Genomic DNA, 142,857 nt, shown 5'->3' with positions numbered 1-142,857 from the left:
ATATATATACACAGGTTAAGTAACCTTTGAATAGTGCCCACAGTCTCCTCAGACCGGTTTACTTCCCGTCTAAGTGAGCCCTGATTGAGTCTCCCCCTGCACCTAACGTGCTCGCTGCACTCACGGTACTTTCCGGTGTCCCAAAGGATCTTTATGGTGTGCTCGGCTTCGGATAGTCACGACTTCAGAGGCTTCCGATGAAACTGTTCTCCAACAGGGAGTTGGGTAATAGTAAGCCGGATAGAGGTACAGGGGGACACCTCCCTAAGGGGCGCCCCCAAGTAAATCACAGCCCGGCACTAACCGCCTCAATAATCTCCCTGAAATACCGCGTGGAGATTAGGAGTACTCACGAAAAAGCCGTCCCTGTTGGTGCAGGGAATTCTGCAGCGGCTTCCTCCTCTGGTGTAGCTGGCGTCAGCGTGCTCCTCCAGAAATGATGACACAGGAAGAAGGGGGTAGGATGGTCCGTGGTTCACAGCAACTTCAGCAGCCAACGCATGGATGTCTAAAAAACCTTTATTGATCGCTAGCAGCAAACATCAGGCAACCACTCTAACATGTTTCGTCCAGGCTATGGACTTTTTCTTTTTTTTTAAAAAGTCCATAGCCTGGACGAAACATGTTAGAGTGGTTGCCTGATGTTTGCTGCTAGCGATCAATAAAGTTTTTTTAGACATCCATGCGTTGGCTGCTGAAGTTGCTGTGAACCACGGACCATCTTACCCCCTTCTTCCTGAGGTACACCACAGGGTGCTCTCTACCGTCCCCCCCCCCACTTGGCTCAACACAGCCCCAATGCCATAGTCCGAGGCATCAGTCTGTATGAGGACATGTTTGGTATAGTCCGGGGCAGCCAGTATGGGGGACCCAGAAAGCGCAGTTTTCAGTGCCTGGAATGCAGTTTCACAGGCAGGAGTCCGGGTGATAAGCACAGGCAGTTGCTTCTTAGTCAAATCAGTCAGGGGTTTGGCCACGGCGCTGTACTGTGGGACAAACTTCCTATAGTACCCTGCGATGCCCAAAAATGCCATGACCTGTTTCTTGGTTTTTGGAACAGGCCACTGAACTATGGCTTCTACCCTGGCTGGCTCTGGTTTGAGGTGCCCTCCACCCACCCTGTGCCCTAAGTACAGGACCTCTGCCATCCCTACCAAACACTTAGTGGGTTTCAAGGTAAGCCCAGCCTCCCTGATCCTATCCAGCACCGCAGCTACATGTCCTAAGTGGGAGTCCCAGGAATTACTAAAGACAGCAATGTCATCTAAGTAAGCCCTGGCATATCTCTGCATCCCTTCCAGTAACCTATTGACCAGGCGTTGGAAGGTAGCCGGGGCATTCTTCATCCCAAATGGCATCACCAAAAACTCATACAAGCCACTTGGAGTGATGAATGCTGACTTCTCCCTAGCCTCCAGGGTCAGTGGGATTTACCAATAGCCTTTGCTCAAATCCATAGTGGTCAGATACTTTGCCCCCGCGAGTTCATCTAGTAACTCATCCATGTGGGGCATGGGATAGGCATCTGACACCGTCCCAGCGTTGAGCAAGCGGTAGTCCACACAAAACCGGGTGGTCTTGTCCTTCTTAGGGACTAGAATTACCGGGCTTGCCCAAGGACTCTGGGATGGAGTAATTACCCCTAGGGTCAGCATCTCCTCTATCTCCCTCTCCATACTGGTCTTGACCTCTGCTGACACTCTATAAGCGTGCTTAAGCAGAGGCTGCAGATCCCCTGTGTGCACTGGGTGTTTTGTGAGATGTGTGGTCCCTGGCATGTCAGTGAAGAGTGCCCTAAACTTAGCTAGCATGTCCCTGGCTTCTACCTGCTGCTTAGCACTCAACTGTGCCCCTATCTCTACCTGCTCCACAGTGTTTCCCTGCCTAGCCTCTCCTAGGAGATCAGGCAGAGCATTGCTCGCCGGATCCTCCAGCAGTGGGCTAAAAATGGCCATTACTGCTCCCATACTTGGTGCTCTGTATTCTTTCATCATATTGATGTGATATGTCTTATGCCTCTCAGGCTCTACCTGTAAAACGTAGTTGTACTCATTCACCTTTCGGATAACCGGGTACGGTCCCGACCAGGCAGCCATCAACTTGTTCTCCCGAGTGGGTTTGAGAACAAACACCTGCTGTCCTGGGATGAATTCCCTGCTACAGGCATTCCGGTCATACCATTGCTTTTGCTTGGTCTGAGCGGCCTGAGGTGGTCCTGGGCCACCCCCATGAGCATCTCTAACCGGTCTCGGAGATCTACTACATACTGGATCACTGAAGCATCAGTAGCAATAGCCTCCCCTTCCCATCCCTCACGGAATAGGTCCAGAGGTCCACGTACCCTGCGGCCATATAGTAGCTCGAAGGGGGAGAAGCCTGTAGATTAATGCGGTACCTCTCGGTAGGCAAACAGCAAGTGCTGTAAATGAATCTCCCAGTCTTTCCCCTCTGCCTCTATAAAGGTCCGAAGCATCTGCTTCAGGGTACCGTTAAACCTCTCACATAATCCGTTTGTCTGGGGATGGTAAGAAGTATTGCGCCGGTGCTGTACACCGCATGCATCCCAGAGACAATGTAACAGTTCACTCATGAACTGCGACCCCTGATCGGTTAGGATCTCACCAGGGAAACCTACCCTAGAAAAAATGTTCAGCAAAGCTGCTGCCACTGTCTTGGCATCTATGGTGCCAAGCGCTACCACCTCAGGGTACCGGGTGGCAAAATCCACCACCGTGAGGATGTAGCGCTTCCCTGACCTGCTAGGAATCATAAGGGGTCCTACAAGATCCATCGCTACTTTCTGGAAGGGTTCCCCTATTATTGGTAGGGGTTTCAGGGGTGCCTTCACACGGTCGCCCGCCTTACCCACTCGCTGGCAGGCATCACAAGAGCGGCAGAAATTGCCCACATCTCGAAATGCCCCCGGCCAGTAGTAACATTGTAATAACTGGGCTCACGTTCTGTTGACCCCCTGATGTCCCGCTAACGGAATAGAGTGAGCTACCCGTAACAGTTGCTTTCGGTACCCCTGGGGCACTACTAGCTGTCGCTTACCGGTCAATCCCTCCTCTATCCCTGGGTTCCCTTCTTCTCTATACAGGAGTCCCTAATACCATAGGCAGTGCTCAGTGCCTTCCCCTGCCTGAGATTCGGACGCCCGAAGTCTCACGCCGGCCAGGGTAGGGTTTGTCTTCACTGCCTCCCTAAACTGGGCTCCTACAGTAGCGACATCTTTTATTCGAGTAAATGCCGGCGGCATGCCGGGATCTACCCCAGCTGCCGCCAGTCAGAAACGCGCGCCGCCGCGTTTCCCCCACGCACCCCCCCTCCACATCGCGCGCAATTACCCCCCCAAAGACACCCCGAACCCGGCTTCTACTCTGCCCCTCTGCTTCCCCGCACCCCCGCTTACCTAGATTTGAACTCCAGGGGTGTCGGGGAAGCCTGGGGAAGACGGGGAAGACGGGGAAGCCGGGCGCGCTTGTGACCGTGACGTCACAGTGCGCCGCCACGCGCCGCGGCTACCCGCTTCCCAGCCTCATTCAGCCAGCGGCATTTGCTCGAATAAGAGCTGCCGCTGCTGTAATTCTGGCCCCCCCCAGTCATGTCATTGTCTGGAGAATGGGGAAAGGTGAGGGGGAACAGTAAGTCAGTCTGTGGTTGCAACTGATCCTAGCTTACCTCCCCGGGCTCCTCTGCTCCCTCCGCTAACGTTGGTCCCAAAGGTAACCGGGTAACCGCCGCCACTGCAGCGGGCTTGGGCACTCGGTCATAGGTGCAGGTCATCGGTCCCAGATCGTTGCCAAGAGGAACATCGGCATCCAAACCGGGTAAAACCCCCACCTCCCGCACACCCTGGCCCTCCCCAATCCAAAAAGACCAGCCACTTGCAAGAAACATGGCTCTCTGTCGGCCACAGTGATCTGTATCCCAGGGCCTGGGAGTAATTCCTCTGGCCGGACCATATCAGGTCAGATCAGGGTCACTGCAGCTCCTGAATCCAGCAAGCCGACTGCTTGCCGGTCACCGACTGTGACCGGGGTGAGATGTCTGCTCCGGCCGTCCGTCTGCTGCAGGTCTGCGCTGAGATGTCCTCCGCTCCTGGCTGCAGGCACCAACGAAACCGGGACAGGTGTGGCATGGGACGTCTCGCTGGGAGTTGGTTCCATGGCCGGTCCGGAGTCTTTGGTGGAAGCCACCCGCACGCGGGCTACCAGCTTCGCAGCTGGGGTGCGTTGCCCCTGATGGGGTCCGACGGAACGCAGGGGTTCTGGGCAATCTGGTCTGATGTGACCAGGGCGGTTGCAGTTGTAGCACCGGCGCTCGTGCCGGAGCTCCCCCTCCTTCGGTGGACTGCTGCCCGCAGGCCGCCTCCGAGTCCATTGGGGGTTATTGGCAGACTTCCTGACTGGTGCCGCCGCCACCGCCGCCTTGGCCACTGCTTTGGCGGTCATCAGGGCTCGGCTGGCCACATAGGCGTCTGCAAGCCTCGCCGCCTCCTGGTAAGTCTTGGGCTTCTTGTCGTACACCCAAGCCCTCACCGCCGGCGGGCACTGCTGCATGAGCTGCTCCTGAAAGATGAGGTCCAGCAGGCGTTGGTAAGTCCGTGCCTCATAGCCCTCCACCCAGCGTATCCCGTACAAAGCCATGCAGGTCACGTAGGTAACATAGGACTCCTGGGGCTGCCTCTCCTCCTGCCGGAATTTACCCCGGTAGGCTTCAGGGGTAAAACCATACTGAAACAATAACAGTTCTTTCAGGTGGTCATAGTCATCAGCATACTCATCTGGAAGCGCCATCATCGTCTGTTTAGCCAAGCCGGACAGTAAGGGGTCCAAACATGCAACCCTATGCTGGGGAAGCACTTTGTACCGCCGACACTGTGTCTCAAAGTTCTTTAGAAAACTGTTGATCTGATCAGTACCTTCCACGAACTTGGTGAGACTGTGCTGATCCAGTTTGAGTTCATCGTTGTTGGGTTGGACAGGGGGGCAATAAGCGGGTCTGTTCACTGCCATAGTGATAAACTGCAGCCGCTCCTCCGGTGTCCCTCTGTCTCCCCATGCAGTAATCAGTGCCAACATTTCAGGGGTGAACGGACTGGTAGCCGCAGCAACCAGTACCCCTCCTGTTGCACTGCTCCCGGGAGGTGCACTAGTTCCCTCCCCGAGATTCCGCCGCCCCGGCACTGGGTTCCTTCCCTGATCTCCGGGTGGCTGTATAAGGGCAAGCTGAGCCGTATCCTGAGGCTCTGCAAGCCGGGCTTCATAGTCACCAATTGCGTCAACCATGTCTGCGACCGCCTGGTTCTCATAGGGCAGTCCATATTCACGGCACTTGTCCTTCAGCTGAGCTCGGGTCCTCATGTTGGATGAGCCTTCATGGTTCACGGTCGCAGCAGTGAGGTGGTGTTACAACTTGTGTTAACTGTTGCACTACTGTGTGTTCAATATCTTTAGTCCCAGGAACTCGCAATTACTCTCGAGTTCCCACTATATGACAGAGTCCCACAGAACACTGTAATATAGGTTCAGTTCAATCCCACCACTTGCCACCAGTTAATTATAGAGCTTGTCACAGTAACTTATGACAAGATATAATGAACACCAAATATCTGGGTTGAACTGAACGAGGCTTAGATATAATAAAATATATTTATTCCTTAAAAAAGGTGAACACAGCAATATAGTACAATTAACAGACAAGAAGGTAACACTTACTTAGGGTTGGGGGATGGAGAAGTATCAGCTAGCAATTCTCCAGCAATCAGGTAACATTCAAGATGGTATCAGAAGAAGAACTCCAACTGTAGGGTTGACACAGTTTATATACCTGTGTAACCCTATTCTTAACATTGAATAAAGACTATTGGTGAACAATTATCTGTATCCAATCCCTAACGTGGAGACAGATTAACCCATGCCCCCCAGCTAGTTAGCCCATGTGTACTGGGACTCTGAGGGTCTTATTTCTGTAGCCCCATAATTAAATCAGGGGCGACGACCAGTCTACCTAATGAAGTATCTGGTAGGATCTGCATTGTTTGTAGGTGTAGACATAACACTTACAAACCACTCCAGTTTGATGTTCCTCCGCCCTCAGGTAACAATTAGAGTGGCAGTCTGTTGATTAGTACTTGGTCTGTTGATTAGTACTTAAGCTCAATCATCCGGCTGCCCTTCCTGACCTATTTAGCATAGCAGATAGAGTCTGCATTTTTCAGAGCAGATCCAAAATACCATACATATACTCTTTAATATCTACACATATAATAAGTTCCATTCTGGTGGCCTCAGTTGGTCGACATTTGCCAGTTTTTAATGCCTACAGTGACTCCACATATTGGCCAAATATCAACTCTCTGTGACCTCCAGAACTGGAGATACAGAAATGCACTTTAAAACATTAAAATACAGGATTATAATGAAACATGGGAACAGGGGAACATACAGTTTCATGACATGACAAGGTGTAAACCACATTCCTGGACCGCAGTCCAGTTAACCCCTTCCCTCCCTGGTGAGGTTTGGGGGTGGCCATATGGGGTGCAACCCCTTTAATAACGGGCCAACCCCCCTCTCCCTCTACACCCAGCTCCGGGACGGCAGAGACTTGTGGAGGGAGCGGGTGATCACGGAGACCCCGAGAGTTTTACAGCCGGAGAGGCCGTTGCGGCGGCCAGCCCATTTTCCCTGGAAACAGCTTTCACTGTTGTTTGCGTGGGGAGGGACGTGGTCCCAGGCGGAGCGGAACGAGCTCCTGAAGCTGGCATTGTCCCGACCCACTTACCCCCTCCCTGAGCCCGGCGCTCAAGCAACTCCGCCCTGGACTCAGCAGCCTCTTGCGGGTGGTAATCCACCGGCGGCGAAGACACTCCGGAATGAGCCCGGCGCCCGAGCAACTACGCCTTGGACTCAGCAGCCTCTTGCGGGGGGTAGTCCACCGGCGGCGGAGAAGCTCCGGCAGAAGCGGCGGTGTTACCACTGCCACAAAGCGGGCCACAATAAAGCCCAATGCCCGGACCGTGCGCGGCCAGGCGAAGAAGCCCCTCAGGGCCAGCGCTCAAGAGCTGCGGAAGAGATGACCCCATTAGCGACGGAGAGCGGCGGCCATCCATCAGAACCCGGCGGCGAACCGGCGGAGGCGGAGACGAAGCCGCCATTTCGGCATCCTGCCAGCGGCAATTTTATTTGGGGGGAGGGTTGGGGTGTGCGGGAGGTGGGTGTTTCACCATGTTTGGCGGAGTCGGCGATTGCCAGCGATGACGGAGCCCCACAATCCACGCCGGCGACCCTCCACCAAAGCCAGGTACTGTTGCGGCAGCTACCCGGGGCTCGCCCATGGCGGCGATGGCGGCGGAAGAGCCGCAATTCCGGCAAAGTGCCGGAGCCCTTTCTGAGTGGGGGGGGGAAGGACAGGGATTGCGGGAGGGGGTTATTTTACCTGGTTTGGCGGGAGCCGTGTTACTCTACAAAGACCTGGGACCCTTGTTCTGCACCATTTACATCAGAAATGCCAGCCAGTCTACCAAATGGAATTTCTGGCAGGATACTCTTTGTTGGAAGGTGTTAAATGTGACACTCACAGACTGCTCTGGTTTGAGTCGTCTCCGCCCTCAGGTAAACAGTGAGAGTGACAAAATCCTTTGAACAACACTTAAGTCCTAGACATTGGGTCGCCTCTCTGACCATATGCTTCCTTGTATGCAAAGGAATTTCCTCTGGGTTTTATCCCTGCCTTGGGATACAGTGTTATAGGTAAAATACAAACATATTAAAATATCCGGTTCCGTTGGGCCTAGCGGGTCCAAACTACCCAGATCTTAATGCCGGAACTGGGACACCATTGGGTCCGAGTTTCAGCCCGCTATGACCTTTGGAACCGGAGTTACACAAATACACCTTAAACCGTTTCCAATTTTAATACAAAATACTCCGCTGTAAATTAAATCACGGTTTTTCACTAAATCCCCATTGAAAATAACGGGCTCCGCCGCCATAGATTTTCAATGGCAAACTGCCGCCGTTGGCGGCTATGGGAATCTGCCGCCATAGACTTTCAACGGGGCATCGCCGCCGTTGAAGTCTATGGGATTTCTCCGCCATAGCCGGTCAATGGAAATTGTCCGCCATTGGAGTCTATGAGAGAATTCTCGAACTTTCAAGGGGGTCTATACTCCGTCGGGTTGGTCCAAGAGGGTCAAGGATGGTTCTGCAGCCATGCCGGAGCATAGCCTACAGATACCCCAAACCCTGGCCCTCAGGACCCTCCGGAACCGGAGGTATGGATTCATGGTTTTCAGCTTTTTACACTTAGTCGAATTCTTGAGCTGTTTCTGCCGCCGCCATTGGAACCTATGGTGCGACCCGCTCTCTCGGCACGACCCTTCTCGGGGGTCCAGGATACGGGGACCCGGTGGTGGTCGAGTGGGGGGAGGTCTAGGGACTAGGGGCAAAAAGAATTTTATTTCTGGGTGCCCTAGAACTGTAGATTCCCATGCCACTTAACGTTGAACTTGACTAACAGTGATCAAAGCTCTCTTTTAGAAAAAGTATCCGCTTTGCGGTTTTGCGGTTTGGACGGCAGCCAACTCGTTCCTGGAAAGCGCCGGCGAGGAATTTCCATTGAAGTCAATGAGCCCATTGACTTACAATGGGAAACCGCCGCTCCTCCTCTCGGACGCCATCTGCTGGTCTTCGAGGGAAACAGGTCCAAAACAGCAAGATCCGCCATTGAAATGCATGGAGCTCTAATGGCGACCTATGGGACTCTGCAAAATGGTGCCTGAAAAGGCGGGAAAATTACACAAAGGGCTATAATCACTAAAGAACTATTAACCCCTGCACTCCCGGATGGATCCCAGTGTATGTGTGATGCAGACACCAATATAACCAGATAGCACAATAAAGCATGGGGACAGGGGAATATACATTTTCATGCTATAACAAGGGTTAAATCACATTTCTGGACTGCAGCTCAGTTAACCCCTTGTCTCCAAATATCTGGGTTGAACTGAACGAGGCTTAGATATAATAAAATATAATTTATTCCTTAAATAAGGTGAACACAGCAATATAGTACAATTAACAGACAAGAAGGTAACACTTACTTAGGGTTGGGGAATGGAGAAGTATCAGCTAGCTATTCTCCAGCAATCCAGTGACATTCAAGATGGTATCAGAAGAAGAACTAAAAACTGTAGGGTTGACACAGTTTATATACCTGTGTAACCCTATTCTTAACATTGAATACAGACTATTGGTGAACAATTATCTGTATCCAATCCCTAACGTGGAGACACAGATTAACCCATGCCCCCCAGCTAATTGGCCCGTGTGTACTGGGACTCTATGGGTAGCCCCATAATTAAATCAGGGGCAACGATCAGTCTACCAAATGAAGTATCTGGTAGGATCTGCATTGTTTGTAGGTGTAGACATAACACTTACAAACCACTCCAGTTTGATGATTCTCCGCCCTCAGGTAACAATTAGAGTGGCAGAGTCGTTTGACCAATACTTGGTTCCTAGACATTGGGTCGCCCCTCTGACCATCTGCTTTCCTTTGTGCAAAGGAATCTCTGCAGGATTTTATCCCTGCCTTGGGAAACAACATTACAGGTGAAACATGGGAACATACATTTTCAAGGTATAACAAGGTGCAAACCACATCCCTGGACCGCAGTCCAGTTAACCCCTTGTCTCTCTGGTGAGGTCAGGGGATGGCCAAATGGGGTGCAATCCCTTTAATTCCAGGCCACCCCCTTTCTCCCTCTACAGCTTTTCTTTGGATCTGGGCAGTATGCAGCCTGGTCTGCAGAGGTGCCCCTTCACCATGGACTTGGTTCACCAGGCACTGGGTGTGGGGCAGAGGGAGGCAAAGGAGAATGCCCGGCGGCCACGGTGGAGCCTGCTCAGCAGGATCTGGACTTCACTGTCCACTGTGGCCAGGACAATGTACTGGACAATGCCGGAGGACAATTTTGCCAGGCCAATCCCTCAGGACTTATTGAGTGCTTCAAGGATGCCAGTGGTGTCCCAGTGCCAGGGGAGGCAGCTGGGGCACAAGGCACCCTTTGAGCAGGGGAGGTGTCATGAGAGAGAGGATTTGGCCCGGGATAAAAGGGGTTACACCCCATTTGGCCACCCTGTACTCTCACCTGGGAAGCAAGGGGTTAACTGGACTGGGGTCACTCCCCCTCGGGAGTGAGGCGAGCGCCACGCAGGAGATCTCCCCACTGGGTAAGCCTGCGGAGGCATCCTGCCCTGCCCCGTGCTGCGGGAGAGCTGCAGCTGATTTGCCCGTCTAGATAGTCTGCGGGGGCCTCCCGCTCTGTCCCGTTCTGCGTGACGGCCGCACCTGGTGTCGGGTCCCGGCGGCGGTGCAGGCGGGGGCCGTCTGCAGCGTTCGAGCCCGATCGCCAGGGGCTCTGGAAGTGAGGGCTCTCGGGGTGGTGGCGGCCGTTCGGGGAGCGGGGGGAGGAGAGAGCAGCCATCTTGCCCCTGGAACACTCGGAGGCTCCGGAAGGGACGAGGGCGAATCGGGGCCAACACAGGGCTGAGGGATCTCAACGGCTCCCCCCCCCTCCACCCCCCTCTACGCGGGCTCACTGGGAGGTGTGTGGACACCTCGGGGGTAGATCAGGGGGTACCCCGTTCTGGCCATTGAGCTACTACAACTCAGCCATAAAATGGCTGCCACAGGACCATAAGACACATGTGTGCTTGGACTGGCAGCTCATATCTCATGCCCCCCTGCCAAAAATCCCTACACCAAACAAAGGTCTGCAACAAAATAATAAAAAACTGCTCAAAATAAAAATACTATACAGTAGCAAGCACTCAGGAGAAAAGAATAATAAAAAAAAAAAAAAAAAACACATCCCCCAAAAGTAACGTTTTCCACCATTTAAAATAAAGCAAACGGCGTGTCCAGGACGCCGATGAGAATGGTCGGGTAGCAGAGGAGCTCCCCAGACCCAAGCATAAAAACTACAAAAGCAACGCTTTCCCACCCCGCAAATTTTTTTTTTTTATCACAAAACAGTCTAAAGCCTAGAGGAAACCCTCAAGAGAGTAATGGCAGGCAAACAAAAAGCCTAATCAGGCCCAGGAATCTCCTGTTTCCTCTCCCCGTCTCAGCGGAGCTCGGAGGCTGCCACAAAAAGCCAAGATGGCGCCGGCCCCATACACTCACGCGGGACCAAGCAAACAGCAATGGAACGTGACCGCACAGAAACACCACCACCGCAGGACGCAGCTCTAACACGGGACAACATGCAAGAGCTAATAACATCAATGCTGAACAAGCTTCACGCCTCATTAAAAGCGGACCTTAAAGCTGCGGTCTCCGAATTGAAACAGGAGATCTCCGGTCTCTCCGAACGCACAGCGGAGCTAGAGATTAAAATGGCCGACGCAACACAGGCCCAAGAGGACGCCGCAAACGAAATCTACCGACTGGGGGCCGAAGTGAGTAATCTCAAGGACCAGATAGAAGATCAGGAAAATCGAGATCGAAGACAAAATATCAGGATCAGAGGGATCCCCGAATCGGTCCTCCCAGCCCAGATCAAACCCTACCTATTGGCCCTCTTTCAGTCAGTCTGCCCTGACCTTACTCCAAGTGACTTTGAAATGGACAGGGCGCATCGAGCTCTAGGACCAAGGTCGGATGACCCCAACAGAGCTAGAGATGTGATTGCAAGGGTCCACCATTATTCAATAAAAGAGCAAATAATGGCGGCATGCCGTGCTCAGGAGCCTATCACCCACAAAGACGACCATCTCCAAATATATAATGACTTGTCCAAACGCACGGTGTTCAGGAGAAAGGAGATGCAACCTCTAACTAAACTTCTGCGCGAAAAAGAAATCAAATATAAATGGGGTTTCCCATTTAAATTGCTGGTGCAAAAAAATGGGAAATACCACACCATCAGACACCCAGAAGATATGGCGCGCTTCGCCAAAACGGTGGGACTGAACCCGCCAGCAGAATGGGAAGAGAACCCCTCCAGAGTCCAAGACCCGGACACGCAAGACCCGCCAGTAAGAGCATCTGAAAGGCTTGCAGGACAAAGGCAAGGTCGAGTCAAGTGAAGACCCTGAAAACCCACCAAACAAGGTCACCACAAAACGTCTACCAGCAATAAGTTAAACACTCCAGCACATCAGAGACCCCCTCACCCCCCTCTCCCCCTTTTCCCCCCACCCTCTCCCCCTCCCCTCTCCCCACCCCCCCCCCTCCACCTCCCCCCCCCTGCCCTCCACCCCCTTACCTCCCCCCCCTACTCCCCCTCACCCCCAAGAGATCCACAGACCCGCCTGCTTACCTGATTCCCAGCATCAGGGATGGTTGTTAATACCAGCGGAGCGGATGACGTCGGGACGCGGTGAGCGTAGTGTCGGAGAAGAGACGGGGCAAGCATCTGGAAACGGCAAAGCTTCCAACAGCACACCGGAACAACAACAGATGCCCCAACCCATGAAGACGGACGCACACACCGACAGCTCCGACACTGAGGCCTAGCTGAGATAATATGGAGCCAGGACCCGCCGTCACGAAGGAACACGGGAATGCAGGATCTTTTTGCCCCTCCCTCCCTGGAGGCCCCGACAATCGACCGGCCCTCACGGGAGCGGAGGAAGCGAGCACTCAGACGGGAACCCAGGACCTCTTGTCGGATCACCCCCCCCCCCCCTATTTGTTTTCCCCCTATCACCCCACCGTGGCCTCAACGGTAACCGTGAGTACTACTGCCTATATAACACTGCGGCGATCAGTGAGTCACGCCAGTGTCGGGACAACCCGGGCCTACCCCCCCCCATCCCTCCCCCCCCGGCCGCAGAAGACCTCCCCCCCCCACACACTTTGACACCCCTGCCCCCCCCCCCAAGAGCCCCATGAGACCCATATCGACATGAAAAGAACTTGAACAACACAAAGATACCTTGGAGTACGACCCACACTATAACTCCAACCATGGGTCTCAGACATAAAACTCTAAAATAATGTCAGCAAAAAAGAACAGTGTGATTCCTAGGGGCTTATATGTTCAATGTTCCAAGTTGATAACAAAACCCAAGAGTGGGAGTCCCTACCAATCCCCCCCCACCCCACCCCCCTCCACAATCCCCCCCATCCCCACCCCCCTTCACAACCCCCCCCTCCTCTATCGCCCCCCCCCTCCTCCTCCCCTTCCCCTGCCCACTTACCCTTCCCCCCCACCTCCCCCCCCCACCTCCCCCCCCACCTTCCCTTCCCACCCCCACCTTCCCTTCCCCCCCCACCTCCCCTCCCCACCTTCCCCACCTTCTCCCCCCCCACCTTCCCTTCCCCCCCCACCTTCCCTTCCCCCCCCATCTTCCCTCCCCCCCACCTTCCCTTCCCCCCCCACCTTCCCTTCCCCCCCCCACCTTCCCTTCCCCACCCCCTCTCCCTCATGCTGTAGCTGAGACAGACTGCTGCCCAAGACTTCATCTTAAATGTGTCAGACCACCTGACAAGAGTATTCAGATTTACATGTCAGGGTGAAATCATCAGGTTCTCATACAGATACTGCTGTATAGGAATTGTAAGTCATTGACATGTTACCTACTGCGCATGGCGAAACAGGTCTACTACGCTGCATGCCTGGACCACATCACGGTATAGGTTGGTCCAGCTTGCTATAGTACACCTCAGGATCATAGTGCAGGAGGTATTAGTGCGATTGTGTTATGTTTCGTGTCAGACCCATATTGTTATTTATGTCAAGGTAGATTTGATATATTATATGCCAGGATCGCATCGCTATGTTTGTAAAAACAGATCAGATGTATTGCATGCCATGACAATAACGCTGTGTGGGTTAAAGCAGGTTTACTATGTTACCTATCAGGAACATTCTTCTGTATATGTCAATATAAGCTCAAAAGGATATTTGCATGGATCATACCGGTACGTCAGTTGCTATTGAGGTTCAGTGTTGCTGTCCGGATCCACACTGTCACCTATGTAATCACAGTTACAACATGTTACCGACTAAGAACATACTACAGCACATGCTACCACAGTACTGATATACCACCGTCTAGGGACGCATCACTAAGTAGGGAACGACAACTGTGACGAGATAAAATCACATGGGCGTTTCCTACCCTCACCACCCGCCCCTGCGTTCCCCGCCCTTTATCGCCCCAGTGGAACACTGCCAACCGGCGCTAAGTAACCAACAGAGGAACATACACCCTTATATACCTCCACCAAAATGGTAAAATTACCGAGAGCCATACAGCTAGCATAAACGACTTCGACAACCACAACCTGAACATCTCTCCGGACGCACACCCTCCCTCTCTCCCCCTTACTTCACCCGCCTCCCCCCCCTTTCTCACTCCCCCCCCCCACACTACCCCCCTTATACAAATAAAACACGACGCATTCCAAAACCAAAACATGACGACAGAAAAGGGGAAAGCGCAACACACTAGTAACCTAGGGTCTGGACCCCTCGGTTGCACGCCGGTCACTGGTGCCGGAACCTCCCTAGATGGACAAATCCGCCCAAATGCCGGCCTTCAATAGGTCTGGCAACACTATATTAGGACCTGAAAAGGCCTTAATCCTATCTGCTCTCTATCCGCTGACTCTGTCCCAGCGGATCTTTACCCACCCCCCGTCCCCTCCTACCCCCCCCCCCCCCCCCCCCCCCCCTCCCCCCCCTCCTTGCAACACACAAACAACCACCAAAGAAAATATAGACAAGACACACCCCTGCCCCACAAACAAAGCAGCTCTCGAAGTAATAAATCCCTAGGACACGAAAGCAAGATCTCCCCCAGTGGGAAGGGTGAGATCCTGAGTCCCCAAGCCACAAAAAACTCACAATGACATCCACAGCCCCAATAAAGATCTGTTCACTGAATGTTAAGGGACTACAAAATAATAGAAAACGGAGGCTTGCTCTCAACGACATGAAAAAAACAGGGGGAGACATCATATTCTTACAGGAGACCCACTTCACATCACAAGACCCCCCAAATTTATTCAAAAAAATATTCCCGACATGCTTTTTTGCATCATTTAGTAGTAAGAAGAGGGGTGTGGCTATCCTTATCAGACAAGGCACCCCATTTAATCATGTCAGAACAACCAATGGATCCAGAGGGTAGATTCCTAATGGTATATGGCTCCCTAGCGGGCTCGGCAATCGTCCTGATCAATGTATACGCCCCAAACGAGAACCAACAGAATTCTTACAAACTGTTCTCGAGGGTGTTGACCCGGGATATCTGTCGTCGATGATAGTGGGAGGAGACTTAAATATGGTCTTAAACCCTACCGAAGACAGATCAACCACCATGGGTCCCCCCCGTACAACCCACTCCCAGATCAAGGGGAAAAGGTTTAGGGAAAATCCTGAGCGAATTCTCGCTGGTGGATGTCTGGAGAACCCAACATCAGGGCCAGAGAGACTACACATTCTACTCAGCGCCTCACCAGACTTACTCTCGAATAGACCACTTTTTGACCACCAAAAATGTGATGGCGGCAGCCATAGAATCAGACATTGGCTCAGTCACATGGTCAGACCATGCCCGGTCACCTTGACTCTGTCAGTCCCCTTTGAAAAAACAACAACGTACACCTGGAGACTGAACGATTCATTACTAAATCACCCAGAGATCGAGAGAGAAATCAGATCCTCACTTAAGGACTATTTCTCCTTCAACATGGGAACAGTCTCCTCTCCAGCAATCCTATGGGAAGCCCATAAGGCAACTATCAGAGGGAAAATTTATTTCCATCGCATCCCATAGGAAAAAAGCTTGCCAAACGCTAATCAAAGAACTCACAGAAAATATAAAAGCAATAGAGCAAGCTCATAAAGCAAATCCCTCAAAAAAAATATACAAAACATTAATAGACGCTAGAACAAAACTTAGACAAACCCAACTGGAGGACGTTGAAAAGGCCCTCAAATGGACCAAACAACAATATTATGACAAAGGCAACAAGGCTGAAGACTCCTAGCCAGTAAATTAAGAGGGATACAAAAAAGATCCCAAATAACGGCGATCAAGAGTAGGTCTGGTGAGATTCAATACAGTGAAAGCAAGATTGCAGCGGAATTTACAAAATATTATACAGAACTATACAACTTGAGAATTAAAACCGCCGACCCGAACCGATAGCGTCAGAATCTATAACTCAATACTTAAATAAATGCCACTCCCCTCACTGACGGAGGAGGAAAACACAGTCCTCAACGCTGAGATCTCAAAAGAGGAACTGGAAGAGGCGGTCAAATCACTAAAGCTCACTAAGTCTCCTGGCCCTGACGGTTTCACAAATGTTTACTATAAAAGATTCTTGCCAACCCTATCCACGCATCTGCTAAAAACATTCAACCATTTTATGGAAGGGAACCAAATCCCTCAACAATGTCTCTAGCCAATTTGGCAATAATACATAAGAAGGCAGAGACCCGATGCAATGTGGAAGCTACCGTCCAATCTCCCTCCTCAATAGTGATCTCAAACTATATAGCAAAATTTTGGCAAATAGGTTAAATCCAATATTACCGAGGTTAATTAACATCGATCAAGTAGGATTTGTCGCGGGGAGACAAGCCTCTGACAACACCCGAAAAATATTAATATCATTGACCATGTTCACCTCACAGGCACCAAAGCACTCCTGTTAAGCCTGGACGCAGAGAAGGCGTTCGATAGAATAAACTGGCAATTCCTGGACCAGACTATGCGCAAATTTGGCTTTAAAGACGCATACTTAGAGGGGGTCCGTAGACTATATCAAAACCCGTCAGCTATAGTAAAACTACCAGGGGGCAATAACCAGAGATTCGAGATAACAAATGGGACTCGACAGGGATGCCCCTATCTCCTCTCCTCTTTGCGCTAACGATAGAACCACTAGCATCAGCAATAGACTCAATACAGACATCCAGGAATAGACATTGGAAATAGGCAGCATAAAATCTCCCTATTCGCGGATGATGTCATAACTAACCCTTTCCAAACCCCAAATCTCCCTACCCAACTTCAAAAAGAACTCCGGGATTTTGGAAAATTCTCAGGATATAAAATAAATAATGACAAGTCAGAAGCCCTAAACTTAAGTCTGCCAGAGCCAGAGGTGAAACTCCTCAAACTAAACTTCAATTACCGTTGGAGCTCCTCTTGTATCAAATACTTGGGGGTTAAGATATCGAGGACCTACCAATCCTATACCAACATAACTATCCGACCTTATTCCATAAAATCAAACAAGACTTAGAAAATGGGGAGGATATCAAATATCATGGATCGGGAGAATGATCTCGGTTAAAATGAATATACTCCCTAGATTACTTTACTACTTCCAGACTCTCCCGGTCCACATCCCTGGCTCGGAACTGAAAAATATCCAAAAACGAATCTTCCACTTTATTTGGCAAGGTAAAAAAACTAGAGTCCCTAGAACTGTTCTCTTAGCCTCAAGGGGGAGAGGAGGACTGGGAGTCCCAGACATTACAAATACTACCTGGCTGCCCAACTGCGACAGGTGGTAGTCTGGAACGCAAACCCAAACCAATATTGCTGGCTGGATATAGAAACACAATATGCCGGAACGCCTTCATTGCCGGCCTGTCTCTGGTCCCTGAGCAGGAGGACATGCAGAATAGCAAATTCAAATTAGGCCCAATGAGACACACATGGAGACCTGGACGAAAAGCAAACTCAAATACAAGCTCACAACTCCACAATCCCAACTTATACCGATTCACAAAAATCCGAAATTCCCACCTGGCTGTGAGCCAGACAATTTGACCAATTTCAACCAAAACATCAAGGCGATTGCTGACCTCTTGAGCTTCGGGGAGTTCCTGAGCTACCAAAATCTACAAACCAAATATGAAATAGTAGGAATGAACGTATTCAAGTACTTACAAATTCGGCACTTTATCCAAACAATATCCCCAACATTGGAATTTCCCCCTCTCACAGGTTTCGAGCGGCTCTGCAGAGAAACAGCTCACCAGAAAGGTCTAATAACACAAATTTGTGCGGAGCTAGAGAGGGCTACAGAAGCCCCCACACATGACTATATGCTGCATTGGGCAGCAGAATTGGATATAGTTATAGACCGAGAGGACTGGGAAAGTATTTGGGAAAATGCCTCAGGAACTTCTATATGTACTACAATCAAAGAAAACATTTACAAAATATTGTTCCGCTGGTATCTTACCCCAGTCAGACTAAATCAAATCTACCCCCTGGCATCCGATCTTTGTTGGAGAGGCTGCGGTCAAAAGGAGGACATGGCCCACATTTGGTGGACATGTCCGGAAATTCGGAAATACTGGGAAATGACACAAAAATTAATAGAGGAGGTCACAGACCTCACAATACCTATTGAACCGATGACCTACCTGCTGACCAGGCCCTTAGACTATCTGGACCGACCAACAGGAAAATTAGTCTCCTTCATTCTTACGGCGGCTAGATGTGCGGTGGCTGCCGCCTGGAAGAAAGTGTCTCCCCCCTCAAAACAAACAATAATAAGAAGGGTGCAAGAAGTAATGGACACGGAGAGATTGTCTGCTTTCCTTAAGAGGTCTTCTACCTCATTCACTAATATTTGGGACCCATGGCACACTCATATGGCGCTCCTACGGCGAAACGCCCCCTAACAGATCAGAGGTACAATGGACACCAGGATCCAAACCAGAAATGCCAAGAAGTTAGGGAATAAGACCTTTCCCTGTTACACCCTCCCTACCCCCCACCCCCCCTCCCCTCTCTATTCCCTTTCTGTTTCCATGCTCGCGCCACCCCGATGGACCACATAAGGTCAGGGAGACGTTGAGCCTTTCTCTTCTCTTCCAGTAAGAAAAAAAAAATGTGTATTAGGCTGACATACTGTTTGTATTATCTATACCCTGTAATGTCATATCTGCCTAATAAAAAAAATTGAAACAAAAAAAAAAGGCTTGATTGAAGTTGGTGTGAAAAGTACAGAGGGGTTTTAGTGTACAGTATGTTAATACCTAATTGGCAGACCAAGGGTATATTGCTGGTAGAGACAGCTAGGCCCATGTCTGGAGCATTGGGTGTGAAATCTAGCACCTGTGACAAATGTTCTCTACACACGAGTCCTGCTTCAAAGGATTTATTGACCAGGGGTTATGGGGGCTAGGGGTGCGGTTACCCAAGGAGATATCAGAATGAGTGACCTTATTAAATATAAGAATATATGAGATGTCCTCGGCTGAACGTGCTAAAAGCTACATATGTGTATTCGTGGGACTGATTCGCACATAAGGATTACAGACACATGATGTCTAGCAGGTACTAAGAGACAGATCTTAATATCTCTCTTAATTTTAGTATTACACGGTAATATTTAGTCTTATTGGAGCGTCATGCGTGCGGAATGTATTAATATGTCTCGCGTGCCAGTAAGTACTACTTAACTGAAGTTATGAAGTTATTTAGATAGGAAAAGCAGTTTTTAAATGTCCTTGGGTGGGAGGAGTTTTACTCTGGAGAAAACTGTCAACCTCACCACTGATTTATGAGAGGGGCTGGGTTTAGGTTGTGTTCAATGGGAAATAATGGTATAAGAACCAGGCTCAGCCTATGGCTATTGTCTTTCGTGTCTTGGTGTCATTCTGAGATTGCTGTATGAACTGCTAATCAAGATTCGTGATTATTTCATAATTCCAACTTTAAGTAAGTGCATATTTTGTCTGTTATTTGTATAATCTCGTGTGTTCACCTTTTTCAAGGAATAAATTATATTTTATCATATCTCAGCCGTGTTCAGTTCAACCCAGGTATATTTTTGGTGTGTATTATTACTAGCCTGTCACAAAGTTACCGTCACAACCGCTCCCTATAACTCCTATCTCTCCATATAACTGCTCCCTATAACTCCTCCTATCTCTCCATATAACCTCTCCCTATAACTCCTCCTATGTCTCCATATAACTGCTCCCTATAACTCCTCCTATCTCTCCCTATAACTCCTCCTATCTCCCCATATAACCTCTCCCTATAACTCCTCCTATCTCTCCTATAACTCCTCCTATCTCTCCATATAACTGCTCCCTATAACTCCTCCTATCTCTCCCTATAACTCCTTCTATCTCTCCATATAACCGCTCCCTATAACTCCTCCTATCTCGCCATATAACCGCTCCCTATAACTCTCCTATCTCTCCATATAACCACTCCCTATAACTCCTCCTATCTCGCCATATAACCGCTCCCTATACCTCTCCTATTGCTGTATCCCTTATAGGATTCTGTTGCATTTTATAAGTTCCCGGAATCACGGTATCAGGACTGATGTCACAATGTGAATGTTCTGGTTCCTGCCTGTGCCATTAACACTTGTGCCTTGCCGGTGACAGTTGGTGTGTCTGTAGCTCTGTCACATCTTGTTAGCTAATAACACAGAAAGATTTTCCTAAGATCCCATAATCCTTATGGGTCACGCTATGGTGGACTGTTTTAGACTCGAGAAGGAAAGCAGCATGGTAAGATAGGGGAAGTTATAGGAAGCGGTTATACGGAGAGAGAGGAGGAGTTATAGGGAGAGGTTATACGGAGAGATAGGGAGAGATAGGAGGAGTTATATGGAGAGATAGGGAGAGGTTATATGGGGCAGTGGGAGGAGTTATAGGTAGAGGTTATACGGAGAGATAGGAGGAGTTATAGGGAGAGGTTATACAGAGAGATAGGAATAGTTATATGGAGAGATAGGGAGAGGTTATATGGGGCAGTGGGAGGAGTTATAGGTAGAGGTTATTTGGGGAGATAGGAGGGGTTATATGGAGAGATAGGAAGCGTTATAGGGAGAGATAGGAGGAGTTATACGGAGAGATAGGAAGAGTTATACGGAGAGATAGGAAGAGTTATAGGGAGAGATAGGAAGAGTTATAGGGAGAGATAGGAAGAGTTATAGGGAGAGATAGGAAGAGTTATAAGGAGAGGTTATATGGAGAGATAGGAAGAGTTATAGGGAGAGATAGGAGGAGTTATATGGAGAGGTTATACGGAGAGATAGGAAGAGTTATAGGGAGAGATAGGAAGAGTTATAGGGAGAGGTTATATGGAGAGATAGGAGATACAGGGAGAGGTTATATGGGGCAGTGGGAGGAGTTATAGGTAAGTTATATGGGGAGATAGGAGGGGTTATAGGGAGAGGTTATTTGGAGAGATAGGAGTAGTTATAGGGAGAGGTTATATGGGGCAGTAGGAGGAGTTATATGGAGAGATAGGAGGAGTTATAGGGAGAGGTTATTTGGAGAGATAGGAGTAGTTATAGGGAGAGGTTATATGGGGCAGTGGGAGGAGTTATTTGGAGAGATAGGAGGAGTTATAGGGAGAGGTTATATGGGGCAGTGGGAGGAGTTATGTGTACTTTAATTGGATAAATGATGGGATGCTGGAATCCCAGATTAGCATTGTATGTATAGGGGAGATTGGTTAGGGTAAATGATGGGAAACTGTTTTGCTCATTAGTTGCTTTATAGGATTAAACAGTTTATGGGAAGTAGCATCTGACAAGTCACATATCGTCTTGTGGTTTAAAGGGTCAGTCACATATAAGAGCAAAGTGACCTAAGACAGGGACATGTTTAAGGGGTTAAAGGGTCGGCCATACGTGGGTGCAAGGTGATGTACATAGTGATAGTGCCGTGTTTAATGGGTCTGTCTCTCTGCAGTCTGTGTACCGACATACCCCCGTGTGTCTGCTCATCTTCTACACCGTGTTTTACATGACGGCCAGCGTGTGCACCGGAGCACTGAGGTAAGAGGGGAACCCCACAACCACCCAGCCCTGCTGTCTGACACGCTCACTCCGTGTTCCTATACACGCCATCATGTCCTTAATGTGTTCATGTCACACCTTATCACCAAGTTAGGGTCAGACGTGTCACCTCCCACTGACCTTTCCCATTTCCGCTGTCTGTGGTCGTCCCCCTGCCTCTCAGTTACTGCCTGTCCCACTGGTGTCAGCGTCACTTTGTCACATGGCTGTCCCTCTCTATCCTCAGGGTGGAGGTTTTTGACTGGAAGATCCCATTTGACCATACAATCGTACCATCCTTTGAGAGTACTGAGTATCTGGGTGAGTTCACAGCCCCCTTTCTACCCTGCGATCCACTTACTCTTTAGGGTGTGAAGTAGTGAGGTGAGTACAGGATGCAGTGTTAGTAGAGGAGAAGAAAAAGCAAAGTGACCTCATGACAGTGACGTGTATAATGGGTTAAAGGGCCTGTCTCAAAGTAACCTAATGACAGTGACGTGTATAATAGGCTAGAGGGTCTGTTCCAAAGCGACCTAATGACAGTGACGTGTATAATGGGTTAAAGGGCTGGTCCCAAAGATACCTCATCACAGTGACGTGTATAATGGGTTAAAGGGCCCGTCCCAAAGTGACCTAATGACAGTCACGTGTATAATGGGTTAAAGGGCCCGTCCCAAAGTGACCTAATGACAGTGACGTGTATAATGGGTTAGACTGAGGGTCTGCACCACGTGGGATTAAAGTGACCGAATAACAGTGACGCAGTGTAGATGTTTAGAAACAGTTGTCTTTGTTTCCGGATCTGAGATGGTGACCCCATTAACCTTTCCTCTATTCTCCCTCAGTTGCCCTGCTGTCCCTAGAAATTTCTTTTCTTATTAGCGGGCTCCTATTTGTCCCAGTTGTACGCATCAGAGTTTGGGATTACGCAGCTACCGTCACCTTCGTACACATGTGTATGTGCTGCATAGGTGAGTGACCGTTATAGGGGGCCTAGCCCATGTATTGTGGAAAGCTTATATCAGCGTGTCTGTGCATATCAGTGTATGTGTGTAAATCAGTGTGTCTGTGTGTTAGTGTGTAAATCAGTGTGTCTGTGTGTTAGCGTGTATATCAGTGTGTCTGTGTGTTAGTGTGTACAGGCAGTCCTCGTTTTACAACGCTTCATTTTACAACGAATGGCTTATCCAACGCTATGCAATGCATACCTATATTCATTTTTACAACACCAAAACGGCTTATCCAACGCTCTTACGACGCTTTTCAAAGTTGTTTATGTGTATATAATATATATATATATATATATAAAATATTATACTATATAATATATTCTTATATATTATGCTATATTATATATATTACATTATATACAGTATACACTATATAATTTGTGCGTGCAGCATATCTTATTGCCTGCGTAAAATATTTGGTGTATTTTAGTGTTAAAAATGCCTTCAGGAACGGAACCTTTCATTTAAACAGTGTTCCTATGGGAAAAAGTGTTTCGCTTTAAGACGTTTCGCTATCCAACGCCATTTTGAGTAACGCATTGTGTCGGATAACTGAGGACTACCTGTATATCAGTGTGTCTGTGTGTTAGTGTGTATATCAGGGTGTCTGTGTGTAGATCAGTGTTTTTAATTGTTTTTATTTTTTAGGTTGTCCATTGATTGCCAGTGTGTTTAAATATGCCCCTTTAAGGGTATAGATATGCAGTGACAAGCAATATACAGTATATTTTTTGCAAATGTTTGTTTTTATTTTATTGTTATGTAGTGTATTTGTGGTTCTTGGTTTTATTTAATTGTTTTGTATCTTTGTTGATTTTTTTTTTGTCATTGGCTGCCATAGTGGCAAAGCATGCCCATATTATATGGGCTAGGTGTACCACTGTGCCAATCAATTGATTTATTGGCATTTCTATTTTTTTTTTTTAACGCATTGTGTTTTATTTAGTAGTACAGGGGGTGGGTTCGTGGGTTGTTTATTGTAGGTAGTTAGTATTTTAATGTTTATTGGGGGTAGAGGGATTGGGTGAAGGGGATACTTGGCCCAGGGTTGGTGGTTAGGCCTACAGGGGGCGTAGCGGGAGGGGTTAACCCCTTCATTACCACGGCAGTTACCACCGCTATGGTAATTAATGGGGTTAACTCCTCCTGCACCCTTCCCGGTAGGCCGCTAACCACCCACCTTTGGCCAAGTACCCCCTTCTGCCCCCAATAAACTAGCTACTGTGCCTTAACCCCTTCATTGCCTTTAGCGGGTAGCCTCTAAGGTAATGAAGTTGCTTGAATGTGAATTTTACTAATTGTGTACAGGAGCATGGGGTCTCCTGAGCTGAACCGCATTGACCTCAGCCTCGGGGACCCCTACTTTGAGATAAAGGCCCCGGTATGGGGTGCCGGTATCTCCTGCAGCATAAGTCACGTGTGACGTGGAGGATTTAAAAATGGAGGGGATACCGGCACCACATACCGGGGCCTGTATCTCGGGAAGCAGGGGGTCCCCAGGGCTGAAATCAATGCAGTTCAGCTCAAGAGACCCCCTGCTCCCGAACACTAGTATTAAACTGAATATTTAAACTGCACGATCGCCTGTAAGGGCCGTACACGGAGACGCAGCGTCTGCGTGCAGCTCTTCCAGGCTGCAGTTTAAACAAACAGGTTCAGTGCGATAGGACTTAGAGCCCCCATAAACAAGCGGTGCGATCGTGCATTGTTTGACCACACTTTATAAAAATTGTGTTTTTTCTTAGCCAATACCATTTTCACACATGTTTTAGTGTGCGGTAAAACAATGTAAAGTCGCTCTGCAATGCGCTGATTTTATCGAAGTTTAGTGAATAAGCCCCTAAATGTCTGTATCTGTGTGTATCATTGTGTTAATGTGTATATCAGTGTGTATAGTAGTGTGTCTGTGTATATCAGTGTTTCTAGACGTGTATTTGTATCTGTGTTAATATGTAGATCAGTGTTACTCTGTATCAGTGTGTTCATCTGTGTGTGCCACTTAGTGAATGTGTGCAGTGGTTAAACAGCAGCAGTTGCTGCATGAGAACTCCGCTCTTTGTGTGAACATATTGCTCCCCCTGTTGTTATATCACAGTGCATGCTATCATATCGCTAAGTAGTGCTTGTATATACCACCAGACTGCCGATCAATGCCGCTCTCTTTCTCCCTGCAGTGACCGGGAAGTTCCCTCTGATGTGGCAGTGGTGGGTGGAAATAGGTAATGTCCCCTCAGTCTGTCACCGTTATCACCCTGTTCTAACAGACTCCAGGCCTCATACGTCCCTTTTCTGTGTCACTCTGCATTTGGAGGGGACAGACTCCTTGACCCATAGCTCCCCTCTGGTCAGTGTTTCTGATGGTTTTTCCCTCTCTCTTCCACGTTGCAGGCTCGGGCTTCCTCCTTATGCTTTCCTTTGGAATGACCCTCGCTTACTTTGCCACCAAACGCCAACCCCGCGAATTCCCCGTGGACGTCTAAGGGCTGTTATATAGTGTGTGCGGCCGTGTGCGAAGGCGCGTGCCGCACACGTTTTGTGTATATACTGTGCGCGTGTGTGTGTGTGTGTGTTTTTTAAAATAAATAAAACCTGAAATAATTTTTGTAGTACGTTGTACATACACACTCATACACTTACATTTTCCCTGACATTATCTTAGGCAACATTGTCTTTATTTGAATCTATGGTTGTACTACAGGCATATCTCTAATCATAGTGCACAGGTCTGCAGTTTGTGTCACTACACAGATTAGTGCCTCTTACAGAACCACCAACTCTTGTGTTCCAATACTTTTTGGCTGTTTATTATATCAGCCATTGGTGATTCTCTTGACCAATTTATGTGCCTTTGTCCTCATGGTATATATGTATTGTCAGTTGTTAGTCCCCCTCATCTTTTATATTTCTCTCCCCCTGTTTTTATTTCTATATTAATACATTTTGCATTTATAATCATATCCATGGTATGCCCGTGTGCTTCATTATAAGGATACTTTTTTGTTGTGCTATACATTTATTATCCTTGAGCACCACTGTCTATTGATATTCCATCATATACTTGGGACAGTTTTTGGGCAACAGTTACGAATTGTGTTGATGCGGTATACTTTGTGTTTTCTGATATATATATATATCTATATCTATATATATATATATATATATTTATATATATATATATATCTATATAGATATATAGATATATATATATATATCTATATAGATATATAGATATATATATATATATCTATATATATATATATATATATAGATATATATATATATATCTATATATATATAGATATATATATAGATATATATATATATATATATATATATATATATACTGAGTTAAGTTATGGTGAGTGAAAAAAGTGACAAAAACCCTCCATAGCAAATGTAAATTTGCTTGCTGCATGGTCACAGCTTTGAGCACAGCCAGGGTTAAGATGCATAGCCAGAAAACCCACCCTGGCTATGCATCTTAACCCTGGCTGTGCTCAAAGCTGTGACCATGCAGCAAGCTTAAGCCTATAGGGAACCATGTATAAAATGGTTTTTGAAGCAAAAAGTGGCACTGTGTGCTCATTTGCATGTCATTTCCCAGAATCCCTTGCTGCAGTGGAAGTGCTGTGGGCTGGGTGATAATGGTGAAAGGCGGGGTTGCAGACCTGCCTAAGACATGCAAATCAGCATACAGTATATTTACATTTGAGATATATATATATATATATACAGTGCTTGACAAATCACCCAAAAATCTACTCGCCAAACCAAAAAATCTACTCGCCACCTAGCCCCGCCCCCAGCCCCTCTCAGGCCCCGCCCCCAGCCCCTCCCCTAGCTCCGCCCCCAGCCCCGCTTAAATTTTTTTTAAGTAAATTCCTAGTAAAACACATTCTTTTTTGACATAAGTTTATTTATTGTATTACATTTATACTTTACTACAATTAGTCCTTGTTACGTGTGTGTGTGACTATTTTCCTGCACCCATTAACCAGTGTCTGGACGCCCCCTCTTCACAATATCTAAAGCAGCAATCCCGACTGGGATCTTACCTGATCCGCAGTCCCTCAATGACCGACTGACGCGGGGATGACTGTCTGGGGGATTGGGTGGGGGGGTGTTATCTGACTTGGTGGGGATTACTGACTGGGTGGGATTACTGACTGGGTGACTGGGTGGGATTACTGACTGGGTGACTGGGTGGGTGGGATTACTGGGTGGGGGTGGGATTACTGACTGGGTGGGGGTGGGATTACTGACTGGGTGACTGTGTGGGGGGTGGGATTACTGACTGGGTGACTGGGTGGGATTACTGACTGGGTGGGGATGGAATTACTGACTGGGTGACTGGGTGGGATTACTGACTGGTGACTGGGTGGGATTACTGACTGGGTGACTGGGTGGGATTACTGACTGGTGACTGGGTGGGATTACTGACTGGGTGACTGGGTGGGATTACTGACTGGGTGGGGATGGAATTACTGACTGGGTGACTGGGTGGGATTACTGACTGGTGACTGGGTGGGATTACTGACTGGGTGACTGGGTGGTGGTGGGATTACTGACTGGGTGACTGGGTGGTGGTGGTGGGATTACTTACTGGGTGACTTTATTACTGACTGGGTGACTGGGTGGGGGGTGGGATTACTGATTGGGTGACTGGGAGGGGGTGGGATTACTGATTGGGTGACTGGGAGGGGGGTGGGATTACTGATTGGGTGACTGGGAGGGGGGTGGGATTACTGATTGGGTGACTGGGAGGGGGGTGGGATTACTGATTGGGTGACTGGGAGGGGGGTGGGATTACTGATTGGGTGACTGGGAGGGGGGTGGGATTACTGATTGGGTGACTGGGAGGGGGGTGGGATTACTGATTGGGTGACTGGGAGGGGGGTGGGATTACTGATTGGGTGACTGGGAGGGGGGTGGGATTACTGATTGGGTGACTGGGAGGGGGGTGGGATTACTGATTGGGTGATTGGGTGACTGGGTGGGATTACTGACTGGGTGACTGGGTGACTGGGTGACTGGGTGACTGGGTGACTGGGTGGAGGGTGGGATTACTGACTGGGTGACTGGGTGGAGGGTGGGATTACTGACTGGGTGACTGGGTGGAGGGTGGGATTACTGACTGGGTGACTGGGTGGAGGGTGGGATTACTGACTGGGTGACTGGGTGGAGGGTGGGATTACTGACTGGGTGACTGGGTGGGAGATGGGATTACTGACTGGGTGACTGGGTGACTGGGTGGGATTACTGACTGGGTGACTGGGTGGGAGATGGGATGACTGACTGGGTGGGGGGTGGGATGGGTGACTGGGTGGGATGACTGACTGGGTGGGGGGTGGGATGACTGACTGGGTGGGGGGTGGGTGACTGGGTGGGTTACCTCTGGTGTCCTGCACACACACGTTCTCTCTCTCCCCCATACATACACACACACACTCTCAAACACACACACACACACACACACACACACACACACACACAGTCTCAGTCGCTCTCCCCCATACACATACACACACTCAATCTCTCCCCCATATATATACACACACACTCTCTCTCTCAATATCTCTCTCACATACACATACACACACACTCTCTCAGTACCTCACAGTATCTCAGGAGCGCTGGAGGGGAGAGAGGGGGGGGGGAGAAACACTCGGCTACTATCTCCCGCCCCGCGAGGACAGCGGGAGAGCACCGGGGGGGGGGGGGGGTGTCTCCCGACCCGCGCGCACAGCGGGAGAGTGGCGGAGGTGGGGGGGGGGTATCTCCCGACCCGCGCGCACAGCGGGAGAGTGCCGGAGGTGGGGGGGGTATCTCCCGACCCGCGCGCACAGCGGGAGAGTGCCGGAGGTGGGGGGGGGGTATCTCCCGACCCGCGCGCACAGCGGGAGAGTGCCGGAGGTGGGGGGGGGTATCTCCCGACCCGCGCGCACAGCGGGAGAGTGCCGGAGGTGGGGGGGGTATCTCCCGACCCGCGCGCACAGCGGGAGAGTGCCGGAGGTGGGGGGGGTATCTCCCGACCCGCGCGCACAGCGGGAGAGTGCCGGAGGTGGGGGGGGTATCTCCCGACCCGCGCGCACAGCGGGAGAGTGCCGGAGGTGGGGGGGGTATCTCCCGACCCGCGCGCACAGCGGGAGAGTGCACGCGGAAGAAATGAGGCAGACACTGATTTGGCTCAACAACTCAGAGAAGATCTGCGCAAAAAAAGAACAGATTATCGATATCTTGAAATGCAGAGACTTCGAGAGAAGCTGCCTCAATACAGCATGAAAGAGAAAATAATTAAAGTGATAAACACAAGTGATAAACGCGCACACAGCGGGAGAGTGCTGGAGGTGGGGGGTATCTCCCGACCCGCGCGGACAGCGGGAGCGCCAGGGACCGGGGGCAGGATGTATCAGTGTATATATAAATATTTTAAAGTGCATTAAATTCCCCCCACCTCGAGCATCTGTTCAAAATCCTCCATGACCGGATCAGCAGCAGCAGCAGCAGTAGCAGACACACGCGCACACCCCCTCCCCCCCCCCCCCCATCATTACTTTACCCGTGCAGAGAAGGAAGGGCGGTTTGAAGTCCTGGTAAACTCCATCCCGCGTCACAGCCAATCAACTATCAGATAAAGGGATTATTATTTTTTTCGAGCAGGGCTTTTTTTTTTTTTTGCAGAGCAGGGGAAAAGTTACTGGCCACGAGCCAATATCCGATCGCAGCTGGCGAGCTGGCGACCGGGTTTGTCGAGCACTGTATATATATATATATATATATATACTAGCTGAGAGCCCCGGCGTTGCCCGGGATGTTTGTGGTGTGGGTGTGGCATTTGGGTGGGGAGTGGTCCTATATATATATATGTGTGTGTGTAGCCAGATCCTCCGGTGCCACCCCTTCTTACCCTGGTGCTAGTGGGAGCTGCCGGGGCGGCCGTGTCACCGGGGACTCCTGGAGGTATTGGCTCAGGGCGCCGCCATGTTATGCGCGATTTGCGCCTGCGCAGTAGCGCGATAGTTGAAGCGGTCCCTACAGATAGAGATGCGCAGTGATACAGGAGAGGCGGACATTTTAGTTAGGAGCCTCCTTAGCGGGGGCTATTACCAGGGAAGGCTCTGTGTGGGACTACAAGTCCCATGAGCCTCAGGGAGTTTGGATACAAGGTGGTCACAGCAGCCAATGGGGTTGTCAGAACTCTCTGCTCTCTGATTCTGAGACATTCCGCACGCTGGAGAAAACAGGCAGTTGAGGACAGTTGGTTCTGGGAGTGCAAGGGGAGAGGAGGTGCGTAGTGCAGGGGGTCAGTGACCCACTGCATAGGCCAGAATATTCCCCCATGCCCCAGCACAGGCCTTGAATCACCACCAGCTTGTCACCACCAGCTGCACGGAACAGCCCTAGATAGGGACTTTACACTTACTATAGTAGCAGTCAGGGACACAGCAATTTCCTGCGCTGCATGGTGATCTGCAGTTTGGGATCAAACTGCAGTGTTGAGTCAAGATTCGTGAGAGACAACGCTGGATCGGCGGATCCTTTTCGAAGTAACAGCTACCGGGTGCTGGAGCGCCCGGCAGGTATTATAATATGTGTACCAACACCAGTACCTGCAGGCCCTGAGTACACCTTGGGGGTGGGTTCTTTGGGGACACTGGGGGTTAAGTGATCAAGGAACTGGTCCGGTACGTTGGACATGGTGTGAGGTGCACACGGTAGTGGGAGAGGGACACTTGTACAGTGGAGTGCATTCTGGACTATTGAAATATAGTTATATTCATCATAGAAGTGTATGTGTTTGCTATACAGGCAGTCCTCGTTTTACAATGCTTCGCTTTACAACGAATGGCTTATCCAACGCTGTGCAATGCATACCTATATTAATTTTTACAACGCCAAAATGGCTTATCCAACGCTCTTACGATGCTTTGCAACGTTGTGTATGTGTGTATATATATACACATTCACATAAACAACGTTGCAAAGCGTCGTAAGAGCGTATATATATAATATAATACTATATAATATTATATTATACTATATAATATATTATTTAGTATGTTATATTATATATATAATACAGTATATACACTATATAATTTATGTGTGTGCTGCATATCTTATTGCCTGCATAAAAAATTTGGTGTATTTTAGTGTTAAAAATGCCTTCAGGAACAGAACCTTTCATTTAAACAGTGTTCCTATGGGAAAACGTGTTTCGCTTTACAACGTTTCGCTTTACAACGCCATTTTGAGTAACGCATTGTGTCGGATAACCGAGGACTGCCTGTACTGTAGTTGTATTTGCCATATATGATATGTTATATGCTGTTCAATTTCATATGCAATAAATGTGTATTCATGCCACAAGTATATAGTAAATGTTACAGAGTTGTGGATTGTTATTATTATTCTTGTCCAGGGGAATCTCACATATCGGGGATACTGGGCAAGTGGAGGCGCTGCCAAATTACTTATTGTTGCCTCAGGCTCCCAGTTAGCGGAGGCTCAGATCTCTGTGAGCCACAGGTATATACAGCATCAGTAGACCCATATAGTTATAAGGAAAGAGGGCTACACATATATATATATATATATGTAGCCCCGGTCTGTTTTCCCCCTCTGACAGCTCCCTCCGCGAGTGCCGAGTGATCGCGGGTGCCGCCATTGCCACTGACGGACCCGCCGGCATAACGCGAGGGTGGGGGCTAATGCAGGGAGCCGTGCGCTGTTCCCTGAGGCGGCCGGTTGCCGGGGACGCGAGCGGCCCGTTGTTAGGGCCGCGATCGCGTTGCCGAGGTCCCGGCGGCTCGGGGAACAGGGCGCCGCCATGGCGCGATAGTTCGCGCATGCGCAGTGACCAGCAGGCGCAGGGAAGGACCCAGACAGATCGCGCATGCGCAGGATAAGTGCACATGCGGCCCCAATGCTTTAGCAGCCTCCTGGGAACTACAACTCCCAGGAGGCATAGGGAGGCAGGCACCAGGTGTCTGATAGTGGCCAATGAGGGCCAAGGATTCCCAGACAGCCAGAAGAGATACATTTTGCGCGCTGAGCCCACGCTAGGCAGTGAGAGCGAGGAGCACAAAGGGAAGGAGGTAGGGTGCAGGAGGGAGTGACTCCATGCACTAGGCCAGCAACCCCCAAGGCCCAAGATAGCTCTGAGTCGCTCAGTAAAGTAAGTGTTGCCAGGGATAGCCTAAGGATAGGGGCTCTGTCACTTACAGGAGTTGGAGCTGGGTACAGGAAGGGGAAGGAAGGGTGTAAGGAGCGAGTGGCTCCTGCACCAGGTAAGGATCCCAAGTCCCAGGCAGGCCCCAATCCCTGTTAGGGTAGCGGATAAATGATAAGGGACGGCCCGAGATAGGGAGGCTGCCCTTAGGTGTGAGAGTGTGTGCAGCGTGTGCGGTGTGTTATTGCTGCATGTTGTTGCTGCGAGGCTAGTGCTAGTTACAGTTAGGACTGGGACGAGCGAGGGGAGTGGGGCAGGTTATTAACCCCTGTAGGCCCCTAGGAGTTTTCCCCAAAGCCATCAAGGTTGCTGTACTATAGGGACGGCCTATAGTATAGCGTGTGTCACTTAGATTAGATAGGGACCCAGCGGATGCTGCGGTTCCAGTGACGGAGTTCGGACCCATGTTGGGGTCCACAGAGAATATCGCCAGGATAGGATCAGACGGATTCATCGCACGTCTGACCCTTTGTGAAGCGTTGCTGATCCGAGCACCGGAGTGCTCGGCAGGTATCTACAGTTCTAAGTGCACCACCGGGAACTTAGCTTAAATAGTGACTGCGCAGTCACCCACTATCTCTGCAAGAGTGCGGGACATTGGGTGGGGTTCTTTGGACACTGGGTGGGATCACCTGGTGTTGGGGAAGTGTCCTGTGAGGCGCAGTAACAAGTGTTTCCTTCCGAGAGGGACACCCGTCATTCTGTGCAGGTTATGTTGTGTTATGTTTTCTATGTACGTTAGTAAAGTATTAGTTATTATCTATACAGTGTATGTGTGTTGTTGTATTTCTTGCCCAGGGGAATCTCACGTCACGGGGATCCTGGGTAAGTGGAGGCGCTGCGCTATGTAAAGGTGTAAGTGTTACCCCAGGCTCCCAGCTAGCGGAGGCTCAGATCTCCTGGAGCCGCAGGTGTTGTACAGCGACCAGTAGTTCCTTTGGGAGGGTTCAGAAAAAGGGCTACATATATATATATATAAATATATATATATATATATATATATATATATATTTTTTTTTAAATAGATGCCGGCACCTGGGGAAAGCACGAGGCCTCTTACCTTCTCCTGCTCCTCCAGCTACATCGCGTTGTTGTGACATCTCTCGGCGTGATGTGACGTTGCAACGCTGCATTGTCATGGCATCACAAAAAAAGCCCTGTATATCTATAAATATCTAGCACCACTTCTGTTGCTCCTATGGCATTCAGTAAATTTCCCATATAGAGTGTAAGCTCTGTGGACCACAGATGGCGCAATATAAATAAAGACATATATCAAAAAGACATACATATATACATAGCTTTCAATTTATTTGTAGATCTCTAAACATATAAATAGACACGAATATATTTATACCTAAATCTTTATGGTGTCCCTTGGTCACGTGACTGGTCGCCATCTTGCTTGTGTTGCAGCCATCTCCATAGAAATACCAAGCAGCCAGGTCAGCTGATCGCTGGTGGCCATGTTTGTTGAGGGCAGGCCTGGCCTGTCACAACAGGCCGTGAGGTGCAGGTGCTCCTCCCCTGAAGCCTCCAGCGGACATGTTGGGTGAGGGAACGTCCATGGGAGGGTAGTCCCATGTCAGCAGAAAATACAAACATTTTGGGAGATAATACATGTACCATGAAATATGTCTCACAATATTCAGTTGTAATCAGGATAACCACAGGTCTGTTATTATTTGTGCAATGTTTAGTATGTGTGTAACGCATAGTGGGATCTAGACATGGGAATCCGGATCCGGATCTGAGACTGGTAGGTATATATAAAAGGTTAATATAGAATGTGTATATATAAGGTTAATATAGAATGTGTATATATGATACTGCATGTAAAGGTATATGAGGTGTATATATGATATATATTACTGTGTGCATATATTTGGTCTATATATGAAGGTGTTTATGATTGATATATAGAGGTGTGTGTGTGTGTATATATATATATATATATATATATATATATATATATATGATATATAGAGACGTGTGTATATTATGATATGAGGTGTGCGTATATATGAGGTGTGTATATATGACAGTCAGAACTGGAGCAAAAATCAGCTGCAGATTTATCAAAGAAAAGGTGCTATTTTCTGCTGCAGATTTGCCGCAATTTTCAGGCCTGAGTGTTATGTTCGTTCCTGCCAGGCTGTGCCGGAAAATAATACGGTGCCTGTGAGTGGCACAGAAACAGACATGTCACCTCTCACTGATAGTCTGTGGGTCTCCCCGACCCCGAAGTTAGTCTCTATCCCCCGAACCCGGAGTCAGTCTCTCCACCAATTCTGACGTCAGTCTCACTCATATTTAGGGGTTTGGAAGGGGTTCTTTGCAGTAAAGGGCAGTTGAAATGTGGAATTCATTACCCATGGAGACTGGGATGGCAGATACAATAGACATCTTCAAAGAAAGGTTGGACATCTTTTTAGAAAGGTATGGTATACAGGAATACTGTATACCAAATAAATAAACATGGGAAGGATGTTGATCCAGGGAGTAATCCGATTGCCAATTGTTGGAGTCAGGAAGGAATTTATTTTCCCCTTATGAGATATCATTGGATGATATGCCACTGGGGTTTTTTATTTGCCTTCTTCTGGATCAATAAGTAAGTATAGATATAGGATAAAGTATCTGTTGTGTAAATTTGCCATTGGTTGAACTTGATGGACGTATATAATTTTTCAACCTCATCTACTATGTCATTTAGCATCAATGCTCTACAAATTAACCACTTTTTCCATTAAAATGTCTTTTTTTTTTTTGTGCAGAATCCCCAAATCTCCCCGAGAGGTTGACACCTCCGCCGACCTCTTGTATTAGGTGACATGGCACAGGAGTCTGTCCCCTGCACCATCAGCGCCCCCGTCCCGCTGCAGGTAGGAGACGTGAAGATGAAACAGGGCCGGCCCGGCGTGTGCGTCATCGATGTCACATTCCCAAAATCACAGGTGGTTGACGTAAGTGCCATGTCCGGCTTCACACGAGGGAGTGACCGGGGCCTCGGCACGGTCCCGTATTCACTGGCTGCTCATCCCCTCTCCCAACAGAAGGGCTGAAGCACATGTACTGGAGCAACAATCCCCCCAAAACTGGTTCAAGTACTAGCACAGATCACTGCATTGTTTATTGATGGGGAGGTTCTGTTCTGACTGACAGATTCAATCTGTCAGTGGTGACATTGGACACCGAGGCTTGAGCCTCATTACTCCAAGTTCTCTTGTTGAGTGTATTGTCGCACACTTAGAAAGCTTCTTGATCTGTGTTACTTACCACAGCTGAGTTGGTTTCACAGGGTCAGAGCTGTGATGGGGTTTAGTGATGGTCCAGCATCTGACCACTTTATGTAGCAGCAGTGAATGCTGGGAGTTGTAGTTCTTTATTAAGGACAATGCTACCTACACAAGCTGTGTGTGTTTGGGGAAAATGGGTATTGGGTATATTGGGGGGAAATATTTGGTAATGGTTTTTTCTTTTTCTTTTCTTCAAAACCCTTGTCCTTACTACTGTTAAAGGTTTAGTCCCACTTAGTGGGCAAAAGTTCTTTCTTTTTTTTTTAACCAACTTTTATCAATGTACCTTTTTGTCGCTCCCTGTGTAACGTTCTGATCCTGTCTGGTTCTTCTCCGTTCCTTCTCTGGCTGATGATAGCGTGATAAATAGTTTAAACACAACAACAAAAGTGGAAATGTCTGGATCGACAATCGTATAGGCAACAGCTTGCCAACAGTCTTATCACAAGAGATGTATTTATTTATAAAAGTTTTACAAGGAAGTAATACATTGAGAGTTACCTCTCGTTTTCAAGTATGTCCTAGGCACAGATTAGGAAAGATTGTTATATACTAAAAAAAATTCAAATTTATATATATACTAGCTGAGAGACCCGGCGTTGCCCGGGATATAATTTTGGGGGGGCGTACGACAGGGTTAGGCTTCCCCCCCCCCCCCTTGACAGCTAGGTGGGTGACTGAGTTGACTGAGTGTGTGGGTGACTGGGTGGGTGTGTGACACTTGACTGAGTGGGTGGGTGACTGAGTGGGTGGGTGACTTTGGGTCGGTTTGACTTTGGGTCGGTGGGTGGGTGACTTTGGGTCGGTGGGTGGGTGACTTTGGGTCGGTTTGACTTTGGGTCGGTGGGTGTGTGACTTTGGGTCGGTGGGTGTGTGACTTTGGGTCGGTGGGTGGGTGACTTTGGGTCGGTTTGACTTTGGGTCAGTGGGTGGGTGACTTTGGGTCAGTGGGTGACTTTGGGTCGGTGGTTGGGTGGGTGAGTTGGGTCGGTGGGTGGGTGAGTGGGAGACTGACTGGGTGGGTGAGTGGGAGACTGACTGGGTGGGTGAGTGGGAGACTGACTGGGTGGGTGAATGGGTGACTGGGTGGGTGGGTGACTGACTGGGTGGGTGAGTGACTGACTGGGTGGGTGAGTGGGTGACTGGGTGGGTGAGTGGGTGACTGACTGGGTGGGTGAGTGGGTGACTGACTGGGTGGGTGAGTGGGTGACTGACTGGGTGGGTGAGTGGGTGACTGACTGGGTGGGTGAGTGGGTGACTGACTGGGTGGGTGAGTGGGTGACTGGGTGGGTGAGTGGGTGACTGACTGACTGAATGGGTGGGTGACTGGGTGACTGACTGAATGGGTGACTGACTGAATGGGTGACTGGGTGACTGAATGGGTGGGTAACTGAGTGGGTGACTGAGTGGGTGGGTGACTGAGTGGGTGGGTGACTGGGTGAAAGTGGGTGACTGGGTGAAAGTGACTGGGTGGGTGACTGGGTGGGTGTGTGGGTGGGTGACTGAGTGGGTGACTGAGTGAGTGGGTGACTGAGTGAGTGGGTGACTGAGTGGGTGGGTGACTGAGTGGGTGGGTGGGTGACTGGGTGAAAGTGGGTGACTGGGTGAAAGTGACTGGGTGGGTGACTGGGTGGGTGTGTGGGTGACTGAGTGGGTGACTGGGTGGGTGTGTGGGTGGGTGACTGAGTGGGTGACTGAGTGAGTGGGTGGGTGACTGAGTGAGTGGGTGGGTGACTGAGTGGGTGGGTGACTGAGTGAGTGGGTGGGTGACTAAGTGATTTTTTGGGTGACTAAGTGAGTGGGTGGGTGGGTTACTGAGTGGGTGGGTGACTGAGTGGGTGGGTGACTGAGTGGGTGGGTGACTGAGTGAGTGACTGAGTGGGTGACTGAGTGAGTGACTGAGTGGGTGACTGAGTGGGTGAAAGTGACTGGGTGGGTGTGTGGGTGACTGGGAGACGGTGTGTGACTTACCTTGACCCCGTGGCATCTGGCTGGGGCAGGAGGTGAGTTCGGGAAGCTGGGGGGGGGCAAGAGTGGCAGGTGTCCCGCGCCGCGCTTCCCCTCTCCGGTAGCGTCACACGTGATGGGGAGTCCCGCGCCGCGCTTCCCCTCTCCGGTAGCGGCGCACGTGAGGGGGAGTCCCGCGCCGCGCTTCCCCTCTCCGGTAGCGGCGCACGTGATGGGGAGTCCCGCGCCGCTTCCCCTCTCTAGTAGCGGCGCACGTGATGGGGAGTCCCGCGACGCTTCCCCTCTCCGGTATCGGCGCACGTGATGGGGAGTCCCGCGCCGCTTCCCCTCTCCGGTAGCGGCGCACGTGAGGGGGAGAGCAGGAGGGCCGCGCCGTGAGGGGGGAAGAGCCTGGAGTTTGCTGCTGAGCAGCAGGGCCGCGCTTCCTCCGCGGCGCACGGTGAGGGTGATGGTGCGGCTGGGGATGTTGCGGAGCGTGGGGATTTGGGTGAGGTGGGGAGGGGGGAGAGAGTGAGGGGCACCGGGAGAGTGAGGGGCACCGGGAGAGGAGGGGCACCGGGAGAGGAGGGGGGGGGGTGGAAGGTGAGCTGCGGTCCAACTGACGGGGGAGAGTGTGTGTCCCTGTGTGTGTGTGTCCCTGTGTGTGTGTGTCCCTGTGTGTCCTTTGGCCCGTCACTCCGCCTCAGGCCAATGAGAGGTGTGCGGGGGCGGACCAAGGGACCAATGAGATTTCCCCTAGGGACACCGGACATCCAGGCAGGCAGGCAAACATACAGTGCTTTCACTAATATAGTATAAGATTTGAAGTTTATCTAAAAACGATGGTGTCGGTCACCTAGATTTAACCCATTATTCTACAGGCTGCTGCCATTTGGGCCCAGGAAAGGCTGCTGTTTAAATATTGAGTTTTGCACTCGTCAGATAGTAGTGGGCTTGCATTCAGGGCAGCGCCTGTGACAGGTATAAAAGACCCTAAATAAACAGGACACTGAGTAATAAATTGAGCCGATTACGACCAAGCGGGCCGCCATATTCTGTATGCTTCCTTGGTTAGGAGGTGACATGTGTCACCGGGGGCGTCCTGACGTCACCGCGCTCTCTCCCGTCTCAGGTGCAGGAGATCACGTTTAAGAACTATTACACGGCCTTCCTGACGGTGCGGATCCAGCAGAAGAGACCGTCGGAGCCGGTGGCCCACACGGCCGCGTGGCGCACGTGCGTCAGAAACCTGCGGCTGATGCCCAACCCTCACACGGAGGAGGGCGCCCAGGACTATGTGTCATTGTACAGACACCAGGTCAGTCCCAGCAGAGAGTGGGGGCGCATCATGTAAACCCTCAAACAGAGCTCGGTATTACCAACACACATGCACATCTGTGCACTGATCATGTATGTGGCACAGTGTCACCACATGGTTGATCTGTCTAATTTAGCCCTATTTGTAGCAGTGCAGTTTCCCCTAAAAATGTCCTACATTGAAAGTGAGGTTCCTTATCTTTATTTATTTCCCTAGCTGTTTTTGAAGTTGTTTTAACTTTTTATTTAACAAGGCCCAAAAGTCTGCAGTAGATTTGTCCCCACATGGCAACCTCTTCTGTTCATTCTCGCTCCACAGAGCTCTTTCCATGCTGACTTCAAACAGCCTCAAGACTCGGTGAGACACACGCTTCCGCAAGCGTGCGCGAGCCCCTGCTAAAGCTGCTCTCATTGCGGCTGCAGGGGCTCAGTGCCGAGCAGCAGCGCGCCTCATGCGCTGACCATGCCCGAGGCCTTATCCAAAGCTTCTCTCAGGAGGCTCTTTGAAGACCAGTGATGTCACAACACGGGAGGGGCTTGGTAATAATGGAAACTTTGGCTCTGTTTTTATTATTAATACAGAATTGTAAGCTCTCAGGAGCAGGGTCCTCATTACCTTCTGTATCCGTTTGTGCTTGTTTCGTATGTCATTCTGTTGATGTAATTGACACCTCTCTATAACCCCATTGTACCGCGCTACCCAATATGTGGGCGCTTTACAAATAAGCAATAATAACAGAACACACGTTCGGTGGGCAGGGAAAAACACTAGAGAATGGGCCCTCCTTTTTATGTAGTATGGCCAAGACATTTGTAAAAACGAAAATAAATAAACATGCAGCAACAGAAAATCCATAATAGTCACGACCGTTTCATGCTGTTTCTGTGTAGAGGTGTATTCGATGCAAAGATTGGTTTTTAATCTGTTTGTTGAACGTGCTTTTCCACCAAGGTTTTTCTTTCTTATCGGATTGAAGCAGGGGGTCTCCGGAGCTGAACCCCATCATTTTCAGCTCCGGGCGATCCCCTGCCGTCAGAGATACTCACCTCTAAAAACGACACTGCGGTAGTGTCATCGGCTGGGTAAACAATATGGAGGTATGAAGCTTCCGCAGCACGGGAACCAATAGGAAGACGTGACGTCGCCTGTCGCGTTTTCCTGTTGGCCCACATGTTGCGGGAGATTGAAGAATCATTGAGCAGAGGCAGCACCTATGGAGGAAAGTATCCGAGGAAGCGGGGAGCCCCTTCCCCCGGAGACCCCCTGCTTCATACCCATAAAAAAAAATGGCTGTAATGCCGGTTTGAGGTCGTCTTGTTTCCCATCACTACTAAATGTTATTAGAAACTAAGATCTTGACGTCTGTCGCTCCCCCCCCCTCCCCCGTCTTCTCCCAGATGCTCTGTGACATGGATAATGTCACCTTCATCCGTCTGATCCTGCGACAGCCATCACCTGTATGGTTGAACTTCACCTTGGAGGAGCTGCAGATAAATCAACCCGGGAAGCAGGTACCAGATTTTCTGAACACAGGGGTGCTCAACTCCAGTCCTCAAGATCCCCCCCCTCCCCCTTCCTCCCCTCCAACAGGTCAGGTTTTAAGGATATCTCTGCTTCAGCACAGGTGGCTGAATCAGTCCCTGCTGGGTTATCCTTAAGACCTGATCTGCTGGGGGGGGGGGGGGGCTTGAGGACTGGAGTTGAGAACCCCTGTCTTACGTCTTGAGAGTAGAGCGGGAGGGGGTTCGGTCTGTAAATTATGGGGGGTAATTAGAGTGTTCGGTACCCGGGAAGTGCTTTGGGAGGAGAGTTACTAATGATAAAGAATCTGCCCAGTGTACCGAGGAAGGCTGCTTCTGCAGTAGCAACGTTGTGAATACAGAATGATATTACTGTAGAAATAGGGCACTTTTTCATTTAATACATAATAAGAATCGGCGCTGAATATCTTTGTGTGTTAATAAGAAACTCTTGTGATGACGCGGACCCCTGTTTTCCTGGTGTTTCAGAGTCCGCAGAAAGGGTTTTCCTGGTGTTTGTCTCACTTATCTGACCAGGAGCAGCTGCAAACCCTGCACAAGGTGAGTGAGAGGCTTACAGATCAACCAGGACTGGTCTATAAGGTCAGTCTGACATGCACACACCTGCAGAAAGCACATGTACCGCCAGTCCCACTGCTCAACTGATCTACTCAAAGTGAAAGCACTCGGATATTTAACACATTGTCAGTCGCTCTGTCCCCCCTGCCCCGGAGTCGCTCTGTCCCCCCCTGCCCCGGAGTCGCTCTGTCCCTCCCTGCCCCAGAGTCGCTCTGTCCCCCCCTGCCCCGGAGTCGCTCTGTCCCTCCCTGCCCCAGAGTCGCTCTGTCCCCCCCTGCCCCCAGAGTCGCTCTGTCCCTCCCTGCCCCAGAGTCGCTCTGTCCCCCCTGCCCCCAGAGTCGCTCTGTCCCCCCTGCCCCCAGAGTCGCTCTGTCCCCCCTTGCCCCCAGAGTCGCTCTGTCCCCCCTTGCCCCCAGAGTCGCTCTGTCCCCCCTTGCCCCGGAGTCGCTCTGTCCCCCCTTGCCCCCAGAGTCGCTCTGTCCCCCCTTGCCCCGGAGTCGCTCTGTCCCCCCTTGCCCCGGAGTCGCTCTGTCCCCCCTTGCCCCGGAGTCGCTCTGTCCCCCCTTGCCCCGGAGTCGCTCTGTCCCCCCTTGCCCCGGAGTCGCTCTGTCCCCCCTTGCCCCGGAGTCGCTCTGTCCCCCCTTGCCCCGGAGTCGCTCTGTCCCCCCTTGCCCCGGAGTCGCTCTGTCCCCCCTTGCCCCGGAGTCGTTCAGCTTAGTCACACTAAGGCTTTAAATGCCAGAACTGGCATATATAAAATACGCACACGCACACATCTAGTGTGGGCTCTGACCCTCATCTCTGGGGGAGGATCTGGCCCTTTAACCCCTTCATAGCCAGAGTTGCCTGCAATACATCTGGCTGTGTAGGGGTTAAAACTCACCCTGCAGCGTTCATAATGTTCTGTCTCCCTTAGGGTCTCCCGGACCCCAACAAGATATCCAGCGAGGTGCAGCAGATGTGGGCGCTCACAGAGGTGATGAGGGCCAATCAGAGCACAGCGAGCGTCGGGAGGTTTGATGTGAGTGGTCTTGGGGGGGGGGGGGGGGCAGGGTTTACAGCTTGTTGGGGGGAGGGAGGGCAGGGTTTACAGCTTGTTGGGGGGGCAGGGTTTACAGCTTGTTGGGGGGAGGGGGGGCAGGGTTTACAGCTTGTTGGGTGGAGGGGGAGATTCCCGATTAGCATCAACAGTTCCAGTTACTGAGCATGTGAGGGGGACATGTCTCCCAAACCTAGAAGCTGTCCCCTTGGAGGGCTTGCTAGGTCATGCACCCCAGAGCTGGCTGCATGAATGTCTCTGAAGGCGCTCTAAATATAGGAACAGAACAGCTCTTGGCTGCAAAACAGGGCCAAAGATATACCCTGTGCTGCAGTAGCACGCGACCTGATGCACAGCTTTCCTTTTCAGGTGGATGGCTGCTACGACATTAACCTTCTGTCGTACACCTGACGTCCAGCGGCCGCACCTGACTCGGAGGGGTATCCGTGCGGTCAGCTTGGAAGTCTCACTGACAGGAGTTCTGTGGCATGGAAGGGGTTAACTACACACCCCTGATTTCACAATCATTTCAGATGTAAATGTTACCGCAATAAGGCACCACAGGAGTATGGTTACCATCCCTTCACCCCTTCGCAGCCCGAGAGGCCTGCGACACGTAGGAATGTATTGCAGGCGTCTCTGGTCGCTAAGGGGTTAAGGGATGTTAGCCCAGCTCCTACAGTGCATAAGATTGTACGTCTCAATGATGAGGGGTTACAGATGACTGTTTGAACAGCGAGAGGAGAAAATCACAAGCAGCATGATAGATAAAATATATATCAGTCATATAGTTATTGCTGTTATCTTGGGACTCGTCTCTGTTCCATCCCAATCTTAGCACTGTTATGGCAGAAGGATTGCTTATATCCTGGTGACTTCCACCTCTAACTCGGGAACTGCAGAAAGATCGCTGCTGTGCGCGCGCGTGTGTAACATCCCACCCCAGCAGCACTATCGGCCTACGGATTGGGTGACTTTACCGACTCGAGGTTAATAGGTTCTTGCCAAAACCTTTAATCCCTCCAACGCTCCGCACAAGGAACTGCCGTGGGGTGTTCTTGGGGTCCCAGTGTTCCCTTTCACTCCCAGCACTGTGAGAGAGATTGCTGGCTTGGGTTCTGAGCAGCCTTTTGGTCCCTCAAACTGCAGAGGGACCGGGAGATCAGAGATGGATTGCAGCTGGAACCGGATTGCTGTATAAATGTGCATCTAAATATATTGTCATTTGAATTGCACGGTAATAACAGGCAGTGCTGGTGGTCCTGGCGGATTAATAACAGATCCAAGCCGGGCGGGACCATGGTTACTCTTCTCCCTGATTTACGTATAATAACGGTGAGCACCTGGTATATTTGTGGGTGATGCAGAATATTGTAGCCGCATTGCATTGGGAGCCTGTGAACGAGCGGATCACGAGGAGCAGCAATACTACAGTCCCCACTTTTTGTATTTATTATTTGTATATGTAAAGCATGTGACAATGTATAATTATACATTCTTAACTATGTTGGCAATCGGTTGGTTGCTCCTGCTATAAATCTGTATAAATCCTGATTGCTTGCCTAACATAATGGCTGCTTCCGTCAGTGTAACGCAGCAGCTACAATGTATCCTGATATTGCTAAGGTAACATCTATTGTTACAGTTTACAGCTCAATTTACTGGGAATATTGGTAACAAATTATCACAAACAGAAAAGTGTTGCAAAGATCTTGCACAGCTGGGGAGGAGGGCTAAACCTGCTATAGAAATTAAAGAATGTGTTAAAACTCATTAAGAATGGCATTAAAGCTGCAGTTAAAGCAATATCTTACATGTGGTTTTTTTTTTTTATAAATCAGTTCTGTACTATGAGAAAATACTTGTAGCATTTTTTTAAAACAATTTTAAAGACTTCTAATGTATTCTATTGTAGTAAGCATTTTTGTTTCTATAGAACCCATTTACAAAGTCACATGCCCTTCCCCTTCTGCTTGATCCCAGCCCCCTCTCTAGCATTGCACCAATTATATCTAGTAACTGCCTGGTCACATGATCTTCCACACAGAACATTGCATCGTGTTTTGCCGCAATAACTGAATTAAATAACCCTGAGCAAAGCGATCGATTACAGGAGAACGGATCGATCTACAATTTAGCTAATCACTTGTCAGTGTGCAGATTGTATTGATCCACATATTGAATGAATTTTTTATTTTTTAAACGGCAGCTTGAACTGCAGCTTTGAGAGTTGAATAATAACAAAAATATAAGTATTAGCTAATACTACAGAACTGATTTATTTAAAAAAAAAGAACAACCCAAAAGATTTCCCATTTGCTGCTTTAATCTGCTCATAATAATCCCTACAATGTAAACTAATGTTCACTTTCCCTTTGTATCCTGGCCGGATAGTGCATGTAAAATCCGTCAGTTTTTTTTTTTTTACGCTGAGAAATTGTGCTATAAAATCATGTTGGAGACCCCTAAACACAGGTCTACAGATGGATACTCCATCCTGATGTATATTCCACCCCACAATGAGCAGCCACTTTACCCCTTATTCCCTCTAGACAGTAAGCTCTCCGGATCAGGCGCTCATTACCTTCTGTATCTGTGCTTGTCTGCCATTCTGTTTATGTAATATACACCTCTCTGTCGCCCCATTGTACCGCGCTGTTGTACTCTCATGTTGGTGCTTTAAGAGAACTATAATAATCCTCTCTGCACACAAACAAGAATGCATAATATACACAACATGAAAAAAACAAGAGCCAAGGGGCAGGCAATAAACACGCTCAATAACATCAACATAGGTCAATTGAATTTACATATTTATTGCAAACATAATCAAACATTTTCATTATCTTTGTTGTAACTGAAATAAATATGTAAGTGGTTTTCCTACAATATTGTTTGTGGACTTTTGCTTACCTTGTGACAAACACAGCACTGTGTAGTTTATATTGTATCTTGTTATGTATGTATGTATGTATGTATGTATGTATGTATATATATATATATATATATATATATATATTTTTTTTCTCCCAAATCACTGGCTGTAATGCAGGGATCATGGGGATAGATGTGAAATATATTAAACATTGTGAAACTGATGCTGTGGTCTTTATTATTATTATTATTATTATTATTTTGTGTAATTCCCGTGGATGAGGCTTTGTGATGTATTCCTGCTCCTCCCTATAAACTGCCGGGAGCAGGACAGGTGCACTGGAGCATGGAGAGGAACACCTGGAACTACAACTCCCATGAGGCTGTGCGGATAAGCCTGCGAAAGTATGTATGGAGCCGCTGAGCATGCGCACTCCGCCTCTGACTTTCGGTGCAGGATGCAGCGGGTCCGGTGTCTCGGGAGGATCGGGGGCGGAATCAAGCGGTGGGAGAGAGGCTACAGCGGGGGCCAGGTACCGGGGACTCACTGCACCCCAATACTGCAGGGAAGAGAGGCAGAGCACCCGAATACTGCAGGGAAGAGAGGCAGAGCACCCCAATACTGCAGGGAAGAGGCAGAGCACCCCAATACTGCAGGGGAAGAGAGACAGAGCACCCCAATACTGCAGGGGAAGAGGCAGCACCCCAATACTGCATGGGAAGAGAGGCAGAGCACCCGAATAGTGAGGGAAAGAGAAGCAGAGTACCCCAATAGTTCAGGAGAAGAGAGACTGAGCACTCCAATAGTTCAGGAGAAGAGAGACTGAGCACTCCAATAGTTCAGGAGAAGAGAGCACCCCAATTCTGCAGAGGAAGAGCGACAGGGCACCCCAATACAGCAGAAGGAATATAGCACCCCAATACTGCAGAGCAAGAGCGACAGAGCACCCCAATACAGCAGAAAGACGAGAGCACCCCAATACTGCAGAGGAAAGATAGCACCCCAATACTGCAGAGGGAAGAGGTATCGAGCACCCCAATACTACAGAGAGAAGATCGTGAACCCCAATACTGCAGGGTGAAGAAAGTACCCTAATACTACAGAGTACTCTTATTATAGCGTGCAGCACATTAATATAGAGAAGGCACCCCAATACTATAAATTCTTATCTAGGGACGCAGAGTGCACCCCATTCTTAGTGATCTGGAGAAAAGGGTTGCACCCCACTACTGGTGAGGTGCTGCTGACAGGTGCTGAGTTTCCTCGGGCGCTGACAGGTTAATAATGCCTTGCACGGCGCAGGGCAAAGGTTTCAAACTAGCTGAGTCTGGAGTTCGGGACTCAGAATATGGCCCGGTCAGATAAAGGCCATCCTTGTATCTGTGATCTGTTATCAGGGGGAGCTGCGTGTGAGGGGGGGCTGGTACAGAGGCTGCGTGTGAGGGGGGGAGGCTGGTACAGAGACTGCGTGTGAGGGGGGAGGCTGGTACAGTGGCTGCGTGTGAGGGGGGAGGCTGGTACAGAGGCTGCGTGTGGGGGGGGGGGGCTGGTACAGAGGCTGCGTGGGAGGGGGGGGCTAGTACAGAGGCTGCGTGGGAGGGGGGGCTGGCACAGAGGCTGCGTGTGAGGGGGGGAGGCTGGTACTGAGACTGCGTGTGAGGGGGGAGGCTGGTACAGGCTGCGTGTGAGAGGGGGAGGCTGGTACAAAGGCTGCGTGTGAGGGGGGAGGCTGGTACAGAGGCTGCGTGTGAGGGGGGAGGCTGGTACAGAGACTGCGTGTGAGGGGGGGGCTGGCACAGGCTGCGTGTGAGGGGGGGAGTCTGGCACAGAGGCTGCGTGTGAAGGGGGGGTGGCACAGAGGCTGCGTGTGAGAGGGGGAGGCTGGCACAGAGGCTGCGTGTGAGGGGGGGAGGCTGGTACAGAGGCTGCGTGGGAGGGGGGGGCTAGTACAGAGGCTGCGTGGGAGGGGGGGCTAGTACAGAGGCTGCGTGGGAGGGGGGGCTGGCACAGAGGCTGCGTGTGAGGGGGGAGGGTGGCACAGAGGCTGCGTGTGAGGGGGGGAGGCTGGTACAGAGGCTGCGTGGGAGGGGGGAGGCTGGTACAGAGGCTGCGTGTGAGGGGGGGAGGGTGGCACAGAGGCTGCATGTGAGGGGGGGAGGCTGCGTGTGAAGGGGGGAGGCTGGCACAGAGGCTGTGTGTGAGAGGGGGAGGCTGGCACAGCCTGCGTGTGAGGGAGGAGGCTGGTACAGAGGCTGCATGTGAGGGGGGAGGCTGGTACAGAGGCTGCGTGTGAGGGGGGGGGAGTCTGGTACAGGCTGCATGTGAGGGGGGAGGCTGGTACAGAGGCTGCGTGTGAGAGGGGGAAGCTGGCACAGAGGCTGCGTGTGAGGGGGGGAGGCTGGCACAGATGCTGCGTGTAAGGGGGGGAGGCTGGCACATAGGCTGCGTGTGAGAGGGGGAAGCTGGCACAGAGGCTGCGTGTGAGGGGGAGGCTGGCACAGAGGCTGCGTGTGAGGGGGGAGGCTGGCACAGAGGCTGCGTGTGAGGGGGGGGGTGACTGACAATAAGGCTGCGTGTGTGAGGGGGATGCTGGCACAGAGGCGGCATATGAGAGGGGGGTGGGGTTGGCACAGAGGTTGGACGTGGGTACGGCCGCTGACCGTGAGCGGGAGGCCGACGCTGCCAGCGCTATACCTCTGCTGTGTATAACTTGAGATCAGGGTGAGCTCTGTGTTTAGGGGTACATGTATTAAGCTGCCTACTTTCTCCCCCCTCAGACAGATGCCCCCCGCCGGACTGCGCTGTACGACTTTCACCGTGATCATGGCGGTAAGATGGTGGAGTTTGCCGGCTGGAGTCTCCCGGTGCAGTACAAGGACAGTCACATGATCTCACACCTCCACACCCGCCAGCACTGCTCTCTGTTCGATGTCTCCCACATGCTGCAGGTAACCAAGGGGGGCGTCACCCGGCTGCGCTCCGATTGGTCATCAGGTACACCTGGGAAGGGTGTGTGTCACGCTGCTGCACTCTTATTGGTCAGCATGTACATCTGGAGAGGGGCGTGTCACACTACTGCACTTCTATTGGTCAGCAGGTACACCTTGGAAGGGGGCTGTCACCCCGCTGCGCTTCTATTGGTCAGCAGGTGCATCAGGGTAGGGGCGTGTCACACGGCTGCCCTCTTATTGGTCAGCAGGTACACCCTGGAAGGGGCGTGTCACACTGCTGCCCTCTTATTGGTCAGCAGGTACACCTTGGAAGGGGGCTGTCACCCCGCTGCGCTTCTATTGGTCGGCAGGTGCATCAGGGTAGGGGCGTGTCACATGGCTGCCCTCTTATTGGTCAGCAGGTACACCCTGGAAGGGGCGTGTCACACTGCTGCCCTCTTATTGGTCAACAGGTACACCTTGGAAGGGGCGTGTCGCCCTGCTGCGCTCCTATTGCTCAGCATGTACACCTGTGGAGGGGACTCATCCCAAATGCACACGCATCCTACCCACTCATAGAAAAATATAAGCATTTTACACTGACCTTTTGCTCTAAACAATTAACAACTTTGCTAAGTGTCCGGGCGGTTAAAATGAAGCTCTCCCCAGAGCCCACTACAGACTTAAAGGTTACCATGAGAACCTCAGGCGCTAGAGATAAGCATTTAGGAGGGGGTTCGGACGTGACTCCTTTAAGAGGGGCCTTATTGAATTTGAGAACCGCTTCATACACCGGACACCCTCCCATCACACGAGCCGGGCTGGGTGACACAGCGATGTAAAATACATTAAACCAACTTCTACACCCGTGTTAAATTAAGTCCCCTGAGTTTTTTTTAGCATTTTTATTTCAGTCTCATGTTTTTTACTTAATAATGTTTAACGTTTTATTTATTTATTTTTTAAACCTTTTCTCACTTTTTTCTCGATCTCTGCATTTCCGTGCGGCACAGCGTCGCCACGGCCTGAGTCGCAGATACGAGGCAGGCGAGCTTGTAAACCTTTAGAGCGGGGGAGGCCAACTCCAGTCCTCAAGGGCCACCAACAGGTCAGGTTTTCAGGATATCCTTGCCTCCGCACAGGAGTGCTCAGTCTTCGACTGCACCACCTGTGCTGAAGCAGGGATATCCTGAATACCACTCCTGCTTTAGAAGGTGGAGAGCCGGAAGGGGTTATATCAGGGGTGTCAAACAAAGTCTTCAATGGCCACCAACAGGCCAGGTTTACTGGATATCCCTGCTTCAGCACCGGTGGCTCAATCAAAGACTGAGCCACCTGTACTGAAGCAGGGACAGATTGAGGCACCTGTGCTGATACCTGGCCTGTTAGTGGCCCTTGAGGACTGAGTTTGACGCCCCTGGGTTATATTTTGTTGCATCACCGGATATGTCCTCCTCTTCTCGTTTCAGACCCGCGTCCTAGGCAAGGATCGTGTTCCATTCATGGAGAGCCTGGTGGTGGCAGATATTGCTGAGCTGAAGAAGAACCAGGTGGGGTTTGGGGTGACGGGACAGTGCCCCCTGTAATACTTACTAGATCAGGTTATAGTCCCGTGGAGTTTTTCTCCTATATTTTTTTTATTCTATGGATCCACAAGAAGCCGTCACAAAAAAAAACAAGTTTCTCGTAAGGAGATCTAACCCCCAGTAATGGCAATCGGGTTCCTCCCTGAAACAACGTTCTTGCGACGTCTTCAGTTATTTGCCTTGTGCCTGGGTACCGTGTCCCACCTTTCGTAAACATATCTCCTGTATCCGCCATCACCGTCTCCATATTTACTGCATGTCAACTCTCCTCCCATCTCGAGGGATAACCCCGGGTCGTTTGTGCTGTCCTTGGGGTGGAAAGTGGTGTATTATCATACTAATAGGAATGTCTTTCCCCCCTGATCTGGGCGACAGAAATATATATACGGCAGGATTCCACCACAGGGGTGGCTGCATGTATGAACAGCACATTTCCAAAAGTACAGGGAAACGGCCTCAGGCGAGGAGAACCCAGCTTGTGCCGCCAACACAACACAGACAAACAATTTCTTCAAAGTGCACAGGTCTCCTCAAAGACAGAGATACACAAAAGAGCTCTACTCACAGGTTCATAATGAGGTTCTCCTTTAATGTGTCAGCCAACAACAGTGGGAATACGTGTCGGAGCCCATATGGACCTTTCACACCTGATAAAGTCCATATAGGACCTGAAACGTTGTCTTTCCACTGTTCTTGGCTGTCGCATTAAAGGAGAATTGCATTATGAGCGCGAGTAGAGCTCTACTTTGTATCTCTGTCATGGAGGAGACCTTTGCATGTGTGGACAAACTGCAAGGCGCCATCATTATAACTGGGCACAGTGGGTGGCAAGACTCTCATCTCTTGGCGTCTCCGTCGCAGGGCACGCTGTCCCTCTTCACTAACGAGCGCGGCGGGATCATCGACGACCTCATAGTCACCAACGCATCGGAAGGTTATCTGTACGTGGTGTCCAACGCCGGCTGCGCAGAGAAGGACTCCGCCCACATGCGGGTAACGCCCCCCACTCCCCTCGGTCTGATGGCTGTGATTGGACGCAAATCTCCCCCCCCCCCCCCGTATAAGTCCGGTCACACGGTGTATTTTCCCGTCTCTCGGCACAGAACAAGCTGCAGGAGTTTGAGGCAGCCGGACGGGATGTGGGTTTGGAAGTCTTGGATTTCGCCTTGTTGGCTCTGCAAGGTGATGTCACGGGGTGGGTGTGGGGGGGTCACGGGGTGGGTGCGGGGGGGGTCACGCGGGGGAGGGAACAGGACACAGCACATGAAGCGAAGAAAATATTACTTCCTACTGATCACTGTTAAATTCACAAAATATTGATGTAAGATAATTTTTGCAGGCTGTCTTAAATATGTCCGCCATTGCAAATTTACTATGTAGGGTGTAGCTCACATCCCTGTAGCTATGGATTTAGTGCAGCCCACTTGCCTTGGGTATGGCTTGGCGCCGTTTAGTAATTCTGGGCCGTAGCCCCTAAGAACACTGTGGGGCTCAGATTAGAGTGCAAGCTGTGTGGGGTAGAGTTGAACCGTCCTGCTCTGTGTGTGTTACAGGTCCCTCCACAGCTCGGGTCCTGCAGGATGGACTCGATGACGACCTATCGAAGCTCCCGTTCATGACCAGCGTCAGCACTGGCGTGCTCGGCGTCCCCGGGTGCCGAGTGACGCGCTGCGGCTACACGGGGGAAGACGGCGTGGAGGTAACCACAGTGATTCTGTCAGAGCTTCCTGATAAACATCTGCTTCATACGGCTGCGTCCATAGTGCAGGAGACGGCGCGAGCGATGCTACTCACGCCGAAAACAAACAGTAGGGCGCCAATGTGTATGTCTATACTGCGAAGGCGCGACAACAAAGTCTGAATTTCCCGCGCGACGGCTGGGTCACGTGCAAGGCGAACCGGCTCAGTGACATCATGACCACGCCCGCCCTCCCATTGCGCAAACATGCAGGCCACGAATCTCGGGGCGCGCGTCACGCTTTTGGTCGCACGCTCGCACTATGTCCCAGGCCTAAGTCTCTCCTCCTCCCAATCTACTCCCCACCTCCCTCTTTCTTGTACATTCTCTCCCCCCCCCCCCCTGCCTCTCTCCCCTGCCTCACCCGCTCCTTGCCTCTTCCCCCCCTCCCCCCCCAGATCTCGGTGCCGGCACAGCGCGCGGTGGAGCTGGCGGACAAGCTCGTGCAGATCAGCGAAGTGAAGTTGGCGGGCCTGGCCGCCAGGGACAGCCTGCGCCTGGAGGCCGGACTCTGCCTGTACGGGAACGACATCGACGAGACCACCACCCCTGTGGAGGGCAGCTTGGTGTGGACCCTGGGTAGGTGGGCGGGAGTGGCTACGGTTCAGTGGAGCGTGGTGGGTCCTGGTTACGGTGCTCTGCGGCAGGCGGGCTGGTCACGATGCAAGGCGGCGGGGGTTCGATTACGGGGTTCACTCCGCCCTGTCTCCGCAGGTAAGCGCCGCAGAGCAGCCATGGATTTCCCAGGAGCCTCGGTAATCGTCCCGCAGATCAAGGGCAAGGTGGTGAGAAAGCGGGTGGGCCTGACATCCACGGGGCCCCCCGTCCGGCAGCACACACCCATCCTGAACTCCGAGGGGCGCGTTATAGGTGAGTCCCAGAGCCCTGGGATCCGGTGTCCCTCCCGCCTCCACCGGTCTGTGGTTTAACCCTTTCACGGCAGGAGGGGCCAGTAACACATTGCGAAGCAGTGAAAGGGTTAATCAACCGGTTAAGAACAAAGCCACGAGCAGGACTCGGCCGCACAATTTGTCCGTCACCCTGCAGTGGGAGTGGCAGGTGGCACAGGACAGAAATTCCTTCTGTGTCATTCTTGTCACCCTTTGCAGAAGGGGACAGAGTTGAGTGGTCCCGGCTGTGTCTCTGCAGGAGGGTGGACAGACAGGAGAGGCTACAAATCCCTAATGTCCCTGTGTCACCTTGTAGTGGGAGGGACAGACACCATGTGTCCTGTGTCACCTTGTAGTGGGAGGGACAGACACCATGTCTCCTGTGTCACCTTGTAGTGGGAGGAACAGACACCATGTCTCCTGTGTCACCTTGTAGTGGGAGGGACAGACACCATGTCTCCTGTGTCACCTTGTAGTGGGAGGGACAGACACCATGTCTCCTGTGTCACCTTGTAGTGGGAGGGACAGACACCATGTCTCCTGTGTCACCTTGTAGTGGGAGGGACAGACACCATGTCTCCTGTGTCACCTTGTAGTGGGAGGGACAGACACCATGTCTCCTGTGTCACCTTGTAGTGGGAGGAACAGACACCATGTCTCCTGTGTCACCTTGTAGTGGGAGGGACAGACACCATGTCTCCTGTGTCACCTTGTAGTGGGAGGAACAGACACCATGTCTCCTGTGTCACCTTGTAGTGGGACGGACAGACACCATGTCTCCTGTGTCACCTTGTAGTGGGAGGGACAGACACCATGTCCCCTGTGTCACCTTGTAGTGGGAGGGACAGACACCATGTCCCATGTGTCACCTTGTAGTGGAAGGAACAGACACCATGTCTCCTGTGTCACCTTGTAGTGGGAGGGACAGACACCATGTCTCCTGTGTCACCTTGTAGTGGGAGGAACAGACACCATGTCCCATGTGTCACCTTGTAGTGGGAGGAACAGACACCATGTCTCCTGTGTCACCTTGTAGTGGGAGGGACAGACACCATGTCTCCTGTGTCACCTTGTAGTGGGAGGAACAGACACCATGTCTCCTGTGTCACCTTGTAGTGGGAGGGACAGACACCATGTCTCCTGTGTCACCTTGTAGTGGGAGGGACAGACACCATGTCTCCTGTGTCACCTTGTAGTGGGAGGGACAGACACCATGTCTCCTGTGTCACCTTGTAGTGGGAGGAACAGACACCATGTCTCCTGTGTCACCTTGTAGTGGGAGGAACAGACACCATGTCTCCTGTGTCACCTTGTAGTGGGAGGGACAGACACCATGTCTCCTGTGTCACCTTGTAGTGGGAGGGTCAGACACCATGTGTCCTGTGTCACCTTGTAGTGGGAGGGACAGACACCATGTGTCCTGTGTCACCTTGTAGTGGGAGGGACAGACACCATGTGTCCTGTGTCACCCTGTAGTGGGAGGAACCTTCTGGTACTACTCTGGTTTCACGTGGCATTGTGACCTTCCATGTGCTCATGTCCCGTCTCTGTCCCCAGGGGAAGTGACCAGTGGCTGCCCCTCCCCCTGCCTGAAGCTGAACGTGGCTATGGGTTATGTGGAGCCGGAGTATGTGAAGTCCGGCACAGCCCTGAGGGTGGAGGTCCGGAAAAAACTCGGCGACGCAGTCACGAGCAAAATGCCGTTTGTGCCGACGAGATATTACACCCTAAAATGAAACGGCGACCTCCCCAGAGAGGAACAGAGCAGAACAACCGTGTGACTGTCTGTGTGGGTGTGCCTCGGGTGTGTTACTGTTTGTGTGGGTGTGCCTCGGGTGTGTGACTGTCTGTGTGGGTGTGCCTCGGGTGTGTTACTGTCTGTGTGGGTGTGACTGCAGGTGTGACTGTGTGTGTGTGTCGCTAGTAGGCTGCACATACAGAACTGTGACACTGTCCGTCTGGGTGTCTGTGAATGTCTGACTATCCGTAGGCCGGTGCGGTTTCCCGCTGTTCGTCTGGATTTGTGGGTGTGATATTATTCTCTGGAACACGAGGTGGTAACGGGCACTGCCTACATGTAGTTCAGTTTGGGGTGTCTTTGCGGGTGCCACCTGCATTAATACAAGAAGTATATAATATCAAACAGCATAAGGAGGCACGCTGTATCTTCAGGATTATGGATTTATTCAGTGACGGACAAAGGCAAAACATTGAATAAATGTGATACGCTGAAGCAGTGGTGTAGCGAAATATGCGCGAGCCTTCGGGCAAAATCTTGCCGGCTGCTCCTGCGTGATTGGCAAGTGCTGACCGCGCGTGCGCAGTTTGCTCTTGTGCACACGCAATCGGAGCTTGACGGTCGCGCATGCGTATGAGTTACCCGCAAAGGCCGATCACGCACGCGCACTCGGCGAGCAGATCGCCAGATTCACGCATGCGCAGTCGGGTACAGCAATGTGAGAGAGCGGGCCTCCCCAGGAGCACAGGCCCCTGGGCTATAGCTACGCCACTGCTTTGAAGATTTGGAGTTCCCCCTTTCTGCGTTTGATATATACATAGAGAAGTATTGGACGTCTCAGGTTGTATTGTATAAATCGGTACCCGCCATGAGATGTGCAGCAGCAGCCGCCGCCGCCTCCCTCCATCATCTCCAAGCTCAGGTCCTCATGTCACTCAGGAAATGGCCCGTCTCTGCCAAAGTCATACTGCCAATTATTAACCCATTACTGGTAGGGGGGGTTCATTTTGAGATCCCCATGTCTTACTGCCCTTTCGTAGCCGCATGGGACAAGTTAAAAGTTTCTTCTGTTCCATTTACCTCGGGTGGCCAACTCTAGTCCTCAAGGGCCACCAACAGGCCAGGCGTTCAGGCTATCCCTGCTTCAGCACAGGTGGTGCAGTCGCTGACTGAGACACTGATTGAGCCACCTGTGCTGAAGCAGGGATATCCTGAAAACCTGACCTGTTGCTGGCCCTTGAGGACTGGAGTTGGCCACTCCTGCTTTAACTCAACGTGTTGCAGCCCCTGTGGCAGTGAAGGCGTTAAATCATGCCATGGCCGGCTCCGGCCCACTCGGGGGTCCGGCTCTCCGCTGCAGTCAGAGCAAGTGCAATGTGTTTGCTAGTAATGACGCTAATAACGGAGCAGGAGACGCATCACGTGGTAAATAGCATGGGGGAGGGGGGAAGAGATTAGAGAATCCCCCCCCAGGCTGAGGGGTAAATAGGAAGCAAACCAGGATATTTGGGGTCGTCAAATTAATTCCAGCACATACAGGGTTAACAGCAGTGAGTGCGGGACTTAGAGGTAATAATGGTCTGGATTGTTTTAACCCCTTCACTTCTGGGGGTTAATGCACTTTGCTCCCTAGTTAGATAGATACAACCCAAGTGGCACCTAAGATGTTTTTGTTTTAATATATAAATGTGACCTTTGATGACCTTTATTGAAAACGAATTACCTAAGCTGCCATTCGATTCGTTCTGCTGGCCTGTTATCGATTAGCAAAGATCTTGCATCTTGTTTCCCAGGTTTTCACTAAATGGCTGCCTTGTAGGTTCAATCAATTCGTCAGTCAATGTAACGCAGCAGCTACAATGTATTCTTAAATCACCAAGGTAACATTATTGTTACAGTTTGCAGCTCAAACTGCTGGGATCATTGGCAAGAGATTATCACAAACAGGAACGTGTTACAAAGATCTTGCACTGCTGAGGTGGGCTAAAGTCTGTTATAGGAATCAAAGGATGCTCAGTATATTAAAACACATTCAAAATTGCATTAAGCATTGAATAATAATTGGGGGGGGGGGGGAGAAATGCAGTAAATTATCTAACACTACAGAACTGATTTATCAAAATAAAACAAAACGTAGAATATTGCATGGATTGCTCCTATATCTCTCCCCGTGTGCGTGCTGGATGTGTGGGGTGCTGATGCACCGGCGCCCTGATTTTGGGGCGGGGTGAAGATCCTGTGTGTGATGTAATGTTGGTTATTAACATAATTGTGCAGCAAAATAAAAGGTTAACGGGAGATGTGACGCCGTTTCCTCTCTCACCCTGCAGAGCGTCGCAGCGATCTCTCTAACATGGAGGGATTTGTTCAGCTCTCCTGACTGCTGCAAAACTGGGCGATAAAAAAAACAAACAAAAACACACCAGCACCAGATTTAATACGGACGCTCTTTCCTGGGGTGTTTGGGGCAAGACAATCTGGGAGAACACAGGGAGCAGCAGGACAAGCCTCCCCCTTTATACAATAAGCTGCCTTTAAAATCAAGGAACATTACTATCTAATGATATATATATATATCAAAAATGAATAGACGATACCATTCTGTGGCTAACTAAATGCTTTTATTTGTGCGAGCTTTCGAGATACACTTATCTCTTCTTTCGATGAATGAGAGAATATATATATATATATATATATATATAAATAAAATACTCTCACATCACTGATATTCAGGGACATTTGATCAGCTCTAGCCAATAAAACTGCACGGGGGAGGAATTGTCTTCCATCACAGATGCACCGTTTTTAAGTTTATACCCCTTTTTAGCTTAATTCATTGTAACATCGCCAGAAGAGATCAGTGTATCTCGAAAGCTCACACACATAAAAGCATTTCGTTAGCCACAGAACGGCATCGTCTATTCATTTTTGATTATTAAAGCTCGGCTAACACGGTACTGATACCTCTACATCCACATATCTATCCATATCTATCTAGTATTGTTGTAACGTGGGGACGAGAGGCTGCAACCGCAGTGGCTGGAAGATAATTGGGGAGACTTCATCCAGCAGTGGGGAGACCGGGAGGGGGGGGGGGTATACACACACACACCACTTCAAAAGCTCAACAGGAGAATATATAATAATTACCATTTTCAGTAATTACCTTTTTAACGGTCATGTAATGTGTTTAACCCCACAGCTGCCGGAATAGACCGCAGGTCCCCAAGCAGACGCGCGCACCCCGCGTTTAAATAACCACAGCAGATAGAAACATCTGGACTTTCACTGCAACAGGGTTTTATTTATCCACACACGTCCCTGTTACATTTGTGGGTTTCAACGACCCCTTGCGACGTGTCTCCGGCTGTGAAGGGGTTAACCCCCCCCCCCAGTGGTCACGGTTTCGTTCAGTCTAAACCTCGCCAAAGATTAAAAGGGATCAGGGAAGGCAGCACAGCGTCACATCAAATCCAGATTACCATTCACCTCCTAGTGACAACAGGTATATCTTTATATAGCGCTCACCATGTACATCGCTCTTTGCAGCAGTATGGGGTCCCTGCCCCAACGAGCAATCTAAGAATGGAAGCGAGACCCCCATACTGGTTGAGGGCTCTCCCTTCAATATTTTACCTACGGTTTCAGAGAGGATTCGCTGGTTGCCAGTGGCAGGTATTGAAATAGTGGAATATGTGTTGAGAGAGAGGGGGGTATCTGTCTCACTGCTGTATTTACAAAGATCTCTTTAAATATATCATACAATCGGCAGTCTCGGTACAATCTGTCCTAGCTCCTGTCTGAGCTCAGTGGTAATAAGGCAGGTTGGGGGAGAGAGGGGGTGGGGGGTCACAGCTGGATCCGGAGCCCCATGCATTAACCCTGTGTGTCCATCAGCACAACTAGAAACAGGACATTGTGTAGAAGCGTATCATTACAATAAGGCAGAGGTTCTCAACTTCTTCCCCCCCACAACAGATCAGGTTTTCAGGATATCCCTGCTTCAGCATAGGTGGCTGAAGCTGGGATATCTTGAAAACTTGACCTGCTGGGGGACTTAAAAACTGGAGTTGAGAAGCCAGCAATAAGGCACTCAAGGAACAGGACGTGCGTCTCCTAAGCCGCCCGCTGAACATTTTCACCAATTTTGCCACAAATTGTGTATTTCACTCATATCCCCAAAAATCTTGCCTTTTTTTTTTACTGCTATAATTGCGGGGTCTCACGCCGACATCCCTCCCCTTAAATCCCCTTTGATTCCCTGTGTCGTGTCGACAAGCCACTGAACATCCAGTTTGCACAGACCTGCAAGGTTTTGGACACCTCGAGTCTGGTTCCACAATTCCCGAGTGCCTTATTGCCCAGAAAAACTGAACAGGTCTTTAAAAAAACAAAAAAAGGTGCTGCTCCTTCGTGCCAGATTTAAAAGAACAAACAACACGCTGTTTTGCCATCTACATGAACTCCACGGTTTCAAGGTTATCACTCTGCAAATATTGCTTAGGGGGGGGATATAAAAAAAATGGCTGCCTTTTCATCTGACCGCAAATAGCCATGTAATAAATCAGACGTATCCTATAAGATTATTAAGGTGTATTGAAAAGACTGGATGTTTTCATAAGGAGAGATTGCCTTGAAATGGGAAGCCGTTAGAAATTCAGCCCTTTTGTATGGCACACGGGGTAAGGGTCTCCGTCCCGGACACTGCGCACTGACCCCCAAAGTGTGGAAGGTGAGCTGGACATCTCCACCTTCCGCTGCCTGCACACGTGGTTAATGGCTTGCCGTGTGTATACATGGCTTTAGTCTGTACATCGTGGGGCTGTGTATTAACTTACAGGGAGCAGGTATATGAGGGCAATATGAGTTATAGGGAGGTTATATAGAGCAATATGTGTTATAGGGTGGAACAATAGGCGTTATGGGGAGTTGTAGGGCGCGATTATAAGGGGTAATAGGAGGAGTGAAGGCGTGGTTATATGGGGCAATAGGAAGGGTTATATGGAGGAATAGGGAGGAATAGGGAGTTTTATGGCACGGTTATATGGGGTAATAGGAGTTGTTATTCAGAGTTGAATGGAGCAACTTTGTTTTAAAAACCATTTATCCCAAATCTATAAAAAAAAAAAAAACTTGATAACCCTGTTTCTTCTATTTGATGCTCTCGGACGGAATATGAAAGGATCTCCTTACAGCCAGATTAATACACAGCCCTCCCCAAACCATGATCAGCCAACGTTCAGACCCTGGAGAAGTCCTGCGGGGGTGGGGTGCCCCCTGCACCCAGGTCACCCGCTCAGCCCCACCACATGGCTCCGGTCCGACAGCCTTGCTGTACTCAGTGCATCAGAACAGCGCGCTCTGCTCCGGGGAGGTAATGCGTCCGGGCCCACAGTGCAGCGGGTCTCCTGCGAGGCCAGAGCAGAGTCCTGGAGGTCTCATTCTTGGTGCGTTTTTAAGGTTTCAGCGCTTGAACTCTCCCTAAGTGAGACAGACAGCAGCGTTAAACCCTTCCCTGCTGTACTCTTTTCTGGTCCCTACGACACTACAGGGGTTATGTGATCATCTGCATACAGTAGGTAGAGTTCTTACTTGCCAATATTTACGGGAGCTGCAATGACATGCAAGCACTTAGCCATGTAACAATGTGTTTTTTTTTTTTAACCCATCCCATGCCAGAACGCTGCTGGCCCATCTGGCAGGGGAAGGGTTAACATTCGTTCCAAACTGACACTAAAAGCTAAGCAACAAAAAACACAGAAAATCTACCCAACCGCTTCCAAATCTGCAGCGATCGGGGCGGGGTTGAAGTGGTTCATACAGGTGGACGATTTCATATGGGAGTGAATGTCCCATGCACCCCATCTCCGCCAGACTTCCGTCACACGCAAAGAAGGGAAGATGGATTGACAGACTTGCTGAGGGGTTCCGGCTTCTATTTGGGGTCCTCCCTCTCCCCCCATACTCACCATATCGGGAAATGAGCGGGATACTCCGGTGTCCCTCCATTCTGCCCCCCCATACCTGCAAACAAGGTAGAGAAGCGTCAACATGCACCCACAGCTCAGATGTTTGGGTGATAACGCTTCCTAACTTCAGATCTTGCCAACCCGGAGGAAGACCCCGAGAGAGGGATTGAAACTATGGTAATTTGTTGTCATGTGAGTAATGCAATAACGTTATCTACTGCAGGGGTGCTCAACTCCAGTCCCCAAGACCCCCCAACAGTTCAGGTTTTAAGGATAGCCCAAGTTCCGCACAGATTGCTCAATCGAAGACTGAGCCACTGATTGAGCCACCTGTGCTGAAGCAGGGATATCCTTAAAACCTGTCCTGGAGGGGGGTGGGTGGTCTTGAGGGCGGGAGTTGAGCACCACTTCTAGATTGTGGCTGCATTACCTCGGATTTTGTCAAAGTACTGTCATTTCTACCGGAAGAAAAAGCTCAGACCAGCCAGTTTCTTAGAACTTATAAATGGGTTACTTCCCCAAGGCGGACTCCCAGGACATACTTAAAAACGAAAGGTAACTCTCAATGTATTTTATTCCTGGTAAAATATTTTATAAATAAGAAGATACATTTTGTCCAAAACATGCGAGTTTATGTAAATGAAGGCTAAAAAAACCCACACAATCTAGGTAAGAATTTCAGGTATAAGAGGATATGTAAATGCTCTGAATAAGCTGTAGGTTTGTGTAAAGGATTGTTGGCTGATGGTATTGATACTTTGATAAGCTGGCAGTGAGGCATTACCAACACTGTGCCAGGCAGTCCCACAGATCTGCATGTTATCCTTCCATGGTAACAAGGACATGTTCACTGCCTGTCTCAGATGTCGCTGGCAGTCGGACAGAGACATCCCGTGGTCTAGTTGAATGACAGACTTGAAAATCTTGTGCCAGCTCTTTGCAACTCTGGCAAATTATCATTATGTCCCTAAAATCACCCCCCCCCCCCTCCTTTTGAAGATCTGTGCCGTATCAAATTTAGTTCAAATCTCAACACCAAACTCACAACGCTCTGAAAAGTAACAGCTGTTACTGCAGGGTGAACATCTCTAGAACATACATAGCATGAAGATGTTATTGCAATGACTGTCCCTTTATTACACTGTATATAAACCCACAGAGCTGCGGTCACCATCTTACTTCATCTAATGGGTGACCCCAAAGTCCTGGGGACACAGTCCCTCTTCATTTCAGATCTATCTGGCTGTGAGTTTTCCTCCTCCCTACTTGAATTTGACATCTCACATTTCCCCTATTTTAATTACAGGGAGTTTCCATTTTAGCTTTAATGTCAATACTCTTTCCCCCCCCTCCAGAATCGACCACCCTAAAGATGTAGGGGAACAGCTTACCTGAGAGGGCGTGTGAGTGTGTGTGTGTGTGTGTGTGATGTTACTGGGTGTTCGTCTGAGTGCAATGTAATTGTATGACAGCTTTGAGTATTAGTGTGATGTCATTGTATGTCACCAAGTGTTAGTCTGAGTGTGATATCCCCCAGTGAGAGTATGAGGTCACCAAGTGTTAGTCAGCCTGTGCATGTCATTAAGTAGCAAGTCTCTGCATGTCAGTGTGTGTGACGTCCCGAGTCTCACTGCCTGGGACCCCCTCACCCTGCCGGTAGTAGATGCTGTTCACGGTGGGCCCGTAGCTCCTCCAGGCCAGGTGGATAGCGGTGACACTCAGCACGATCCATCCCAGGAGCATTTTAAAGATGGCGGCCCTCATGTCATTACTCTCCCACTCACGCGCGAACTCCGCGCTCATGGCCAGCAGGTACCCGAGGACCTGCGACACGAGCTCCGAGCCCCAGGCCTCCGCCATACTGCCCTCAGCCCCGCCAAAGCCGCGCCATGCCCGGCTACCATCCGGCAGCTGCTACCAGCAGGCGGCCATCTTGGTTGAGGCTCCGCAGATTCCACACACAGCACGTAGGGCGCTGAGCCGCCGCAGGGAGGTGCGGGCACCGCGTGAGCGCACCGGGAACACGGGGTGGGACGGGAGGAACCGGCGGAGATTTTACAGCACTGGTTTAGCCGCCACTGCCGCTTTGACGAATCAACCACTGCGGACAACGCGTCACAGGCTGTGCAGACAGCAAGCCCCCTCCCTGCACAGTGGTGGATAATTCTGATTGGCTGGAAGAACTTCTTGTGGGCGTGCCCCCAGAACGAGGTTTGCAACGCAGCCTCGCCCAAACCAGGAAGTAGGCGGATTGTTTACTACCGAGAACATGGAATCGTGTGCAGATTCCCAGAGTGAAGAACACAAACTGTGCACCAGATACAGAGGCAGCTCGTGTTGATACATGATGCCAATGCCCAATTTATTTATTTAGAACAACATTTGTATTGTGCTCTTATCCTTTATAGTTATTTTTTTTTTTTTTTAAATGGGGGTTATATATGGAACATGTCATTTGATGGGCATAGAGTAATTGTTAATGTCTGTGGTGGAGAGGGGTGTGGCCATTATGGTCAGGTTGTGTGTTAGGTTGGGGCCATGGTGCCGCAGACTGTGCGTGAGCGATCAGACTGCCTTAAGGCAGTGATCGCGTCCATGCGGAAGCGGGCACGCGTTGCGCAAGAAATCAGTTGAAACGCATTTCTTTTCGCGACAGACCTGTCACATGAGCGGTTCGCCCAATGAAGGCGAACCATCTCTGTGACGCCCCTAAGAACGCCCCCCACAACCCGTCCACCATGACCAGGCAAAGCACCCGCTTCACGCGGGTCACTTCCCAGCCTCCGCACGGGCGAAGGCACCATGGCCCCAGCCTTAGATGTATTGAGTTTGCTTATTTGGGGGTCAGGTCTCTGGCTTTAGTCTCGGCTGCGGCACGGTGATGATGGGTCTGACAGTGGAGGCAATTGTATCAGTGAGGTGGGTGACTTTAAAAAGGATTAGGAAGTAGTGAGGTTAGGGGAGATTATGGGCGTTGGGGAGGGTGGGATGTGGGAGGACAACTGGAATAATGGATTGCGATGGAGAAGAAATTAGTTTTGAGTTTGCTTCTTAAGATAGGGAGGGGGCAGATTGCTGAGTAAGGCAAATGTTTGGAATTGAGAGGAGGCACGAGGGAGTGAGGGTTATGGCAGTCAGGGAGCGAAGAATGCAAGGAGGGGTGTAGTGAGAGATGAGTGGTGCAAGGTAAAGGGGGGCAAGACTATGGAGAGATTTGTAGATCAGGATGAGGAATTTGAAGCGGGACCACTGTTGGATATGTAGCCAGTGAAGTTGGGAGAGGAGTGGCATGGGCAGTGTGACCAATATACATCACCTGTGTTATACATACCTCCACCACTGGACTCATGGAAACAAATTCAAGACACTTTCATTCCTGTCAATGTGGGATACCGCTTCTTACAACAGAGCACCTCCCACGAGGTCTCCGTAATACATGCAATTTAGAAACTGCACAGATATGACCAAACAAGTATTTTGGATGGTTGTATATATCCGGATATAAATAAAATGGAAACGGTGAGAACATCTATATAATACACATGCTTTATCAAATAAGTCACAGGTGTTAAAGTCTCTGTATCTGCAGGTTCAGAGCACAAGCCAATGGAAGAGGCAGCAACCGCTCCACTCGCACATAGGGATACACAGCTGTTCTGTTATTGTAACAATATGTTAGACATAAATAATACATAGTGAATGTATTATATGACAGGTTAATGTTTATGACAAATGACCTTTACACATCAAAACGGTCTGAATGCATGGTCAGACTAATAACACCGAAGTAATGCGCGGAATAGGGAGTTATTGCTAGAATTAAACCATGGCTTCATGTGTAAGCACTTAGGTACTTCACACAGCCACCGCACAAACCTCCCAGCACCACCCCGACCTAATAAAGAGCACAAATAGCAACATCAGTATTTATAGCCCGGCTTTTCCCAGAATCCTCCGCGAATCCCCGCCTCTGCTTCTTCTTATTGGTCGCCTTAAGGCCCCGTCCCTTCTCAACTTCGCAGGGTTCTGGTAAGAAGAAAGGGGGGTCGGCCGCTTTGTTTTTGCTCAAACGAAGCCTTTGCTGTTGTTTACAAGCGATCACAGCTTGGTGGCGCTCCCCCCGGGGCTGGTTGGTATCTTCCACCTTCGCGCTCAGGGCGGTTGAGCGCCAGTTTATCGCCACCCCGCCCAAACCTGCGAGCAGTGCGCACGCGCACAGCCCTCACCCCGGCTCGCGCCCGCACTTCTCCTACGTCACGGCGCATCGCCTCCACTGCCTACACAACGCACACACTCTGGTCCCCTGTCCTTACGTGTCCTCACGTGCCCCCGCACGCCCTTCCTCGCGCCATCTCTCCCGTGACCGCGCACGCCCTTCCTCGCGCCATCTTTTTCGTGCCCGCGCCTCAGCCGGGCGGTTGTTGTGGAGCCGCAGGCAGTGTGAGGTAACGGCCGCCGCCCGTTGGAGGGACGGAGACCGAGCGAGACCCGGATATCACCGAGCCCGCTCACAGCACCAGCAGCGTTAGGTGAGGAACTTGGGTGGGTTATACCGACACTGCAGCCCGGGACCCCCGGGGAAACACCCCCCCGACACTGCAGGCCCGGGACCTCCCGGGAAACACACCCAGACACTGGAGGCCCGGGAAACACACCCAGACACTGGAGGCCCGGGAAACACACCCCGACACTGCAGGCCCGGGAAACACACCCCGACACTGCAGGCCCGGGAAACACACCCCGACACTGCAGGCCCGGGAAACACACCCCGACACTGCAGGCCCGGGAAACGCACCCCGACACTGCAGGCCCGGGAAACACACCCCGGCACTGCAGGCCCGGGACCCCCGGGGAAACACACCCCGGCACTGCAGGCCCGGGACCCCCGGGGAAACACACCCCGACACTGCAGGCCCGGGTCCTCTGGGGAAACACACCCCGACACTGCAGGCCCGGGGCCCACATGCAGTCAGTGCAAATATATGTGTATATATATATATATATATATACACATATATATATATATATACACACACACACACACCGCTACTGGTTGTGTATATCTAAATGGCTAGACACTTCTCAGACGGCTATATAATGTATTTAAATATATATTGTGTGGACATCTATATTCTGCATAGTTATAGCAACCTGTTGTATTATCCCTATATATATTATTGCAATTCGCTATATAGTATATTCTAGTTTATATATTACATATAGTGTGTATATATATATATATATATATATATATATATATATCCTGTTCTCATATGCTATATATCTGTATATAATTGTTTATATAGAGAGCGCATGCAACATGTGTCCAATCTACAGTACTAGAGCTTTGCATAAGACATAATGAGGTTTGGATATATTAACTGGATGCGTGTGCACTAAACATGAAAAAGAGAAATGGTAGAAAGGAATCTTTTTGCCTCAAGGAACTTCCAATGTAAGAAGCTGTTAGGAGTGCTGCAGGAATAGGTGTAAATGCTGTGCTACAGATGTATCGAATGTTACCGCTCCTGTTAACACATACGTTGTTTATGCTGCCGTGTTATTTAACAGTACGCAATGGTTAATTAGATGACGTACGCGCTTTTGTTAACGGGGTAATGAGGCCTGCTACATCTCATCTGTATATAGTCTCTGATGAAGATGGTGAGTGACTTTGGAGAAGGTGTTGGTATACAAATACATATAGACCATACACAGTTTTGTACCGCCCCAAGTGTCTGGCATATACCAAACTTAACGCCTTACAAAGTAGGTGTTGAGTGCAGTGCTCATAAATTACATGTTTTAAGTTTCAGTTAAAATATATTGTAATATAGTCTTAGATGTGCCAGATAAACAAATAAATGGACAAGGTTCTTTACAATAAGGGCAGTTAAAATGTGGCATTAAGCACCCATGGAGACTGTGATGGCAGATGCCCAGGACATACTTGTCATTGAGAGGTAACTCTCAATGTATTACTTCCTGGTAAAACATTTTAATAAAATAAGATACAATAGACATCTCCCCCAAAAAGTTGGACATCTTTTTGGAAAGTTATACAAAGGATATACCAAATAAGTAAACCTGTGAAGGATGTTGATCCAGGGAGTGATCTGATTGTCAATATTTGAAGTCATTAAGGAATTATTTTTTTCCCCTTATGAGATTAGATATTTCACTGGGTTTTTTTGTTTGCATTCTCTGGATCAATATATACTGTAAATACAAATATAGGATAAAGTATGTGTCTAAATTTAGCATAGGTTTACTTGATGGACGTATGTCTTTTTTCAACCTCATCTACTATGTGACTATGAATAGATATTCCCAAGAGCTTACTATCCATGTGAGACGTGTTGGTGGGGTACAGAGAGGGCGAGAAGTGCGTGGTGGGGACAGGTTGGTGTAGCCACGATTTCTGGGCTACCTGAGTTCTACCTTGAGAGAAGTTGGGAGGGGAGAGCTGGTGTTTATGGAAGGTGTGGGAAGGGAGAACCTAAAGGACAGGCGGTAAAATCTGATAGGCAGCGAGCAGGAAACCAAAGTGAGAAGCATCAGGTGTGTGAGCGAGAGAGAGACAAGGCAGAAAGGAGACTGCATTGAATATGACGGGTAATGGTATAGTGCGCAGTGTTACTCACTATGGGCCAGATCCACAAATGGGTGTGCTAAGCTTTAGCACACCTTTAGTACCATTCATATGATGAGGAATAAAGTCGTACAAAAGTTTAGCACCCTTTTGTGGATCTCGGCCTATGTTAGAGGGTGCAATGTTTATAGCTTCTACCATCATACACAGCACTCCCCTGTTCAAGGCAATGGACCCAACACTTCAAGATGAATGTCACTGCTTGTGGGATTAGTGCTTCGGTGCTTCAAGCTCACTTGGCCACAAGTCCCCATAAACTTGGCATGGAAGCAGTGTTGGAAAGGCAACCTAAAACAACCGCTTATCCACGTTACCTGCAAGCTTCACTAGCATTGACAGGTTCAGTATCCACATTACTGTATTTGGGCATTGAGTGATTTTTTTTTCCCCACCCAATATCAGATCTGTGTGCGTTCACTAACCTTAAATCATAAGTGGTGGAGTGAAGTGCCCTCTGGGGGTTTGAGATTGACCAAGGATGATTTAATGGTCCACCCAGTGACACATGTTCCTTTCACAGAATGTTTTTTTCTTTGGCTTATGTTTCACTTGTTTGTTTTTTCTCGGCTGCTTGTCAGTTACAGCTGAGAGTTCCACTGTGGAAACTCTGCTAATTACAATAGTTTAAGGATTGCTTGGGTATATTATATTTAAATGTTGAAATCTTGCCGTGCATTCAAATCCTGTTTACTTTGGGGATATACGAATGTATTGTGTAGTACGGACAGTGTGCAAGTCTCTGTACATAGAATATATCAGGAGTAAATGAAGAAATGGTCTTGTGAAAAAGATACACATTTTTATTGGAGGGTGACCAATGTTTCGGTCCGCTTGCGATCACCATCCAATAAACCTTTTGGACCTTTTTCACAAGACCACTTCTTCATTTACTCCTGATTGTCGGTAGTTGCGCCTCACCGCGGGACCACTAGCTGAGCACCAGTGACAAGAATTCCCTTCACCTGCGTGCATCATCTTGTGAACCATAGAATATATCAGACAAGTTCTCGCCTAACTGCTGCTTGTCATGTCATTTTGATTGCTCATGTGCCACTGAATTGTATGTGAAGCAGACACTTGGGTGTACATCTACGTTCAAATAGTTACGTCACCATTAAACCTCCTGTTCCGAAGAAATATATCTGCATTGCACACTTGTATTTTCATACTTTGGGAGTATAAATCTACGTATGGCATAGTTTTATTATTTATTTTTTCCTGTAGCCTGCCCCTTGGTGGCAGAGTCCCTGACATTTGTCAAATGATATCGAGCACATAATGGCTAATCTCTTGTTATTTCAAACCAGTCACCTGTTAGGTGATGCCATGTTGGACCTATTGGTGTCTAGTGACCCAGGTCTCCAGCCCCGATAGGTTTTTTTTTTTTTTCCCCTGGATCGTCAGATTTCACATCTATCAAATCTCAGCAGGGAGATCCTGCCTCTTTAGAGAGATGTGAAAATGGTTGTTACCAGAAACAAGGCAACATGCATTATTGTGTGTAGCTGTATCCCTCAAAACACCCATTATTTAACAAAATAACTGTAAATTGAGTTTATTTTATATGTTTGGTAGGCTGTAAAGTCAACCTATCTGAAAGTACTTGTTTTTAAGTGTAAGCTTTCAGACTAGAAAGTGAACGCTGAATATTTATGGTTTAAGCCATTTTGTTGCCAGAGCGATGAGCTATCCAATGTTTTATTTAAATAAATATATCTAAATTATTTTAATTTTTTGCTGGCTTAGTCTGCAGCAGTGGAGTTTATCTATGTAGATGTGTAGGTGCATATGTCATTTCTTCAAGGACAGTTGTTGATGTTGCAAATCCCTCTATGAACAACATTTTTATCCCATATTGCAAAGAGCTGGTTACGGTGTCAAGACCATGTAAGATTAAATAAAGAACACTGCAAATCTCTTGGCAAACTTTATCTCCCCAGAGATTTAGAAAGTTTACCTTAAGTATTTGTTAAAGTACTTGAGCTGCTAGCTTAATGCATTGCACACAAACACGGTTGGGTTTCTCTAACATCAGAGTCCAGGTCGCACTTGTCAAGACCTCCCTATGTTGTCAGTGGTTTGTGCAACGGGAAGTGAACATAGAAAATACAGATGCAGGAAACGTGCTGTGAAATGGCTGCCAGAGCCATCGTCTGCCTTCTGTTGTAAAACAATAATGAGCTCTTGGGTAGGGCAGTTCCTGTGAGTTTCTATCCTGTGTGGGCTGGGTGAGCTCCGGCCTCCCTTGGTGCCAGCTTTTCAGGGCTTCACTTCAAACTTTATTTTTTCTCAATTGTTTAACTCCGGTCAGTGCTGCACTGAAAATGTTATAGAGTTTGGATACTCCCCCCGCCCCCACAATGGGACTATATGCTGGGTAGCATATAAAGAGCTTTTAACTAAACCCTGATATTTTGGAAAGACAGACCCGTGATTGGATGCTATGATGGCCAATTACCTAATTATCATGTTGGAGTATTTTTATTTATTTTTTAAACTGGTTATTTTGAACATTTTCATAAATGATAAAGGTGATTGGAGAGGCATACAGAATGTAGATACGAACAGGAGAATGAGGGCACATGGTACAATTTATATACATTCATATTTGTTCGTACATTTACAATTCAGATCAAATTTTTTTTTTTAAATTCCTGTCTCGATGAGACATTTCTGTATTTACATCCATCTGGAAATTGTGAGTTGGAGAATAGTGGGAGCATTGGGGATGGGCTTTGGGTTAGCCCAGCTTTTTTTGTATGTATATGTGTAAAACTATCTCTCTCTATCTCTCTCTATCTCTCTCTATCTCTCTCTACATGTTATGCACTTTGCCCCTGATTGTACGGTGCCTCAGAATGTGGCTGCATTATCCCCTGTGGGGAAAAATGTAATTTAACACAATTTTGTATTTGACACAATTGGTTTAGAAGACTAGAATCATATTTGGGTAGTGTAGGACAAAAATAAATGAAATCCAGGAAGACTGCTCAGTCTTCCAGAAATGTGGCACACATTGCAAGACATTGTGTCGCTTTACAATGTTATATTGCTGTTGTCACAAGGAGAAGGTTTCCAGGTGTAAAACAACTACCTGGTCTATGTAAACGGGTATACCTTGAAATATCTGTGATAGTACTCACAAGGGCCACCAACAGGTCAGGTTTTAAGGATATCCTTGCTTCAGCACAGGCAGCTCAGTCAGAATGACTGAGCCACTAATTGCCACCTGTGCTGATGCAGGGATATCCTGAATACTTGCCCTGTTGGTGGCCCTTGAGGACTGGAGTTGGCCACCCTAGTGTGGAAACAATGATTTACATTTGAATAACTTGTGGGTGCGTGTGTCATTGCTTTGAGGATAGTTTGACTTATGGCAGTGCACGCAGCACTGTACATATAATTTTTGCAGACAAGATAAGTCTGTTCCCAAAGAGCCTACAATCCAATTGTTGGTGCCTGCTACACATGGATATAGTGACTTGCCCAAGGTCACAATGAGAGCTGACACCGATTTGAACCTGGTTAAAAGAATATAGGTTAGAACTCAGATATGGTTCCCCTACTTCAGAGGCCAGTGCCTTCACTCCTCCAGTGTTATGTAGAAGATGGAAGAGCCATACCCGGATGTCGGTGAGCTTGCGCTGTGCAGCGCACTCCCTCACCGTGGAAGCCTTCTGGCGCTGCTATGTCAACATGGGTGATGGCAGCAGCAGGAAGAGGATTAGGCTTTAGCTACAGGGCACAGCTCAAATACCAAAGGGCTCTGTCTGATGTCCATAATGTTCTGCTCTTACATCACATGTTCACACTTACATCAGCCTGAAGGCGTAACCACATTGCTGCCAGAACGCGCTGCAGAGCGTTGCCACTGCGGGCCTCAATGTGGCTCAAATATCTGCAACTCTTCTTGTCTCGTGTGAAATGTCAGAATGTTTGGGCTTTCTCCCGATGTGTGTTCTACAATATTCTACATAACGCAAAGACAGCAATTCTTTTCTGTTTTTTATGGGGTTTGTTTTCTAAATAATGTCATTGCAGACACCTGTACAGGCCGAGCCTGTCTGCTTGTGATTCCTTTGCTGGACGTGTTGGTTTATATCATCTGACTTTGTGCAATGTTTTCTTCCACTTGTGTCAGTGAGTGTAGAAGTTTCTGAAGCAGTTAGGGGACTTGGCCAAGTTCTATAATTGTCCGTCGCAAAATTTCTCTCCTAAATGGTGCTGTTTTTCTGCTCCCTTTGCATAATGTTAGGTCATCCGTTCTCACCAGTAACCTTGTTACTCAAGAGATCGGCATCGAGAAACGCCATATAAGTTTAATACAGTACGTGGTCACTGGCACAAATAGACATGTGGCATTTTAATTTTGTTCCTCACATTTTAGGTGTTAAGAGCTTGTGGGTTGAGCAGAGATGGTTCATTAGTGAATTGAATTGTCACGTACACGGCACTCGTTTCAAGAAAACTATATTTCACAACATCCATTATGTTGCACTATGTATTGCCCAATTCATGTGTTACAAAGATGTTCTATCTTGCAATTCATCTTGGGGTCATATATTGTACCCTCTTCAATGCAATTATTTCTTTACCCTTTTACATTGTGTTCAAATGCTAAGCAACAAACGAACCAATGGCATGAGATATAAGGTGCATGTCGCTGCCAACAGTGCTTTTGGGGAGAACATGTAAAAAATACAGTATTTAAATGTTGGTATAAATAAGCATGTAATCATACAGACACTAATATTTCTGACAAGTGAAATGCCTTTTTCTTTGAAAGCCTTTGGTGTCAAACTCCGTCCTCAAGGGCTACCAACAGGCCAGGTTTTATGGATATAATTTTTTCAGCGCAGCCACTAATTGAGCCACCTGGGCTGAAGCAAGGATATCCATAAAACCTGGCCTGTTGGTAGCCCTTGAGAACAGTTTGACACTGCTGCCTTAACCAATTCAGTGCCAGAGGGAATGCTTTTGAGGTGCTTCTAACAAAGAAAGAGTTAAGTGTGCATTTCTTCAATTCCTGGCGTGCTTGCAGCATGTTTTGTGAGGGTGGTAACTCTTTGTGTTAGAATCCGGAGACCTTTTCAGGCCCCTGAGATGGCTCATTAAGTGTCAAGTTCACGAGGTAGTTGCTTCAGACTCCTGTCTGCCAATGAGCGCTCCATGAAGCTTTGTGGTTTAGCAGTCACACCTGAGTATCCCAGTGTGGCCAAAATCCTGTGCAAGCTTCCACGCATATTAAATCCGTACCCGAACGCCTCTCTGGCCGCTATTCCGATTTTCTCTTCTCACCAGAAGACGTTAGTACAAACATCGCATACACGTGTCCAGGAAATCTGCCAGGGTGGGGCTGCACTGTACTTGGGAAGAATCGCGGGAGGGAAACCCAAACAAAAAAAAAATTGTGCTTTTTAGTCATCTTTGCTACAGAGGCTAATTTTGAATTGTAGGGGTTACATTCCGCCCCTTTGCTCCATTACAGCCTTTCTTCTTATGTCCCAAAAATGTCACCGCTCAGTGACACAAGTGAGTGAGATTTGGGTCCTGCGCTATATGCCCAACTTACTGCAAGGAATAATTAACTTTTTGAGCTGGAGTCCTGAAGCAATTGTGTAGGATGGTTGTTAAATCCCTTGCACGTCTACCAGTCTACGTCTGTCGGTTCTTACTGCAGATTATTTATCTCCTGTACCTGTTATGCAGAGTACTATGGCCCCTTTCAGGGAGTATTTGGCACAGAATGGGTTAAAATAAGGTTCGACCTTTTTTGTTTTCACTGTGTTGGCCTGCATATTTAAGCCACTTGCTGGCAATGAATATTAACCCACGGACAGGTTTCTATCAAACAAGGCGGATAGTGCTGCTGTGCAGAAAGTGGGAGATACAAAAAGAATCATGGATACATAACCTTTGAAGTGAGAGTCCCAGGTTCAGAGCTGCCTCTGTGTCTGAGCAAGTATCTACTAAATTCACGTTTGTTTTAGAAAGCGGGAAAAAACCACGAACTCTCCCTTTCCTTGCGATGCATTGCCGGCATCTTCCCAACCGAAGGGATTAATCCACCCTGGATCATCTGCTAGGAAAATATTTTAGCCTGGAGGAGAGAAGGGAGTGGGGGGATATGATTGAAACTTCAAAATATCTCACGGGTGTCAACACGTACAGGAGTGATGTATATTTGAGCAAAAGGGAAGTGTTAGAGCAATAGGTCATGCTCTGAAGGGTGAGAGGCTTGGGAAATGGCAAACTACTTAGCAACATATCCTGTGTTGCACATCCCTTGAAACCACTGAAGCTTCACTGTGCAGTTTGAATGATCACCGGTGAAAATTCAGACTAATGTCTTTTAATAGTAATATATAGATATGGAGCTATCTATCTATTCTATCTATATCTATATATTTGAAACAGTTGTATGTCCCTGTGTCTAGGGGCAATCTGATATCTATATTTTTGAAACAGTTATATGTCCCTGTGTCTAGGGGCAATCTGATTGGTCTGTCACTCGGCCTCTGGCCAATCAGATTGCTCCGTGGCCCGGCCCCCTCTCATTGGCTTGCTTCTGTAGCCTCGACTGGCCCTCCTCGCACCGCCGCCCGGCCACTCTCCTTCTCCCTCTCCCTCCTGTTCTGTCTCCCGCTGAGTCCCCCTGCCCCCGGGTATCACCCCCACCGGGTATTGCCCCCCCCTGCCCCCGGGTGTCACTCCCCCCACTGCCCCCTGTGTCGGTCCCCACTTCCTTTCCCCGGTGCCCCCTGTCACCTGCGTGTTGCAAGTGTGCTCCGAGCCGTCCAGCGGCCTGGCGGTGCGCGCACGCTGCGGCTGCTCTCACTCCTCGGGCGGCTCACTGTCCTCCCGACGCCGGCTCGCGCATGCTCCGGGGCGCCATGCGTCCGGCGGAGAGAGGCGCCTTCTGGACCGGTGGGAGCTCAGAGAATGGACGGAGGGGGCGAGGCTGCGGCATCCTCACTGCAGTTCTTTGTGCCAGAGGACGTGTCTCACAGTGTCACTTTGTGTCACTGTGTGTGTGTGTCACACTGTGTGTGTCACACTGTGTGTGTCACACTGTGTGTGTGTCACACTGTGTGTGTGTCACACTGTGTGTGTGTCACACTCTGTGTGTGTGTCACACTCTGTGTGTGTGTGTCACACTCTGTGTGTGTGTGTCACACTCTGTGTGTGTGTCACACTCTGTGTGTGTGTGTCACACTGTGTGTGTGTGTGTGTCACACTGTGTGTGTGTGTGTGTCACACTGTGTGTGTGTGTGTGTCACACTGTGTGTGTGTGTGTGTCACACTGTGTGTGTGTGTGTCACACTGTGTGTGTGTGTGTCACACTGTGTGTGTGTGTGTGTGTGTCACACTGTGTGTGTGTGTCACACTGTGTGTGTGTGTGTCACACTGTGTGTGTGTGTGTGTGTGTCACACTGTGTGTGTGTGTGTGTGTGTCACAGTGTGTGTGTGTGTGTGTGTGTGTGTCACACTGTGTGTGTGTGTGTGTCACACTGTGTGTGTGTGTGTGTGTGTGTCACACTGTGTGTGTCACACTGTGTGTGTCACACTGTGTGTGTGTGTGTGTGTCACACTGTGTGTGTCACACTGTGTGTGTCACACTGTGTGTGTGTGTGTGTGTCACACTGTGTGTGTGTGTCACACTGTGTGTGTGTGTGTGTCACACTGTGTGTGTGTCACACTGTGTGTGTGTGTGTGTCACACTGTGTGTGTCACACTGTGTGTGTGTCACACTGTGTCACTGCGTGTGTGTGTGCGTGTCACACTGTGTCACTGCGTGTGTGTGTGCCACACTGTGTCACTGCGTGTGTGTGTGTGCGTGTGTCTGTCACTGCGTGTGTGTGTGCGTGTGTGTCTGTCACACTGTGTGTGCGTGTGTGTCTGTCACACTGTGTGTGTGTGTGTCACACTGTGTGTGTGTGTGTGTCACACTGTGTGTGTGTGTGTGTGTCACACTGTGTGTGTGTGTGTGTGTCACACTGTGTGTGTGTGTGTGTCACACTGTGTCACTGCGTGTGTGTGTGTGCGTGTGTGTCTGTCACACTGTGTGTGCGTGTGTGTCTGTCACACTGTGTGTGCGTGTGTGTCTGTCACGGTGCGTGCGTGTGTGTCTGTCACGGTGCGTGCGTGTGTGTCTGTCACGGTGCGTGCGTGTGTGTGTCTGTCACGGTGCGTGTGTGTGTCTGTCACTGTGTGTGTGTCTGTCACGGTGCGTGTGTGTCACTGTGTGTCACTGCGTGTGTATGTGTCTGTCACGGTGTGTCTGTCACGGTGTGTGCGTGCGTGTCTGTCTGTCTGTCTGTCACGGTGTGTGTGTGTCACTGTGTGCTGCGCAGGGGGGGAACGTGCCCGGCGCTGCGCAGGGGGGGGGAGGCAGAGAGGGACGTGGAGAGAGGGAGGGAGCAGGAGGTTTTGGTCCCGGGCAGCGCCGGGTCTCTCAGCTAGTAAATATTTATTTATCTGAAAGATGTCTGCACATCCCTCTGTGATAGGCCGTTCAGCCTGTCACTCACCCGGAGACGTTCAGTGAGGATGCACATCCATCCCCTTCATTGATGGGCTGATCGGCCTGTCACTTACCCAAGGACAGCCAGTGAGACTGCACATCCTGTGTAATGAGACTGCACATTGCTGTGTAACATCTTAAGTGTCTCATATGACATATCTGTGGCGTTAAGAATACAACTGGATTCTGCACTTCATCACTAACCCTGCAACTGTGAGAATTTGACTTTGTAAATGCTCTGACCATTTTTTCACATCTAAAGACTAACTTTCTAAGTTGCTGTGTATCCTTAAGTATTATACACTTCCCTCCCAGACCTGCATTATACACTTGCTCTTTCGCCTCCTACTCCTTATCTCCAAATGCCTGGGAAATCTCTTCTCTCTTCTCTTCTCCTACCTCACTCACTGCATCTCATTATGCCCTCCCTATTGTTTTTTTCTGTTTGCTGCTTCCTCACTCATTTGTAAACTGTTCCGTTCTCTCCAACTTCCCTGCGCTCCTATCCACATCTGTCTCACGCCTTCCCGCCACCTATGCCTGTGCCCATACACTGCACAGCTATTTACACACTTCTTTCCCAACAACTTCTACACCCCTCAATAAAAAGCCCCCCCACATCCTCTTCTCTCTCCCTTTCTGGGATACATTTCCTAACCCTGGAGCCAGCCATATACACACCTGCTCTCGCCCACGCCTCCCTTCCACCTCTTTCCCTGCTAATGGTGTTAACCCATCTAGTTTAATACTGAGCAACCTTAATTCATCTCTCAAAAGAAGCATCCCAATGGCCTGCTGTCCCATACGGCACCCTGTGAGCACGTGATCTGCATACAGGACAAGGGTTAATACTCCGATCGCAAGCGGTCTCACTCTTCACCTCTTCTGAGGTCCCTCAAATGGACAATATCTCCTCTACAAGACAAGGGTTAGTATACACAGCTTGGAAGCTGCCCCACTCTTCACAAAGGTCCCTCAAATGAGTTAACATCTCCCCTAAATCTGTCCCAATATACCACTGTTACAAATAGCACACAAGTGAGTGACTTAGATATGCGATCAGGGTTAATACACCCAGCTACTCTAGGAAACTCACCTTTCTCCTCCGCAAAGGTACCTCCAGTGAGTTATTAACCGCTTAATTGCAGTTTATCTATACACTGCCACCACCTGGGATAGTTCTGCAAACATGTCAAATTAATATTTGCTAGTGTCCCAGGTCCCTGTCTGATAGAGAAAACTATGCACTTTAACACAAAAAAATCAGTTGTAGCAAAATGTCCAAAAACGTAAATACTCTCTCCAAAGCGTGCAACAATTCAATCAGAACCCAAAGCATATACACACACACCCACACCCTTGGGTTACAGAAAAAAGGATTACAAGAACATACAGTTACAATAAATGCAGAACAGTTTCTCAAATGCCATAGATTTTTCCCGGAGAGGCCACTGGGTTCATGAACATGAGGTATCACACGAGCACCAGCCTAAGGCTGCGTCTATACTATAGCAGACAGAACGGAGGGGAGGCGCACACGCTGCAATACTCTTGCTAAAGCCTGAGCTTTTTCATGGCTTTGCAGGGTATGCAGCGGGCGCGATTTGGGGGTGTGGCAATGAATATTTGGGGGTGTGGCAATGAATATTTGGAGGCGTGGCAATGAATATTTGGAGGCGTGGCAATGACGTTCCGGCGCGGATGTCACTTCCCTACCTCACATCCCGATCCACGGGCATTTTTTCAGATGCAGCATCTGAAGCACTGTGCAGACAAGTTCACTTTCCCCCAGTATGGAAATTAACTTTAATTTTGTGTGTTGTGTATGTTGTGTGTGTTGTGTGTTTACCATCGGCATACAATAAAGAAAAATGGCGTCACTTTGAAAATGTAATTTCTCTTTGATTGGAGAAGACAGGTCATGTGATCATGCCATCGCGCAAAAAATCACTTGGCTCTGTCTCCAATTTCGCGCCTTTGCCAGCTCTGTCTGACGTGCGCGCTGGCGCCATCTATAGGCATCCTCAAATAGGACCATAGATGTGAACGCGAAGCATGCGAGCGCCTCAGTTCCGCTCCGTCTGCTATATTATAGACCAGGCCTGCCCAACTCGTAAAGTGAGAAGGGCTGAACTGCTCCAAGGAAAAAAAATTTGGGCCGCACGGGTTAAATCATCATCTCTCCCCCAGCACCTCTCATCATCATCATCCTCATATCTCCCCCAGAACCCCTCACTATCAACCTTTACGATACTCCCCATCTATCTCTCATACCCCATCTCTCCCCCTCACCCACACAATACCCCCCTCCACATCAAACACACAATACCCCCCTCCACATCAAACACACAATACCCCCCTCCACATCAAACATACAATACCCCCCTCCACATCAAACATACATTCCATGTCAGCACCCCCCCCACAAGTCAGCATCCCACCATGTCTCTCTTCCCTCAATATGACACTCTCCCCCTCCCCTAAATGACACTCTCTCCCCCTCCCCTCAATATGACACTCTCTCCCCCTCCCCTAAATATGACACCCTCCCCCTCCCCTCAATATGACACTCTCCCCCTCCCCTCAATATGACACTCTCCCCCTCCCCTCAATATGACACTCTCCCCCTCCCCTCAATATGACACTCTCCCCCTCCTCTCAATATGACACTCTTTCCCCCCCTGCAACTCACATCACTCTCTCCCTCCCCTGCACCTCACATCACTTCCCTCCCTCCCCTAAATATGACACTCCCCCTCCCCTCAATATGACACACTCTCCCCCCCCATTCAATATGACACCCTCTCCCCCTCCCCTAAATATGACACCCTCTCTCCCTCACCTCAATATGACACTCTCTCTCCCTCCCCTCAATATGACTCTCTCTCCCTCCCCTAAATATGACACCCTCTCTCCCTCCCCTCAATATGACACTCTCTCTCCCTCCCCTCAATATGACACTCACTCTCTCTCCCTCCCCTCAATATGACACACTTTCCCCCTCCCCTCAATATGACTCTCTCTCCCTCTCCCCTCAATATGACACACTCTCTCTCCCCCTCCCCTCAATATGACACACTCTCTCTCCCCCTCCCCTCAATATGACACACTCTCTCTCCCCCTCCCCTCAATATGACACACTCTCTCTCCCCCTCCCCTCAATGACACTCTCTCTCCCCCCCCCGCAACTCGCATCACTCTCTCCCCCCCTGCCCCAAACATGTCAGCAGCCCACCCCCCCTCACATATCAGCAGCCCATCCCCCCCCCACCAGGCCGTTTTTCACACACACACACACACACACACACACACACACACACACACACACACACACACACACACACACACACACACACACCTCTTAGATCAGCACATCCTCTCCCCGGTACTAAGCCCCGCCCCCGGCATGCTCTGACCTCCAACCCGCCCCCCGGCATCCTGCTATTGAAAAAAAAAATAATAAACACACATCCTCCTCATGTTGCTGCTGCCCCCGTGCACCGCAAAACCCGGGGGGAGGGAGGGTATAAATCGCCGCCATTTCTTAAAACTTTTTTTTAAACTTTTTAAATTTATTTATTTAATTAACTGGCCCCCGTCCGGAGTCATCGCGGGCTGGCCCGCGGGCCGTATGTTGTGCAAGCCTGGTGTAGACGCAGCCTTAGGCTGAGTCCATGGTGACTCAGCCCGTGCGGAGGCGCGCTGAGACTGAGGGAAAGCGGGTGCTTTCCCTGGCCTTGGTTAGCGCGCCGTCCGGGGCGTGTCGGGTGGCGGGCCTGTGACGTCACGGAGCTGGTTCCCCCTCATTGGGCGAACCGCTCACGTGACCGGCCCTGCGCTCATCAGCGCGAAAATTTAAAATTTTCATAAGACTTATTCTTCCGCACTCTTGCGTAAGCGTAAGCGAGCCCCTGCTAAAGCCGCTCTCATTGCGGCTGTAGGGGCTCACTGCCGAGCAGCAGCGCGCCTCAGCACGGGTCAGCGCATAAGCGCTGACCATGCCCGAGGCCTAAGGTGGTGGAAGAGGGGACAAGAGACAGCAATGTATTACAGGGAGGGGTGAAAACAGAGTAATGTTTAATAACCTTTCAGATCTCCTAGTTCGGTGTATGTTACTCCAGGTAAAGCTAGTATATACATGTTACTATTTACTCCATACATGCATTTCTGTTTATTTGCAAAGCGCTTTCTAGTTTTGTGAAGTCCAAGTTGGTTATCCAGCTCTAGATGGCAGGAGTTTACCATGCATTGCTTTAAGAAGTGTTATGTCTTGTTTGTACAATCCAAAAGTAGCCAGTTGCATAATCCGTGTGCAGTGGAACATTGCTGAACAAGGAGCGCGGGGAGTGTTTACTTTCAATCAACAACCCGCACAGGGAAATATGATTTTAATGCCCTTCAACTAAACCGGTTCTCAGCTGAGACGCTGACATTTACTAAGAATGAAGGCCAACCGGGGCATGTGGGATTCACCATTAAGCCTTCGAGATGAGCAAGACATGATTTAATCTGGGAGAAAAGGCCGCCCTTCCACACACTCTTACCTACTCTATACTAACTTGGCGGTTGTTGGTATTTCAGTACAGAACAGCCAGTTCCTTTAGTTTTCCACTTGTACTCAGCCCGAGGTGGTAATGTCACTGCTTTGAAGTGGGTGTACCTGATTTGAATTCCAGTGTTGGTCTTGTGACTTCAGGCAAAGGGCTTGCCTTAGGGCAAGACGGTTACCTTGGGCCCTGCGCCTTCGTGGGGGCCCTGTGCCCCCTTCTCCTGTCGGCGCCGGGATCTGAGTTTCGCCCGACAGGTGAGGGAAGGGGGAGCTGGGGAGTCCCCAAACCGGCGCAGGACCGCACCCTGCTCACCCCGAGGGGGGAGGTAGTGTGTGTGTGTGTGTGTGTGTGTGTCTTGCCTTATGCGGAGCGGCCTTGTACATCATCTCATGGCGCCGCGTTGAAGGGGAGGAGTCATCCCCTTTTCATTCGCCGCCAGGATGCGATCTCCCCTAGTTAAGCCAGGCTTTTTGGACATGGCTACTACGTCATGGTGCACCCAAAGGGTTAAGTAGCAGTCTTCCGTCCTTGTGAAAAATGATCTGCTTTGCATTTCTCTGTGAACATTGGGTTTGGTTATATCACTTGTATCCGTTCAACTAATGGCAACATTGTTTTTGGTAACCAAATAGAGAAGGGGTGGTCAACTCCAGTCCTAAAGGGCCACCAACAGGTTGGGTTTTAAGGATCTCCCTTCGGCACAGATGGCTCCGTCAATGACTGAGTACCTGTAGAAGGTCTAGCCTTAAATCCTGACCTGGTGGCGGCCCTTGAACTGGAGTTGGTCACTCCTGGAGCAGAGCTTGGAGGGATGACAAACAATCTGATCCATGGCTTTAGAGTTCACGATGGAAATGTAAAAAGTGAAAAATATATGTACAGCAAATAAAAATCCAACTTGTGAGTACATTCACATGGCAGGTCTGCAACCCTGCCTTTCCCTGTTATCTCTTAGCATACACTGCTTCCACTGCAGCCAGGGGTTCTGGGTAATGACATGCAACGAGCACAGTGCGTCACCTTTTGCTTCTTGTCCCTTTTAACATTGACACCCCGTATAAGTTTATGCCTGCCGTATTATACAGCTTTTCAGCACAGCCTGGGTTGAAGTGTAGAGCCAGTAACCTACTCAGACAGGTATGTTTTGTGGTTTTTTTCTTCCTCCCGGACTTTTCAGGTCTCATCAATGTGAGGCTGGTTATACTGGCTAAAAATGTGTAGAAATTTTGTCGTATCTTTATCCTATTAAGCTTCTGCTCTTGGTTCACTTTAGAAGGTAAAGCCCTTCGGTATCAGAGGGGTCTGCCAGACACAGCAGGGTCGTGCTGGACTCTTGAGCTGAATGAGTTAAAGATGGAGATGTGTTGAATCCCTCCTTGTCCTGCCAGATGGGAGTTTTGCTTAGGTCTGCCACACATCAGCAGTTTGGGAACCTTAAGTACTGGACTCTGGTTTCCCATTCATATTGCTGGGTGGCTGTGCTAAGCACCCCTTTTGTGCCACAGAGGCCTGGGGGAGAGGGGGTCTGTTACGGTTGCGATATTCCTCCAACAGCAATTAACACCTTCAGTGTTGGAGGGGTGTGCACCCATTGGTCATTGTGTAGTTATTGCGATGCATAGCTTTCCTCCATTACGGAAAGAGTCAATTATGTACCTCTCATTGCCATGAGATGAGCTGGATTGTGTCTTTTAACCCCTTCACTGTCTGAGCAATGCATTGCAGGCCCCTGTGGCATCAAAGGGCTTAAAAATGTTTGACGGATACAATAATTGTTTAACTAAATCAAAAAATGTGCTATATTTTTGCAACAGGAACTATTGTGGAGCAAAACATTGCAGGCCCCTGTGGGAGGCAAATGGTTAAGTTGCAGTTCTAATTTCTCATTGATTTCACTGAGATCCCCCAGTCGTGTGTGTGTGTGTGTGTGTGTGCCCCTCCTTCCCTCGCGTGCCACAGTATCCTGGGACGGGGCCCTCTGCTCTGTCGGGTCGCACATCCCTTTGGCAGCAGGAGGGCTAGCGAGAGCAGCCTTTATGAATCTAAACTCGACCACGATGATTGTATTCGTATTTTATCCCACTTGGACCAGTAATAAAAAATATTTCTTAAAGAAATTCTCGTTTCTGAAATGTACAGGCAGCCACCTCTGTGGTGGAATCGCTCATTTCTTGAGACCTGTGCTTCAGTTAGAAGCCATGTTCTGTGTCCCCTTTTAGTTGCTATTGTGCCATTCAAAGCTGGACATTTTGAGGTAAACTTTTCTGCAAAGCAGTAGAATGTGTGTTTTCACTTTATTGCAGCAGGCATTTTATCTTATTGCAAGGGGCTCCGACTGTGATTGGGTGAAGGGAAAGGGTGCATGTGGTAGGAGAGCGTCATAAGCTTGCAGGGGGAGTAAGGCCGTGCTTATAGTGAAAACTGCAAACGCGCGGCTCCATACCAAATTGCTGCAATGCAAATTTACATGCCTAGCGCGCCGTGCACACACACGAACTGCAGGGCGGCAGACAGGAAAACCGACCTTGGATTTTGTTTTCTTCAGGCGACGGCCGTGTCATGTGAGCGGTTCAGCCAATGAGGGTGAACCACGCACGGCCACGGCTCCGTGTCTCCTGTCTGCAGTGCACATGCCGATCAGACGCATCGCAATGATGCCATGAGATCTCGTGCACGCCCAGCTGGAGCTGGTATAATTGTAGCCTAAGGCCTTGCCCCCGCTGCCTACTACATCATCCGCTGCACGGACGAGAGCCCTCCCCTCAATGGCACCGGGCCCGCTGCGAGGGGGGGCCGCAGCGCTCTGGCGAGAGTTGCTCCTGCTCTCAATAGAATTGAGAGCGGGACTCGTGTCGAACCGGCGGTTCAGCCTATGAGGGCGAACCTGCTGGGTGACGTCATGGCCGCGCCCCCCGTCACTCCCCCGCCACGCCCCCCTCCCCCCCCCCCCCCCTGTCTCTCTTCCTGCAGTGAGCTGCAGACCGGGGAAACGGCTGAACACGCCGCCAATATCGCGGACACGCGTTACAGCGGAGAGACCGGGGCCTTAGCCTAAGGCTGCGATCATACTTTGTGCTTGAGCTCGCGGCTGGCGCTCAAGCGATCTCTGCACATACTGATTCAGGTGATTGGGGCATGGCTATGAGGTCACCGAGCTGGTTCGCAGTTATTGGCTGAACCGCGGCCGTCGCTTGAAGACAAATGTAATTTTGGGATCCTGCAATTTGCACTTGTAGTATATAGTATAACGTTTGCACCTCCCTTGGCTGTGAATAGTCTGTGCACTTCTGCTCTGGGGCATGACTGAGAGAATGAGAGAGCGGGGTGGGTCTCTTCTCTTGCTGCCTGTTTGAGATGGTAACATTTACGATGATTCTTATTCAGATATTCTTTACCACCTTCCTTCCTTTTTAGATTGTATACAAGGTGGTCACGGGTGAAAGGAAATGAGTCAGTAAGTGTTTACATAATGTCTCCTCCTGCGCTGTTAAATCTGTTGGTATTTTACAAACACAGCCATGCAACTACAGCTTGTGGTTTTGTATTACTTCATGCTTGTTATCTGAACATTTAGGTGGATGGAGCTGCGGCTGTGACTGAGACTGCAGGAAGTGTTCTCACTGCCAGTCTTCCATTGAAAACAGTTTTCTCAACAGTTATTTTCCTTGAGGCCTCACAAGGGCGGTTGGTGTGTGTTCCTCCTGTGAAACTGGCAGACTTGTCTGTTTTACTCCTTTAGGCCTCGTTTATAGTAGCCGCGCGTGGTGGAGCTCATGGCGCGACAGGCTCCAGCGATTGCTAAACATAGTGGTTCAGGTGATGGGCGTCCTCCTAGGATTCAGATTTGTTGTGCGTGCCGTCGCGGTTACTAAACACGCCCTTAGTGACAGTGGGGCTTGCAAGTCACTGCAGAGCGGTATAATTACATGCAGAGCAATGTCATATGCAGAGCGGTATAATTACATGCAGAGCAATGTCATATGCAGAGCGGTATAATTACATGCAGAGCAATGTCATATGCAGAGCGGTATAATTACATGCACAGCAATGTCATATGCAGAGCGGTATAATTACATGCACAGCAATGTCATATGCAGAGCGGTATAATTACATGCACAGCAATGTCATATGCAGAGCGGTATAATTACATGCACAGCAATGTCATATGCAGAGCGGTATAATTACATGCAGAGCAATGTCATATGCAGAGCGGTATAATTACATGCAGAGCAATGTCATATGCAGAGCGGTATAATTACATGCACAGCAATGTCATATGCAGAGCGGTATAATTACATGCACAGCAATGTCATATGCAGAGCGGTATAATTACATGCACAGCAATGTCATATGCAGAGCGGTATAATTACATGCACAGCAATGTCATATGCAGAGCGGTATAATTACATGCACAGCAATGTCATATGCAGAGCGGTATAATTACATGCACAGCAATGTCATATGCAGAGCGGTATAATTACATGCACAGCAATGTCATATGCAGAGCGGTATAATTACATGCAGAGCAATGTCATATGCAGAGCGGTATAATTACATGCAGAGCAATGTCATATGCAGAGCGGTATAATTACATGCAGAGCAATGTCATATGCAGAGCGGTATAATTACATGCACAGCAATGTCATATGCAGAGCGGTATAATTACATGCAGAGCAATGTTGGCTGCCTTTTCTTTTGGGGGATTTGATTTAATAGCATGTTGCATTTCTGCCCGGCAATTGTATGGGGGAGTGATTGTCCTTGTTTTCTTCCCCACTCTGTCCTTATCAGAGCTGATACAAATACCCTTGACAGGGAGCAGCTGGAGGAAATCGGACCCCTCACATGGCTCTGCTCACTTTGTAAATGTTTGTTACGTTCGTATGAACACACATACGTCTAGTTGTCGTCGGGTGTGGGTAAAAGCCATCAGTCTTTCGGATGTATTAGGCTAAGGTCCCGTTGCACGCGTCCGCACGGCTGGCTTGCTTGCCGGCGGCGCGTGCAACTCGCTGTACCGCGATCTGCGGTCTACAGGAAACTTCAGTAGTAGCGGGGGGCGTGGCCAAACGGGTCGGGGGGGGCGCGGCCATGACGTAGGGGGCCGGAGCGGGAGGTGGGCGGGAGTGGCAGGATTGACAGGGAGGGGGGGCGTGGCTTGAGCGGAGGGACCCGCTACTCTTCCCCCCCCCCCCTCCACGGGCTGCAGGTAAGTAAAAAAAGACACACACACACACACACACACACACACACACACACACACACACACACACACACACACACACACACACACACACACACACACACACAGAGACAGGCACGCACTCAGGCACACACATACACACACAGAGACACGCACGCTGCTTTCACTCCACACTCCTCCCCGCTCCCCGAAGCCTCTCCTCCTCCCGAAGCCTCCCCTCCCCATTGGCTCACAGCCACACCATGTGACGCGTCGAAGCTAGGAAACACCATTCTGTGGTGTCTCCTAGCGGCTGACGCGCCACATCGTGTGATCAGCTGTGCAGCCAGTGGGGACCGGGACCGGCTCGCGAGGATTCCCCTGCTGGTGGGGAACTCGCTACATTGCCGCCCGCGCCAACGAGCGCAGCGGGTCCCAGGCTTTACCCCTTAAACAGGTCGCTTGCATTACTTCACTCTGGTCCCAGGAGGGACTGACCCTTTTACGAAGTTGTGGGGACAGGTTTTTATGATTTCTCAACATTCCCAGCATGCTTGTGTAATAGAGAGCAGGAATATAATTACTAATACACTCACACTGTGTCTGAGGAACGCTCATAACATCTACACAGCTCGTGCGGGGGGGGGGGGGGGGCGCTAATGGTGTATGTGGTTATCAAATAGGTGGCTCTGTAGTTTCAGCCTTTGACTCGGGTGTAGTCCCAGCTGGCACAGTGGCAAGTCATATCCTCGTGGCCTTGGCAGAAAAACATGATTGGCATTAACAAGGCACGGTCGGCACAGCAGTAACTAATTGCAGTTAGCTTGATGGTAATGCATTTCATGGTGCGCTAATTGAGGGGAGAGGGGTCATGTTAACTTTATTAAACATTGCAGTTCATCTTGCCCAAATATGTTTAAACCGTTTCATGAAGCACCACATTAGGTTAGTGCCCTGGTATCTTCCACTGAGTGAAATAGGGAGTGCACCGGCCCTGGGGAGTCTGTGCCTTGGTAATTAGCTGGTGGGGGGGGAGTTATGGGTGGTGTGTTCGCTAAGCAAGATTTTTTTTTTTTAGTAAAGAAAATAAAAGTTGAATAAATATATATTTTTTTGTTCCGCAATCATTAACGCACATACATTTCAAAGCCGGTAGCGGCACGAAAAGATGAATGTCCTCATCGTCGCTGTCGGCCCTCTGCCGTGCGTGCGCGGCCCTTCTATAGAAAGGCTGACTGACGTCAGCCAACTAAAATTCCGCGCGCGCGGCGCTATAGAACGTGTCTAAGGGATTCAAAGCCCCATAGTGACATATCTGTGTGATTAATGGCGTTGTATTTACTTGGAAAACGATCAGAACAAAGCTGATAATTTACCTGGGGCTTTGAGGGCTGGCAAACAGTCTTATCACCACTGACATTAGGTGAAGATGGTAAAAACCACCCAACGTGTTTGGAAATATTGAGGTTGTAAAATATTTCTGGTGGTTGATAGGTTACATCAGCGGTGCGCAAACTGTGGGGTGCGACCCCCAGGGGGGGCGCGACACTGCCGACGGGGGGCGCGGGGTTTACAGAGGCCCCGCGCGCTTCCCGAAGGCACTTAAATTAAGTGCCGGGGGAGCTGCAGGGCCTCTGTAAACCTAACTTACCGTGGCTCCGGCGGCTTCCTCCCTGCGTCGCCATGGCAACGCGGCGTCAAAGTGACGCTGCGAAGTCATGTGACGTCATTACGCCGGAGCGCAGGTAAGTTGGGGTTGGGGGGGGCGCGGGAGTGAGGGGACAGCCGGCAGGGGGGCGCAGGGAAAAATGTTTGCGCCCCCCTGGGTTACATTGTCGTTGTCCTTGGAACCCGCTTGTCCTATGCAGGCCGGCCCCTTTAATCTGAGTGGGGGGGTTGTACATTGTTCCCCTCTAGGTGGGAGCCAGAAGTGTTTGCCCTGGTTCCAGTACAGAGACCCCTTGTTCTGATGAGCATTTGCTGGCTGGAGTTGAGCTGCTACTGGTTTTCCTGGCGTTGATCCTGGTGCTGCCTTCATCACTTTCCCACTGCTAAAAATACAAAAATAAACACCCTTTATATCTGATAACAGCGAGTTTTCATGAGAACATGAAACTGCTTCCAGCAAACCTCAGCCAAACGGAAGAGCGGGCCTGTGGGACAAATACAGCTAGTTTCCACTGTGCGTGGGTGGGGGGGGGGGGGGAGCGAGACTTTCCTGGCAGCTAAGCATTATTTCAGGTTAGGGAGCCCCTGTGCAAATTTGCAATTTATTGGGAGTAAAGATACAAGTGTCCAGCTGTCTGAGGCTTTACATAGAGAATGGAGAGCTGCTGTACGCAGGGCGTTACCTGGCAGGGAAGGGGTTACAGCTGGATTGCATGCTTCCCATGAGAAGATGCGCTGTAGCATCCATCCTCGTAATATCTTATCACCCCTTTTTTAATGTTGAGAAAAGTAACGTGTCTGCACCGCAGTTATTGCTGGTTAGAGAGATTCGGGTGTAATAGGACACAGCAGCCATGTTACCATCACAGGCGGGACTTCTAATGGAGATTCAAAGGGGGGGGGGGGAGAGAATGTTTGCACCTTGGTATTTTCAGTGTAAAACTGCTGGAGGTTCTCTTCTGTTTATGGCCAGGAAACAGGGAGATACAACATTTTGTTGCATGATTAACTGTTGATATTTTTGCCGTGATCTTTGTACATTTAGGCCAAAAAGACTATTAAAGCTGCAGACCAAGCAATATCCTACATGTGGGGTTTTTTTTTTTAAATATAAATCAGTTCTCTGAGAAAATATTTGTAGCATTTTTTAAACCACTGAATAACATTTTTAATGTATTGTAATGTAAAAGCATTTTTTGTATCTATGGCAACCATTTACAAAGTCACATCCCCTTCCTCTTCTGAAACAGGCTCTGGCACACACCTTTTTGAGCCCTGCCCTCTAGCATTGCACCAATTGTAGCTTGTGACTTCCTGGTCACCTGATCGTCCCCACAGAACTTTGCATATTTGGTCCTTTTCTGCTGCACTGACAGCTATTTAGTCAACCCGGAGTTGAATGTTCACGGATCAATCACGGGAGAACGGATCAATCGGCAACCTAGCTAATAGCTTATCATTGTGTGGATTGTATTGATGCACATATTAAAAGGAAATTTAATAAGAAAAATTAAAAAAAATCCTGCCTGCACTGCTGCTTTAACCCCACCCCCCCCCAAGCTTTAAACCTGTTTTACATGGTGAAGTTGTGTGACTGCAGAGCTGTGGCTTTAAATCATCATTGGTGTAGCTCAGTGAGACTGGACCCGATGTATGTAATTACTGAGACTTTTGCAGAAGTCTGTAAGCAAGCAAAGCAGTGCTGGGGTCCTGTGCAGGCCCCTCTGGCAGGGAGATGGGGTGAGGGGTTGTGCTGTGTGTGACATCTCGCCTGTTTCTTTGCAGCCATGGCAGCCATTCGGAAGAAGCTTGTGATTGTGGGAGATGGAGCGTGCGGAAAGACCTGCCTCCTAATCGTGTTCAGCAAGGACCAGTTCCCGGAAGTTTACGTCCCAACCGTATTTGAGAACTACGTAGCAGACATCGAAGTGGATAGCAAACAGGTAGGAGCCCGGGGCGGTTACTTGGTTGCTGGGCATGTGGAGGTCCATTTGAAGGGTGCACTCTGTCAGAGCCTTGTGCATTGCTATATATGGACGTTTCTCTTCCTTCCTCTGCCACTAGGTGGAGCTGGCCTTGTGGGACACAGCCGGGCAGGAAGATTACGACCGGCTGCGGCCTCTGTCCTATCCGGACACCGACGTTATATTAATGTGCTTTTCCATCGATAGCCCGGACAGTTTAGGTAAGCACGTGCGATCAATCGAATCACCGACACACCGGGTTGCACCTCTCGGGTTTGACCCGGAGACTCCGGATTTCGGGCACTTACCTCCGGGCTACGGGGTTAGCCCGTCAATCTACGGGTGGCAGCGGTGTGTGGCGGACTGCGGCGGCGTCTCTGGTATTCTTCTACAATTCCCCCTCCAAGTGCTGTGAAAATGGCTGTGTGGCGTTGCCATGGCAACGGGACACGGTTATGATGTAGCGTCCCGTTGGAGGGGGAGTTGCAGCAGAGGCCGTGTGTGTGTGTGTGTGTGTGTGTGTGTGTGTGTGTGTGTGTGTGTGTGTGTGTGTGTGTGTGTGTGTGTGTGTGTGTGTGTGTGTGTGTGTGTGTGTGTGTGTGTGTGTGTGTGTGTGTGTGTGTGTGTGTGTGTGTGTGTGTGTGTGTGTGTGTGTGTGTGTGTGTGTGTGTGTGCGTGCGTGCGTGCGTGCGTGCGTGCGTGCGTGCGTGCGTGCGTGCGTGCGCACACCCACCCACCCACCCATTGGCCTTCAGTTGAAGGTGGCAATCCTACCGACGCATTACTGCACTTGAACGCTCTCCATCCGATCAGTACTTGGTTATGTTAATGTAGGCATATATAATACTAGAGTACAATATTCTTCAACTAAAGGAGATTTTACTCTAATATTGATAGCACCCTCACCGGTGATGGACGTGCACCGCAGGCATTTGTACGGGAGTCCAGTGAGGAAACCTTTTCTCCAATCTTGAATATGAAATACTTCAGCATGTGTTGCAGTGAAAGGGTTAACCTGTTCCCCTTGTCCCTGAGCACATTTCTCTCCTAGATTTGCCGTCTTTCCTTTAAACAGTCGCTGTATCTACTGTTATTATCCGACCCTGTGTTGTTGCTGACGTTACTGTGTGAGAGATCCCCCTCTGTCTCACTATTGTGTGTGTGCGCGTGCTCTCTTCCGCCCCTCTCTGCTGTGAACAGACACTAAGGATTGATTTTTGTTTTTTTGCGACAGAAAACATCCCTGAGAAGTGGACCCCGGAGGTAAAACATTTCTGCCCCAATGTACCGATCATCCTGGTGGGGAACAAGAAAGACCTGCGTAACGATGAGCACACTCGCAAGGAGCTCACCAAGATGAAGCAGGTCTGTACCCCTCCTGCATGTCTTTTCTCCCTGCTTCCCAGGGTACGTACCGCTAAAGGTGCTTCCGCATCTCAATACCACAAGGCATGACATCACAGCTTTCTTTTGGCCTGTGAGACCGCAAACATGAACCTTTAAAGGGAGCTGATCCATGGCCCCCCGAGTGACACAAAATGGCCACAGTGTCGGAGTCTCTGGCAGCCAATAGAAAGTTGCAATGTCATCGGGGGTTATGTTGCAGCCTTTTATTTGTGACCCCGCAGACATGGCACAAAAAAACTAAATATCTCAGTACACAGGTTCCCCGGGGGGGGAATTTCTTTTTAGTGTGGGCTCTGAATTAATGGGGGCCGCTTTTTATTAATGAGGTGCTTCCTGTAACCTTGGCCCACCAGGCCCCTGTCAGAGTGGATATGAATATACGCTTCTCCTCAGCAGAGGCTGACGTCACAAAAGGGACTGAACCTTTATAGCGGCAATTTGCTGTGTTCCACTTAAATATAGATTCTCTCTCGCTATTCTCTGAGTCTGTGGCAACATTCCCACTTCAGAGATACCAAGCCCTGAGCAGCAGGCCACCAGGGGCTGATTAAAATGGCTGTAAGAGATAAACTTCCAAACCACAGCAGCCGCACTGCAAACATGATGTTGTTACATTAAGATCCCCTCGTTAAGGCTGAGCCCGTTTGTAACCACAGAAGTTAGATTTAGAAGGGTTTGTCTTTAGTTGCTTTGGTTACATGTTTTCAGCGTGTTTATTACGTGTGGCTTTACGTTTGTTTAACCATTTGGCTGCCAGAGGGTCTGCAACGCATTGCTCGGCACAGTTACTGGCGCCTCTGTTAGGGAAGGGGACTGTTTTAGACCTGTCAATGTGTTTCCTATGTAAGTGCTGGTAGTTGGGAAATAAAATTGGACATACAGCGCTGCCGGGATGACGTCCCCTGCACCCAAACTTCAGTTCCTGAGAAAAGAGGCTCATACTGGGATGCAAACTGACTGACCTCACCTACTTCAAAGGCACTAACCCTTGCATTGCAATTCATTGTACCTGTCGGTCTGTGATGTATTGGCTCGTAATGTAGTATCACACCGTTCTCCGGAGAGCCGCTCACCATGTTAATCGTTCCGCTGTTCTTTCCGTTCCGCAGGAGCCGGTGAAGCCGGAAGAAGGCCGGGACATGGCCAACCGGATCGGAGCCTTCGGGTACATGGAGTGCTCTGCGAAGACGAAAGACGGAGTGAGGGAAGTGTTCGAGATGGCCACGCGGGCAGCCCTGCAAGCCAGGCGCGGAAAGAAGAAATCCACGTGCCTTCTCATCTAACGGATAAACGCCACATAGCACACGACAAAAACCCATCCCCACACTCCTGGGGGAGCGCTGGGGGCGGGCCAGCGTGCGAAGAGGGGAGCCCCAGGGCATCGGCTAGTCACGAAAAAATCCTTGAAGTGATGTTTATTAATCATTAGTGTTCTTACCGGCCTTTGTCTTTGGTTTTCATTTATTCTGTAATGAGTTAAGAGATTTTATAAAAAAAATAAGTCATCTTGCTGCCAGTATTTAAAAGCTAATGTTTTTTTCCTTTGATATATATAAATATATTATATATAACTTCACTGTGTTAGCAGCACCAGACTAACTCTGACATTCCACTCTAACTCCAGCCCTGAAACTAATTGGGGTCACAATGTTCCCCAGCCATAATTAACAAAGGGCAGAGGGTTTACCCTTTAAAACAACACCCCATTGATAATAATTCCAGCTATTCGGGGATTTTGTAGAGTAACGGCGAATTTAATCCTCCATCTTGTCTGCGCATCGGTCTTTACTTCCAACAACGTAGCTACTGGTGACCAGTTCAGTGGGAGAATTTAAGATGGCAGGATTGGCGCTTACAACTCAGGGCTTTTCTAAGCTGTCAACGAGTGTCCTGGGTATAATAGTAAAGGTGCGCTACAGGAGTTGGGTTACAGTAAGACAAGATGTCCCCGAAGCTGAAGCTACGTATTAAGGAGTAACAGCCTGGAGAATACACATCAGTGGCAGTCGTCCCATCCGCTGTTTCCTCATTAATTTGACGGAATTAGTTGTTTGCCTGTTGGAGCCGTCACTCCCTGCTTTACCCTGTTAGGCCATCACACCGTGATACGCCGCTGGAAACATGAGCTAGAGATGTGGGGTTTAGAAGTAATTGATGGGATCTCTGGCGCGAGAGGAGTATAGAAGTTATTTTCCCATCAAATCATTACCCCCTGGGATGCCAAATGGTCAATAAGGGGGTTTATATTTTGACTGTAACTGCTGCAGTGGCCGGAAATAAAACAGAAGTCCCTACAGTGACCTGTCCATCACATTTTGTGGCATTCGTAAATAAGAATAATTTCTACAATGGGTTTTTTACCTCGTTTTCTAAAGCCTGTTTGGTTGGAGCAGTGAATCCCTTTGCAGTTAAAAGTAAGTAGGTTTCTGCTCTGGCAAAATAACTCCTGTAGTGAATTGCAGACAGTCCAATCTAGAGAATCAAACCGCAGTTAATAACATGGGTTAGAGCGCTATTTCACTGAGTCATTCTTACTGAGGATCCTTTGCAGTGTTTGCGGGGCAGAGGGACTGCAAATTACGTACAGACATCATTTTACTCTAGAAATCCTCATTGGGGGATAAACACTTTTTTAACCATTTGCTGCCAAAGAGGCCGACAGCTCACTTTGTTTCTTCGCATTGCAAACACTCTGTGTTGAGATTGGGGGTGGGGCAGGTTAGGAGCTAAATATTGAAGTGTTTGAACACTATTTTATGCTAAAAATGCACCCCTCTTCTTCCCCCCTCACCCCTCTCCTTGCACATTGCACGGTAACCGTAGTAACCTGCCGCGATACCTTGTGATACCTTTTTCATACAACGAATAGTAACTGCTGGCCTTATTAATCTGTCTGGACGGAGCACGGGTGAGAGTTGAACCGTGCACGTGAAAAGACCTCCGAGGTTTGTTAAACACTGATTAAACTGTAAATAATTTGGTTCATTAAACCTTAGGCTGTCCCTATTGATGTACAAGTCGTTACCTGTATTTGTTCGTCCTGCTATTTGTCCTCCTTTTCTTGGAGACGATGTAGCAGGGGATGTGAACATAAGAGTGGGAGCCCTCTTCACATCATTGAGGGGGGGGGGGGGGGGGGAAGAGAGCTGGTGGTGACCACATGGCCACTACCCAAAGGGTTAAAATGTCTGAATCTAGAAGGGGTGTTCAGGTTACACGTTACATAATGTGATGCGGCTGGGAAGATGGGTCATAAGAACTGACCGAATTCCCCATTACACAATGAATCTCAACACAACATACAGGAACATTGAATGTGTTCATCTAACAGATGTAGGTTGGACCCACAGAGCACTTTACCCAACGAGGACCTTTCGGCTATTGAGCAAACTGGTCTTTTAGCCCACGGGTGGCTAATTGCAGTCTGCCAAGGCCACCATGATGTCGTTTTGACGATATCCCTGCTTCAGCACATGTGGTGCAGTTGACTGAGGCATCTGTGCTGAAGCAGGGATATCCTTAACCTGACCTGTTGCTGGCCCATCAGGATTGGAGTTGGCCTCCCCTGCTTTAGTGACTGAGAAAAAACCCTCTGTAACCTATTTAGTTTGGAATGATGAATATTTTAGATCGCAATTTGGTGTCTCATGATGCGTCTCCCAAAAAATATCTGAGGTTCTCTAACTCCCGCCCAGGGCGCTGAAAATGTTTTACCAGTTGTGTAAATGGGCTTGTCTCACGTCTGCTTTCACTATTCGAGGCGAAGGGTGAGAACCAAACTCCCTCCCTGCGCTGATGAAGCTCTGTGTTTTTTGTATAATTGGAATACCTAACTGTTACTTGTAATCTCTGGGTAAGAATATTATTATTTTTTTTTTTTTTTAAATAAAGTGTTCTTGAAAATGTCCACGAAAAAAAATTTGAGTTAAGAATGTTTGTCAGGAAATAAAAAATAAAAATCATTTATTGTGTAAAGGGCTTGTAACCTTATGTAATAAAACAAAAACAGACTACAGGCATACCCCGGTTTAAGGGCACTCACTTTAAGTACACTTGCGAGTAAGGACATATCGTCCCAATAGGCAAACGGCAGATCGCGCATGTCGCATGTCACGGTGACTTTATGACAGACTGTAATTTACACCAAAAATATATTATATATATATATATATATATATATATATATATATATATATATATATATATATATATATATATATATATTATAACTGGGTTGAACTGGGACAAGACTTAGATATGATAAAATATAATTTATTCCTTGGTAAAGGTGAACACAACAGATATACAAATAACAGGCAAAATATGGACACTTACTTAAAATGGAATGATGAAACAGTCCCATCTGGACTGGCAGTTCATACAGCAATCGTCATAATCATCAAGACACCAAAGACATGAAAGACCTCTGGCATGAAGACATTGCATAGCATTTCTCTCAGCAATCAAGATGGTATAGAAGAACAACACAGGATAAAGGGTGGACAACCATTTATAAACCTTTTGTAACCGTATACTTAACATTAAGTACAGGTGATTGGTTTTCAATTACCTGTAGCCACTCACTAACATGGGAACACATTTTGATACATGCCCTCAGCTAGTTGGCACATGCTCAGTTGGACTCTGGGGTCTCATTTCTGCAGCCCCACATTTGCATCAGGAATGCCAGCCAGTCTACTAAACTGAATTTCTGGCAGGAAACCCTTTGTTGTAAGGTGTGAAATGGGACACTTATAGCCTGCTCTGGTTTGAGTCATCTCCGCCCTCCTGTAAACAGTGTAGGTGATAAACTCCTTTGAACAGCACTTAAATTCTAGACATTAGGGCACTTCCCTGGCCATCTGCTAACTTATGGCCAAAGGAATACCCTCTGGTTTTTGTCCCTACCTGGGGACACAGTGTTAAAGATAAAACACAAACATTAAAATATCCGGTTCCGTTGGGTCCAAACTTCCCAGTTCTCAATGCCGGAACTGGGACACCCTATGGTCCAATTTGTGACTTGTTACGACCTTCGGAACCTGAGTTACACAAATACACCTTAAACCGTTTCCTATTTTAATACACTTAACTCCGCTGTAAATTAAATCACGGTTTTTCACTAAATCCCCATTGAAAACAACGGGCGTCGCCGCCGCCATAGACTTTCAATGGCAAACCGCCGCCGTTGGTGGCTATGGGAATCCGCCGCCATAGACTTTCAACGGGGCTACGCTGCCGTTGAAGTCAATGGGGTTTTTCCGCCATAGCCGGTCAATGGAGATTGGCCGCCATTGGAGTCTATGGGAAAAGTCCCGAACTTTCAAGGGGGTCCATACTCCGTCGGGTTGGTCCAAGAGGGTCAAGGATGGTTCTGCAGCGATGCCGGAGCAGTGACTACAGGTACCCCAAACCCTGGCCCTCTGGACCCTCCGGAACCAGAGCTATGGATTCCTAAATTTCAGCTTTTCACACTTAGCCGTTTTCTTGAGCTGTTTCTGCCGCCGCCATTGGAACCTATGGCGCGACCCGCTCTTCTCGGTTCGACCCTTATCGGGGGTCCAGGATTCGGGGACCCGGTGGTGGTCGAGTGGGGGGAGGCCTAGGAACTAGGGGCAAAAAGAATTGTATTTCTAGGTGCTCTAGAACTGTTTATTCCCACGCCACTTGTCGTTGAACTTGGCTAATAAGTGATCAAAGCTCTCTTTTAGAAAAAGTATCCGCTTTGCGGTTTGGACGGCAGCCAACTTGTTCCTGGAAAGCTCTTTCGAGGAATCTCCATTGAAGTCAATGGGCCCATTGACTTACAATGGGAAACCGCCGCTCCTCCTCTCGGACGCCATCTGCTGGTCTTCACAGGAAACAGGACCAAAACAGCAAGATTCGCCATTAGAATGCATTGAGCCCTAATGGCGGCCTATGGGACCCTGCAAAATGGTGCCTGAAAAGGCGGGAAAATTACACAAAGGGCTATAATCATTAAAGGACTATTAACCCTTGTACTCCTGGATGGATCCTAGTGTGTGTGATGCAGACACTGATATAACAATAAAACCTGGGAACGGGAATACACATTTTCATGTTATAACAAGGGTTAAATCACATTTCTGGACCTCAGCCCAGTTAACCCCTTGTCTCCCTGGTGAGGTCAGGGGGTGGCCAATTGGGGTGTAACCCCTTTAATCCCGGGCCAAATCCTCCCCATCGTCACAGCGCATGCGCCTGGCAGCACGTCCTGAACAGCAATACCGGCTCACTACCTGTACTGAAGCTGTGCGCAAGTGGAGAGACAATAGAGCCTGTTACAAATGCGTTATTTACATCAGTTATGCACATATATGACGATTGCAGTACAGTACATGCATTGATAAGTGGGAAAAAGGTAGTGCTTCACTTTAAGTACATTTTCGCTTTACATACATGCTCCGGTCCCATTGCGTACGTTAATCCAGGGTATACCTGTACATGGTTCCCCTTTTCATCATATAGTATCCATCACTCCTACATTGTGCTGTTTTCTGGTCTATTTGTATTGTCATTAACTGTTCTGGAACTGAAGGGGTTATCTCCAGTGTGTAGATAGAATATTAGAGCAGCAGTCCACCCTGATTGCCTTTTTACTTGCATTGAAGACCTGGTTTTACTTTCAGGTCGCCTCACTCCTTGATGTTTTATTTTTTAAATCCCATGCGGCGTTCCTTAGGTATAAGGGTTTGAAATGTGATGTGTCCTGGAGATTAAAATGGAGTTCTCACCAGAGCCCAGTGCAATGTAAAGGTTGCGCTAATAACCGCAGCTGTTACAGTTGAAGCAATCATAATTTCCTGTTCACCATGGCAGTGGGCATCGTAGGGTTTTAGTCTATCCCCAGCGGAGTAGGACAGGAAATTGAATTCTTGCAGGTAGGCCATAAAAGGCCCCTCCCACTAACTGCAGATAGTCTTTGGATGCTCCCATAGCTGAAAAATACAACTGATGTATATTAGACATACATAGGGAGGGAACTGTGCCCACTGCCATGGCTCCAGGAAAAGAAAATGACTGTAAGTTGGTTACATTTTCTCCTTGTCTGTCAGCACCATGGGTTATAGATGACACCTTCGGAGGTAGGGCAGGATGAAGCTTTATTGTGCCCTTTTAACTGCAGTGGTTTTCTTGTGTTTCCTGATAAGAGCTTGTACTGCGTATTTGTAGGAGGTTCCCTCAGGGGGTCTCTAAACCAGGTACCCCACCATTGGGTATAGCTGTTTTTCCTTTACAGGGAATAGGGTTGCTTATCACTGGGGCCAAGATGTCGGTCAGTGGCTCTGTGCAAAGACACTGACGGTAAACATGACATCGAGTGTGAAGCAGGGGAACCTGGTTCAATTCCCAGTGTCTGCTCCTTGTGACTTTGGACAAGTATTGTATGTCTTTATTTATATAGCGCCATTAATGTACATAGCGCTTCACAGTAGTAATACACGTGGTAATCAAATAAATAACATAATATAAATAACAGATCATGGGAATAAGTGCTTTAGACATAAAAGTAACATTAAGGAAGAGGAGTCCCTGCCCCGAGGAGCTTACAGTCTAATTGGTAGGTAGGGAGAATGTACAGAGACAGTAGGAGGGAGTTCTGGTAACTTTATCGCCCTGTGCATCAGACACCAAAACCAACCCAAACCCCCCCCCCCCCCCCCAAAAAATTACTGTGGTGTTGGGTACACTATATGGCCATTGTGAAGCACTTTGAGTCCCATTGGGAGAGGGGCGCTATATGAAATGTACTATGTCACCAAGGTGGTGTCTGGGAAGACAAACCATTAACTTGTTCAGGATGTGAATAGCTTCTACCTGACAAATATAAGAAATGGTGCAATGCTTGCATAAAGGCAATGGAGGACAATACCATCCACATTCAGAGCTTTGGGATGGTTCCAGTCAACAATGCAGCAGACCTTTTGGCTTTAAAACTGCTAATTTACAGATTAATTTACAAGTTCTTTAATGCAAAGAGAATATCAGAGATGCTACTCCACATCCTCACGGGAATCTAGCTGGGAAGCCTGAGCATGAACAGAATTCCCAGATTAATCCGATGAGGGGGAAATGAGAGAGGAATATTCAAGTTTTGGAACTGAAGACAAGCTGGTGAAACGAGTAAAAATGATGATGGGGATAGAAGCGAAAGAGCTTATAAGGAAGCATGACTATGTTCATGAGTTCACATTGAAGGCCAAGAGTCTATCCAGTGTGCACATCAATCAAGAAATTGATTAGTGAAGAATTGCAGCATACAGACAAAAAAAAACTCATCCTTATAGAGAAGGATTATCCAAACGTACTAATTTGATCCAGAGAATGCCAACACTTTGGATAGTCCTCCAAAAGTAGACATACCAGTAGCAAGGCTATGCCGAAGAACATCCATTCCTCTAGATGGCTCAAACTTCCGGGATCTAATGGATGAGCGGAATGTGCATTGAGAAGAGTATTCTTGACGGCAAGGACACTGCAATTCAAGTGCGGCATCAGCCTGCGTTACCAGGTCATGAAGTGCATGGGTAACCCAAGTAGAAGATGGTTTAAGGGCGTAAGTTTCAAGAGATTTAATCTTTAAACTATTTCCGTTGATTTGTCTGGGTATAGACTACTTTTGTGATGTATCTATGGAGTCTACCTGCCTAACAGCTGAATGTGTAGCTCTGTCAACTGTCCCGCACGGCATTATACCTAAAAACGTGGAAAGCAGAACCCGCTTTTAAGAACCAGCATTGCTCCATGCCATTCGGGGGCTTATTATTGGTTGAAGCAGAATTAGAGAAATTGGACTGGTTGCCGGGTGAGAAGGCGAGAGCCTTAGGCCGTGCGTATAGTGCCGGCGACGCGAATTCGACCGAAAACAAACACATTGCCGCCACCGCGTGCGCTTATAGTGCACGCGACGTTGGCATCGCGAAAACCCGCCGCCGGCAAAATTTGATTTTTCAAGGGCCGTCGCGTCACGTGACGGCCCTTAAACAAATCAAATTGCGGGAATCCTGCGATGCGGCCGACCGGTGAAAGATAACTTTCGCCGGTGGCGACGGGTGACGTCACCCATCGTATCGCTGTCGCCATCGGCAGCACTATAAGCGCAGCCTTACCCAAGACCGTAGAGCTACCAAGACCCACAGGTTATTTTTTCATGGCCTAAGGCCTCAAAAAGAACACAGGTCATACAAAAACTTCAGAGGGCGGTCGTCATCCTTCCGGGGTGGGAGGAAAGCAAAGAGGTGGTCCGCAAATGGGAGGAAGACTGACATTTTGCTATGAAGTGGCAGTAGATAACATCATTAGGTCCGTCAACTAATACAAAGAGGTCATTCAATCAAATTCACAGGCAGGCCTGCAAGAAGATTCATCATCAGGCCTTCACCAGTGTGCCTCATCAAAAGAACAGTGAGGGGCAGAATAAAAATTCAAGGGGGATGGGGTGGTAAGTATAGAACCACAGCATCAAGAAAAGGAACAGATTATACCCTATAAAGTTCATGATTCCAAAAACATCAGATGGATTCAGGTCAGTCTTGGATCTAACATTCATAAATCAGTATGTCCACGGAGTATTTAAAAATGGAGTCATTAAAATGTGTCATGAACATATAAAATCCCCCAGCTTTAATGGCAGCAACAGAGTTAAAAGACTCTTACCTGCATATTTCCATCTGCAATGCTCACCATAAATTATTGGTTTGCTTCAAGACCCTACCATTTAGCCTGTGATCTTCTCCCAGAGTCTTGAGAAATGTAATGGTGGTGGAAGCAATCGGGGAGTAAGGTATATTTGTAGTACTCTATCTGTATGACTGGCTACTAAAAACATCACAAATCCTCCTAGAATATCACATCCAGTGTCTACTGGAATTTCTATGGGATCTAGGCTGGGTCATCAATTGGGGAAAAAAGCAAATTGAGACCAACAGAAAGCTTTCAGTACGCTAAGCCATGAGAGTGCCAGGGCTCCTGTCAGCCTGCATAGAAGCAGTTCCATCGGCAAGACTGCATATGCATCTACTCTAGATAGAAGTCCTGTGGGAGTGGGACAGAAGTTCAAGGTCACTAGAGAAGCAGGTATATCTATCTACAGACCGGAACCTATCTGAGGTAAACTCACTGGCACAAACACATGATTCAGGGGCCACGGCACCAGGCAGAGAGAAAGCTAGAACTAAGGGCAGTCTTCAAAGTGTTGGAAGCTTTCTAAGCCCAGTTGAAAGGCAAGCCTATCCGAGTACATTCAACCAGTGGCAGATTTCACATTAGGCCCCCCCCACCCCCGTCCATATACAGAGGCCCCGCTCTCTTCCCCACTGATTGCCAGTGGAGAGTTTGTGGCCACTAAAGTTCTTACCTTTTCCATCATGCCGCCCTCCTCCTTCAGCGTTGCAGCATGAAATGGCGTCGCTTGACCACGGCACGTGGCTTGATGCGTCAAATGGCAACGCACCGCCTTGTGACGTTGCAGCGTCGATGCCATGACATTGAAGAAGGGCGGCATGAAGGAGGAGCGTGGCACAAGGTAAGTGCCTAAGAGCGGCATATTTGAAAACCTGCCACTGTAGACAATGTGGCAACAGCCACATATAAATTACCACGGGGGTACAAGAAGCCTAATACTCATGAGAGAGACTATGAAGATACTGTCATGGGCAGAGAACAGCAGTTTATGTCGAAGGAAATGAGAATGTCAGTCAACAAGCTCTGAGAAACCCCAAACGAGAATATATAGGTATTGTACTGTTTATTTTTGTCACATTGGAAGTAGCTTTGGGCATCTTTGTTTGTTTTTTGTTGTATACATTTAGCCACGCCCACTAGCACTCCTTTTGACACTTATATACATATATATATTATGTGGTAATGGTAGGGGTTTCTCAGAGCTTGTTGGGTATCTGTGAGTTTATTAACTGTTTGCAGCTGGTCTCAGCTGTTTTTGGGAGGTTAGTGCCCCCCCTCCCCCCCAAGGTTTAAGCTCGCCCCTCTCCACTTTCCAAGTTGGCAGGTCAGTTTTATTTTGCTGGGTTACGACAGATCCAATGCAGATCATTCTTCCTGTAATTATACAGGTAAATAAGAATTTTAACTCAGGTAATGTTACGACCTGCTAACGGTCATGCCTTGAAAGTGGCAGCAGGCTTAAGACGCCTTGGCCAAAGGGTTAAACTAAATGACCATTTTTCAAGAGAATATATAGGTATTGCACTGTGTATTTTTGTCACATTGGAAGTAGCTTTGGGCATCTTTGTTTTTTTTTTTGGATTTTGTCAGTCGCCAGGAAATTCTACAAGGAGAATGGTCCCTCCATCAGAGAAGAGAAAATACAAAACTCAGAAGGTTTTGTTCTCTCTACCAGAAAGACTGTCCGGAACATTTAGATGCGATGATGCTGAAATGGGATTTTATATTATTATTATATATTCCCTCAAGTTCCAATTGACGGTGGTGGCAATCATTCCGTACTGGCCCAGGAGTGCTTGATTTACAGACTTGTTAAACCTACCAGCAGAATCATGCTGGGTACTTCCAAACAGGAAAGGACCCGAGGTCCAGTACACCACCCCAACATAAAAAGGCTGAAGTTGACAGCTTGGAAGCTGAAAGGGTAATAATAAGACAATAAGGACTATCTTCACCATTGATAGAGACTCTGTTACAGTCTTGTTAAAGGATGACCACCAAGATTTACATGAAAGTCTGGAGATGATTCCATTGGTGGTGCACAACGAAGGGCAGTAGTCCATAAACGGCTTCCATTAACCTGATCCTGGATTTTTGCAGGATGGTTTCCAGAAAGGACTAAACCCAAACACGTTAAAAGTTCAGATTGGAGCAATCAGGTTGCAGCCAATTGCACATAGGCCTCTGATAAAGAGGCTATTCAGAGCATCAGACATAACGTTAGAGATCGAATTCCAGCGTGGGATTTGAATCTAGTACTACAAATTCCATGCAATGCACCATTTGAATCTTTGCAGGAAGCCGACATTAGTAATCTGTCATTGGAAACGGCAATCGTAATCTCCGTGACCTCTGCCAATGATGAGTCCGTGAAATACAGGCCCTTTCAATAAAGGAGCCCTATATGTCAATCCATGAAGACAAGGTGGTTCTGAGGACAAATCCTCAATTCTTGTCCAAAGGTGTCATCATTCTGTCACACAAATCAGGAGATTGTACTACCTTCAATGGTGTCCACATCCAAAGAATGAGAAAGAAAGGATCCTACATTCACTAGATGTGATGAGCGGTCTGGTGGAACACCTGGGGACAACTCAGGAAGTCAGAAAGCCAGCGCTTCCTGTTTTTTAGGGAAAAACAAAGAAGAGGATTCCAAGAGCTGTATCATAAGATGGATCATACAGACAATAAGCTTGACGTATCAAAGATCCAACATGCAGATACCAACAGGCTTAAAAACCCACTCTACTCGAGCGGTACCGCCTTCCTGGGTGGAGAAAGCACAGGCAGCAGAGCAGATCTGTAAGGCCGCACTTATAGTGCCGGCGACGCGACGTCGCCCAAAAACAAACACATTGGCGCCGTCGCGTGCGCTTATTGTAAGCGCGACTTGGCGACGCGGATTTCTGCAGCCGGGAATATTTGATTTTTCATGGGCTGTCGCGTCACATGACAGCCCCTGAACCAATCGATGGCCCGGTCACCCTCGCCCGCCACTGCAAAGCGAAATACAACTTTCGCTAGCGGCTACGGGTGACGTCACGCGTTCGGTCGCGTCGCCCGTCGCGGACACCATACGCGCGGCCTTAATCGGCTAAGGGGAATAATATCCACACCTTTACGAAGCACTATAAAGGTACTGCACAGCCACCCCAGGAAGCAGCCTCGGGCAGATAAGTCTTACATGCTGTAATAGATTAAATAGTTTGATTTCCTGTGCCTACATTTGTTCCCTCCCTTGCTAGTGCTGAAATAAATCCCATGTTGCTGCCAGATGGATGGAAAGGGAACATTTTGACTTACCGAAATGTATTTTCCTTCACTCCATCAGGCAGCACATAGCTTTCCAATACCTAGTGTAACCATCCTTGCCCGGCTCTTAAGGGGTTTACACCAGATAGACTGTTGACATGTCTGTGCTCGGTGCCTCATACCTTGTCATGGTGCTGGATCCGCGCGGGCTGGGCGTAGTTATGCAGAAGTTACAATGAAGGGCGCCAGGAACTTTTATAGTACAAACTTTATTTGCATCCGTTTAGAAATGTGCCACATACAAGGGCAGGCTTCACATAGACATGAACTGGTGTCAAGCAATATGCTTACTCCGTGCTTCTTCCCTTGGTAACTCGTACACTAGGGAGCCTCTTCTCAGTGCACGACCATTCCTCTACGACTTTTACTGCATTCTCCCTCCAAAGATCTATCCCCTCCTCCCCCTGGGGTATTGGAAGTACTCCCGAGAAGGCCTTAAGTTTCCGGTAGCCTTGGGACTGGGAGGCCAGGGTGAAGGCTTCTACGAATTGAGGTAGCGTCACCCCCATTAGGGAACCTTCGTTAGTTACACTCTCTCTGATATGCCTGGGGTGTACCTCGTGGGGTACGGGGTCGGGTGGAGAGGGCGGACTGTCAGCCCAACTATTGGCTTCCGTGAGGGCGCTTGGGGTAAAGGAGACTTTGGGTTGGGGACGGTCAGCCCGGTTTGGGGTACTTGACACGGGTGCAAGTGGTGTCCAAGTACTGGTGGACGGTTCGTCAGGATCTTGAGGAGGGGCTCCCAGTGAGAACATTTCCCTTATTACTGGTAAGTCCGAGTATATAATGGGGTATCCTTCTGGCGGGCACTCGGGGGCTACTAGAGTGTTCGGGGCCGCTTCAGGGCATATGTCCCGCCCCACGGTGAATAGTAGGGCACTCCAATGACAAGTAGAGTCGAACACCCTGCCACGGTACCATATTCTATCTGGCCCTAAGAGCTTTCTCAGTGAGTCTCGGATGGCAGTGTCCGCCACTAACGCCGGGACGTTCCCTACGGCAACAACGTGTTTAGGTGGTTCACGGACGGTGGTAGCCCACGCGTGGACCTCTTGACGTGAGGGAATTACCATGTTGCTGATCTTTGGTGATACTGTTTTGAATAGGGCACCCCAGGTCTGATCTCAGCAGCGCCTCCAAATGTAACGGGTATCCCCCCCCCCCCAATCGCAGATCTGATATGGGTGCAAGGAACATATGGAGTTACCATAGGTGTGGTGCATTACCTGTTGGCTCGCAGGAGGGCTGAGCTTCCGCCACAGGGAACCTGGGGCACTTATACTAGGGGTACTCACTTACAACGATGCAGCGCCTCCACCTGCGATGGCTCCCACCAGAGGGGGAGTGGTTCTTCGCAGGACAATCAATAACCACGTACAACGGAATTGATAATGACTAATACCTTTACTAACATGCATAGAAGACATATAACATCAACACATAACAACAGGTGTCCCTCGCTAAGGGCAACCTGACTACGGCGTCTCGCTGGACGCTAACCTATGCGTCACGGCGGACGCTAACCTTCCAAAGAGTGATCCCACCCCGTGTCCAGTAACCCCAACCCAATGTCTCGCACTCCCAAGTCATATACCAATGTGTGTGTGACTGCGCAGCCACTATGTCTGGTGATAGGCCTTGTTGGTGCACGTGAGTTTGTGGGTTACCTGCCCTGGCTCCAGCCACGGGTGCTGCTATACCACAGGGGTTGAGTCGCCGGGATATCCTCCTACACGTGGGGTGAATTCCGGCGTGGATAATATCACCGCAGCTCTGCACCGTCTGTACCTTGGCTAGGGTCTGTCTGCTACCAGCAGGCCGCAGTCACTGCTTGCTTGGCCTCCGTGGAGATAGTCCAGCTCCCTTTCAGCAACAATCAATATGCTTTACTCACTAACTAACAAATAGATAATGGGTCAGAGTCCCTAACCTAGGGCCTGTCCCTACAACACGCAGCTAGGATGACTCAGGGTTATCTGGGGCCTAGGGGAGTGCTGGCCTAGTGCAGGGAGTCACTGACTCCTGCACCCTACCTCCTTCCCCTAGCTGCTCCTGTCACCAACTGCAATGTGCTCTCTGCCCGCGAAATGTATCAATCTCCTCTCCAGGGAGATTCTTCAGCCCTATTGGCTCGCAGGCGTCACGTGGGGCGCTGCTGGGGCTCATGGGACTTGTAATCCTCTTCAAGAGCCTTCCCTGGTAGGCTAGGGCTTCGCGGGCTTTCTCCTCCCCCTATCTCGCATGCGCGATCTCCCTGGAGTCCTCCCGGCGCAAATACGCCCTGCACATCCGCAACGCATCTCACAATGGCGGCGCCCTGCTCCGCGAACCGCCGAGACCGCAGCAACGCGATCGCGGCCTTAACGACGGCCCGATCGCGTCCCCGGCAACCGGCTCGCTCGCGTCCCCGGCAACCGGCCCGATCGCGTCCCTGGCAACCGGCCGCAACTCCAAGCAACACACGGCTCGCGCACCAGAAGGAGGGGGGTCAGTACGCAAGGGGGACCTGGCTACATATATATATATATATATATATATATATATATATATACATACATAACTTACAGTGAGGCCCTCTCCAACTGCTACTCCCCGGGGAACCTGATTCTAGAACACTGGGGGGGCGCTATAAATATCCTCCCATCTCCCTATGGTGACATCACTAATCCCATGACCTACTGGGCAGTGGCTATCCTTTCTGCAAGTCATCCTGTATCACATGAGGGGGAGGGAGTAACTTGAGTGATCCCCACACAGTTAATCCATTAAAGCTGTTAACCCCTTATGCTAACTAGTCATTCCCAAAGGGGGGGGGCTACACTTGGAGTACGGTTTGAAATTATATTTATGTTGAAAGGAACCGTGTGTCCAGAAAAAAGTGTTTACCTAACTCACCATGTACTACTAAGAGCAACACTGCACAGGTAACATGGGAGGGGCCCTATTTAGGGCTTGTGCAGGCTCCTTCCTGCCCTACCTCAGGAGGTGGAGTCTATAACTCATAATGCTGCCAGATGGAAGGAAAATACACTTTCGGTAAGTCAACATTTCCCCCTTTTAACACTTTTAATTTGAATACTGGGGAGGACATCTCGGGGGAGCGACACTAACATTATACGAGTGGTTACAGGCTTCCGAGGCAATTGCTGCTTTGACTGCAAAGGCAACCTATCTCCTAAAGTTTCTGAGTGCCTTGTTGCAGGAAGACATTGTAGGTCATTGAGGTGGCAGAAGTACATATTTAACCCTCTCAGGGCAGGATCATGTGATCTTTTATATTGATTTAGGGTGTTTAAAGCGGCAGTCCAAGCTCTTTTTTTTTTCTTTCTGTAATATCGATTTGAAGCGCGTGGTCGCCGGAGGTGAATCGCGTTTATTTCAGCGCCGGTACCCCCCGGCTTTCTGAGGTACTCTCCTCCTCTCTTCAGTTTAAATGTCCCGGTTATGCAGGGCCAATAGGAAGCAGCGCCGGATGACGTCACGGCTTCCTCTTGCCCCGCGTGATTGCGAGACTTTTAAAGCCGCCATTATGAGAACCCCAGCTAGCTGGAGCTGCCACCGGCACACCCTTCCAAGGTAACTTCGCACTTAGGCTGCGCTTATAGTGCCGGCGACGCGACAGTCGCGTCAAAATTATGCATTGTTGCCGTCGCGTGAGCTTATAGTGCAAGCGACGGCGACAAAGCGATGGAGCGACAGCGCTGCCAAAAATCTGGTAGTCACTGATATTTGATTTTTCCGGCGACGGTCTCCCCTTGCGGCCACTCAGGAGCTTCTCCGTGCCTCCGCCCTCCCCATTTTCTGATGTCACTGGCCTTGTAGCCAGCGACGTCGCCTAAACTTAAAATATGAATTTGGCGACGGGTGACGTCATCGGTCGCGTCGCCGTCACTATAAGCGCCTTTAATGGTATACTGCTCCTTTAATGTTTCTTATCACAAACATGAATGTGTAGAGCTCCCTCCTGTGGCTGAATGTATGTATTACGCACAATAGTATTCATTGTATCCTTTAGTTCAGGGGTGCGCAAACATTTCCCCGTGCGCACCCCTGCCAGCTCTCCTCAGTGCCTCGCGTCCCTCCCTCTCGACCCAGGCGTCAATTGACTCACGGGGTCATACGCCATGGTAACGTGATGTCATGTGACCCCGCTGACGCCGGGTTACCAGGACGACGTGTCGCGGGAAGGTAAGTGTATTATAGAGGCCTTGCACGGTCCCCTGGCATGTAATTTAAATGCCTGTGGGGAGAGCGCGGGACCTCTATAACTGCTGCGGCCCCCCCCAGAAAATCTAGCGGCCCCCAGCTTGCGCACCGCTGCTTTAGTAACACTGGGGCCAGTGAGATTACATAGACTTTGCATGCTCTGATTTTTATATTTAAAGAACTTTTTCTTTGGTCCATTAAAGTGTATTCTCACGATAGGCCGTATCTATATGTAGTATTCTACCACTTTGGTACACAGAGGGTTAATTTGAGTTACAAGTTATTTCTTAAAAATATGTGGTACTGTTTTATCGCGGCTCGGGACAATGACCCCGGCCTGGTTTTCTGTGTTTGTCTAAAAGTGGGTCATGTAAGGGCGACCTGCTGTGGGATTCACGTGGTGACTGTCCCTAAAAAATCTAATTTACTCGGCTTCCGAATTTTTAGGCGCAACGTCGTTCCGTCGCGCTTACTATAAGCACTTGCGACGGAGTCAATTAATTTGTTTTGGAGCGACGTCGCGTTGCTGTCGCATGGCACTATAAGCGCAGCCTAAGATACACCTACACTTATATACATTTACACCCGCATGTACACTAATATACACCTACCCTCATATCATGCACCGGCACTAATATACACGTACACTCATATACCCACACTAACATACATATACACTAATGTAGCCTCTGCTACAAATATATACTGTGGACAATACAGAATTCATCTGCTCCACCTATCACATGGTGCGATAAGGAATAAGAGACACTGTCCTGATCTGCCTGGCAACACATGACAGGAGATATGGGATTGGATAAGAAGGAAAACGGATAGAATGTTGAAACAAATTGTCAGTTTGAGAGACACAGAGGGAGACCAACTGTCAGTCTGAGACAGAGACGGAGGCCAGAGAGAGGAAGTGACAGTCTGAGAGGCACACGGAGAGACAGCCCAGGGGACACTGAGAGAGAGAGTCTGACATTCACAGAGGGAGACCAACTGTCAGTCTGAGACAGAGACGGAGGCCAGAGAGAGGAAGTGACAGTCTGAGAGGCACACGGAGAGACAGCCCAGGGGACAGTGAGAGAGAGAGTCTGACATTCACAGAGGGAGACCAACTGTCAGTCTGAGACAGAGACGGCGGCCAGAGAGAGGAAGTGACAGTCTGAGAGGCACACGGAGAGACAGCCCAGGGGACACTGAGAGAGAGAGTCTGACATTCACAGAGGGAGACCACTGTCAGTCTGAGACAGAGACGGAGGCCAGAGAGAGGAAGTGACAGTCTGAGAGGCACACGGAGAGACAGCCCAGGGGACACTGAGAGAGAGAGTCTGACATTCACAGAGGGAGACCAACTGTCAGTCTGAGACAGAGACGGAGGCCAGAGGGAGGAAGTGACAGTCTGAGAGGCACACGGAGAGACAGCCCAGGGGACACTGAGAGAGAGAGTCTGACATTCACAGAGGGAGACCACTGTCAGTCTGAGACAGAGACGGCGGCCAGAGAGAGGAAGTGACAGTCTGAGAGGCACACGGAGAGACAGCCCAGGGGACACTGAGAGAGAGAGTCTGACATTCACAGAGGGAGACCACTGTCAGTCTGAGACAGAGACGGAGGCCAGAGAGAGGAAGTGACAGTCTGAGAGGCACACGGAGAGACAGCCCAGGGGACACTGAGAGAGTCTGACATTCACAGAGGGAGACCACTGTCAGCCTGAGACAGAGACGGCGGCCAGAGAGAGGAAGTGACAGTCTGAGAGGCACACGGAGAGACAGCACAGGGGACACTGAGAGAGAGAGTCTGACATTCACAGAGGGAGACCACTGTCAGTCTGAGACAGAGACGGCGGCCAGAGAGAGGAAGTGACAGTCTGAGAGGCACACGGAGAGACAGCCCAGGGGACACTGAGAGAGAGAGTCTGACATTCACAGAGGCGAAAGAGGGGGCGTGTAGGAGACTGCTAGCCAAAGGAGAGAGAAAGTGAGAGAGCATCAGAAACACATCTCCTACACACAGAGAAAGAGAGAGAAGAGCCCACAGCAAGAGAGAGACAGATACTTCCCGGGCTGTTACAGCGTAACCGGATAACAGACAGCCGTGAGGCCCTTTCCCGCAAGTTCTGAGTATCCTCTGTGTATTACACACACCTCACAAATGTTTCACCCTTTTACAGGCCTGCACCGCGACCGCGTGGCATTCTGAGATAAGAGACGCAGTCCTGGCATTAATATTGTTGGCTGAAGTGGCTTCCACATTGGACATGGGGACTAATATAAGGGACAATAGCTTAGCGCCCTTATTTAGTGTGTATTGCATATGTGTAGTGGTTTCTTTAAAAGTAAGAGCTGACGGTTAAGATTGCCCAGGGGTCAAAGTATCGGTTAATACAGGGGTGCGCAAAGTGGGGGGTTGCTGGAATATTTTTGGGGGGACGCGGGCGCTTGCAGAGGCCCCACGCTCTTCCTCGAGGTATTTAATTAAATGCCGGGGGAACGCGCGAGGCCTCTGCAACACTAAACACTTACTGTACCTTGTTTCAGATGCTGTGACGCATCGCCATGGCAACGTGACATATGACGCCGTGGTGTCATGCGTGGTGACGTCACACGGCCGTCTCCATAGAACCGGGGTCACGTGATGTCACGTCACATGACCCCACGGCGTCATTTGACGTCGCAAGCAAGGTGAGGGGGGCGCGGGAACGAGGGGGAGATGGCAGGGGGGCGCAGCTCAAAAAGTTTGTGCTCCCCTGGGTTAATATGTGCACCAGTCTCGTATGGTTTTATTCAACGGGTCTAATTATGCTCTACTAAGGGAGGGCGGACTCAGGCCTATAGACTGTGGAAATAGAGGGGTTACACTAATATACACGTACACTCATACACCGCACTAATATACACGTACACTCATACACCGCACTAATATACATGTACACTCATACACCGCACTAATATACACGTACACTCATACACCGCACTAATATACATGTACACTCATACACCGCACTAATATACACGTACACTCATACACCGCACTAATATACATGTACACTCATACACCGCACTAATATACACGTACACTCATACACCGCACTAATATACATGTACACTCATACACCGCACTAATATACACGTACACTCATACACCGCACTAATATACACGTACGCTCATACACCGCACTAATATACACGTACGCTCATACACCGCACTAATATACACGTACGCTCATACACCGCACTAATATACACGTACACTCATACACCGCACTAATATACACGTACACTCATACACCGCACTAATATACACGTACACTCATACACCGCACTAATATACACGTACACTCATACACCGCACTAATATACACGTACACTCATACACCGCACTAATATACACGTACACTCATACACCGCACTAATATACACCTACCCATACGTGTGCGTGCCACGCAGTGTCCTGTGTGACATCTCGCCTGTTCCTTTGCAGACACGGCAGCCATTTGGAAGAAGCTTGTGATTGTGGGAGATGGAGCGTGCGGCAAGACCTGCCTCCTAAGTGTGTTCAGCAAGGACGAGTTCCCGGAGGTTTACATCCCAACAGTATTTGAGAGTTACGTGGCGGACATTGCGGTGGATGACATACAGGTAGGAGAGCGAGGGGGTGGGGGTGGCAGGAAAACCCGCCGTAGGAGTACGGGGGTGGTTACCACGCTGCTGGGCACGTGGAGGTCCACCTGAAAGGTGCACCAGTCAGGCAAGTCTTGTTTGTGCATTTTTATACACTAGCTGAAGTATCCAGCGTGGCTGGGGAATACTAAGAAACCAAAAGATACTGAGATTTATAAATGGATAATTTCATTTTTTAGTATCTTAACGAAAACACTTATGTATTTTTATTCTAATGCTGTTGGGTAAACTAAATTTAAATTTTTTTTCCATCAGGCAAAAAAACATACAATTTTCTCCAGTTCCCACTCTGGAGCATCCAACATAAATCTTACCAATGTGCAAATCATGGATTTTCTAAGTTCAGTCCAGCTACTTACAATCCTGCCAAATTTGGTTAAATTCAGTGCAGTTTTGAAAGGTTCAGTCTGCCATCTTGATTCAAAATGGCGTCCAATTGTATCCAGTAAAACAAGAATAACACGAGGCACTGCGGATTTTCTTAATGCTATTTAATTAGCCAAAAACTTATGTCTGTGTAGATTGAATGGCACTCTCATTAATTAAGACTCAGCCGTGTAGAGGAGTTGCCAGTTAAACAATTTTGTGTTCAGCCTATCACAGGATAGTTGGTACTATATAGGGGAGTATACAGACGTTTACCATCCACTCTTTGACAAAGTCCCTTGCGGGATGAAACGCGTCAGAGGTCATCTAGTTGCATGATGTTTGTCCATCTATTTCAATAAATAGCCGTTTTTTCGTGAGAGCTGCGTGTTGGTTTTACCTGGTTACCTCAGCGCGCCGCTTTTCTTGTTTGCTGTTCCGGATACTTCAGCTGGTTGCACGTGGATTTTACACACAGTCGCAGGCACCTATAATCCGGTGCATCATCTCCTCTGCAGTGGGCACACCGGACACAGCGTGACAGCAGGTACTTTATTGGCAGAGTGGGTCGGGGGTGTCATTGCATCAGCCAGGCTGTTCCTATTCAGGATGGTCGGCGATTCTTAAGGGCACCCGTTATTACCCCTCCCCCAACCTGCTTTATTTATCCGCTGGATCTTCTATCATGTTATTTCATCAAGTGCCCTACCTGTGTGTCTCTGATTACTAATGGACATATTACCCACTCTCTAGCCCTTGAGCACTGGCGGCAGCTTACCCCTGCATTGTTTCCTCTAAAGTGTCCCAGAGTCTTATATACCCATATAAACCCCCCAGCATGCTCGCTAATGATGATATAAAACACCGTCTGTTGTATTCTGTATCCTCATTATTCCTCAATGCCGCAGCTGGAAAAAACGGCTGCCATTGCGATGTCCAATGAAAATGTCTGCTTTGCGCACGTGATCCGTTGTATCCAGCGTCATACTGTATGTCAGCCGTCATCAAGGAAGAGTTTCATTGATGCCCGGTGCCATCTTAGGGAAGTCATGATGGCTGTGTTCAATCTTTCTTTACTCCCGTGGCGAGATTCCATTGTTGCTAGGTATCCGACCCTGCGCATGCACAAAGCGTCAGTCTCTATGGACTGTGATAATCGATCCTATAGACTTTATCCTGTAGTGATTTTTTGTCAAACATGATTTGATCCGTAATAACCTTATGTTCCTCCAGAAGAAATTCAAGTCCAGAGAGCTGAATACAATATGTTGATTGGGAAATTCCCAGAAATTCAACAGGAATTATGACATCCTCCAGTATATATATATATATATATACATACACACACACACACACACACACACACACACGTCGACAAATCACCAAAAAATCTACTCGCCTAACAAAAAAATCTACTCGCCACCTAGTACCACACGTGTGCTGCTTGGGCCAATAGGAGCTCGCCACGATGTTAAATCCACTCGCCCGGGGCGTGCAAATGTATAGGTTTGTCGAACACTGTATATATATATATGTGTGTGTGAAAAGAGAAACAGCATATAAGCAGTGTCAGTAGACCTCATGCCTCAAGTGACTAATAGTGATAATGAAAAAAATAAATTCTAGCTAATATTAAAAAGGAAGTATGCTAAGACATCATTTTGCTTGTTTGTATGGAATATTGACAATTTACAGAGCATAAACAAGCGTGTCCAAACAACTTTGAAAATGAAAACCTTGAATATTGGTCCTCTGCCTGTGTGGCCAGCACAGCAACTTATCACAGGATGAAAATGTATACGTAAAATAAAGTACACTATCTTCCTGTCCAAAAACAACGAAATGATACATTATCATTCAGTCCCCTCGGATGTACTGTGTTGAGGGTAAAAATCCAATATGATTCCCTTTGGAGTAAGAAAGTGTCCTTTTCTATCCCTGAAATGGCTTTTGACTCTCGCTCTATGCCCATCAGTTTTAAGAGAGGAAATGGGATGGTTAAAGTCTCTGCAATGTTTAATGAGTGCAGTTTCTTCTGCGCAATGTGTGATCTTGCTCTTGTGCTCTATGTATCTTGTTTTTAACATTCTATTTGTTTTGCCGATTATACCAAAGTCCACAAGGGCATTTAATAATATAAAATACATTGGATGTAGTGCACGTTATCCTGCTATTAATTTTATATGTCTTGCCACTCCATGGATGAAAAAAATGTTCACCAGTTGTCCTGGAACAGGAATGTCTATTTCTGTTGCCTCCTGTTCCTCCCCCCTTTTTCCTTGCAGCTCTGCCTGCTAGCCCTTTATTAATATTGTTTTCCCTGCAGTAATAATTCCCAGTACAGGTGAAAATGGATACATTTAGTTATGTTCTCATCTTCTAGCTTGCTGGAGTTGGTTGCCGTGAAAACCCCTGTTATTCCCGTGGCAAAGTGGACTTTCCCACTCTCCCCTGTCTGTATTCACAGTTTACTCAGCCCAGTCTCTCATCCTGTGACATACTTCCCTTAGCTTTCTTTTCTACCTCAGCAGTCTAAGTAAGCACTACTCATGCCTTCCACCTCTTGGTAAGAGTATCGTTTTTTACTTTCTCCCCACTATAAGTACCCTCACTGTAGAGAAGCCCTCTCTCACTACACCACCATCTGCAAGTAACTTTGTATATCTGCTGCTTTCCAATAAAGTGAGGAAAAGACAAAGAACTTGTGGTGCTTGTAAAAGGAACTAGTTAAACTGTCTGGCCATACGATATCAGCATATTCCCTGTAGCTCAGAATACCAGTGTTTAGGCTATTGCAGACACTGCAGTTATGGTACTTGAAGCATCAACATTTTTGGGTTTCTTAGAAAATGGAATTTCCCATAATATTCTTTAGAATCAGCCCTAATTAGCTTGTCCTTTACATTTCTACCTTAGCGATAAGCAAACCTAGGTTGAGATTTACATAATTTCCCCAGTGTCTCATCATTTTTTTTACATTTCCAATGTTGGTTAATGCTTTTCTTTATAACATTACTAGCTGCTCTAAATTGTGTCACGCTAGTCATTCTATAATTTTCCTTGGCCAGTGTGGTAGTCTCGGGTACCTGAGAGAAAGCATTTTGTATGACTTCTTTTGTGTGCCCTCTTTCTAGCGTGTCTCTATTTTCTTTAGAGTTTTGTTTAATTGTGGTTGTCTGTCCACTGTTCTTGATGCCCTAATTTTTTGTGGACATGGCAGCTTGTTTTAAAGTGATACAGGATGAAAGCTAGTGGCATGCAATGTAGCATTTTGATCCGTTGGTTTTCTATACATATCAGTGGACAATTTGTCTTCATTTTTGGTTAATTAAACATCTGAGAAAGAAATTTGCTCGCTACTCCAATTTTTGGTAAAGCGTATCTTTGTTGGCAGACCATCCAAGTAATCAAAAAATTGTATTAGTTCGTCTGATGTGCCCTCCCATAGAAGGAATAAATCATCGATGTATCTGCAATAACAACACTTTTTTTATAATAATTGGTGGAAAAAATAAATCTCTCCTCAAAGTCTGTTATAAAAAGATTTGCGTATGAGGGCGTAATGTTGCTCCCATTCCTGGGGGATTTCTGGGAATTTCCCGATCAACATATTGTATTCAGCGCTCTGGACTTGAATTTCTACTGGTGAACATAAGGATATTACGGATCAAATCATAGTATAGGATCGATTATCACAGTCCATAGAGACTGACGCTTTGCGCATGCGCAGGGTCGGATACCTAGCAACAATGGGATCTCGCCGCGGGAGTAAAGAAAGATTGAACACAGCCATGATGACGTCACTAAGATGGCACCGGGCATCAAAGAAACTCGGCCATGATGACGGCAGACATACAGTATGGCGCTGGATACAACGGATCACGTGCGCAAAGCAGACATTTTACTTGAACATCGCAATGGCAGCAGTCTTTTCCAGCTGCGGCATTGAGGAATAATGAGGATTCAGCATACAACATATATATCATCATTATATATCATCATTAGCGAGCATGCTGGGGGGTTTATATGGGTATATAAGACTCTATGGGACACTTTAGTTTAAGCCACTCACCACTTGAAAAAGACCGCTCTGGTCGAAACGTCGCTAAGTTTTTGTCTCATTAAATAGCATTAAGAAAATCTGCAGCGCCTTGTGTTATTCTTGTTTTACTGTGTGATTTGGATTTCCAGCAGGACTTCTTTCAACACAAGCGCACCGGTAAATATGTATTTTTCTTTCTTTATAATATGGTGTGCAGCAGTTATCCCCCTTTATTGCAGTCCAATTGTATCCAAACATAGACAAAAACCTGCTCCTTGATCTCAAGAACCATCATGCAAAATTAAGTAATGCTACCTTAAGAGGTGTCCAAATGCACAGCAAACAGACAAACGGCTTTCCAAAATATATAGTAGATCGCCGTTTCTCTGACACTTTCTTCCTCTGCCACTAGGTGGAGCTGGCCTTATGGGACACAGCCGGGCAGGAAGATTACGACCAGCTGAGGCCTCTGTCCTATCCACGCACCGACGTTATATTAATGTGCTTTTCCATTGATAACCCAGACAGTTTCGGTAAGAACGAATGATCTAATAGTGACACATCACTGCACTTGAATCTTTAACGCAGTACTTGGTTATGTTAATGTAGGAATATGAAATACTTCAGCATGTGTTGCAGGAAGTCTCTGGTAGCGAAAGGGTTAACCTGTTCCCCTTGTCCTGAGCACATTTCTCTCCTAGTTTTACCATCTTTCCTTAAACACTCGCTGTATCTGCTGTTATTCGCTCAGGCGCTGCGTTGTCGCTGACGTTACTGTCTGTGTGTCTGTGTGTGTGAGACCTCCTCCGTCCCTCTCTCCTGTACACAGACACTGATGTTAGTGTGTGACATCTCCTCTGTCCCTCTCTCCTGTGCACAGACACTGATGTTAGTGTGTGTGACATCTCCTCTGTCCCTCTCTCCTGTGCACAGACACTGATGTTAGTGTGTGTGAGATCTCCTCCGTCCCTCTCTTCTGTGCACAGACACTGATGTTAGTGTGTGTGAGATCTCCTCTGTCCCTCTCTCCTGTGCACAGACAGTGATGTTAGTGTGTGAGATCTCCTCCATCCCTCTCTCCTGTGCACAGACACTGATGTTAGTGTGTGAGACGTCCTCCGTCCCTCTCTCCTGTGCACAGACACTGATGTTAGTGTGTGTGAGATCTCCTCCGCCCCTCTCTCCTGTGCACAGACACTGAGGATTAATTTATTTTTGTGACAGAAAACATCACTGAGAAGTGGACCCCGGAGGTGAAACATTTCTGCCCCAACGTACCGATCATCCTGGTGGGGAACAAGAAAGACCTGCGTAACGATGAGCACACTCGCAAGGAGCTCACCAAGATGAAGCAGGTCTGTACCCCTCCTGCTGTCTGCTTAAAGAACCACGTCCTGATTCAACCTGTATTGGTCAACCAGCGTGTCCCACTGATAGTAAAGCTATATATTTAATATACTATGTAGCTCGAATCATTGGCCAAGGACTCCCAAAACATTTGTACTTTTCTAGACCAAGATTTTAAAGGGTCGAAAACTCTCTGTTGTTATGGAGGGGAGCTTCTGCTGAGACCCGTGGATCCCAGACTCTCTGAAATTCCTTAATGGTGTCTTTGAGGAACGCAGTAAATTTTCCAAATACCATAGTTTGGTTTATTCTACTCTTAACTGCATTCATGACGAGGGCTGGTTGTTTTAAAGAAAAGGCATTGCAGCATCTTGCAGCTGGTAGTATGTGGGCCACAAGTTTATGTTCAATCTTGTTAATGTTGGGAAGGCGCTTGCTGAGTAGTAAGGCTATGACTGGGTCGGGTCTGTCTGGGTGGCTAGCTGGGGCAGCCATCGGATTAATGTGAACACGCCACCACAGTGTTTTTAGGGATGGACACCCCCACCGGATATCTAGGGCATCGAACAAGGCCTCAAAAAAGGATTAAGAGTATGGAGCTTTGAGGGAAAACAGAGTGTTTCCTCCGCAGTGAGTTGGAGGAGATGATGACTACTCTGGAGAAAGCAAACACCATTATTGCTGCCATGGATGAAAAGCAATTGGTTCTCAGATTCCAGGAGGAGCATAAAGGGGAAACAAAAAACACAGAGACACTCTAAGTGAAGAGGTTCTTATATTCAGTAAATGTGATGATGAAGTCTTGGCTCTTTTAGAAGGCTTACTTACAAAACGTAAGATATAATCAAGCAGTGTGTAGGGGGATTAGCATGTCTCCCCGACAGGTGTGGTATGAGGTAGCAGGTAGTCAGTGGCTATCACTCCAAAGACAGGTGTGGTAGAACTCAGCAGGGTTCACAGTGTTCAACAGGATAAGAGGTTTGGAATGTGACAAGTCAGGTCAGTGAAGAGACTGAGAAGCTTCATCAAGTATGAAAAATGAAGAAGCAATTGGCGCAAGAAAACTTAGATATGCAGGAAGCATTGGAGAGTGCAGAAAGAATGCTGCATAAGGAACGTGTCTCCCTGGCAGACCACATGCTGCGGAGTCAGCTGCAAGAGCTGAAGGCGAGTCTACAAGAGTCCAAGGAGAAACAGGCGGATGCCGAGAAGGTCAATATTGAGGCCAAACTTAAAAACAAGCATGAGATTATGATCTCTGGCCTAGAAGACCGTCTTCAGTGAGAGGAGAAGCAGCGCCAAGAGCTGTAGAAGAATCGTCGGAAGTTGGAAGGTGACTCCACTGACCTGCATCATTAAATTGCAGAGCTACAGGTGCAGATTGCTGAGCTCAAGATACAGCTCGCCAAAAAGGATGAGAGGGAGGAAGTGTCCGGCCATCAGGTGGCCGACCTGACACTGCGCTATGAGACCGAGATGGCCGATGAGAAGGACCAGCTGCAGCTGGAACTGGACAAGGTCCAGGAGGGGCACCAGCAATTTCAGGTCAGAAATAGAGAAAAAGAAACAGATTTAAGCCTTGCTCTGAGCCAGCTGGGAGATGTGGAATCACGACTCCACTCCAAAGAAGCTGAACTGGCAACTGCACTGAAAAGAAGTGCAGAAGGACAGCTTCAAGAGCTGAAAACTCAAATAGCTTGTCTTGAATGCTCTTTAAGTGATACCACAAAATAGATGCATGCTGAAATGCTGTGGAGAATGGATTTAGAAAATAAAAGGCAAACACTTAGAGAGCAACTAGCATTTGAAAAGAACGTCCATGAAGGGGAAGTCGGGAAACGGCACGAGACTAAGATAAGCGAAATAGATTCCAGCCGTCAGACAGAATTCGAAAGCAAGCGGGCAGAGGCTGTGCAAGAATTGAGGAAGGACCACGAGGAACAAATTGTGGATTACAAGGAACAGCCGGAATGGACATTCAGTGTTAAGATGGAGAAAGAGATTCCAATGCTAAAAGAGATACGTTGGTCACAGAAGGAGATCATAGAAAATGAACCCAATACCCTCACTGATGACAAAGAGGAAGCAGAAACAGTTGATTTTGATAGTGCTGCTGTTATTCCAGAAGCAGATTGGCACCCTCCTGGGACTACTGAGAACCAACTCATTGATCTGGGATTTAAAAATCCAAACCCTCAATTTCATTTGCTGGGTTCAGATGATTATCAAATTAGTGAAGGCACCCAGGCCCACCACAAAAGATGTTTTAGCCAAGTGGGTGGCAGAACCTACAAATACAGTGGATGGAAAATCCTGATGTTATCAATGTTAGAAATCCAGAAAAGTCAGGGGAGGGGGGGATGTAACACCATATGAGAGAAGAAAAATGGACATAGAACTGTACTGTATGACAGTCGGGGTTCAGTGCTGTAAACATTTGTACGATACATGTGGGAGAAGGAGCGGCTCAGTGTGTAAAGACACTGGCTGGCACTGAGTTTGAAGCAAGGGGAACCTGGTTCAATTCCCGGTGTCGGCTCCTCGTGACCTTGGGCAAGTCACTTTATCTCCCTGTGCCTCAGGCACCAAAAACATAGATTGGAAGCTGTACGGGGCAGGGACCTGGGCCTGCAAAATGTCTCTGTAAAGCGCTATGTAAAACAGCAGCGCTATACAAGAACATGCTATTATTATTATTATTATTTTTACAATAATGACTGACTCCTGAGGAAGCGAGAGCGAAACATGTAGAGTCTGAGCCAGCACTCGGTGAAGCAGCTGATCCCGAATGGAGGATCGGCGTTGGGAGGAACGCCATCCACAGCAGCCACGTCATCCGGTCACCTGATTTCAGAACCCGGAAGTGATGACAGCAGTAGCAGTGGAGACTTGGAGTGGGTGTGACTCGCCCCGGCTCCCGGGAGTCACGGCGGCATTATTATATTGTACAAATGTTTTTAATAGATCATCCCTGATGTACGCCTTTACTACAGGGGGTCTTTTTTGATAAAATATACTTTTAAAAAGTACCATCTGCACTATCCTGGTTTTTGGTTTTCTTCTTTCCCCTGGGTCTTGCTGAGCTGAGTGTACATCCACCCACGTTTACTACAGTTTGCCACAGTTTTGGATATGCCCATATACTGTAACTCTTCCATTTGTGAGTATTAATATTGGAGGTTCCATACAGCACTGAACCTCGAGTTTCTTACAATACTGTTCTATGTCCACTATTCTTCTCTCTCCTATGGTGTTACATCCCCCGCTCTCCAGAATTTTGTGGATGTCTTCTGTGGAGGATACTGGAAACATATCCTGTTCCAGAGTTTTGAGTGGATGAGTATACTATGTTCTATTTATTTGATATCACAATTATCACCTGTTTTTTAATGTATTGGTATATACATTATATTCACTAGTGTATTATTACTATTATTATTATGCACTGTAACTCTGTTTTTTATCACTTAACAGTCTATCAGATCACTATATGTGACATTAACTAGTCACATATTTTATTATTCACAAGTGTTGAGCACCACTTTCTGCTCTTTTGAAGTTATCAATGTTGACTGTGTGCATAGAGAAGCAATTATGTCTCCAAAACCGGAAGGCCTGGTAATTGCCCTGAAGGGAAAAGTTTTCAACTGGAAGACAAGGAAAAGATGGAAAGAGGGGACGTCTCCGATGCTGGTGCACGGTAATTGTGCATAGGTCGCTCCATAAGGCAATGTTGCGCTGGGGAGGGGGATATGTGACTGAGTCACTGTCCTTGTGGACTAGAGAGCTCGTGAAGTGTGTAGGTTCTAGCGTGCAAGAGAGTTTCCTATGTGGAAGCTTGCTGCACCTGGAACTAAGTAAGCCAGCACTCCTAAATGAAGGTTTAAAAGGCAGGAAGTGCCCTGCACAGGAGAGACTGCGTTTCCCCAGCAAGGGGAGAGATTGACTTTCTCCCAGCCAGGAAGGACGCTGGCTGCTCTGGTTCCCCAGCCTTGCAGGAAGCATGGCTGCTGAGACCCCCACCCAGGACATTGAATTCTTCGTGCTGGACAGAGCCCTGCTCCCCGGACCCGACATTCCTGAATTCCTAGAGGGAATGACCTGGAGCCCTGGGATGGATTCCCCAGAACCTAAAAGATAAGAACTCTTTTGGCATATATTACTTTAGTTATTGTTATGATCTGGAAGTAGGATAGCTACCCAGGTGGGTAGGGAGAGGCCTGCTTGTGTAGTTAGTTTCCTTAGCAGTAATAGGATTTTATTTTATGATTTGTTTCACCTTAAAGGGACAGGGTGCCCATTATTTTCTTTGGTGGTCTAATACAGGGTTGCGCAAGCTGGGGGGACAGATTTTAGGGGGGGGGCACGGCAGTTACCGAGGCCTCGTGCTATTCAGCGTGAGGCCTCTGTAAATTAACTTACCAGGTCTCGCGTCCATGCGTCTCCATGACGACAGGCATCAAATGACGCCAGGGGTCATGTGACGTCACATGACCCCACTGCGTCATTTGCCGCTCGTCGCCATGGCAATGCGGCGCACCAAATTATGCCGTAGGTCACGTGACGACACGTCAAATTACGCCATGTTAATCGTTATGCCTTTCTTTCCATCCCACAGGAGCCGGTGAAGCCGGAAGAAGGCTGGGACATGGCCAACCGGATCGGAGCCTTCCGATACATGGAGTGCTCTGCGAAGATGAAAGACGGAGTAAAGGAAGTGTTCGAGATGGCCGCGCGGGCAGCCCTGCAAGCCAGGCACGGAAAGAAGAAATCCACGTGTCTTCTCATCTAATGGAAAATGCCACATAAAAGGACAAAAACCCATCCCCACACTCCAGGGAGAGACGGGGGAGCCAGCATATGAAGAGGGGAGCCCCATGGCATTGAATACTCACAAAAAATCCTTGAAGTGATGTTTATTAATCTTTAGTGTTCTTACTAGCCTTTATTTATCTTTTTCATTTATTCTGTAATGAGTTAAGAGAATTTATTTGAATAAAAATATAATCTTGCTGCCAGTATTTTAAAGCTGATCTTTTTTCCTTTGATATATCTATATATCAATCAAATATAATATATAAGGTCACTGAGTTAGCAGCACCAGACTATCTCTGACATTCCACTCTAACTACTAACTACAACTTCTTTTGGTTTGACAATAATTTTCTTCTGCAGCTGTGTGCGACGGCCATGGTGATCAGGTTCGCACCAAGTTATGCCAACCTATTCTTGGGTATTTGGGAGGAAGACTGGATATGATCCAACAACAAATTTGGTGCAAACCTGGTCCTCAGGCGTAGATACATAGATGATGTTTTGTTTGTATGCCAGGGTGATATGGAATGTTTGAATAATTTCATTTTATATCTAAACTGTAACAATCTAAATCTGAAATTTACTTCAAAAATAAGTAAACAAGAGAGAGAATTTCTGGACCTTGTCTTGTACATTGAAAATAAAGGGGTGTGTGCCAAGCACACATGTAAGTGAAACTTCTCTGTGTGTTTTGTCAATGAACTAAAGTTCTCACAACCCAGGGGGAGCATGAAGGAAAAAACAACAGAAAAGACACAAACTAAGTGCAGACTGTATAATGCAGTGTGACAATGTGTGGAGAAACTTGGCTCTCGTGTGCAGCCTACTCACAGGATAGCAGTAAGGTATGGGCAAAAACAGGATCTGTACAATCTGTAGTGTCTTCTAGGTGTAGACAGGATACCTCTCACAGGTTGTGAGAACATATATCGATCATCTGGGACCAGTGAAGACAGTCCCTTCCAGAGGGTTTGAGCAGGGGTTACAACTTTTATATACACTTGTTTTATTGCACCATTATTAGTCACTTATATTCACACACTATATTATAAATTTAAAAATAATTTATTCACTTAAAGATTGGAGATTACTAGTATTGTTTCAGCGCCTGTCTCTACACCATCACTTTGTCACAAATGAACTAAAGTTGACATACTGGTGATCACTATACAATCAAAGACAGTAATGAGTGTAATTCAGTTACTTTATTTCTGACATGACATTACCATTGTATTATGTTTAATACATGATACTATTAATTTATGATAACTAAAGTAAGAGACATATCTTTGATCGTAAAGTATCCAAATGGTGTGGAAAGACTGCATCAATTGTTGAACCTGATCTTGTAGTTGCAATGGCTGGATTGGTGTTGAGAGTTAAATTAAATGTTTGTTTCATGAATGTAATGAGAGGCAGGGATTCAACGGAGTGAAAGTTGATGTTAAAGTCACCACTTAAAATGATGGGTATTGGAGGATAGTCTTTGTGCAATGAGACTGCACCGGCAATTAAGTATGGTAGCATAATGAAATGGAGGAAGTTGATGATATTGTCGAGGCGTGTGTTTGGTGATATATATATATATATATATATGACGGTTGAGAGGATAACTTGCCCATTGGGTAACACGTACTCAGCAGCGCATCTGTCTCCAACCGGTGTAACAGTGACTGGTAAGTCTGTCATCTGACAGTGTATTATGTCTAGATGAGGTGTACTAACGTGCAGTATTCATATTGTTATGGTATATGGCAACTCCACCACCAAATTTTTACGTTTAAACTGTACCACACAATGGAAGTTAGGAATAGTAACTTTTTCAGCATTGAAGTAAGATGTGGCACTGTTGCTGTTCTGGACCAAGCACACCCTGATGGATGCGTAGGGACAGGCAGGTTAACTCAATCCCATATATCAAGCAACGAAACCTTCTTACTTGCTGAAGTGTTTATTTGGGGCAACAACATACAAATAAAAAGGGGGGGAAAGTACTGAGGGAACACTGGGACATGAGAGAAATAGAGGGGAAGGGGAGCTATGAGGGAAGTGGCCTAAATGCAAGATATAGGAATAGGTAAAAACCAGTAACTTTACCAGAATAGAAGAGATGACAGCTCAACATGGCTGCTGTACTAAGGCTGGGCTTATAGTGACAAACTATATAAGAAAAGACACACTTACTTGGGCACGGTGGTAAAAAAAAGCTACTCTCCTAGGTGCAGGGAATTCTACATAAGGATTTTCCCCTGACTGAGACTCAGCCTGCAATGTCCTAGAACTGAAATCAGCCTGCAGTTCCAGACGCCACCCCTCCCCTCTCTCCAGAGGTCTGGATTTTTAACTCACTAGACTTGGTGCTTAGAATCTTGCTTAGAATCTGCAAATCTGATTGGCTATGGGGTTTATAATACTTCTGAGTTTCATTCACAGAACTCTGCAGCCAATCCGGGCATGGGAACATGTCCCACCAGCCAATCAGAGTGGGGCTCATCTGGCTGATGATGTCAGAGGCAGGGGGCGTGATGAGCCAGCTCGGGACACCCTGTGGGCAGGACATATGATCTGGCCAATAGGAAAAGCACCTATGATCACCATCTTTTTCTTATCCAGCCAATTGCCTCCTGCTGGGCAGGCGCCACTGAGTCTAGCAGACCAGAGGGTCCCCCCCCCACAGGGGTCTCTGTTCTCTGGACCCAGTACTCCGCCCTGCCCCATCCACTTAGCACCCCGACACCTCTCAACATCCCGTCTCCTCTTTCATCCTACGGATTCTATGCAGACTAGCTGGCACCTTAAACATATGCCCCAGCTGACTGCATAGAGCCTTATAGTAAGTGTAAAAAAACACCATAAGTCATACTTTATTACAGCATACATTTTGTGGTACCTCATATTCGGTTGGGATACCTTGGCACAAACTGGGGTACCCCCCTTAACCTAGGGATTCCCTCGGCTACAGGGATACCTGTTCATCCCTGTGCCTCATTTTACCGCACACAAAGCATATATGTACTTAACACACTTTGTTAATAAAATATACACTTAAAAAACCTAAGTGTTTCTGATATGGGAAATAGAATAAAAAGCTGCACTTTACTTTTCCCCAGCCATACCCCCCACACACTGTTGCATAGACTTAGTATGGATTCTAAGAATCCCCTCACAACCTTATATGTATGGTTGGAGCACCTCAGAACCCCTATACTGGCTCTGGGTGACCTGTGTATCCCCATTAAGCTAGGGACCCCTTGACTGTTTCAGGGGACACATCACATCCCTGTGCCCATTTTACCTTTCTAGCTGTGCTGAAGCAGGGAACCAACCCATTAACCCCTATATAGGTTCTGGGTGACCTGGGCATTTACTGCTTATCCCCATTAACTTAAAACAGGAACCTACGTTAGTCTTGTGCTTTAGTGACGTGGAGCTGATCTTATACACCTCACATCCCTATGACCCTTTTACCCTTGTTGTCTGCGCTGAAGCAGGGAACCCATAGTGGTGAGTCACGAAAGTGTTTTCAAGGGGATATATTGCCAGGACATGTGCCTACATGTATCCAGGAATCAGACCTGATTCCTGGGTACATTTTTAGGGGAACCAGCAACTCTGGACCCTGACTAGCTAGGCACATTCTGACAACCCTTTCTCCGCAAACGCCCCTTGAAACTCATACCACAGCAATCTCTACTTGCTGGCACTCCTGGAAAGGTAAAACCACATAAAATACTTTTTTGTCACACAATACATTTTACGCATTACACAGTACTGGGCTCAAGAGCTGACGCTTCTTGAACCCTTATTATGGATTAGGTGTTAACCAAATGGCCTTAAACCTTTATTTGAGAGTCTGATTACCCCCCTACTGTCAGATTATCCCTCCACCTCCCATTTATATTTGAAAAATCTTGATAAAAATATAAGTTTAAAAAAAAAAAACATGCCTTCTCCACCAAAAGTTGGTTTCAACATTGCCAGTGATCTGTTTAAGTCGGGCGTCCATTTGAGACAACAACTCTGCACCTATCATACTGACTTCATCGATGATGGGCACGCTAACATATTTGAAGAGTGTTCAATACAGTTGAGCTACTTCAAGTGAAAGTGGCAAATTTTGAGAAATGGATATCTTCAGAGCGGGTTCCCTGAGGAAGAGAACGAACTTCTTGAAACGCAAAGGGTGTCCTTCACGAGCCACCGTATTACACGAGTGATGTCATCGGAGTCCCAAAACTCGAGAGTCAGATCCGGTTCAACGGAGCTTACAGAGAACGAATTAAAACAGGAACCACATATATCAGGACACAGCCTAGACCAGGGGAGCGCGAACTTTTGAAGCAGCGCCCCCCTGCCAGGCCTCCCCCGGTCTCGCGTCCCCTCTCCTCACTTGCAATAGCGTCAAATGATGCTCCGGGGTCACGTGACGTGCCATGGAGTCGCGCCTGAATCACAGTAAGTGTTGTGGTTGCAGAGGCCTCACGCGGTCCCCCGGCATTAATTTAAATGCCTGGGGGGAGAGCACGGGACGTCTGCAATCGCCTGCACCCCCCCAGACAAATCTCCCGCCCCCAAGTTTGCACACCGCTAGCCTATGCTATCAGCAGCCCGCAGTGGGAAGAAGGGGTACCAACAAAGTGGGGAGCGGACAACCCCCGGAGGAGGACTCCACACACCCCAGGTGATGCGGACAACATAGACTGCAGCTACTAAGTGCTTGGACTGAGGTTACCTGCAATGCAAAGCTGGAAAGCTCAATATTCAACCGCGCCGAACACCACACGTCTGTGAGTTGGTAATCGCATTGTCTCTTTTATCCATTTATTAAACAATATTGCACTATTTTGCTCTTTATATCCCTTTTTCAAGGAACAGTTCACCATTCTCTGAGGACTGCAGGAGAAGCCTATACATCAATTCCAAGGGCTCTGATTTAAGCCAAGTATCACTGCCTTCAATATTATTGTAGAGACTAAGGGCCTCATGCAGTAAGCAGCGAAAAAATGCATTAGCCAGTTTAGCAAGTAGCCATGTTTTTGGCGTGTTAACCTCGCTGTATGCTGTAAGGGGCGAATCCCTGGCGAATGAATGCGCCACCACCATTTGATAAAATGGCTAGTAACCGGTGGCGAGATGGCTGCCTGGCGAGAATCTGCCGAGAAGCCGTCCCCTGCCGAGATGTGTTTGCAGCAGAGAGAGATCCGCTGCTCTCTCTGCGCAAACATCGGCACATTAAAAATTATTTTAAAAATACATTTTTATTCATAGTGTAGATGTGCAGAGGGTCTCCGGAGCTGAACCGCATTGGTTTCAGGTCCGGGGACCCCCTGCTTCCTGAGATACAGGCCCCTTTATGAGGTGCCGGTATCCCTCTGCATTTAAAGGTCCCGATCACGTGACCGCGGAATGTAAACAAAGCAGAGGGATACCGGCACCCCATAAAGGGGTCTGTATCTCAGGAAGCAGGGGGTCCCCGGACCTAAAACCAACGCGGTTCAGCTCCGGAGACCCTCTGCACATCTACACTATGAGTAAAACATATATATAAATACACAATCATTCCTTACCTTTGCGGCTATCTGCTACGGTAACGAAGCAGCATGAATATTTTTTTAATAATACTGTACAGTGAGCAGGGGGTCCCCTGAGCTGAACCGCATTGCTTTGTGGACCAGGGACCCCCTGCTTCCCGAGTTACAGGCCCCGGTATGTGTGATCGGGTGGGCAGTGTCGGCGCCATGTTTATAGCGTCCCATACGCTACGTGCCCGCAATAAACATGGCGTCGACACTGTAACCAATGCCCCAAACCGGGGCCTGTAACTCGGGAAGCAGGGGGTCTCTGAGCCACAAATCAATGCGGTTCAGCTCAGGGGGCCCCCTGCTCCCGCACAATATTATTAAAATACATTAATGCTGCTTCATTACCATAGCGGATAGCCGCTAAGGCAATGAAGAGGTTAACGCATAATTGTATGTTTATTGGGGACAATTGCCCCCAATAAACATAGCAATACACAACATACAATACAGTAATGGGCAACATTACTATTATCCACAAATGGATAATAGTGCAGTTGTCCATTTAAAATACATACAGAACAAAAGACATTAAATACATATAGCACTCACCCATGTGCGGCTGCCACGATAAAGGCCATCCTCATCTTCATCCTGCCCATGCCCCATCCGCTTCTGCAAAACAGAAACAAGAATTAAAACATCCAATGTAATGTCCCCTAACCCCTTAATCACCATAGCGGTTATTAACCGCTACAGTCATTAAGGGGTTAACCCACCCTCACCCACATACCCTACCCCACTACCCCCCCACCCCCTGAGGCCTAACCACCCTCACCCACTACCCACAAGGGAGGCCTACCCACATACCCTTGGGGCCAATACCCCCTGCCCCCACCCCACCACATACAGTACAGTAATGTGCCAAATAACTATTATCCACATAGGGATAATACATTATTTGGCCATTATTAAACACATTAACTAGCATATTAAAAGAAAGAAAATTCTACTGACCTCATCAATAAGAAGGCCCCATCGGCAGCATCATCCTTGTAGTCCGTTGCCAAAATAATACATAGCCAATACATTGCAATGACATTCACATATCAATGAACCCCTTAATCACCTTATCGGGTACTAACCGCAAAGGTAATTAAGGGGTTAAGCCATCCTGGCAATACTACTTATCCATAACATCCTCAATGAAATACAATGCAATTTCCTAAACAAATGAAATGTAATCATCCAATCTAAAGCATCACATGCCAATCCAAAGTCTCAAATGCCACTTAAAGCTGCAGTTCAGTCAATATCCTGCACGTGTGTTTTTTTTAATAAATCAGTTCTGTAGTAAGAAAAAATACTTTTAGCATTTTCTGTTTTAAAAAAAATAACTTTGAAAGACCAATTTTCTTGTATTCTATTTTAACAGCCATTTACTAAGGCACTGCCCCTTCATGTCCTGTCACAAGCCCTGGCACACCCCTTTGTCAGCCCTGCCCTCCCTCTAGCACATGTCAGTGCAGGAGTGCTCATGAATATTCATGAGCTTCCACTGAGAGACAGAAGCAGAAGAAAAACAGATCCCTTCACTAATGATGTCACCAAATTTCGCCATGGAGAACGAATTGACCTGCAGCTATACAGTTCTTTAGGTAATTAGAGATTGCCCACATGAAACTATTGAAGTAAAAAAATAAAAAAGACTGAACTGCAACTTTAAAACTTTGCATTTACATTGTATACATGCTGCATAAAATGTAAGCTACATGTAGACGCTGCAAATCAATGTTAACAATACAATATTTCAAATAAAATAGCATTACATCAAAAGAAGTATACTATGTAATCCAATAAAGTCACCATCAATCAATTACACACATCTATGCATAGCAGCATACCCACAGTCATTTAAAATAGTGCAAATCAAGTTTATAAAACAATATCAATTCTTACCCTGTATGTATATCTCTCTCTAGACATACATACATACATACATACATACATACATACATACATACAGTGGCAAGAAATGATGTACAATAAAAAAAAAACACATGTAAAAAGCAACAAAAAACACAGTTACATTAAATACATTTCTTTAGTTCACTAACCATTACTTGACCCACTCACCGACTCCCGTTGAACAGCTTACTCTCGAACCAATCCACGAACAGGAACCCATAAAATAATAAACCAGAAAATAATAAACATTAAAATAATAAAACACGACAATCCAGGGGTCTTCAACTTCTAATCCATCTTCATCTGTATTCTTGTTTCTTCTATCTTCTTCCAGGGTCTTCTTCCCGTCGGCTGCCACGCCCTGGTCTTCTTTCTTCGCCGGAGGTCCTTCCTCCTCGGCGTCTGGCTTCAAAATGAGACGACATAGGCTTTTAAAGGCCTATGACGTCATATTTTCGTCATGGTTCCCACGGCCCTGATTATCTCCAGAATATCTTGAGACATCCTTGGCCACCAGAAATTCTGACGAATGAGATCAGTAGTCTTCTTAAAACCTGGATGACCTGCAGATTTAGAGGAGTGACCCCAAGACAGGACCTCTGGATCAAATTTGGATGGTACAAAGAGTTTGTTGTCGGGAACGACCAAGTCCTTGGGAATGCGTCTCTGGGAGTGCAAAATCTTGTCAAGATTCTTGAAAGTAGACGTGGCGAGAATCCTCTCATGTGGAAGGATAGTCTCCAACGATTCCTCTGGCCTCTCTTCAGAAGAATATATACGGGAGAGTGCGTCTGCCTTTACGTTCTTGGTCCCGGGAATATAGGACAGGTGAAAATCGAATCGAGAAAAAAAAGAGCCCAACGAGCCTGTCGTGGACCAAGGCGTCGAGCGTTCTCTATGTAAAGAAGGTTCTTGTGGTCCGTGAGAATAGTAAATGGCTCTTTCGACCCCTCCAGCAGGTGTCTCCACTCTTGAAGAGCCATCTTCACGGCCAGAAGTTCCCTGTTACCCACGTCATAGTTCCTCTCGGCAGACGAGAATTTCTTGGAAAAATATGCACAGGGATGTAACTTATCTTGGGGCGTGGGTCTCTGGGAAAGAACGGCACCAGCGCCGCAATCAGAAGCGTCGACCTCCAGGACGAAGGGAAGTTCGATGTTGGGATGACGGAGAATAGGTGCGGATATAAAGGCTTCCTTGAGTGTCTCGAAGGCGGAGATGGCCTCGGGTGACCAAGCAGAAGGATCAGCTCCTTTTTTGGTGAGCGCAGTGAGGGGTGCCACAATGGTGGAAAAACTCCATATAAACTTACGATAGTAATTAGCGAACCCTAAAAAACGTTGTATGGCTTTGAGAGAGTTGGGTCTTGGCCATTCAGTGACTGCTTGAAGTTTACCGGAGTCCATCATAAACCCCTCATCGGAAATGATATACCCCCGGAACGGAGTAGAGGTCGTATGAAAGGTGCACTTCTCCAGTTTGGCGTACAAATGGTGTTCACGGAGACGGGAAAGGACGTAGGAGGTGTGGCGTATATGGTCCTGGAGATCTTTGGAAAAAATCAGGATATCATCCAAGTATACAATAACAAAAATATTGAGTACCTTACGAAAGACGTCGTTGATGAAATCCTGGAAGACAGTGGGAGCATTACATAAGCCGAAAGGCATTACTAGATATTCGTAGTGTCCACTACGCGTGTTGAAGGCCGTCTTCCATTCATCCCCCTTCCTGATGCGCACCACGTAGATCCAACTTGGAAAAAATCTTGGCCCCCTGTAATTTATCGAACAGTTCGGTAATAAGGGGAAGGGGGTAACGATTTTTAATAGTGATGTGGTTTAAACCCCTGTAGTCGATGCAAGGCCTTGACGAAGAAAAACCCAGCCCCTGCTGGGGAATTGGAGTGACGAATAAAGCCTTTCTTGAGATTCTCCCGGATATATTCATCCATAGCGTGAGATTCTGGTAACGACAAGGGGTAGGTCTTGGACTTGGGTAGGGAGTAACCTGGAACTAGATCGATCGGACAATCGTAAGTCCTGTGTGGCGGCAAGAGGTCTGACTGTACATTATTGAAAACGTCCCGGAATTGATGGTAAACGGAAGGTAGAATAACTTCGGGAACAGAGGTATTGGCCAGCAGTTGATGAGTCTCGCCTGACCTCGGCCTCCAAGAAATGGGGGCAGAGGAAGTCCAGTCAATGAGAGGATTGTTAAGCTGTAGCCAAGGAAGACCAAGGGTGATGGGTATCCCAGGAGCGTGAATGGCATCGAGAACTAAGATCTCCTTGTGCAGATGTGAAGACAGAAGCAAGGGAGCCGTCTCTAAGGAGATGTGGGCCGGGGTAAGAGGACGTCCATCGATACCGATGAGTGCGATGGGAACCTTCTTTCTCACGAGTGGTATGCGGTTTAACCTGGCGAATTCAAGATCCACAAAGTTTCCTCCAGCTCCTGAGTCAATGAAAGCGGCGGTAGAAGTCTTGAACTTATCGCCTGAAAGGGAGACTGGAAATGTAAGTTTCTTAGGGAGTTCACCTTTAGAAAGGGGACGTGGAGACATTACACCCAGAGAGAGCCCCTCTGTACTCACTGGGTGTTCCCATCGCGGACGCAGTGGACACTCCCGAACCAGATGTTCCATGGATCCGCAGTAGAAACACAATCCCCCGGCATGGCGGAACTGCCGTATCGGTGTGCGGATGCGTTGTACCCCCAATTGCATTGGCTCTGGCAACTCCAGTGCAGGAGTGTTGCTAGGAGTACTGGAGAACGGAACTTGAAAGTTATGGACGCGAGTGCGCTGACGCTCTGAGCGGCGTACCTAGATACGTTGATCCACTCGGACAGCCAAATCAATGAGGACCTCCAATTGATCCGGCCTGGATTGGCGAGAGAGTTCATCCTTGATGGGATCTGCCAGGCCTTGCCAGAACACGGAGACGAGAGCCTCTTGTCCCCAGTTAGTCTTGGCTGCTAGAGTCCGGAATTCCACAGCATACTGCGTCACCATTCGCCGTCCCTGAGTGATCTGGAGGAGAGAAACAGATGCCATCTCCCGACGAGCGGAAGAATCGAATACTTGTTGAAACTCAGCTTTAAATGCCGGGTAATCTTCGGTAAGGTCAGAACGTCGCTCCCAAACCGCGGAAGCCCAAGCCAGGGCGCTGCCAGTGAGGAGGTTATAAATGTAGGCTACCTTCTTGTGATCAGTATTGTAGAGATGGGGAGCCATTTCAAACTGCACCTCACACTGGTTTAGGAAACCCCTACAATCTTGCGGTTCACCTGCATAAGGCTTGGGGGGAGGAATCCTTACATCTTAGCTGCTAACTGCGCTTGCGGAGTGGGGGCTTACATCTGGCGGGGTCGCGGTCGGTACCCTGTCTGAGAGTACTGCGACCTGGCGTGTAAGTGTCACAATTTGATCCGCCATGGCCTGGTTATGCTGAAGCAGATTAGAGAGAAACTGTTGAAGTTCGGTCTGGTCTGCGTCTTGTGGGCTCGACATAATGTTACGCCGGTGCTGCCCGCAGACCAGACCCGTCCCCTGTGCTGAGGTGGGACGTAGGGATACACGCACCCGCAGCAAAGGGAGCACGTCCGGAGTGTGGTGTTAGTGTTGCCAGGCCAGGTATAGTAATGAAGACAATACTTGCCGGTACCGGTAGTAGAGGAGGAGTAGTATTTGCCGTTGCCAAGATCAGGGATAGGAGAGTTGCGGATGATCGAAGGTATAAGCCGTGTTACAGGGATGCCAGAAGTTACAAAGTCCAAGTAGAGCCGAAGTCGAGAGCCAGAGGGGGTAGTCGTCCAATCCGCGTCAATACCTGTGGAGTCACTGAGAGAGTAGTCAAATGCTTCCATACAGAACTATGTCGAGTGACGAGTGATGGGAAGCACAGGCATAATAAAGCTGGGCAGGCCAATGGGAAAAGGGGGCAGGCCTGGAGGACTGCAAGGAGTCCTCCCTGATTTGTCGTCTTTCCTTTAAACAGTCGCTGTATCTGCTGTTATTCTCCGACCCTGTGTTGTTGCTGACGTTACTGTGTGAGAGATCCCCCTCTGTCTCACTATTGTGTGTGTGCGCGTGCTCTCTTCCGCCCCTCTCTGCTGTGAACAGACACTAAGGATTGATTTTTGTTTTTTGCGACAGAAAACATCCCTGAGAAGTGGACCCCGGAGGTAAAACATTTCTGCCCCAATGTACCGATCATCCTGGTGGGGAACAAGAAAGACCTGCGTAACGATGAGCACACTCGCAAGGAGCTCACCAAGATGAAGCAGGTCTGTACCCCTCCTGCATGTCTTTTCTCCCTGCTTCCCAGGGTACCTACCGCTAAAGGTGCTTCCGCCGCTATCTCAATACCACAAGGCATGACATCACAGCTTCCTTTTGGCCTGTGAGACCTTTAAATGGCCATATTTAGTGCCCAGCCTTAGCGGTTACTGGCAGTCCCTTCAGAGCTAAGGATCTCGGGAAGCAAGGGCTTACCATAGCTGAAATGAACATCTTTCTGGAGACCCCCAGCTTACCCACTGGGGCAACAGCAAAGTCTACGCAAACATGAACCTTTAAAGGGAGCTGATCATGGCCCCCCGAGTGACACAAAATGGCCACAGTGTCGGAGTCTCTGGCAGCCAATAGAAAGTTGCAATGTCATCGGGGGTTATGTTGCAGCCTTTTATTTGTGACCCTGCAGACATGGCACAAAAAAACTAAATATATCAGGACACAGGTTCCCCGGGGGGAATTTCTTTTTAGTGTGGGCTCTGAATTAATGGGGGCCGCTTTTTATTAATGAGGTGCTTCCTGTAACCTTGGCCCACCAGGCCCCTGTCAGAGTGGATATGGATATACGCTTCTCCTCAGCAGAGGCTGACGTCACAAAAGGGACTGAACCTTTATAGCGGCAATTTGCTGTGTTCCACTTAAATATAGATTCTCTCTCGCTATTCTCTGAGACTGGCAACATTCCCACTTCAGAGATACCAAGCCCTGAGCAGCAGGCCACCAGGGGCTGATTAAAATGGCGGCAAAAGATAAACTTCCAAACCACAGCAGCCGCACTGCAAACATGACGTTGTTACATTAAGATCCCCTCGTTAAGGCTGAGCCCGTATGTAACCACAGAAGTTAGAAGGGTTTGTCTTTAGTTTCTTTGGTTACATGTTTTCAGCGTGTTTATTACGTGTGGCTTTACGTTTGTTTAACCATTCGGCTGCCAGAGGGTCTGCAACACATTGCTCTGCACAGTTACTGGCGCCTCTGTTAGGGAAGGGGACTGTTTTAGGCCTGTAATGTGTTTCCTATGTAAGTGCTGGTAGTTGGGAAATAAAATTGGACATACAGCGCTGCCGGGATGACGTCCCCTGCACCCAAACTTCAGTTCCTGAGAAAAGAGGCTCATTCTGGGATTCAAACTAACCTCACCTACTTCAAAGGCACTAACCCTTGCATTGCAATTCATTGTACCTGTCGGTCTGTGATGTATTGTCTCGTAATGTAGTATCACACCGTTCTCCGGAGAACCGCTCGCCATGTTAATCGTTCCGACGTTCTTTCCTTCCCGCAGGAGCCGGTGAAGCCGGAAGAAGGCCGGGACATGGCCAACCGGATCGGAGCCTTCGGGTACATGGAGTGCTCTGCGAAGACGAAAGACGGAGTGAGGGAAGTGTTCGAGATGGCCGCGCGGGCAGCCCTGCAATGCAGGCGCGGAAAAGAAGTTTATTAATCATTAGTGTTCTTACCGGCCTTTGTCTTTGGGTTTCATTTATTCTGTAATGAGTTAAGAGATTTTATAAAAAAAATAAGTCATCTTGCTGCCAGTATTTAAAAGCTAATGTTTTTTTCCTTTGATATATATAAATATATTATATATAACTTCACTGTGTTAGCAGCACCAGACTAACTCTGACATTCCACTCTAACTCCAGCCCTGAAACTAATTGGGGTCACAATGTTCCCCAGCCATAATTAACAAAGGGCAGAGGGTTTACCCTTTAAAACAACACCCCATTGATAATAATTCCAGCTATTCGGGGATTTTGTAGAGTAACGGCGAATGTAATCCTCCATCTTGTCTGCGCATCGGTCTTGACTTCCAACAACGTAGCTACTGGTGATCAGTTCAGTGGGAGAATTTAAGATGGCAGGATTGGCGCTTACAACTTGGGGCTTTTCAAAGCTGTCAACGAGTGTCCTGGGTATAATAGTAAAGGTGCGCTTCAGGAGTTGGGTTACAGTAAGACAAGATGTCCCCGAAGCTGAAGCTACGTATTAAGGAGTAACAGCCTGGAGAATACACATCAGTGGCAGTCGTTCCATCCGCTGTTTCCTCATTAATGTGACGGGATTAGTTGTTTGCCTGTTGGAGCCGTCACTCCCTGCTTTACCCTGTTAGGCCATCACACCGTGATACGCCGCTGGAAACATGAGCTAGAGATGTGGGGTTTAGAAGTAATTGATGGGATCTCTGGCGCGAGAGGAGTATAGAAGTTATTTTCCCATCAAATCATTACCCCCTGGGATGCCAAATGGTCAATAAGGGGGTTTATATTTTGACTGTAACTGCTGCAGTGGCCGGAAATAAAACAGAAGTCCCTACAGTGACCTGTCCATCACATTTTGTGGCATTCGTAAATAAGAATAATTTCTACAATGGTTTTTTTACCTCGTTTTCTAAAGCCTGTTTGCTTGGAGCAGTGAATCCCTTTGCAGTTAAAAGTAAGTAGGTTTCTGCTCTGGCATTACTTGATGGCAAAATAACTCCTCTAGTGAATTGCAGACAGTCCAATCTAGAGAATCAAACCGCAGTTAATAACATGGGTTAGAGCGCTATTTCACTGAGTCATTCTTACTGAGGATCCTTTGCAGTGTTTGCGGGGCAGAGGGACTGCAAATTACGTACAGAGACATCATTTTACTCTAGAAATCCTCATTGGGGGATAAACACTTTTTTAACCATTTGCTGCCAAAGAGGCCGACAGCTCACTTTGTTTCTTCGCATTGCAAACACTCTGTTGAGATTGGGGGTGGGGCAGGTTAGGAGCTAAATATTGAAGTGTTTGAACACTATTTTATGCTAAAAATGCACCCCTCTTCTTCCCCCCTCACCCCCTCCTTGCACATTGCACAGTAACCGTAGTAACCTGCCGCGATACCTTGTGATACCTTTTTCATACAACGAATAGTAACTGCTGGCCTTATTAATCTGTCTGGACGGAGCACAGGTGAGAGTTGAACCGTGCACGTGAAAAGACCTCCGAGGTTTGTTAAACACTGATTAAACTGTAAATAATTTGGTTCATTAAACCTTAGGCTGTCCCTATTGATGTACAAGTCGTTACCTGTATTTGTTCGTCCTGCTATTTGTCCTCCTTTTCTTGGAGACGATGTAGCAGGGGATGTGAACATAAGAGTGGGAGCCCTCTTCACATCATTGAGGGGGGGGGGGGGAAGAGAGCTGGTGGTGACCACATGGCCACTACCCAAAGGGTTAAAATGTCTGAATCTAGAAGGGGTGTTCAGGTTACACGTTACATAATGTGATGCGGCTGGGAAGATGGGTCATAAGAACTGACCGAATTCCCCATTACACAATGAATCACAACACAACATACAGAAACATTGAATGTGTTCATCTAACAGATGTAGGTTGGACCCACAGAGCACTTTACCCAACGAGGACCTTTCGGCTATTGAGCAAACTGGTCTTTTAGCCCACGGGTGGCTAATTGCAGTCTGCCAAGGCCACCATGATGTCGTTTTGACGATATCCCTGCTTCAGCACATGTGGTGCAGTTGACTGAGGCATCTGTGCTGAAGCAGGGATATCCTTAACCTGACCTGTTGCTGGCCCATCAGGATTGGAGTTGGCCTCCCCTGCTTTAGTGACTGAGAAAAAACCCTCTGTAACCCTATTTAGTTTGGAATGATGAATATTTTAGATCGCAATTTGGTGTCTCATGATGCGTCTCCCAAAAAATATCTGAGGTTCTCTAACTCCCGCCCAGGGCGCTGAAAATGTTTTACCAGTTGTGTAAATGGGCTTGTCTCACGTCTGCTTTCACTATTCGAGGTGAAGGGTGCGAACCCAACTCCCTCCCTGCGCTGATGAAGCTCTGTGTTTTTTGTATAATTGGAATACCTAACTGTTACTTGTAATATCTGGGTAAGAATATTATTATTATTATTTTTTTTTAAATAAAGTGTTCTTGAAAATGTCCACGAAAAAAAATTTGAGTTAAGAATGTTTGTCAGGAAATAAAAAATAAAAATCATTTATTGTGTAAAGGGCTTGTTTTCTGGTCTATTTGTATTGTCATTAACCGTTCTGGAACTGAAGGGGTTATCTCCAGTGTGTAGATAGAATATTAGAGCAGCAGTCCACCCTGATTGCCTTTTTACTTGCATTACTTTGAGGTCGCCTCACGCCTTGATTTTTTTTTTTAAATCCCATGCGGCGTTCCTTAGGTATAAGGGTTTGAAATGTGATGTGTCCTGGAGATTAAAATGGAGTTCTCACCAGAGCCCAGTGTAATGTAAAGGTTGCGCTAATAACCGCAGCTGTTAGTTGAAGCAATCATAATTTCCTGTTCACCATGGCAGTGGGCATCGTAGGGTTTTAGTCTATCCCCAGCGGAGTAGGACAGGAAATTGAATTCTTGCAGGTAGGCCATAAAAGGCCCCTCCCACTAACTGCAGATAGTCTTTGGATGCTCCCATAGCTGAAAAATACAACTGATGTATATTAGGCATACATAGGGAGGGAACTGTGCCCACTGCCACGGTTCCAGGAAAAGAAAATGACTGTAAGTTGGTTACATTTTCTCCTTGTCTGTCAGCACCATGGGTTATAGATGACACCTTCGGAGGTAGGGCAGGATGAAGCTTTATTGTGCCCTTTTAACTGCAGTGGTTTTGTTGTGTTTCCTGATAAGAGCTTGTACTGTGTATTTGTAGGCGGTTCCCTCAGGGGGTCTCTAAACCAGGTACCCCACCATTGGGTATAGCTGTTTTTCCTTTACAGGCGGTAGAGTTGCTTATCACTGGGGCCAAGATGTTGGACAGTGGCTCTGTGCAAAGACACTGACGGTAAACATGACATCGAGTGTGAAGCAGGGGAACCGGGTTCAATTCCCAGTGTCTGCTCCTTGTGACTTTGGACAAATCACTTTATCGCCCTGTGCCTCAGACACCAAAATCAACCCAAACCCCCCCCCAAAAAAAATTACTTTGTGTTGGGTACACTATATGGCCATTGTGAAGCACTTTGAGCCCATTGGGAGAGGGGCGCTATATGAAATTTACTATATCACCAAGGTGGTGTCTGGAAAGACAAACCATTAACTTGTTCAGGATGTGAATAGCTTCTACCTGACATATAAGAAATGGTGCAATGCTTGCATAAAGGCAATGGAGGACAATACCATCCACATTCAGAGCTTTGGGATGGTTCCAGTCAACAATGCAGCAGACCTTTTGGCTTTAAAACTGCTAATTTACAGATTAATTTACAAGTTCTTCAATGCAAAGAGAATATCAGAGATGCTACTCCACATCCTCACGGGAATCTAGCTGGGAAGCCTGAGCATGAACAGAATTCCCAGATTAATCCGATGAGGGGGAAATGAGAGAAGAATATTCAAGTTTTGGAACGGAAGACAAGCTGGTGAAACGAGTAAAAATGATGATGGGGATAGAAGCGAAAGAGCTTATAAGGAAGCATGACTATGTTCATGAGTTCACATTGAAGGCCAAGAGTCTTTCCAGTGTGCACATCAATCAAGAAATTGATTAGTGAAGAATTGCAGCATACAGACAAAAAAAACCCATCCTTATCGAGAAGGATTATCCAAACGTACTAATTTGATCCAGAGAATGCCAAAACTTTGGATAGTCCTCCAAAAGTAGACATACCAGTAGCAAGGCTATGCCGAAGATCGTCCATTCCTCTAGATGGCTCAAACTTCCGGGATCTAATGGATGAGCGGAATGTGCATTGAGAAGAGTATTCTTGACGGCAAGGACACTGCAATTCAAGTGTGGCATCAGCCTGCGTTACCAGGTCATGAAGTGCATGGGTAACCCAAGTAGAAACTTATGGTGTACCCCCGCTTCAGCTTGGATATATTACAGAGGGAGTGGTGCTGCAAGGGGCATGTAACTTAGTACACAAAATAGACAGACAGAGCCCCTGATGGTAGCACTCTATTCCAAAATGATATGGTGATTCTTTAAAATAACTTTATTAATTGACAATAACGTTAAAATATTGGGGTCTAAAACAAAGATTAAATATTCCAAGTGTGTGCGTCTCTATTGGATAGATGTGTCCAGAAGAGTGTACATAATTGGGTTAATGTCCAGTGTTTGGGTAGTTCACTGGCCCTAGTGTTCGTCGTGTAGAGTGAATTGACTAGAGTACTAGTGGATTGTCAGCAGTTTGGGCCACACATGCAGTGCCCCAGTATGAATATACTAGTTGGTGCTCTTTAGTATGGGACCTATGCTGTGCTGTTGCGTGATGGCAGCTAAAGCATATTAAAGTTGTTGTATTGAACAAAACTTGGTCAAAGTGCACCTATTGTTATGTTCCCGTCACCTCCCTATACAATAGATGGTATGTTGAATAGGGTGTGTGGTGCTTGGTACATAAACATCTATAGCTGTTGATGTCTGAGGTGTGCTGTATACTAGTATTGATTAAACTGTTACTGGTGTATATAATGACACTGCTATAACTCTGTTCTAGATAGATACCAAGTTAATAGCTGAGTACTGTACCTTTTGGGGTGTTTATATCGGTCAATTGACAGACCTGTCCCCATTTGGCACAGTGCTTAGCATGTGTGGTTGTATTCTGGCACTCCAGAGGTTAAATGCTGGTTAGGTTTGCCTTTTGCTAAATCGTATTGTACCCTATGAGCTGCTCACTGTATCAGGGAATTAGCATTGTGGCTTCCTTACATAGTTAGGTAATACAATGTTGTGCCAGATTTAATAGTTGCCTTTACTTGTATGTGACTAATGAGTCCATTGGGACCCTAATAGTCCTTTAATGTGCACTGGAGGCGCCACGCTGACTCTCTCTATATCACTGAGTCAGTGTATGTGAACTCGAGCACCTCCGCGTGCACGTGGTCACGTGCTTGCCGACGCGCGCGTTTCGCTAGTGCTTTTTCAAGGCTGAATAGTCAGTTATGTACACTCTTCTGGACACATCTATCCAATAGAGACGCACACACTTGGAATATTTAATCTTTGTTTTAGACCCCAATATTTTAACGTAATTGTCAATTAATAAAGTTATTTTAAAGAATCACCATATCATTTTGGAATAGAGTGCTACCATCAGGGGCTCTGTCTGTCTATTTTGTGTACTAACCCAAGTAGAAGACGGTTTAAGGGCGTAAGTTTCAAGAGATTTAATCTTTAAACTATTTCTGTTGATTTGTCTGGGTATAGACTACTTTTGTGATGTATCTATGGAGTCTACCTGCCTAACAGCTGAATGTGTAGCTCTGTCAACAGTGTCCCGCACGGCATTATACCTAAAAACGTGGAAAGCAGAACCCGCTTTTAAGAACCAGCGTTGCTCCATGCCATTCGGGGGCTTATTATTGGTCGAAGCAGAATTAGAGAAATTGGACTGGTTGCCGGGTGAGAAGACGAGAGCCTTGGGCCGTGCGTATAGTGCCGGCGACGCGAATTCGACCGAAAACAAACACATTGCCGCCGCGTGCACTTGTATTACACGCGACGTTGCCGTTGCGAAAACCCGCCGCCGGCAAAATTAGATTTTTCAAGGGTCATCGCGTCACGTGACGGCCCTTGAACAAATCAAATTGCGGGAATCCTGCGATGCGGCCGACCGGCGAAAGGTGACGTCACCCATCGTATCGCCATCGGCAGCACTATAAGCGCAGCCTTACCCAAGACCGTAGAGCTACTAAGACCCACAGGTTATTTTTTCGTGGCCTAAGGCCTCAAAAAGAACACAGGTCATACAAAAACTTCAGAAAGCGGTCGTCATCCTTCCGGGGTGGGAGGAAAGCAAAGAGGTGGTCCGCAAATGGGAGGAAGACTGACATTTTGCTATGAAGTGGCAGTAGATAACATCATTAGGTCCGTCAACTAATACAAAGAAGTAATTCAATCAAATTCACAGGCAGGCCTGCAAGAAGATTCATCATCAGGCCTTCACCAGTGTGCCTCATCAAAAGAACAGTGAGGGGCAGAATAAAAATTCAAGGGGGATGGGGTGGTAAGTATAGAACCACAGCATCAAGAAAAGAACAGATTATACCCTATAAAGTTCATGATTCCCAAAACATCAGATGGATTCAGGTCAGTCTTGGATCTAACATTCATAAATCAGTATGTCCACGGAGTATTTAAAAATGGAGGCATTAAAATGTGTCATGAACATATAAAATCCCCCAGCTTTAATGGCAGCAACAGAGTTAAAAGACTCTTACCTGCATATTTCCATCTGCAATGCTCACCATAAATTATTGGTTTTGCTTCAAGACCCTACCATTTAGCCTGTGATCTGCTCCCAGAGACTTGAGAAATGTAATGGTGGTGGTAGTGGAAGCAATCGGGGAGTAAGGTATATTTGTAGTACTCTATCTGGATGACTGGCTACTAAAAACATCACAAATACTCCTAGAATATCACATCCAGTGTCTACTGGAATTTCTATGGGATCTAGGCTGGGTCATCAATTGGGGAAAAAAGCAAATTGAGACCAACAGAAAGCTTTCAGTACGCTAAGCCATGAGAGTGCCAGGGCTCCTGTCAGCCTCCATAGAAGCAGTTCCATCGGCAAGACTGCATATGCATCCACTCTAGATAAAAGTACTGTGGGAGTGGGAAAGAAGTTCAAGGTCACTAGAGAAGTAGTTATATCTGGCAACAGACCAGGACCTATCTGACGTAAATTCACTGGCACACACACATGATTCAGAGGCCACGGCACCAGGCAGAGAGAAAGTTAGAACTAAGGGCAGTCTTCAAAGTGTTGGAAGCTTTCTAAGCCCAGTTGAAAGGCAAGCCTATCCGAGTACATTCAACCAGTGGCGGATTTCACATTAGGCCCCCCCACCCCCGTCCATATACAGAGGCCCCGCTCTCTTCCCCACTGATTGCCAGTGGAGAGTTTGTGGCCTCTAAAGTTCTTACCTTTTCCATCATGCCACCCTCCTCCTTCAGCGTTGCAGCATCAAATGGCGTCACTTGACCACGGCACGTTGCTTGATGCGTCAAATGGCAACGCACCGCCTTGTGACGTTGCAGCGTCGATGCCATGACAGTGAAGAAGGGCGGCATGAAGGAGGAGCGTGGCACAAGGTAAGTGCCTAAGGGCGGCATTTTTGAAAATCTGCCAGTGTAGACAATGTGACAACAGCCACATATAAATTACCACGGGGTACAAGAAGACTAACACTCATGAGAGAGACTATGAAGATACTGTCATGGGCAGAGAACAGCAGTTTATGTCGAAGGAAAGGAGAATGTTAGTCAATAAGCTCTGAGAAACCCCAAACGAGAATATATAGGTATTGTACTGTTTATTTTTTTCACATTGGAAGTAGCTTTGGGCATCTTTATTTTTTGTTGTATACATTTAGCCACGCCCACTAGCACTCCTTTTGACACTTGTATACATATATATTATGTGGTAATAGTAGGGGTTTCTCAGAGCTTGTTGGGTATCTGAGTTTATTAACTGTTTGCAGCTGGTCTCAGCTGTTTTTGGGAGGTTAGTGCCCCCCCTCCCCCCCAAGGTTTAAGCTCGCCCCTCTCCACTTTCCAAGTTGGCAGGTCAGTTTTATTTTGCTGGGTTACGACAGATCCAATGCAGATCATTCTTCTTGTAATTATACAGGTAAATAAGAATTTTAACTCAGGTAATGTTACGACCTGCTAACGGTCATGCCTTGAAAGTGGCAGCAGGCTTAAGACGCTTTGGCCAAAGGGTTAAACTAAATGACCCTTTTCAAGAGAATATATAGGTATTGCATTTGTATTTTTGTCACATTGGAAGTAGCTTTGGGCATCTTTGTTTGTTTTGTTTTTTTGTATTGTGTCAGTCACCAGGAAATTCTACAGGGAGAATGGTCCCTCCATCAGAGAAGAGAAAATACAAAACTCGGATGGTTATGTTCTCTCTACCAGAAAGACTGTCCGAAACATTTAGATGCGATGATGCGGAAATGGGATTTTATATTATTATTATATATTCCCTCAAGTTCCAATTGACGGAGGTGGCAATCATTCCGTACTGGCCCAGGAGTGCTTGATTTACAGACTTGTTAAACCTACCAGCAGAACCATGCTGGGTACTTCCAAACAGGAAAGGACCCTCGGTCTCGAGGTCCAGTACACCACCCCAACATAAAAAGGCTGAAGTTGACAGCTTGGAAGCTGAAAGGGTAATAATAAGACAATAAGGACTAT

The 142,857-nt window shown here is 48.2% G+C and overlaps 6 protein-coding genes and 1 pseudogene across 14 annotated transcripts; 6 read left to right on the top strand and 1 right to left on the bottom strand.

Moving 5' to 3' along the window:
* The first annotated feature begins 21,398 nt into the window (after positions 1 to 21,398).
* LOC142468464 (putative transmembrane protein 244) lies at positions 21,399 to 25,455 on the top strand. Its single transcript, XM_075575069.1, has 5 exons — positions 21,399 to 21,807; positions 22,055 to 22,128; positions 22,653 to 22,778; positions 24,992 to 25,036; positions 25,206 to 25,455. The coding sequence occupies exons 1-5, from the start codon at positions 21,776 to 21,778 to the stop codon at positions 25,295 to 25,297; spliced, it is 369 nt and encodes a 122-aa protein (XP_075431184.1). The 5' UTR covers positions 21,399 to 21,775; the 3' UTR covers positions 25,298 to 25,455.
* A 6,236-nt stretch (positions 25,456 to 31,691) lies between these two features.
* On the top strand, positions 31,692 to 44,849 carry NICN1 (nicolin 1, tubulin polyglutamylase complex subunit). 3 transcript variants are annotated; one of them, XM_075574107.1, is made up of 7 exons: positions 31,692 to 32,559; positions 34,827 to 35,015; positions 38,428 to 38,613; positions 40,011 to 40,124; positions 40,623 to 40,694; positions 41,629 to 41,733; positions 42,121 to 44,849. In XM_075574107.1, exons 2-7 carry the CDS (start codon positions 34,884 to 34,886, stop codon positions 42,160 to 42,162), a joined length of 651 nt encoding a protein of 216 aa, XP_075430222.1. In that variant the 5' UTR covers positions 31,692 to 32,559; positions 34,827 to 34,883; the 3' UTR covers positions 42,163 to 44,849. The 3 variants fall into 3 exon arrangements, with proteins under 3 accessions (XP_075430222.1, XP_075430223.1, XP_075430221.1); XM_075574108.1 differs by lacking the exon at positions 31,692 to 32,559 and adding an exon at positions 33,221 to 33,808 and having other exon boundaries at positions 34,827 to 34,934; XM_075574106.1 differs by lacking the exon at positions 31,692 to 32,559 and adding an exon at positions 33,265 to 33,808.
* Positions 44,850 to 45,012: 163 nt separating this feature from the next.
* On the top strand, positions 45,013 to 58,682 carry AMT (aminomethyltransferase). 3 transcript variants are annotated; one of them, XR_012788571.1, is made up of 10 exons: positions 45,013 to 45,158; positions 47,404 to 47,574; positions 49,026 to 49,106; positions 50,004 to 50,135; positions 50,246 to 50,324; positions 50,696 to 50,841; positions 51,279 to 51,459; positions 51,595 to 51,750; positions 53,328 to 53,569; positions 53,632 to 58,682. XR_012788571.1 is itself a non-coding variant. In XM_075574104.1 (9 exons), exons 1-9 carry the CDS (start codon positions 45,033 to 45,035, stop codon positions 53,504 to 53,506), a joined length of 1,251 nt encoding a protein of 416 aa, XP_075430219.1. In that variant the 5' UTR covers positions 45,013 to 45,032; the 3' UTR covers positions 53,507 to 58,682. The 3 variants fall into 3 exon arrangements, 2 of the variants coding, with proteins under 2 accessions (XP_075430219.1, XP_075430220.1); XM_075574104.1 differs by having other exon boundaries at positions 53,328 to 58,682; XM_075574105.1 differs by lacking the exon at positions 51,595 to 51,750 and having other exon boundaries at positions 53,328 to 58,682.
* TCTA (T cell leukemia translocation altered) lies at positions 56,789 to 61,626 on the bottom strand. The gene is made up of 3 exons (XM_075574110.1): positions 61,127 to 61,626; positions 59,478 to 59,532; positions 56,789 to 58,989 (listed from the first exon to the last, which is right to left on the bottom strand). Exons 1-3 carry the CDS (start codon positions 61,335 to 61,337, stop codon positions 58,947 to 58,949), a joined length of 309 nt encoding a protein of 102 aa, XP_075430225.1. The 5' UTR covers positions 61,338 to 61,626; the 3' UTR covers positions 56,789 to 58,946.
* A 2,220-nt stretch (positions 61,627 to 63,846) lies between these two features.
* On the top strand, positions 63,847 to 93,399 carry LOC142468038 (transforming protein RhoA). Its single transcript, XM_075574109.1, has 5 exons — positions 63,847 to 64,006; positions 87,839 to 87,996; positions 88,118 to 88,238; positions 89,252 to 89,382; positions 90,534 to 93,399. Exons 2-5 carry the CDS (start codon positions 87,841 to 87,843, stop codon positions 90,705 to 90,707), a joined length of 582 nt encoding a protein of 193 aa, XP_075430224.1. The 5' UTR covers positions 63,847 to 64,006; positions 87,839 to 87,840; the 3' UTR covers positions 90,708 to 93,399.
* An 11,924-nt stretch (positions 93,400 to 105,323) lies between these two features.
* On the top strand, positions 105,324 to 136,686 carry LOC142468034 (transforming protein RhoA-like). 5 transcript variants are annotated; one of them, XM_075574103.1, is made up of 6 exons: positions 105,830 to 105,848; positions 110,131 to 110,288; positions 114,888 to 114,915; positions 115,151 to 115,271; positions 115,963 to 116,093; positions 120,704 to 121,577. In XM_075574103.1, the coding sequence occupies exons 2-6, from the start codon at positions 110,278 to 110,280 to the stop codon at positions 120,875 to 120,877; spliced, it is 465 nt and encodes a 154-aa protein (XP_075430218.1). In that variant the 5' UTR covers positions 105,830 to 105,848; positions 110,131 to 110,277; the 3' UTR covers positions 120,878 to 121,577. The 5 variants fall into 5 exon arrangements, with proteins under 5 accessions (XP_075430216.1, XP_075430213.1, XP_075430215.1 ...); XM_075574102.1 differs by lacking the exon at positions 105,830 to 105,848 and adding an exon at positions 109,202 to 109,331; XM_075574098.1 differs by lacking the exons at positions 105,830 to 105,848; positions 114,888 to 114,915 and adding an exon at positions 105,327 to 105,477.
* Positions 117,445 to 120,422, top strand: LOC142468431 (lamin-A-like; annotated as a pseudogene).
* Positions 136,687 to 142,857: the final 6,171 nt, after the last annotated feature.

Source organism: Ascaphus truei, chromosome 17, assembly GCF_040206685.1.
Source record: "Ascaphus truei isolate aAscTru1 chromosome 17, aAscTru1.hap1, whole genome shotgun sequence".
Classification (NCBI taxonomy): Eukaryota; Metazoa; Chordata; class Amphibia; order Anura; family Ascaphidae; genus Ascaphus; species Ascaphus truei.
The sequence above is the reverse complement of the archived record's forward strand: the minus strand, read 5'-3'. Positions and strand labels throughout refer to the sequence as shown.

Coding starts and splice junctions, on each gene's coding strand:
- LOC142468464 (XM_075575069.1), top strand. CDS start 21,776: ATGACGGCCAGCGTGTGCACCGGAGCACTGAG. Junction 21,808..22,054: donor GTGTGCACCGGAGCACTGAG/GTAAGAGGGGAA, acceptor CTCTATCCTCAG/GGTGGAGGTTTTTGACTGGA. Junction 25,037..25,205: donor GCAGTGGTGGGTGGAAATAG/GTAATGTCCCCT, acceptor TCCACGTTGCAG/GCTCGGGCTTCCTCCTTATG.
- NICN1 (XM_075574107.1), top strand. CDS start 34,884: ATGGCACAGGAGTCTGTCCCCTGCACCATCAGCGCCCCCGTCCCGCTG. Junction 38,614..40,010: donor TGTCATTGTACAGACACCAG/GTCAGTCCCAGC, acceptor GTCTTCTCCCAG/ATGCTCTGTGACATGGATAA. Junction 40,125..40,622: donor TAAATCAACCCGGGAAGCAG/GTACCAGATTTT, acceptor CTGGTGTTTCAG/AGTCCGCAGAAAGGGTTTTC.
- AMT (XM_075574104.1), top strand. CDS start 45,033: ATGTATGGAGCCGCTGAGCATGCGCACTCCGCCTCTGACTTTCGGTGC. Junction 47,575..49,025: donor ATGTCTCCCACATGCTGCAG/GTAACCAAGGGG, acceptor TTCTCGTTTCAG/ACCCGCGTCCTAGGCAAGGA. Junction 49,107..50,003: donor CTGAGCTGAAGAAGAACCAG/GTGGGGTTTGGG, acceptor TCTCCGTCGCAG/GGCACGCTGTCCCTCTTCAC.
- TCTA (XM_075574110.1), bottom strand. CDS start 61,337: ATGGCGGAGGCCTGGGGCTCGGAGCTCGTGTCGCAGGTCCTCGGGTAC. Junction 59,533..61,126: donor CAGCATCTACTACCGGCAGG/GTGAGGGGGTCC, acceptor CCTTGTTTGCAG/GTATGGGGGGGCAGAATGGA. Junction 58,990..59,477: donor CCCGCTCATTTCCCGATATG/GTGAGTATGGGG, acceptor TGTCTCACTTAG/GGAGAGTTCAAGCGCTGAAA.
- LOC142468038 (XM_075574109.1), top strand. CDS start 87,841: ATGGCAGCCATTCGGAAGAAGCTTGTGATTGTGGGAGATGGAGCGTGC. Junction 88,239..89,251: donor CGATAGCCCGGACAGTTTAG/GTAAGCACGTGC, acceptor TTTTTGCGACAG/AAAACATCCCTGAGAAGTGG. Junction 89,383..90,533: donor AGCTCACCAAGATGAAGCAG/GTCTGTACCCCT, acceptor TCCGTTCCGCAG/GAGCCGGTGAAGCCGGAAGA.
- LOC142468034 (XM_075574098.1), top strand. CDS start 105,456: ATGGAAGGAAAATACACTTTCG. Junction 105,478..110,130: donor GGAAGGAAAATACACTTTCG/GTAAGTCAACAT, acceptor GTTCCTTTGCAG/ACACGGCAGCCATTTGGAAG. Junction 110,289..115,150: donor TTGCGGTGGATGACATACAG/GTAGGAGAGCGA, acceptor CTCTGCCACTAG/GTGGAGCTGGCCTTATGGGA.